At 49.3% G+C, this 132,504-nt stretch overlaps 5 protein-coding genes across 12 annotated transcripts; 3 read left to right on the plus strand and 2 right to left on the minus strand.

The window, feature by feature from the left end:
• The first annotated feature begins 31,724 nt into the window (after window positions 1-31,724).
• TBC1D21 (TBC1 domain family member 21) lies at window positions 31,725-45,329 on the plus strand. Of its 3 annotated transcripts, XM_043472830.1 has the most exons (11): window positions 31,813-31,910; window positions 38,741-38,848; window positions 38,983-39,086; window positions 39,981-40,075; window positions 40,846-40,956; window positions 41,112-41,212; window positions 42,103-42,199; window positions 42,548-42,648; window positions 43,943-44,059; window positions 44,709-44,792; window positions 45,172-45,329. In XM_043472830.1, exons 1-11 carry the CDS (start codon window positions 31,851-31,853, stop codon window positions 45,202-45,204), a joined length of 1,011 nt encoding a protein of 336 aa, XP_043328765.1. In that variant the 5' UTR covers window positions 31,813-31,850; the 3' UTR covers window positions 45,205-45,329. The 3 variants fall into 3 exon arrangements, with proteins under 3 accessions (XP_043328767.1, XP_043328765.1, XP_043328766.1); XM_043472832.1 differs by lacking the exon at window positions 40,846-40,956 and having other exon boundaries at window positions 31,725-31,910; XM_043472831.1 differs by lacking the exon at window positions 38,741-38,848 and having other exon boundaries at window positions 31,851-31,910.
• Window positions 45,330-73,098: 27,769 nt separating this feature from the next.
• On the plus strand, window positions 73,099-76,464 carry SDR39U1 (short chain dehydrogenase/reductase family 39U member 1). 2 transcript variants are annotated; one of them, XM_043471037.1, is made up of 6 exons: window positions 73,099-73,194; window positions 73,505-73,611; window positions 73,701-73,783; window positions 74,177-74,298; window positions 75,302-75,445; window positions 75,714-76,464. In XM_043471037.1, exons 1-6 carry the CDS (start codon window positions 73,179-73,181, stop codon window positions 76,124-76,126), a joined length of 885 nt encoding a protein of 294 aa, XP_043326972.1. In that variant the 5' UTR covers window positions 73,099-73,178; the 3' UTR covers window positions 76,127-76,464. The 2 variants fall into 2 exon arrangements, with proteins under 2 accessions (XP_043326972.1, XP_043326973.1); XM_043471038.1 differs by lacking the exon at window positions 73,099-73,194 and adding an exon at window positions 74,009-74,093 and having other exon boundaries at window positions 73,222-73,611.
• Window positions 76,465-77,785: 1,321 nt separating this feature from the next.
• On the minus strand, window positions 77,786-93,288 carry KHNYN (KH and NYN domain containing). 3 transcript variants are annotated; one of them, XM_043471034.1, is made up of 8 exons: window positions 92,882-93,288; window positions 85,515-85,735; window positions 83,587-84,707; window positions 83,298-83,428; window positions 83,115-83,211; window positions 79,975-80,082; window positions 79,665-79,766; window positions 77,786-79,243 (listed from the first exon to the last, which is right to left on the minus strand). In XM_043471034.1, the coding sequence occupies exons 1-8, from the start codon at window positions 92,988-92,990 to the stop codon at window positions 78,991-78,993; spliced, it is 2,142 nt and encodes a 713-aa protein (XP_043326969.1). In that variant the 5' UTR covers window positions 92,991-93,288; the 3' UTR covers window positions 77,786-78,990. The 3 variants fall into 3 exon arrangements, with proteins under 3 accessions (XP_043326969.1, XP_043326970.1, XP_043326971.1); XM_043471035.1 differs by lacking the exon at window positions 92,882-93,288 and adding an exon at window positions 86,375-86,667; XM_043471036.1 differs by lacking the exon at window positions 92,882-93,288 and adding an exon at window positions 86,138-86,262.
• On the plus strand, window positions 86,978-91,411 carry CBLN3 (cerebellin 3 precursor). The gene is made up of 3 exons (XM_043471039.1): window positions 86,978-87,858; window positions 88,140-88,259; window positions 88,569-91,411. The coding sequence occupies exons 1-3, from the start codon at window positions 87,559-87,561 to the stop codon at window positions 88,764-88,766; spliced, it is 618 nt and encodes a 205-aa protein (XP_043326974.1). The 5' UTR covers window positions 86,978-87,558; the 3' UTR covers window positions 88,767-91,411.
• A 3,840-nt stretch (window positions 93,289-97,128) lies between the features above and the next one.
• On the minus strand, window positions 97,129-118,115 carry NYNRIN (NYN domain and retroviral integrase containing). Of its 3 annotated transcripts, XM_043471031.1 has the most exons (10): window positions 117,580-118,115; window positions 117,225-117,439; window positions 116,862-116,924; window positions 108,189-108,841; window positions 106,555-108,072; window positions 105,503-105,633; window positions 105,273-105,369; window positions 103,354-103,455; window positions 103,027-103,128; window positions 97,129-101,861 (listed from the first exon to the last, which is right to left on the minus strand). In XM_043471031.1, exons 2-10 carry the CDS (start codon window positions 117,420-117,422, stop codon window positions 98,987-98,989), a joined length of 5,739 nt encoding a protein of 1,912 aa, XP_043326966.1. In that variant the 5' UTR covers window positions 117,423-117,439; window positions 117,580-118,115; the 3' UTR covers window positions 97,129-98,986. The 3 variants fall into 3 exon arrangements, with proteins under 3 accessions (XP_043326966.1, XP_043326968.1, XP_043326967.1); XM_043471033.1 differs by lacking the exon at window positions 116,862-116,924 and having other exon boundaries at window positions 117,580-118,112; XM_043471032.1 differs by lacking the exon at window positions 117,580-118,115 and having other exon boundaries at window positions 117,225-117,561.
• Window positions 118,116-132,504: the final 14,389 nt, after the last annotated feature.

Below are 132,504 nucleotides of genomic sequence, written 5' to 3' on the forward strand. Positions count from 1 at the left end.
CCAGGCCTGGGCCATGGAACCTTGGCATGTGCTCCATCATCCTCCCTTCCCACAAGCCCATACTCAAGACATGCCTCTGACTCAGCTACAACCAAGCAGGTAAGTACAGTGCCCTAAAAAGTGGTTCTTAATATTTTAGAGTTATCTGGGGGGCTTCCCTCGTGGCTCAGTGGTAAAGGATCCACCTGCCAATGCAGGAGACTCAGGTTCAATCCCTGGATAGAGAAGATCCCCTGAAGAAGGAAATGGCAACCCACTCTAGTATTCTTGTCTGGAAAATTCTATGGACAGATGAGCCTGGTGGGCTACAGTCCACAGGATCACAAAGAGTCAGCCACAAGTGAGCATGCATGCATACAATCACAATGGTCCCTAAAAGTAGAAGCAGGAGGCAAATAAGTTGATGTCAGAGTGCTGTATGAGAAAGACACAACCAGCATTTCTGGCTTTGAAGATTGGAGGAAGGGGCCATGAGCCTAAGAAGGAGGACAGAGTCTAGACGCTGGAAAAGGCAAGGAAATAGATTCTCCCCTAGAGCCTCCAGAAGGGAACACAGTCCTGTCAACACTTTGATTTTAACCAGTGAAACCTGCGCCAGACATCTGACCTCCAAAACTGTAAGAAAATTAACTGTGTGGTTTTAGGCCACCGAGTTTGTGGTACTTCATCATGGCAGCTGCAGGAAACTAGCAGGCTTGGGAACTGTTCTCTGAGTAAGGCTGACCTGGCCTCCAGAGCCGGGAGCTCCTTGAGGGGGGCTTTGTCTCCTCCACCTCCCCCACAGCACCTGGCTTGGGGCGGGGTCCTGAGAAGGACAGTAAAGCCACATGGGTAGGGCTGCGTGTCCTTTCCTGCTTTCCGAAACAAAAGAGAAAGACCATGTTGTGTCACTGTTTGGGACCCCTCTCATCACGGACTCCTACAGCTAAGCCCTGACTGTCCAGTGACAGGACTTCATTTTGGGCCTAACCTAAGCCTTCATTCTACTCATCATTTTAGAAAAAAAACCTCGACCCCTAGAGACGAGATTACAGTAAAGCTGACACAAACAAGCCCTGCTCCCATAGCCCAGCCTTTCATGTCCATCAAAGCCACTGGGGACTCTGGGGAAGTCTTTTTTAAAATAAATTTCTAGATTTTTTAAAAGTTTTTTTTCAATTAAAAAAATTTGTTTGTTTTTTTTTTTGGTCACACCACATGGCATGTGTGAATGTAATCTTAGTTCCCTGATGAGAGACTGAACCCACACCCCCTGTATTGGAAACAGGGAGTCTTAACCACTAGACTCACTGCCAGGGAAGTCCCGGGGAAGTCTCTGAGGGAAACTGCTGCTCTGTTAGAATATGCTCCAAGCTGGGGGTGGGGAGATGCAGGAAAAAGCGAGGATAAGATCCAGGCTCCCTCTGGAGGCCCATCTTCAGAAGTGGATGTGAGGGCAGCCTGTGGACCCAGGAAGGGCATCTGGCCTCTGGAGAAGGAAGCACCAAGCTTGATCAGGGACTCTGGGTATATGGAGGGCTCTGCTGAGTAAGGGGTTGTGTGATGGAAAAAAGCAAATATCTACAGGCAGGGAGGATTTACACAGAATCCTCACTGACTCTCCAGCCTCTGTTCCCAAAAGGACCCCATCACCTCGCTGACATTCCACTCAAGAAGCTGCCCTGAGCCCACAGTGGGCTGCAAGCCCTCCCAAGTGCTCTCTTCCGGGAAGACCTCGGTGATCTCCCAGCTCCCCTTGGTGTTCACGCACTGACCCCTTCAGCCTGCCCTGACTTGCTGCATCTCCTTGCTCCCTGGGTCACACTCTTGTCTGCCCACCCAAACGTGAGCCTCCTGAGGACAAAGCCCTATTTCTTCCTGAAAGCAGGCACTCATGTCTAAGCAGGAAGAACTGGAAATAAAGGATGACATTAGCTGGAAGTTGTAAAAAAAAAAGGTAAAACCACTGTTGTTGGTACTTTTGCTGGCAGACTGGAAGGTTGGTGGGAACAGGAACCCTGAGCCAAGTGCAAGAGCAGAAACTAAGAGCCCTGGGATTCGGACTCAGACTTGCCAAGGTCTCCCAGTGTGACATGAGGCACATCCCTTTACCATCACCTGCACAGACTTGGCTTCCTTATCTTTAAAACAGAATTATAAATCCATCCATGTTCAACCATGGGGGATGATTTATGAGAAAGGCCTTAAAAGCATCAGGAATTCTTTTCAGCCCTGAAATTAGAAACAGGCAGAAGGAAGGGACCCTGCACAACTGAGCCAGAATGAGGAGAATTATGTCAAGCTAAGGACATATTGATTAAATCCAATAATCCTCTACCAAATGGACTCCTGGGCCAACACGGAGGGATGGGATGTTGGAACCAAGGAGAGAGGGACCAGTAGAGACGTGCTGTCTTAGCCATCTGGTCAAACAGCCCTAGAGACAATAACTACCTGGAATGTTCCCTCAGAGTTCCGTGTTTGGGACCAGCAGGCCAGGTCTTGATCAGACAGGGAAGAACCCAGCCTGTCAATCATTTACACTTTAGTGTGAATTCTATAGCCACTTCCCCCCTCCCTAAGGGGTTAATCTGTCAGCCTGAACTCTCTAGGCAAATGCAAGATTCTGTCCCAGGTATCACAGTGAAAAGAATCGGTCATGGAGCTTTCAACTACACAGCCACTGCTCTCTCCGCTCGGTTCAGTCACCCCTGAATCGCAGAAATGTACAAATGGTCCTTCCTGCCCTTCTCACAAGCATAAGCAGTGAATGGCCATGCCCAGGAAGTAGAAAGATCCCATCCTTAGTGGTGTCAAGCCTTGGACCAGTTCCTTGAACAGGAATCAGCCTTCCGAAGTGTGCATTAATGATATACAAGTTCCCTCATAAGCTTGGATTCCAAGATTCTGTGTCAAGGACACACACACAGATGCTCTAAGGCCCTGTTGCCTTTTCCCCAGGGGGGGTTTACAATCCTCCCTGGATTCCCTGACCTATTTGCATAGGGTTACTTCGTGGGAGAACACTGGGGCTGCAGGCCTGACACTTGAGGCTCACTCTAGGCACCCTGGAAAAACCCTCGAGCAGCCAACTCCCAGGTAACTGGTTTGCACAGCATTCCCCTAGCCCTGAGAGGAGTTCAAGGGCAGAGGGAAGACCAGCCTGGACTTGCCACTTTCCCATGCCCAAAGCCCCCAAACTGCAAGGGGTGCATTTTCCTTCCTTTGGAAACAGAAGGGACTGGAAGCTCTCCACCATTCTGGCATTGTTTGCATGGGAATTCATGCCAGAAAGGGCTGGGGTGGAATGAAGGAAGGAGCTAACATTTAGAGAGATAGTGGGAGACAGGGAAAGCTGGTGTGTTGCAGTCCATGGGGTCACAAAGAGTCAGACACGATTTAGCAACCAAACAACAACATTTAGAGAGTTCCTACCCTGTGCTCAAAACTGAGACAGCACTTTATAAGCATTCATTCATTCTTTCGATCATTAAGTCATTTACCAGTTACTTCAGCAAATACATAGTAAACATCCACCACACCTCAGGCCTGGTCCTGCCTTTAAGGAGTCCACAAAATAGCAAAAAATACAAAGGTTATATGTCATTACCTCTCACAAAATGCCTATGATGAAGGTACTATTCTTCCCATTTTACAGATGAGGAAACTGAAGCGCAGAGAGGTTAAGCAACTGGTCCAAGTTTACACCATTTGTAGGGGGCACATCTGGGAAACAGCTTTGGTTTTTAATTCTTTACTGCGACCCCCTCCCACAGTGTGTCTGTCCTCATATGTAAAATGGGGGTGCAGCTCCCTATTTACAACATTCCTATGAAGACTAATTAGAGACACAGAACATTAAGCACTGTCATGATGTGGATGCTCAGTAAGTGGTTCATGACGTAGTGGCCCTTGTGGCTCAAGTCCCACATTCTCTCACTTCCTCGTGTGTTTGTCAGAGACAGGCTGCCCCAAAGCTGTACTTAACAGGAGCTCTGGAAGGACGGAGGCAATTAAAGGCTTGGGAAAGCCCCGGTTCTGTGAGAAGCAGATATTTATCAGTCTGTCGCCAGGTAATAATTGAGCACGAGTTGTGTATCCTCAGGATCTGAGAAGGAAATGAAAGTCCCAGAAGATAAAATCCCCACCCTCAGGGAACTCTCAGCATGGTTATGGAGGTGAGACAGACACATGAATCCACAGAGGTCAGAGGCCTGGCTATGAGTTCACAGCACAAGTACCACAGGAACCCGGAGGTGGGCAATGGGTAATCAGAAAGCTTCCTGGAGAAGAAAAAACTCGAGCTCAGCCCTCAGAGGATCTGGATGGGTGAAGAAGACAGGCTGATAAGAGGATATTAAGCAAGCTCAGCCATTGGGCATGATGTATTTTTTAAATTTTTAAATGACTATAGACTTCAAGAAGTTGCAAAAATAGCATAAAAACGTCCTTAAGTACCTGTCACTCAGCTACCCCAATGGTATGGGGGAGCATAGGGACAATTACAGTGATTTCAAAACCAAGAAATTGATGTTAGCACAATACAATTAACTAGACTATAGACCCTACCCAGATTTTACTAGTTTTTGCCTGGATTCACTTTTTGTCTACGTGTATGTATAGTTGTTGCTGTTTGTTATTTAGTTGCTCCGTCGTGTCTGACTCTGCAACCCCGTGGACTGCAGCACGCCAGGCTTCCATGGCCTTCACTATCTCCTGGAGCTTGCTCAAACTCATGTCCCTTGACTCAGTGATGCCATCCAACTATCTCATCCTCTGTCACCCCCTTCTCCTCCTGCCTTCAATCTTTCTCAGCATCAGGGTCTTTTCCAATGAGTCAGCTCTTCATATCAGGTAGCCAAAGTACTGGAGTTTCAGCTTCAGCATCAGTCCTTCCAATGAATATTCAGAGTTGATTTCCTTTAGGATTGACTGGTTTTATCTCCTTGCAGTTTGAGGGACTCTCAAGAGTCTTCTCCAGCACCACAGTTTGAAAGCATGAATTCTTTGTTCTATAAGTTTATTGCATGTATAAATCTGTATTACCACCACTACAATCAAGATACTAAATGGTTCTATTACCAAAGAGAAGCTCCCTTGGGGGCACAACTTTAAATGGCCCCCATTATACTCTGCTCATAGGCACCAAGGACGTGACAGCCCCTGTGCTCTGCTCACAGATTGGACAGTCTACTTATCCTGTCCAGCTCTGCCCAATGAAGGGAAGTTAAGGCCTGGGTATCCAGGGGCAGATCTCCTGGTCTTGGCTGCAGCCCCCATACACAAACCCTCTGTGAAGAGACTCATCTTGCTACTTTCTGGCAGAAGGAGAAACTGAAATTCTGCAGACTTGGTCCTCCCCAGGTGAGGCTGGGACAAGCTCCCTGTTATTCAGCACCACGGATAGATCCAGGGTGCCTGAGAAAGCAAAGGTTTATGAAGATAAAAGAAAGGACTGGGTGTGTCTCTGGGTCACCTCTTACTGGAGATGGACCAGCCCTGGGTGAATACTGACTCCCTTCCCTCAAGGTCGCAGAGCAGGGAAGTGAGAGGACATTTCAGGAGCGTGGATCTCTGCTTGCCTGACTCCGCTCTGTTATTCAAGGCTCATCCTAAGTCTCTTGTTCTGAGAATCTCTCCTTGACTTTCCCACCTTGCTGGCTCCCTTCTCTGAATTAATTTACCCCAAGATCTGGCAGAGCCATCCAAGACAGCCTGGGAGCACACGGTGTGCTTCTCTCTGCCTGCTCCCACATATGAAGCTGCACCCCTACCCAGAATGTGGTGCCTTGAGACAGGACCAACTTGTCCTTTACTTGTCTCTTCCATTCTCTCCTTCTTATCCTCCTACTCATTGCAGATCCACACAGGGCTAGGCACTCAGGTTCTTTCTGTATGACACATGAGCCAGAGGATGACTTTGTCCTCAGCTTTTTCCTTTCACAGTCCCATCCTGGGCACCTTTTCTATCTGGCATTGTTGGTACAGGCAGTAGAGGGGAAATATTCAGACTTCAAGCTGCCTGCCAGAACTCCTCAGTCCAGTTCCCTTCTCTTTCTCCCATAGGCTGTAGGACCCCTGCCCTTATGAAATCCTCATCCATGGTCTTTATTATGCCTGGAGGTTTTCCCTAGTCACCTCTCCCAATGGCATCAGTGAGAAACCTTGTCTTGGAGGCTGTGCTGTACCACCCAGATGGCCCTTGCAGGACTCACTCTTACAGTTGATGGGAGGTGGTTGTCTGACAGCTCTCATCTCTCCACTCTCTATGGGAATTGCCTCCGAAGAAAGTGTCCTTGTCCAAGATCACATTCCCTTCCCAAGGCAGTCAACACCCAATGACTGGTCAGTGACACAGTATAAAGGCCCAGCTCCTTAACCCTAATTCAAGACAATGCTGAGGGATCATTCCAGCATCAGAGCTCCTGCAGAATCAGCTGAGACTATCACTGAGACTGCCTTGCAGCTCAACCTCTCCCTCTGCCCAATCCTGCTCCCTTTCCTCCCCCACAAGCATTGGCCCTGAAGCCATTCTCCAGTAAATTTTCTGCATATTAATCATTTCAGAGTATGCTTCCAGGTGAACACAACCTAAAATCTTGGCCCCATGGGATTAGGCTTCCTATTGACACCCCTGCACCATCTGACAACTCAGACCCAGGCCCATCAAGGCACAGTAAAGCCACCGTGCATATCAATTTTTCCCCAGTTTCCTAAAGACTGCTCACTCCACTTTCAATGACAGCCCTCTGTCTTACTTCTAGCAGCAGGGCTTCCCTGATGTTCTCTGGGTTACCTGCCATAGCCAAATGGGCTTTGAATGCAAGAAGACCAGGGTTTGAGTCTCAGCTCCCCCACTGACCAGCTAGGTGAACCTGGGCTCATTACCTAATCTTTTCAAGTCACTATTCCCATGTCAGAAACAGAAATTATAATAAAAACATCACCGGCCTGTTAAGAGGATTAAATGATGCAACATAAGGAAACCTGTTTAGCACAGTGCCTGGCACATAAAAATGTGCTCAACAAATATGAATTTCCTTTCCTTCTTCTTTTAGGTCTGGGGCACTTTCCATATAACTGCCTATTAACAAATTTTAGTTAACCCAGTACTGAACATCACAAGCACAGGGGTGGCACAGGTCTACAGGGAAGTTTCAAATTTTCCATGTGACAGAGCAGGGAAGTAGGTGATGGTCAATCAACTCAACTCTCCTTATATGCTAGCCTTGATTTTCATGCTGCTGGAAAATTCTTGGCATCCAACGAAAATTCTTCACAGCACAAGGAATAGCAGGCATTTTCATTTTGCTCTCAGGGGAAATGGAATCCAGCCAGAACTCCTTTTATACCTGGCTGGAACAGGGGCTGTGTTCCCTTAAGACACAGGACCAGCCCATTTACTCAAGCAGGTGGTCCCTGAGATTGCTGAAGGAAAATGAGATGGAGCGACGGTGGTCCCTGAGATTATGGCTGCTGGGGCCACACTGCTGGGTGCTGGTTGAGAGCAGGTGAGCAGACAAATCAGCCTATTAAGATCATTTTGTGAAAGTGCAACTTGTACTGAAATAATAGCACCAAGAATCCAACTTTCCAACCACTGTCTCTTCCCCAAATGCAAGGAGCCTCTGCTCCCCTCCACCATCTCCCTGCTCCCTCAGTCCAATCCCTATCCCCCCTCATCAGGTGAGCAAAAATGGCCCTGACCTCCCCAGGCTGAGCCACCTTCTCAGAGCAGCATCCTTCAGTGAGCTGAGTGTGCATAACGGGAGCTGGAGGGGGCGTAGGAAGCCTGGGGCAGGAAGCCACAGACCCCAGGCACATTCCAGCTCCAGCTGGGCCCTTTCTGTCAACCTTGGCCCAGCACATGCCGTCCTCAGTGACACTTGCGCTGGGCTCAGAGAATGCTGAATTCAGCCCCAATTAAGGGGCCATCTCAGGGCAGGCTGCCGGCACCAGCAGCTGCTATTTTTGGACTTGGTGAAGACACAATCTCCTCTCTCTCTTCTCCATCTCTGCTCTGTTTTATTTCTCCTCTCTCTCCTCTCTCCATTTCCATTATCTCTCTAGGTTTTTCTACCTGACTCTGCATGTCTTTTCCTCTCTTGGCTTCTCTGTCTGTCGGTCTCCCCCTCTCTGTGACTGTACCTCACTCTGCATTTCTTATCAAACCAATTTGACAAACACTCCCACTGCTACTGCACCAGGCCCTGTGCTCTGGGGAGAAAATGAGGCACAGTCTTCTGCCCTGGAGGAGCCCTGGGTGTGCTCTGCCTTTCTCTGGTTCTCCCCACCCCCTCTGCATCTTAACCAGGAGGTTAAGACACTCCCTCCACCCAGGAACTCCAGGTCTTCTGAAGGCCACCTTCTGGTCCTTGTGCAGTTTCTGTATTCCAGGACCTCTCCTCTTCTAGGCTTCCATTTCCAGCAACAAAACCCCTGGCATTGTTCAGGTGGGTCTGTGGCAGAAAATGCTCCAGGATGTCCAAGAGGTGCAAGACCATGCTGCCCCACTACCCTGGGCCTGAGCAGACCTAGCCCAGGGACGCAGTGTAGGATTGCTTGATCTCCCTGTGTCAGACCAGTAGAACATGACCCTTGTCAACCAAGAGACCAAGTATTCATAGATCAAAGTCTCTTCCTTCCAGGGGAGTTAAGTTAAGTCGCTCAGTCGTGTCCAACTCTTTGCGACCCCGTGGACTGTAGCCCACCAGGCTCCTCCGTCCATGGGATTCTCCAGGCAAGAATACTGGAGTGGGTTGCCATTTCCTTCTCCAGGGGACCTTCCCAATCTGGAGATCAAGAGGGTCCCCTAAAGGGCCCCTGATCAGTACCACACTGGGTTTCTGAGGATAGTCTTATCTCTATCCTCTCTGCCTTTCAAAATGCTAGGCCCAGCTCACTTCTCTCCTCCTGATCACCCAGCCCATGCCACCATCTCCTGCCCCAGCCTTGGAAGCCTGACCTGTACTCTCCAACCCTGGGACCTGCTGGCTGGATTTATCTTGATCTGTCTACTGCACAATTGCACTCATCTCACACGCTAGTAAAGTAATGCTCAAAATTCTCAAAGCCAGGCTTCAGCAGTACGTGAACCGTGAACTTCCAGATGTTCAAGCTGGTTTTAGAAAAGGCAGAGGAACCAGAGATCAAATTGCCAACATCCAGTGGATCATCGAAAATGCAAGAGAGTTCCAGAAAAACATCTATTTCTGCTTTATTGACTATGCCAAAGCCTTTGACTATGTGGATCACAATAAACTGTGGAAAATTCTGAAAGAGATGGGCATATCAGACCATCTGACCTGCCTCTTGAGAAACCTGTATGCAGGTCAGGAAGCAACAGTTAGAACTGGACATGGAACAATGACTGGTTCCAAATAGGAAAAGGAGTACGTCAACGCTGTATATTGTCACTCTGCTTATTTAACTTATGTGCAGAGTACATCATGAGAAATGCTGAGCTAGATGACACGCAAGCTAGAATCAAGATTGCCAGGAGAAATACCAATAATCTCAGATATGCAGATGACACCACCCTTATGGCAGAAAGTGAAGAGGAACTAAAAAGCCTCTTGATGAAAGTGAAAGAGGAGAGTGAAAAAATTGTCTTAAAGCTCAACATTCAGAAAACTAAGATCATGGCATCTGGTCCCATCACTTCATGGGAAATAGGTGGAGAAACAGTGGAAACAGTGGCTGACTTTATTTTTTTGGGCTCCAAAATCACTGCAGATGGTGATTGCAGCCATGAAATTAAAAGACACTTACTCCCTGGAAGGAAAGTTATGACCAACCTAGATAGCATATTAAAAAGCAGAGACATTACTTTACCAACAACAGTTAGTCAAGGCTATGGTTTTTCCAGTGGTCATGTATGGATGTGAGAGTTGGACTGTGAAGAAAGTTGAGTTCCAAAGAATTGATGCTTTTGTACTGTGGTGTTGGAGAAGACTCTTGAGAGTCCCTTGGGCTGCAAGGAGATCCAACCAGTCCATCCTAAAGCAGATCAGTCCTGGGTGCTCATTGGAAGGACTAATGCTGAAGCTGAAACTCCAATACTTTGGCCACCTCATGTGAAGAGTTGACTCATTGGAAAAGACCCTGATGCTGGGAGGGATTGGGGGCAGGAGGAGAAGGGGACAACAGAGGATGAGATGGCTGGATGGCATCACCGACTCGATGGACATGTGTTTGAGTAAGCTCCTGGAGTTGGTAATGGACAGGAAGGCCTGGTGTGCTGCGATTCATGGGGTTGCGAGGGGTCAGACACGACTGAGTGACTGAACTGAACTGAACTGAACTGAACTGTGTTCTTTGATGCAGGGTGTGGGGCAGGGACATTTAATAGGATACACCTGTGAATTCTCCAAGGTCCTTCCCCTCAAGGAGTTCTCCCTTCTGGGGCTTCCCCATGTATTAGGAATAGAGGGTGTGTGATAACTTCTAATGTACATTATTGAATTAATGAATTTAAAAAAATTACCACCTATGATGTGCCAAGGGATTCACAGACCAGCCTCGGAGGCTTATTAGCACCATTCTAGAGCTGAAGGAACTGAAGCCCAAAGAAGTTTCCCAAAGTCAAATGATAGGAATCCAGGCTTCCTGATTCTGCAGCCAGAGCTTGTTCCAAAGCCCAGCTCCTGCTGACAGATAAAAGAAGGAAAGAAAAGACTTCAACAGAACATGGTTTTTCCCCAGGGAATTCTTAATTTGAGCTCCAGGGGCCTCACTGCCCTTGGCAGTCTGGGCCACCGGCACACTGAGCCAGTCTCAGGCTCTGGCAGAGCGGAGAAGCCCTTGCCCTGGGCCAGCGGAGCACAGCTAGTAACAAGTTTGACAAGTTCTCAAAGGGAGCCCAGGGACCAGAGGACACCATGGGGGAGGAAGGGGTGCTTCTTGAGCCAATACCAGCCAAAGGGAAGGGGAGAAGGCAGCAAAGGCTCCCAGGGGGCTGAGACTTCCACTTCTGGTGGAAAACAGGAGGTTGGCCATCCAGGGCTGTCTTCGAAAGCTCCCCATGGAATGGACATGGAACTCGGGTCCTCCTTGGTGATTAGTCAGTCCCCTCAGGCCTGGGGCATGAGTGAGGTGTCTGGAGCAGGCTCTGGAGCTGGGGACAGAGAGCAGGTCTGGGAAGTTACTTTGACACCTCCTTTCTTTGGTGGCTTTTTCAAGCTCCCTCTGCTCTCTGGCAGCAGGGCTGTCACGTCAGGATGTGCCCAGTGAAGAAGCAGGGGTGGGGAGGGCGGGCTGTGCCAAGCTGCTCCAGAGGAAGGCCAGGGCCCCTGGCTGGGTGCTGTGCAGAGTCAGGGCCCTGAAACCCATCAGCAGCCCAGGTCCAGCCCAGGAGGCTAGAGCCCTGACCTCTGGGGGACCCTGGTTCCCGAGCCACCCTAGCCTAGGTCCAATGACTTCCAACCAGCGGGCAGTCTCTGGAGCTGTAGGGGGTCCCAGCCCCCAAATTCTGGGCCCAAGGTGATTCAGGCCACCAAGCCCAACAGATTCTAAATCACCCCCTCTTCTGTGGTTCTACTACCTCTGCCCAGATCAGACATCCCTCACCTGACCCCTGGACTGCTGTCTATATGCTCGTCCAGCCTCTGTTCTGCCCCATCCACTGCAGGGCCAGCTTTCCAGCTCAGCCTCATGGCCACCCTCATCCTGCCCCAACACCCACAGGACAGTAACAGGGTCCCTGTAACCTCTCCAGGCCCATCCACATGTTCCCCAACATACCTCCCTGGGTTCAGCTTCACACAGCCACGGCCATTCCCCAAACACACCCACCTGCTCTCTCCTGCCCTCTCCCATGCTATGCCCTCTGCACAGGACAGATTCTCCCAGATCTGCCTAGAGCTACTAGTCCCCTAGTCCTCAACTCTGCTTCTAGATGCCACTGAAGCTCTATCTTCTTCAGGAAGACTTTCCTAGCCACCAGGCCAGGCCCAATAATGCCCCTGGTCTCTCTTTGTGCCCCATGGTCTGGGTCCTGGTCCTTGCTGGGTTGTCACTGCTGGTAGGAGTGTCTCCTTCAGAGAACTGGGCATCCTGGAGGGCAGGGGATATGTCTGATTCACCTCTGTACTCCACAGCCCAGCATAGTGGGATGATTAAAAAAGAAAGAATAGCAGGCAGCCACTCACTAGAGCCAGTCATCTGGTTGAGGTGACAACACAATACACATACACACACACACACACACACACACCCCGACCTGAGCCCTCAGAGGACCAAGAAGTTGAGGGCTAAGCCATCATGGAGTGTGCCCCTGAGAAGGCAGGATTTGAACTAGGCCCTGGAGGCTTGCTCTGCTCCTGTCCAAGGATACAGGTGTGGATACTTGCACCAAGCGAGGCTGGATGGAAAACAACTATGGTGGATCACAGTCACGGCCCCAGTGCCTTACCTTCCTTGTGTCCGTGCCCTTTACTGTGTGATTCTGCATTGCTCTTCCCCATCCTACCCTGCTCCTGAGAACAGCCATGACTTGCCTGGGCCTATGAGATGCCAGCTGGCTTGAAATGTGCTGCCTTCTTGTGCTCTGCCATCACCATGAGAACACACCCCCACTAGCCTACTGGAGGACGAGAAACGTGGAGCAGAGCCAAGTCATCAGAGTCACCCCAGCCAAGACTAGTCCAGGGCAGTCAATGGCCAGCCAACCTCCAGAGATGTGAGTGAGCGCAAGTGAGACCTGAAGAACCACTCAGCAGAGCCCAGCCTAAATTGCTGACCCACAGAATAGTAAGTTAAATGCTTATTATTTCAAGACACTGAATTCCAAGGATTTGTTACACAGCATTCTTGAGACTATACAGTGACTAAGAAGATCAGCCTAGGAAGATGTGTTTATCCACAATGGTGCCCACAGTGGGCTGGTTGTTAGGGAGTCTGAGTAGAGTCCCCCTTTCCTTCAGCATTTCCCACTGCCCTCACCTCTCCAGCCACACTGGGCTTCATGAGGCCTCACACATGTACTATATCTCTGCACAACCTAGTCCCTCCTCCTAGAATGCCTGTTCTGTCTTGTCCTCTTTGTATCCTGTTTTTCCTTCAAGGTCAGGTCATACTCTAGAGACCTTTATGGATACACAGCCTTCTAGCCACCTTAAACCTTTTAGGAACAACACAAAGTGTAAGTGAGTAAATCCCCTCCTTTTTCTCTCTGCCCCTCCCCACATCCCACTGTGGTCTGCCTCAGCTTTACTGTGGCACAGTCATTAACTCATGGAGCTCTGCTGGTTTCTGAATAGTAAGTCCTGCCCAGCCAAAGAGGGAGCAGACCTCCAGGACTCCTAGATCTCACAGAGGCTCAGCCGAGTTTCTGATACTAAGAAGCATCTGGGAAGTGGGCAATGAATAGAGATGAATACGCTTTTCAGTTTTTAGAACAATGTGACATGATGCATTGTAAAGGAAAAAAAACCCCTGAAATCCAAAGACCTATTTTCAAATGGGCAGAAGACCTAAAAAGACATTTCTCCAAAGAAGACAAAAACATAGGCAAACAGGTACATGAAAAGTTTCTCATCACTGCTAATTATTAGAGAAATGCAAATCAAACAAGGAAGCAACACCTCACACTGGTCAGAATGGCCATCATTAAAAAGTCTACAAATAATAATTGCTGGAAAGGTTGTAGAGAAAAGTGAACCTTCTTACACTGTTGGTGAGAATGTAAACTGGTGCAGCTACTATGGAAAACAGTACACAGGTTCCTAAAAAAACTAAAAACAGAGTTGCCATATGATCCAGCAACCCCACTCCTAGGCATGTATCAAGACAGAACTATAATTCAAAAGGATGCATGCACCCCTCTGTTCACAGCAGTACTATTCACAAGAGCCAAGACACGGACACAACCTAAATGTTCATCAACAGATGAACAGATAAAGATGTGGTATAAATATACACACAATGGAATATTACCTAGCCATTAAAAAAGAATGAAATAAGGCCATTTGCAGCAACATGGATAGACCCAGAGATGGTCGGCCTAAACGAAGCAAGTCAGAAAGAGAAAGACAAATACCATATGATATTACTTATATGTGGAATCTAAAATATGACACAAATGAATATACCTATGAAAAAAACCAGACCCAGATATAGAGAACAGACTTGTGGTTGCCAAGTGGGTGGAGACTGGAGGAGGGAAGTGTTGGGAGTTTTGGATTAGCAAATGTAAACTATTATATATAGAATGAACAACAAGGTGCTACTATATAGCACAAGGAATTATATTCAATATCTTGTGATAAACCACAACAGAAAAGAATATGAAAAAGAATATATGTGTGTGTGTATATAACGTAGTCACTTTGCTGTATAACAGAAATTAAGCACAACATTGTAAATCAACTGTACTTCAATAAAACTAAAAAACAAAACCAAAAAACCCCCCAAAGATCTATTTTCAGTGCTTACCTTGCTCCTCAGCAAGGAGATCAAGACAGTCAGTCTTAAGGGAGATCAACCCTGAATATTCACTGGAAGGACTGATGCTGAAGCTGAAGCTCCAGTATTTTGGTCATCTGATGCGAACAGATGACTCATTGGAAAAGTCCCTGATCCTGGGAAAGATTGAGGGCAGAAGGAGAAGAGGGCATCAGAGGATGAGATGGCCAGACAGCATCACTGATATAATGAACATGAACTTGGGCAAACTCCGGGAGATGGTGAGGGACAGGGAGGCCTGGCACATGGCAGTTCATGGGGTCGCAAAGAGCTTAACACAACTGGGCGACTGAACAACAGCCTTGCTCTGTGACACCTGGCCAAGCCCTGAGCCCTCCGAGCCTCAGATTCCCCGTATGTATAATGAGAGGTTGTGCTGACCCTTCTCCACACTCCCTGCCAGTGCTGAGCATCTGTGACATTTGTCCATGTGTCTAGTCCTCTGTCAGCTCTGGTCTGGTTCCTTTCACCACTCCTCACTGGCCCTAAGTTCAGCATCAGATCTTCCCACCTGCCGGCAGCCCTGGCCAAACCTTTGGAAGGTGGCCACTGAGTTGGCCTGGCTTTTTTTTGACTGCCAGCAGCCTCCTCTTCCTGAACCTGCCAGTGAGCTTGGTGGTGGGAGTCATCTCTCCTGCAAGCTCTGCTGGGCAAGGCTGGGTCCCTGCCTGTCTGACAGGGGAGTCTCGGCCTGTCTTTAGGAAATACGCACAGGGACACGTACACACAGACACACACACACACATACAGACGCAAGCTCCTCTCCTGGCAGCTTCTGCTGGGCCAGTGGGAAAGAATGCTGACAGGCTGTACTAGAGTCAGGTGAAAAGAAGAGAAAGGAAGATAATGAACCAGAGCAAAATTATCCAGAAAGGGGAAAACCCTTCTAGGCTAGCTTATTGAAGACAAGGATGAGAGATTTCAGAGAGCACATCTTCCTGGGATACAGTGCAGGAAGGGAGGAGGCAGCCTCTAGCTGAGATCATTGCTATCTCCAACCTCACCTCCAGCTCATTCTAGCGACACTCAGATCTGTGCCCCTTGGGATACCAGGAAGGAGCCTGGGATAGGAATTCACGGGGTCCCCGTGTCCAGGGCCGGGACAGCAGGGTGGAGGGATGCCAAGCCTACACTCACATCCACCCCGCCCCCATGGCTTTCAGATACCGTGAGGGGGGCTGATGCGATGCAGAGTCTCCAGCTTTGCTTCTCTGCTCCACCTCCTTCCTCTGCCCCCTCTCCAGCAGAGAAGGCTTGAAGGAAGCACAGAAAGGCTGCAGGTAGGCGCTCACTCACTTCTGTGCCCACACCACCTCCCACCTCACCTCCATGCAAGTCAGAGACAGAGATTAAGAGGCTGAAATCACAAACAAAACCTGCGGTTCTAGCCAGGGTAACTGCCTTAGCACCTCTGCACCCTTGGGAGATCCAGCTTTTCTTTTCTATAGCTGAATGTCTCTTTTGCAGGCAGAGGTCATCAAACCCACTCTATCAAATGGGTGCAGGGATGAAAAAGACCTTCTGAATCCATGAGGCCCTACATATATGGGAGATGTTCTCATTATTAAGACCAGAAATTGGTCCCCAAGGAGCTTTGGGTCTCATTGTGGGGGCTCAAGACCCTCTTTGCAGCCTATACTTTGAGGAACACAGTCAGGAGCTGGTCCCAGCCCCTCACCCAACCAGTCAACAGCCTCAGAGCCCCTCTGGGCCCACTCCAGAGTAGGGCTGTCAGGGAGGAAGAGAAGGTGTTCTGAGTCTTCCCTTCTGAAGCTCCCACCTAGGGCGTTGATGAGGTGACAGAGCCTCCTAAAGAAGAGGGAGAGGCCAGCGCAGGACAGAGTAAGAGCAGGAGCTAAAGGGTGGGGCTCAGACTCTCCAGGGAGGGATAGGGTGGCATGGGCTAGAGGAGCCAAGAGGGCTTCCTGGCAGAAGGGAAGGGCATGAATTGACCTTGAAGGACATGACTGCTGCTGCTGTGAGCCTGGGCGTGGCTGACTGAGGCTGCAAGGCTCAAAGGCAGGCACACAAAACTCCGTGGGAGGCCACCCATGGCAGTGCTCAGGAACAGACCCCCAGACACGAGTCCAGCTGCAGGGGAGCCCCTCGTGGCTGCAAGGGGATTCGAGCAGAGGCAGGATGGCATGGTGCCCAGGGGTTCCCCTTCTGCCTTTTCTTTGAAGGAGTGAGCACCGGACTGACGAATGAATGACCCAGAACACAGGCCTGCAGGTGGCTGCCTGCTTCTGCCTTCGGGCCTGGCCAGGACGGAAGCCGACTATCAGCCCTCAGAAGCAGAACTTCTGGTCGTAGTGAGAAGGGGCCAGGGAATCCTGCTCTGTCCACAGATCTCCTAGGTCTGTCAGGGAAAACCGCCCCTCAGAACTAAGCCCTCCACATCCATAGGCCATTTGAGCTATGTGGGTCCAGTGGCCCCCAAGTGGGAATTATTATACCCAATCTAGAGATTGGAAATCTGTGCCCCAGGGAGAAGAAGGGGTTAGACCTATATCGAGGTCCAGGACTAGGACCTGGCCTTCTGCTCCTCAGCTGAGTCAGTGTAGACACAATAACCAGATAAGCTGGGTCAGTGTAGACAAGATAGCCAGATAACTTGGGTCAGTGCAGACAACTGGATTACCAGGAGCAAAAGAATCCATTTTGTAATAAAATTCACACTGCAGTGACATACGGTAAGCCCTGTATATGTGCACATACTAGGTAATGAGCTAGACACTGCACAGGGCCTCATTTAAGACTCAGATCTCCCCACTGGGTTCATGGTCCTCACCTCCATGGGTAGGGGAAGGAACAGGGGCTTGTTTTTTTAGAGTCTGGGGATCTTTTCCAAACCACCTAGGAGGAAGGGCAGAGCCTGGGTCTGAATGTGGGTCTCTCTGCAAAGCTCTGCATCTTTCAACCACTATCTGGCAACACCAGACAACCGCCTGCACTGTCAGGAGCTCTGGGCCAAGGAGGGAACAGCCATGCAGGTAGGACAAGAGTGAGAATCCTACTGCCAAGCACCATTTCAGTTTGGTTTTCTCATTGCCTCTCCCAGTGCCAGGGCCTGGCACCTCTGGGAACTGGTTCAGAGCATAACACCAGCAACAGTAGCTTCACTGTTACTTCTGCTTCTACGCCAAGTGCTGCAGTGTCTATGCTGAGCACTTTACATACACATACGCACACAAGCACTTTACATACACCATCTTATTGGCTCTTAAAACAAACCTTAGAGGTAGGTTCTTTTTGTTCCCATTTTGCAGATAAGAAAACTGAGTCTCTAAGGAGTGAAGTAACATGCTGGTCATGATCTCAAAATTGTTCAGTCCACACTACCCCAAGATTTCAGGTAAAAAGAAAGACATTTTTCCAACAGTGAGAGTGGTATGAGAGTGACATGGTCATCTCTGGAGGAGGTGATCCCCCATCACTGATTTTTAGTGTATGTGTAGAGTGATTGTGTGGATCACAACAAACTGTGGAAAATTCTTAAAGAGATGGGAATACCAGACCACCTAACCTGCCTCCTGAGAAATCTGTACGCAGGTCAAGAAGCAACAGTTAGAACTGGACATAGAACAACAGACAGGTTCCAAATTGGGAAAGGAGTACGTCAAGGCTGTATATTGTCACCCTGCTTATTTAACTTATATGCAGAGTACATCATGAGAAATGCTGACTGGATGAAGCACAAGCTGGAATCAAGATTGCCGGGAGAAATATCAATAACCTCAAATAGGCAGATGACACCACCCTTATGGCAGAAAGTGAAGAACTAAAGAGCCTCTTGATGAAAGTGAATGAGGAGAGTGAAAAAGTTGGCTTAAAACTCAACATTCAAAAAACTAAGAGCATGGCATCTGGTCCCATCACTTCATGGCAAATAGATGGAGAAACAGTGGAAACAGTGACAGACTTTATTTTTCTGGGCTCCAAAATCACTGCAGATGGTGACTGCAGCCATGAAATTAAAAGACACTTGCTCCTTGGAAGAAAAGTTATGACCAACCTAGACAGCAAATAAAAAGCAGAGACATTACTTTGCCAACAAAGGTCCGTCTAGTCAAAGCTATGGTTTTTCCAGTGGTCATGTAAGGATGCGAGAGTTGGACTATAAAGAAAACTGAGCGCCGAAGAATCGATGCTTTTGAACTGTGGTGTTGAAGAACACTCTTGAAAGTCCCTTGGACAGCAAGGAGATCCAACCAGTCAATCCGAGAGGAAATCAGTCCTGAATATCCATTGGAAGGACTGAGGCTGAAGCTGAAACTCCAATACTTTGGCCACCTGATGTGAAGAAGTGACTCCTTGGAAAAGACCCTGATGCTGGAAAAGATTAAAGGCGGGAAGAGAAGGGGACGACAGAGGATGAGATGGTTGGATGGCACCACCGACTTGATGGACATGAGTTTGAGTAAGCTCCGGGAGTAGTTGATGGACAGGGAGGCCTAGCGTGCTGCAGTCCATGGGGTTGCAAAGAGTCAGACACAACTGAGCTACTGAACTGAACTGAACTGAGAGGGGAGGTTGTGTACACAAAAATACTATTTATAGTTGCCTTTTAAAAATTAATATTCAATTTACTAAGGACACACATTTGAAAGCAAAGCTTTTCTTCAGGATTAAGTTCCACTTACTGATCTTATTTTATTTATAAATGTAATATAATCACCACAAGACCTTCACTTTTTCTTCAGTTAAAGTTTGATTAACTCAAGTTGGAAAAACTAAACTCTTAAACAATCAGTGCCATTTACAACTTAATTAAATTTGCTTAAACAATTTCAACTACATAGGAACATTTAATATATTTGATTTTCCTAAGTAACTTAAATGTCTAATTGAACAAGTATCTGGTACTGGTATAATTGTTGTGAGTCTGACAAATTAAATTTATAAATACAGTGACTTTCACATTCTTTTAAATTTTGCAGTACTGTTTGCAAAATTCGTTAGTCTCTCATAGTCTCTCATAGTCTTTCAACGCAAAACTATGTGTCTATAAGCTTCTGGTTACAGCTAAGATAGAATGAGCATACTTCTTTTTCCCCCTCCCATTGGTTATAAATAAAAACCCTGGAAAAGATACATACAACACTGCCTAAGGACTCTGAAAAATAAATAATAGCAGGTGGATTGGAGAGGGAAATAAACACTCAAAGAATGACCAATATGGAAGTGAGTTTCTTAAGTATTTTTTCCTCCACTATGTCCCAGCTTAGACTCTAGAAAGCATGAACCCCAGATTGTACAGTGGGCACAAACAGAAAGAGCTCCAGAAAAATCCTCTTTGTCTCACCAGAGGATTGGGGAGAGGGACCCTGCAGGATGGCAAGCAGGGTAGGGGGTGCAGAATCTCCACTTTTCTCATTTACTGTCCAGAGTGAGATATGAGGAAAGCCCTGGTTGTGAGTTTATACTCCTGCAGTGTTGGTGGCGCAGGACCTAAAACTCTGAGAGAAATCCTTCTCTCTAGCTGGGGAAACAGAGTAAAGGGACCCTTTTGGGGAGTAGGGGGGAAATTCTGTTAATTTTTTTCTCTCTCTTTTCTTGCATTACCCAGAAAGTGAACACAGTCAGGGGAAGTGTATGACAACATAAGAGGCTAAAAGCCCAGGTCTCTAGCCCAAGGATCAGGAAAAGGGCTTCTAGAAGCCACAGAGGGTGAGGTCAGTCATGGAGAGCTGGAAAAGAAGCTCTCTTAAATCTGTGTATAAAGTCCTGGACTCACTCTTGAGCTGTGCATTCACAGAACTGACTCAAAGCAGAAGCCAGGTCAGGACTTAGGGTCTAAAATAAATAGGATTGATTATACAATTACAATGATTATCCAAAATGCCCCAAATAACTCCACATACAAGGAACTAGGAAAATCTCAGCTACCCTCAAAGGAATAGATAATTAGCAGATGCTGGCCTCAAGATGATCCAGATGATGGAATTATCACATGAAGACTGTTACATCACATAGCATATATCATATAAAGCAGCTGTTATAACTGTAGTTCATGAAGTGAAGGGGAATGATCTTGAAATGAATGGAAAGACGGAAACTCTTAGAAGGAAATGAAACCTATAAAAAAGAACCAAAAGAAAACTTTATAACTGAAGATTCAATAACCGAAATAAAAAATTCACTCCATGAGCTCAATGGCAAAATGGAGATGAAGAGGAAAGAGTTAACAAACTTGAAGATAGATTAGTAGAAACTATCTAACCTGAAAAACAGAAAAAAATTGGGAAAAAAATGAATAGACTTTTGGGGATTTATAGGATAAGGGCAAAATCTCTAACATTCCTATCATTCGTGTCTCAGACAGATTGGAGCAAAGGCTTGCTGCAGAAAAATATTGAAGAAATTATGACTGAACATTTTCCAAATTTGATGAAAAGACATAAATTTATAGATTTAAACAGCTCAGCAAGCCCCAAAAGAAAGACAAATTCAAAGAAAACCGGATTCAAATACATCTTAATCAAACTGCTAAAAAAAAAAAAAAAAAAAAAAAAAACACTTTTTAAAAAGCCAGAGGAAAGCAATACATTACACATAAGGGAACATAATTAAAATGACTACAGATTTCTTATCAGAAGACATGGAGACCAGAAGACAGTGGAACACCAACTCTAAAGTGCTGAAACAAAAGAACTGTCAACCCAGAATTCTATATTCAGTGAAAACGTTTTTTAAAGGCAAAATAAAGACATTTTTAGTTGAAGGAAAATGAAGAAGATTAATTGCCAGCGTGCCAGCTCTAAATGAAATGTAAGAAGAAGTTCTTTAAGAGAAAGAGAAATGAAGGAATTCCCTGGCAGTCCAGCGGTTAGAACTCAGCACTTCCACTGCAGTGACCAATGTTCAGTCCCTGGTGGAGGAACACAATCAGATGGTAAGGCCCTCTCCCAAAATAAAGAAAGAAAGAAATGATACCAGAAGAAAACCTGGAACTTAAGGAATAAAAGAAAAGAAACAAAAATGAGAATATCTGGAAAATCCCCCAAACACTAGAAATTAAGCAACACACTGCTAAATTTACAGTCAAAATGGGTCAAAATCTAGGAGTTTGAGGAGCCGGTAAGCTAGTTCTTAACCACAGGCCATGTGGCTCTCAAAGTTCTTCAGAACCTTGAAGGCCAGGCTAAGGAATTTGGAATTGGCACTACATTTAATAGATAAGCATTTAAGGATTTTCACACATAAGGCGCATATTTGCAGATAGAGGCAGTTGGATATAGATTGGGGGATGGTGGGGCTAGGGCAGGAAAAACCTGTGTTCCGTCCTGCAAAAGAGGCAAAGTAAAAGTAAAGAATCTGGATGTTTCCAGATGCCTGAAATAAGACATTTTAGAAGCAGGCTTATCCCTCCCTTTTCACAGAGGTTATTTTCATGGTCCTTCTGGAGTCTACACATGCTAAGTGAACCAGCTCCAGAGGCAGGAAGATGCCTCTGCCACCCACCAGGGGACTTTCTGAGGACAAGGGCCATGCAACTCCATAATAATGGAGGTTTCCCAAGGGTTAACTAGCCTGTGGCTCTGGACAAGTCACTTAACCTCTCTATGCCTCAATTTATCCTCTGTATAATGAGGCTAATATCAGTTCCCATAGACTGGGTCATGACCTTGGGCTCAGCTGCCTGGAGAAAAGGTTGAATGGAGAATTTGGACCCCTGGCTCCTGGTAGCTGCTATGGGATTCTAGCTGGAGGACATCTCTCTAGCTTGCAGGGAGACTTGGAGGAAGGCCTCAGCATGACAAGAAGGAGTGAGACTTCTGCTCCAACGGCCTGGAGTGGGGGAGGGGAGGGCACATAAAACATCCTCTGCAGAGACTTTGATCAACAGTCATGACAGGGACGGCTTCCATCCTCTTTGAAGCAGCAGAAAGATCAATCCTCCTTCTTATCTCAGCTTCTCTGTGCAGAGGCACCACGTGTTTCTGCAGCCGCTGCTACTCCGGGAGAGACCAGAGTAGAAGGTGATGCCTGACCCAGGCCTGCTGCCTCCCCTCAACTCCTTATCCACCCCCCTGGGATGAGAGGAACCTGGCATTTCTGGCCTTCACCTGGCCCGACCTCAGAGGGGAGGAGAAGGAAAAAGAACGCCTACACCCCAGAAAGTGAGAGCTTCCTCGACTCCTTCATTAAACTTTCATCAGGGTCCCTCCTCACCTGTACGTCCCCCTTCTTTTGTTCAAAGGCTGGCTTTAAAACATCACATTTTGCTGAGATCTAAAGATACGAAGACAGGTGGCAGGAGACTGGATTCTACTTACAAGTCCGCCTTTGATTTCCTGTGTGACCTTGAGCAAGTTACTTCCCCACTCTGGAGCTTAATTTCTCTATCTATGGAGCAGAGTTGCTCTAAGTGTTTCTTCAGCTTTCCGTTTACAACTCTGTGATCAAGACCAGCCTGGGCCCAGGCCAGGGTTCCATTCAGGTTCAGATGGTAGAATTGTCTTTGTCAGATCCTGTCACAGAAGAACTGCCTTCATAACTCTGTCTGCCTCCAAGTCCTTGGCCAAATATTTTCTGTATAATCCTATCACTGGAAAGATGAGTCCATGGGTTCTGCCCATGAAGGGGAGGAACAATTCCTATAACAGCTGTCCCCAGCTGCTCGAGGACTACAGAAGGCAGAGAAGCCTGCAGGTTGTGTCCCTGGAATGCTGGAGGAAGAAGAGCAGGAAGCACAGGACAGGGGAGGAGCAGGTGGTGGGAGAAAGAACCTCTTAGGACCTTCTGCTTCCGCATGTTGCATGCTTATAATCCCACCAGACTGGTGAGTTAGGTTAGGGCTGGTAAGCCTCTTCTACCCTGAATGCCAGCTTACCCCACCCAGGTACAGCCCCTCCCCAGCTGGGCGAGTGAAACAGTTGTACACACAGAAGAATTAAGATCCTCCACTTAATTCTTCCCCACCCCCCGCCCTCCAGAGCAGGCCCCAAAGACAGAGGACAGAGGCTGCAGGAATCCGGGTCCTCCAAGCAGGACCCACGAGCTGACATGTCTTACGCACCTGCCAGACGCCTCCTCTGAGAATCCCAGGAATAAGTTTCCTGTGTCTGGTCCCTAGAACAATCACGGACCTACTCATGAGTTCAGAGCCAGTGCTCTCAGTCTCCCAGGGCCTGGAGGATAGAACTGCTCCAGAAAAGGGAAAAAATAGGTGGGAAAGGAACACTTTCAACCTCCCTGCTTTGTGAGGTTCTGATGTGTGTCAGGAGCTCCTCTCTGCCTCCAGGACTTGGTCTTCAGCATCCTCGTTCACCTCCCCAGGCCCCCTCCCATCACTCTGGACACCTGGGGTCCTCTTGTTTTGCCCTCCAGGAAGTCCCCAGAGTCAGCCCTTTGCCTACCACCCCTCACTGGCCTCTGCAGCTCGGGCTGTCTCTGGAATGGGACCCACCTGTGATCTGCTGCCAGGATTGGTTAGGCCGAGATGTGCCAGCCCTGCCATCCTGCCCAGATGTGTGTACCTGTGGGTGGGCGTGTGTTTGTGTGTACACGCATATACACACGTGCATGTACTCTGTAGTACACACTTTTTGAAAGTATAAAAAACATGTAAAATGAGATTTTATCAAATTTGACACACATGCATACCTTCCTTAAAGTCCTAATTTTGTGTGTCCATGATAACACGGTTCTTTCCCTCCTTATTTTTCTAGTCTTTCTAATCTCTAGCAGCAAAACCTCTTGTAAATGATGTTGAATTTGAATTTGAAGCCATGGGTAACTCGACCCATTTGACCAAAGGATGAGCATGAAGAAGACCAAGATGGAGTGAAACTGGAGAACTCCCAATGTAGAATTTCTTTTCCTTTCATGGCCTTGCTTCACATGGAAGTTCATTCTCAAATGCTGTCTCTTTCTGCTTCCAACAAGACCACCACTGGAGCGCTGGCCCCCAAGTTTTCTGTCCAGCTGAAGCCCTCTACATTTCTTTTCACGAGAGCCCTGGAGTCACTGAACTTCATGCCCTCGTCCTACCGCAGCCAGCCTGGTAACCACAGAAGACGCCTAAAGCCAATGCAGTTTCTATTCAGTGTCTTCTCTGTTTCACATGTAGACCAAAGAACATCAGTCATCATGGCTAATAAACACAAGAGCAGTACCAGTGCTAGACCTGACGAAGTCACCTGGGGAGGCTCATGAATTCAACAAACTGGCTTCTGGTTTCAATCTGGCTTTTAATCAGGGAGGGAAGTTGATCTTCTAAAGGAGCTCTGTTTCTATAAAACTGATAAAGAGCCTGTTTTCCCACCTCCCTTTCAGAAATACACATGCTGATGGCGGCCTTTACCATCCCATCATCTGCAGGACACACTTTAGACGGCAAGTTTGGCGTACAGCTGAGGTGCCCTGGACGGACAGCATGTTGTGTTTTAGGAAATGTGTGGATGTGTGTGTGTCAGCGGGGGGGAGTACATATGTGTGTTTGCACACACTTTGATGGGGCTGTTTGGGTGTGACTACATGCAGAATGATACTAAAGCCTGTGGTCCTGCAGTTTAGGGGCGCTTGTGTATTCCTGAATTTGAGGGGTGTTATGCTGATTTTGGAGCTCTCATGTGGAATGAGTGACAGGGTTGTGAACCCACTGAGGGGTGAGCCTGTGGCTATAGAGCACCGACATAGGGATCTGTCTGCCCTGGGGGCAACGTGGGCTGGGCACCCTTGGACCTTTGAGCATCATGGTCACGTTTTTTCCTGGAGAAGCCTCCTGCCTACTCTAGCCTTGCTACCCCTTCTGCACCAGAGGACAAGCTGGGCCTCTGACCAAACAGCCTGTCTGAGGTCAACTGTCAGCAGCAAGCTCAGTGCTCCTAGCTGTCCCTGCGGTTCTTAATACCTGGCCCAGGTGGCCATGCTAGGGAGGGGCTGACTGAGGCTGGGGTATATCAAGTAGCTACTGTTTCCCCATTTTTTCAGGTGCGGGAACTGAGCCTGGGAAATTAAATAACTTTCTCTGGGGTCCCAGCAGAGAGTTTCTTGGGAAGTTCAAGGTTAGCCTAGATGTGTTCTAGAAGAAATAATAACACAAACAACTGCTCAGTCTGTGCTGGACCCTGTGCTAAGCACCATACAGACATTATTTAAACCTCACAATAGTATATCAAGTAGCTACTATTTCCCCATTTTACAGGTGAGGAAACAGCCTGAGAAATTAAATAACTTGCCCTAGGTCACACAGCAAAGAGGTTGTAAGACTCGGATCTGAACCTGGGACTGTTTGACTCCAAAATTTGTGCTCATCTCTCCCCATTCCCACTTACATATTGTCCTAGAAAGAGGGGAGAATGGGGCTCACTTCTTCACAAAGCCATGGATAAACCTTAATTTCACAGAAGGAATTTTATACCCATGGATTTAAGATCCATGACTCTTGATGAGAAGAATAGGAGGGGGTGGGCAGGGGAAATAAAAAGCAGAGACATCACTCTGTTGACAAAGGCCCATATAGTCAAAAGCTATGGTTTTTCCAGTTAGTCATGTATGGATGTGAGAGTTGGACCATTAAAAAGGCTGAGCGCCAAAGAATTGATGCTTTCAAATTGTGCTGTAGAAGACTCTTGAGAGTCTCTTGGACTGCAAGGAGATCAAACCAGTCAATCCTAAAGGAAATCAGTCTTGAATATTCATTGGAAGGACTGTGGCTGAAGCTCCAATACTTTGGCCACCTGATGCGAAGAGCCGAGTCATTGGAAAAGACACTGATGCTGGAAAAGACTGAGGGCAGAAGGAGAAGGAGGTGACTGAGGATGAGATGGTTGGATGGCATCACCAACTCAATGGACATGAGTTTGAGCAAACTCCAGGAGATGGTGAAGGACAGGGAAGCCCGGCGTGCTGCAGTTCATGGGGTTGCAAAGAGTCGGACATGACTGAGCGACTGAACACCACCACCACCACCTAGAGAAGGCCCCTGGAACGCCTGGAGAGAACTCCCTCTCAGCTTTGACAGGGGATGGAGCCCGATGTACAGATCTCAGTCCACACTGCTGTCCCTGGAGCCCTGCGTGTACAAGGTTCCCACTGCTGGTTCTTGTGCCTGCTTTGCCTCACCCTAGGGCGATGATGCTGGGAAGGGACTCAGGTCAAGTGGTCAGAGACTCCACTGGACCCACAGTGGCTCTTGCCTGTGCTGGGAGACGCTGCCCATTCCTTTTTTTCTTGGATTTCAGTTGCAGGGGAAATGCATTATTTTTTCATTAAAAATTCATTTTGGAACAGATAGCCTTCAGAGATGTAATTAGCCATGTTATTTCTCTCCATTAGCCGTCCCTGGAGTTTGCTGGAATTCCTTGTCCTTTTTCCTCTCCATTTCACTCTTTTCCATCCTCTTTACATGTAGGTTGTAACACTGCCCCACTGTCTCCCCCAACCACCACTGCACACTCCGAATTTGGACTGAATAACTATTTTAAAGCCTGGATGAGGAGTTAGAGCAAGCTCCCTCCCCACTCCCTGGGTTCTGGGGTCACAGTCCCCTGAGCCAGCAAGGGATTCATAGATGCCCACTTCTGCTCATAGGGCAAGGGGGCAGCCTGACATGACACGGAGCTGGCCTGGCTGGTCGCCAGTCTAAGTCGAGCATGGAGGCTCCTGGCTCCCCACTGACGAGCTGGGTGATCCCAAGCAAGTAACTTCCGTTGCCCTCACCAGGTGGCCAAGGTTGGCAGTGACATATATAAAGCCCCTCCCCTGAGGTACACAGCAGGTGCCCTCTAAAAGGAAGGCATGGTCAGGATGTCCAGGGACAAGACAGGGGCTTCTGGGGACTGAATGAGCAGCAGACGGGGCAGCATGACAGAGGCAGCCTCTCACCAAGAATCGGAGTCCTGTGTGTGGTGGTGCCCCAGGGCTTGGAAGGCAAGAGTCAGGAAGAACCATGATGAGGACCCCCTCAGGAGCAAAACCACCTTCGGAGCAGGGGAGAGCCTGTGGGGACAGCTGCCAGGGCTGAAAGCACCTCTTCTTCACTGACTGTCGTAGTTTCTACCTAGAGTTGCTTCTATGAGTTATTTCTGGCGTGCATGACAGCTGGATTGAAGGTGACAAGAGGTGTCATCTTCAACTTAACTAAGGAGAAGGATAGAGCAAGGGAGGGCTCCCCAAGATGATGAGGTTGACCCCCAGTGCAGCAAATAACCCAGGACACCCCAACTGGCTCCAGGGACTTCAGGTGGCTGGGCGGGCTACTGCTCTGGGGAATTCCAACATCACACGCTCAGAAGACAGCTGTCTCCACCCCCAACTCCCAGCCCTCTGTTCCCCTCCCGCTAGTGACATATGAGGTGCAGCTGTCTCCAGCATTATCAGAAATACCGCACTCCATGGGGGCGAGGGCAGAAAACCTGCTGCGGAAAACCTAAACTTATCCTGGTTCCCCACAAGGAGGGGCAAAGAGAAAAGCACAGCTTTAGCATAAAAGGTTGTTGGCACTTCGCAGTGAAATCAAATCAGAATGCATGTGATTTACAGCAAGAGGTAGCATGCCCCAGACTCGACAGTCATGGGTAGGTGTCCTTTGAAGGAGGCTACCTGATAACTGTTACAGGGACCCGGCGCATCTCATTTCACAGAGTCGTGTCATGTTGCATTGACATGAAGGGAACTGGAGTGAACTTGGTTTCTAATACGGGCCTCACCCCGCTTTCATAGCAACCGTGGTCTTCGGGTTCCTGGAGAAAGGCAGAGAAACAGGAACTGTCTGTCTCACAAGCTCTTTGAACTTCTGCACTGATGTTCTTGCAAGCCTGGTGGAAGCCGGCGGCATCTTGACTCAAGTCTAGTTCACAGGGATTTTCACAGATGTTTCCTGGGCATTGGTAATACTAATGGTGATGCTGAGGTTCCTGACCACGCCCGTGCCCTGGGCTCTTGGACCCTGCTCAGCTCTCAACACATGCTGCTTCATACCCACCTGTTCCATGAGGTGCTATCATTCCCCTGCCTCAGGACATACGATGCTGAGACTCAGTAAGGTTAAGAGATGGTGTCAAGCAAATGACACCTGTTACCACCTCTGGGGCGGGCGGTGGGGGTGGGGGGTGTCCCACTGCATGGAGGAGAGCAAAGAGCACAGTAATGCCTGCCACCAGCAGCCCAGAATGTCAACCTGCTCCGTGGTCTGCAAGAGTGTCAGGGTCACCAAGAAAGACACGACTCACACAGGCACGGGAGGGAAGAGTGCTTTACTCAGAGAAGCGACAGAGCAGAATCAGCTTCAGTAGCTGGCATCAGTGCCCCGGGGCCCCAAAAAGACCCCTGTCCCTCCCTGCCGGGTGGAGATACAGCAGTAGGATTGGCCAGAGGCCATATGATGCACACACTCAAGCAGAACAAAGGAGCACACACTGAATCTACAACAGGGAAAGACTACCCCACACGAGGCGCTAAGTCCAGCAGAGCCTGCAAGGGCTCCCTAGCTCTTGGCAAGGGAGCACCCCAGGCCTAAGGCCCACTCTTACATGCCAAGCAGGGGTGGAAAGACAGCACACACGCAGTGGTCTTTCCCAACAAGTGGGACCAAGTTCAGCTGGGGGCTGGGAGGCAGGGTCAGGATCTGAACCTGGGTTTTTCTGGCATCAAAGCCCACGAGCCTTCTCATTGCACCAGCACTGTCGGTCACTCCGCCAGGCACCTCTCACCATTTCCACACAGGAAACAGGCATGTTTCAGTTTCATTGGGGTTCAGAAAAACTGTACCACAGATCAGCGCTGCGTGTGTGCCTGCTAAGTCACCTCAGTCGTGTCCGACTCTGCGATCCTGTGGACTGTAGCCCGCCAGGCTCCTCTGTCCATGGGATTCTCCAGGCAAGAATACTGGAGAGGGTTGCCTTGCCCTCCTCCAGGGGATCTTCCCCACCCAGGGATCGAACCCAGATCGGCATTACAAATAGCAAATAAATAGGCAGTGTGGAACAGGCATGGATCTATAGGCTCTGGTGGGGGTGGGGGCTAAGTTATGACCAAGAGACTCCCATAGCCACTCTCTCTTCTGAGTCTGCCTCCCCACCACTGTCCCGGCAGACCCTGGACAACCAGAGTCCTCAGAGCAAAGATGGACTGGGAGGTTTTCTCCCTCCCAGGACTTCTCTAAAAACAAATGCTCCATCTCTCCAACATTTACCCACACTCTAATACCAAGAATAATATTTTAAAACCTGGGATTCTTGTGCCCTGAAGAATCCCCATATACAGGAATTTAAAGCAGAAAAGTGGGCCCCCATCAGGGAGCAGGGGAGTGTAATGCAGGAGAATCTATAGAATTTGGAAAGTGAAAGTCACTCAGTTGTGTCCGGCTCTTTGCAACCCCATATAGTCCATGGAATTCTCCAGGCCAGAATACTGGAGTGGGTCGCTGTTCCCTTCTCCAGGGGATCTTCCTGACCCAGGGATCAAACCCAGGTCTTCCGCATTGCAGGCGGATTCTATACCAGCTGAGCTACATGCAAATAAATGGACATGAGAAGGACCATTCAGCCCTAGAGAAAATGAGATTGACACATGTAAATCCCTTATAAGAATCAGAAAGAGGGGAAAATGGGATCAAAATCCTTCTCACTTCAGCGCAGGATCCTGTTTGAATATTAAGTCTCCATGCAGTTGCTATGAGGCTTTTGTAATATGACCAAACTATACTGGCTAATTGGGGAAGGGTTATTATCTGCAATTTGCAGATAAGGAGCCAGAGGTGAAAGGAAGTTCAGTAGATGATCTATGCCCGTCATGTTCATTTTAGAAGCCACATCGGATTTAGCACTCAGATTTTCCAACTCCCTGCCTGATCCTCAGCTTCTCAGGGCAAAATCATAGTTAATTCTCAGTTGTCGACATCGTTGATGTGGAGGAACAGAGGCATAGATAATCCCAAATGGTGAGTAATGCCCTTGCCAAGCCTCCCACTCTGGACATTTGCTTTGAAAGGCGCAGAAGGACGGTATCCTGCTGTTAGAGGTTGCCCTGTCCTTATTCCACCCCTCCCCTACTCCAAGCTGCCCCACCTCCTGCTCCTTGAAGACCTAGGAGCAACAGATCAAGAGGAAGAGGCTGTCATGCTTTCCTAGGGTGGGATGTAGTAGTGGAGAGAGGCAGAGAATAAAGCGTTTTGATTTAAAAGGCTTCCTACAGTGCCGCAAGCGAGCAGAACAGTAACAGTAAATGAGACAGTGAATTGTGTCCACTGAAGAATTCCATATGGACGCTGATTCATTATGCTAATAAGGAAGTGCAAGCCAGAGGCTGACTGTATTCTGATTTCATGGCTGGGGGATCCATGGCTCAGAAGGGGGCAACATCCAAATTTGAGGTCAGAGTCCACGCTCCAGCTCTAAACTCCTGATTTCAATTTGGTTGGTCTAATTACTATCCTCTCCTAATGACTAAGGATGCTTTAGAGCCAGATGGCTTTAACGGCTGAGACCTGAGCAGGAATGCAAGTGATGCTTAAGGTGGAGAACTGATGCTGGAGCCAAGAGAAGCCAGCTCCTCAGGTTCATTCAGCAAATACTGAGCACCCACCAAGTGCCAGGAGATGGGGCTGGCACTGGGAGGGGAAAACACAAGGATCAGACATTGACCTTGGCCAAAGGAACTCAGGGAAGGAGGGGGGATGGGGCACATATAGAAACCTCTGTAATATATACATAGAGGAAAGTAAGAGGAGATCCAAGGGCTTCATTTACTCTTCTCTTCAATTATTTGTTCAGTCACTTGGCCATTGTCTTTAGTGCTCTAGATATAAAGATAAATGAAACTGATCTTTTCCCCGTGAAGTTACCATCCAAATACCTAATATGAGTCACCCGGGGAGTTTTTCAAAATACAGTTCCCCATGTCCCCAGCCCAGACATTCTGATTCTGAATCTCTGAAAGTTATACTCAAGAGACCTAAATCTCCTATTCTAGGTGCTTTCCAGGTTTCAGTGCTAGTCTGGTGGGATAACAAGTGAAGGGGGCCCAGAAGAGGGACTGCCAGAGATGGAAAGACTTCCTGGTTCGCCTCTTCCAGGAAGCCCTCCCTGATCAGCCCAGCACACTGGTCTACATGTCCTCTGTAGACCCCTACATGCCCTCTACAGCCCCCATTACACATCCTGTGAGTACTAGTTTTTCTAGGCGACTGGGAAGTTTAGTCCTCTTGGTTCTTGGGTGTGTCTTACCTCTAAAGTTGAGTGCTCCCATGTTCCAAGGCCATTGTGACGAGCATTCCAGGGGCTTTATGACACATTGGCTGGCTCTGTTCAAGTACAGGAGATTAGCAGAGGCCCAGTTCCTCCTGGGAAAGCACCTCATCCCCCAAAAGGAAGACCACCTTCCCCTGCTTAATTAAAGCATCACTTAGGGCTCCAAGTAAGCTCCAGTCAGAGGCTGCTTGAAGACAGCCAGCAGGGGCCATGACCACCCTCTCTCCCGAAAACAGTCTCTCTGCCAGGCAGTCGGCCTCCTTCATCCTGGTGGGTGTTCTTCATCAGCTCCGAGTCCCTGCCTCCCCAATCTCTGGTTTGCATTAGGGCTATTTTCCCCTGTTGGGTGGGAAGGACCAGAACCCTGAGCTGGCCTAGAAGGCGGAGCAGGGTAAGTTAAACCTTGGTCTCACCATCATCACCGACAACAGGACTGAAAAACACAAGTCCTTTCTTTACCCTTCTATCTAAGCCAGTGTTACTTTTCCCCTATTAGTGACATTCTAACTTTAACGAGTTCCTGGTTTGCAAGTTGTCTTACAGATGCTGAATTTTCCTTGGTGTTTTTGCCAACAATTTTGGCATGCTGCCACCAGGTGGCAGTAATGCTTTTGTTAGCAGGTGGTTCCACGTCCAATTAATAAGAGAAGCTATTCATTTGAATTCAGCCTCAGTCATAGAATTTTCCACACTGTATATTTTTCAAAATCATAGTGACTAATTATAATGACCTTAACCAATCTCAAGTCTCATGAATCATTGTGATTTAGAGAGTGATACATAGAAAAGCAGAAATGCAAAATGGGTACCTCTCTTCCCTAGTTTTAAATGTTACTGCTTTATTGCAAGTTATCACCAGGCCTTGATTTGAATTTTCTTTATATTTCTCTTCATTTCTCTAAACTTAGAGAAGGATAATAATAAAATAACAAACTGTCATATGGCATTTATTATGTACAATGACTGTTGTAAATGATTTATTTACAGTCAGTCTCATCATAACACTGTGAGGTGGATGAAGCTATTACATTCACTTTATAAATGAGAACATTGGGCCCGGGGGGGCTAAGCAACTTCCTACAGACCCACAGCTAGTAGATGGCGGTGTGCTCTGCTCAGCTTCAGTCATGTCCAACTCTTTGTGACCCCATGGACCACAGCCCACCGGGCCCCTCTGTCCATGGGATTCTCCCGGGAAGAATACTGGAGTGGGTTGCCATGCCCTCCTCCAGGGGATCTTCTTGATCCAGGGATCGAACCTGCATCTCTTACTCCTCCCGCATTGGCAGGCGGGTTCTTTACCACTAGCGCCACCTGGGAAGCCCAGTCAGGGGCTGAGTGGGTATTTAAACCCAAGCTGTGGAGTCCATCTCCTAATCAGTGATTCTCCAAGCGTGGTGACTGAGTCTGCAGCATCGGCATCAACTTCGGTCTAATAAGGAATGCAGATTCTTGAGTCCCAGATCTTCTGAACCAGAAACTCTGGGCGTGGGGCCCATCGATCTATAGTTTCACAAGCCCTCTGGGTGATTCTGACATGCACCTAACTTCTTCTTTGCATCAAACGGATCTCCAGTTGCTCCGCGGCATATGGGATCTTACTTCCCAACCAGGGATCGAACCTGCATCCCCTGCCTTCCAAGGTGGATTCTTAACCACTGGACCACCAGGGAAGTCCCTAAGCCATTTTTTAAAGATAACTATACTACTCTGATGATGCACACTCCACACCTGGGTTGATAAATATCACCCAGATAACTCTCAAGTCATACACATCCCCCCTAAACTGTCTACTCTGAATATGCCTGCCCTCCTTGGGAACCCCCTCTTTCCTTGGGAGGAGTCACCGACACGGCTATGGTTGCTGTTGGGAGTATGTCTTGTCCCACAGTTGACCTCAGGCTTTACTGGGGGCTCTGTTGCTGCGCGGGATGTGAGAGCTGGACCATAAGAAGGCTGAGCACCCAAGAATCAATGCTTTCAAATTATGGTGCTGGAGAAGACTCTTGAGAGTCCCTTGGATTGCAAGGGAGATCAAACCAGTCCATCCTAAAGGAAATCAACCCTGAATATTCACTGGAAGGGCTGTTGCTGAAGCTGAAGCTCCAATACTTCGGCCACCTGATGCGAAGAGCCGACTCATTAGAAAAGACGCGGATGCTGGGAAAGATTGGCGGCTAAAGGAGCAAACTCCAGGAGACAGTAAAGGACAGAGGAGCCTGGCATGCCGCAGACCATGGGGTCGCAAAGAGTCGGACACGACTTAAGAGACTAAACAACAACCGTTGCTATGAGGACTCAGAGCAACATGGCATCCAAAAACCCTTAAAGAAAAGTTTTCTTATCCTCCCACCTCTGGCCCCCTTCTCCAGGGGGAGCATGACCCAGCTTTCCCCAGGTTTGCCGGTAGAGAGCTTCACCCTGCTGAGGTACACCACAAAGGCGGGAAGAGACTTCCACACATGCTTTGCCTAGCAGTACTCCTCTAGGGAGTACTAGGAAAGGTGTTATTGGGACTAGGAAAGGTGTTACTGCAGCACCTCACGGACTACCAAAGTCTCCTGCTGGAAGACCAGGGCCTTGTACCCAGATAGTGGGCAGGGTGTTAACAGGTTGGCAGAGCAAGGAATAGAGGAATATAGGAGGATGAAGATGGAGTTGAGTTCACTCAAATTGAGATCACTCCATTATTTTGAAGAACCCCAGATACAGATTCTATGGTTTCTGGCATAGACAGGCGGTGTTGATGTACTAGTGAAGAGAGGGAGGGGACTTCTGTGGAAATTCCTATCGCCATCCCCCTTACCTCTCCAACCCCGACCCACCAAACTGTAGACCTCTGCAGTGGTCAGGCTTTTTGAGCTTGTCCTTGGCTTGCTATGGAGAAGGAAATGGCAACCCACTCCAGCATTCTTGCCTGGAGAATCCCATGGACGGAGGAGCCTGGTGGGCTACAGTCCACGGGGTCGCAAAGAGTCGTATACGACTGAGCGACTTCACTTTCACATTTCACTTTGGCTTGCCAGCAAATGTCTTACACGTTCTTGTGAGTGCCCGGTAGTTTGCTTGGGTCCAGGGAGATACAGGGAAGAGGATGGGCAGAGAGAAGTACAGTTTACTGGAAGAAGTCAGTGGCTTTTTAAAAACAAATTCAGCCAAGGCAAAGTAGGCAGATGGCCAATTGTTGCAGGTAGAGATTTAGTGACGCAGATTCTCCAAGCACTCAGCAGATGCCTTCTTGTGATGTTTCTAATTATCTCTGCCTTATTATGTTGATGCCATATCTTTTATTATAGTGTTCTGTGAATATAGCTTTGATTAGTTTGCCACTTTCATTATGTTTAACCCTTTTTTCATGTCTTTGTTCATCATTTATATTTTAATCTTTCTGTGGCATTTAATTTTAAAGTACCCCTGTTGTTAACAGCTCAGTCCCTCAATCATATCCAACTCTTTGTGACTCCATGGACTGTAGCCTGCCAGGCTCCTCTGTTCATGGGATTTTCCAGGCAAGAATACTGGAGTGGGTTGCCATTTCCTCCACCAGGGGATTTTCCAGACCCAGGAATCAAACCCGTGTCTCCTGAGACTCCTGTATTGGCAAGCTGATTCTTTGCTACTGAGACACCCAGAAAGCCTAACAGCTCAAGTAGGGTGTATATTTTTTATTTAAACTGAAAATCCTTGCCTTTTACACTCCCTGGTGACATGGCATTGGAGCTAAGCACCCTGACTCTTGCACCAAACAACTCTGGGTTCAAATCTCAGCTCTGATATTTACTGTGTGACTTCAGATATACTAAGTAACGCTCTAGACCTCTGGTTCCCTAACACATAAAGCAGTGTAACAATTTCACCTGCCTCATAGGTGGTTGTGAAGATTAAACAGTTGTAAATATAAAGTGCTTAAAATAAATAAAATCAGTGTTTTTAAAGTGTTTACAACTATTAAGGAAACTTAAGCATTTGTTTCCATAATTTATTTGGGTTTCAATCATTTTATGCTTTATGCATTTATTGATTCCTTGCTGTTTCCTGTATTGTTTATTTTTTAAAGTGAATTAGAAGGAAAATGTACTATTCTGATAAATCTCTAATTTTAAAAAGTCAAAAATAAAATAATTTCTTACACTATCCTTCAATCTAATAAAAAATTGAATTTGTAGTCAAAAATCTTCCCACAAAGAACACTCCAGACCTAGCTGGCTTCACTGGTGAGTTACACCAAATACTGAAGAAAGAAATAATACCAATTCTACACAAACTATTCTAAAAAAATTGAAAAGCGGAATAGGTCCCTACTTATTCCATGAGGCCAACATTGCCCTGATATCAAAATCAAAAACATTACAAGAAAACAAAATTATAGACCAAGCTCTCTCATGAACAATGATGCAAAAATCCTAAATCAAACTGTAGCAAATAATATCCGATGATGTCTAAAAAGGATAATACATCACCATGAGGGTTTATCCAAGGAATGACAACATTCAGAATAATTCAATGTAATTTACTGTATTAACATACTCAAAAATGAAAAACCATGTGATCACCTCCATTGATGCAGAACATCCATCCCTGATAAAACTCTCACCAAACTAGGAACAGAAGGGAACTTCCTCAGCCTGATAAAGGGCATCTGCAAAAAGCCTACAGTTAACATCACACCGAAACATGAAAGCCCAAATGCCTTCCCTCTAAGGTTAGGAACAAAGCAAAGACGTCTGTTCTCACCACTTTTATTCAGCATTGCCCTTGAAGTTCTAGTCAGTGCATAAAACATGAGAAAGAAATAAAAGACATCCAGCTTGAAAAAGAAGAAGTGAAACTGCCTTTATTCACAGAAAACATGACCATCTATGTCAGGGTTGGCAAACTTTTTCTGTAAGGGTCAAAGTAGTAAGTACTTTAGTCTGTGTGTGTCATACATCTCTGTTGTAACTACTAAACTCTGCCATTGTAGCATAAAAGCAGCTGTGGACAACAAATGAGTGAATGGGCATGACTGTGTGCCAATAAAACTTTATTTGAAAAAAAAAATAAACAGCTTGAAGGCCAGATTTGGCCCATGGGTTATAGTTTGCTGATTGCTGGCCTATATAACAAGCCCTATTGATCCACCAAAAAAGCTACTAAGACTAATGAGTGAGGTTAGCAAGGTTGTAGGATACAACATCAATACATAAAAATCCGCTATATCTGTAAATACTAGCAAAGAGGAGTTGGAAGTTGAAAGTTTAAAAATGACACCTTTTACAACACCATCCAAAATATGAAATATTTGTGAATAAATCTCACAAAATATATCAATAACCTACATACCAAAATGCACAAAACATTGCTGAGAGAAATTAAAGAAGACCGAAATAAATGGAGAAATATACTATGTTTTATGGGTCAGAAGATTCAATAGTATTATCAATTCTCCACAAATTGATCTATAGGTTCAATGCAATCCCCATCAAAATCACAGCTGCCTTTTTTTTTTTGTAGAAATTGACCAACTGACTAAAATTCATAAGGAAATATATTCCTTAAGTTCAGTCTTTCCCTTTTATAATGAAAGATCCCAGGACACAGCCCAGCTCTTCCTATTCCCTTCTACTTCCTGCCCAGAGTTGCAGTTTCTGAGTACAGGTTGTGAGAACATGACGGCTATCAGAGGGCAGAAGCCTGGCTCTGATCAGCTCAGACGACAGTGTCTATACAATTGGGACGTGGCATCAGGGCAGACCCTGCTTGCCAAGGTTAGGCCAAGGCCAAGATTTTTTGTACCTTCTTAGGCCCATATATCCTATTTTGGTTTAGAAGATGGAGTATGTAGGAGTCATTAAAGTATTTTGCTTGATCCATCTTTACCAAACAGAGTTAGCGGAAATTACCCCACATTTGGGCCTGTGGGCTGTAATTCTTAATTTCCAGTGCTGTTTTGTCTCTGACACCTTTCTACACCTGTGATCAATAGATCAGCATCAGCAGTGCCCTGGGAGTTTGTTAGAAACGTGTCATCTTGGCCCCCACCCCAGACCTTTTGAGTCAGAATCAGAATTTTAAGAAGATCTTCAGGTGACTTGTATGCAAATTTAAGTTTGAGTCACATCTATGCATATTCGGGTATCTATTAATGGGAAGTTGGGAATATATATATCAGACATGTCTAGTCACCTGCCAAGCTCTCTATCAGCATACTTTCCAGACTGAGATGTGGCACTTCAAGATATTCTCTTCAATGCAAGACTCCTCTAGGCATCTTCCCCTATTCCAACAGGAATTCAACTCCTAATTATTGTTTTATGAGCATTTTAAATTATTTTGCATGTACTGTACTCACCTTTCCCCAACACACACACACACACCCTTTATGTAAACAGAAACCATCCCTTATGATGTACCATTTTATTCTTCTCGAAAAGGTAAAATGGATCTCATAGATGTGTTCAATTAGTACTTATTTTATTTTTCCATTATCAAGGCAAGGATACATTATAGTTATAGAAAAGCTTGAAAATACAAGCAAAAGGGAAAATTACTTATAATCCTATCATTCAAAGATAATCACTGTTTTGTTTTTAGGTGGTTTTTTTCAGGGTTTTTTTTTCAGTCTTTTTTCAAACAGGATTTTTATAGTGGTTAATTCACTTTAAGAGTATATAAGGTGTGGTTTTTACAGTATGTAACAGAACTTTATGGAGTTTGTACATAGACAGAATACAGACTGAATATACAGCTTTGCTTTCTGCTTTTTTCCGTTAACATTTGTATTTTCCCAGATTATTACTCATTTCTCGTATCGATTTAAATGCTTCACAATATTCCACTGAGCATATAAACCATAGTTTATTTAACTGTTCCCTTATTGCACAACATTTAGAGAGTGCTTGCATTTTTCATTCTAGTAAGTAGTGTGCAATGAAAACTATTGTGCATACAGCATTTTTCTATATATTTTCAGTAATTTCCTCAGGTTAAAATTTTCAGAAGTGAGTCAGAGGCTGTGAACTTTGATTCATGTTGCAAAATCCAGAGTATATCACTTAAAACTCACTCTTAAAGAAAAGCCAAAGTTCCTAATCGAGGGCTGAGGTGGTTGTCCTTGCCAGGTGAAGAGAAAACCACCCATTGACAAGACGGAATGGGATGGCTTCTTTGACGAGAACGGTCACTTGGCCAAGTCACGAGACTTCATTTGTGTCAACATCCTGGAAAGGGTACAGTCCTAAGCTACCCTTGGCCTCACCCTGGAACTGGGGGCGTGGGTGGGCAAGGGGGCGGGCATGGCATTGGAAGGGGCTCTTTCAGGCATTCAGGGGGCTCACAACCTCTCACCTCTGCCCCCACCCAGGGCCTGCACCCCACGGTGAGGACAGAAGCCTGGAAGTTCCTCACGGGCTACTACTCGTGGCAGAGCTCCCAGGATGAGCGGCTCACGGTGGACAGCACAAGGAGGTAGAACGTCTCAGATCCTTTCGAGGGAGGGAGGTGACAGCGTGGGTGGGAGGGGGTGCCCACCGCAGCCTGCTAGGTTCACACTGCTTCCTTCAAATGGACTTCTCTTTTCAAGAGGCAAAACCCCCATGGCTCTCCTGACTCAGGGGGCATAGGCACCTCCCCCACCCGCACCCTGGACCCTGCACGCCCTGCCTGCTCGTGATTACCAGTCCACACCCTGCCAACTTGAGCTCGACCCTAGCACCTCCTCGCGCTGCCCCTCCACCCTGCCCAGCCCAGCCATCCCTAGGCCTGTGCGGCCTTCTTGAGGTAGGGAATATCCACACGCTCAGGGGCCAGCCAGAGAACACTCCAGGACAGTTGGGGATCTAGGGCCCCCAGATAATTCAGCTCAAGATCCTTAATTAAGTACACCTGCAAAAGATCCATTTCCCAAAGAAAGTCAAATTCACAAGTTCCAGGGCATGGACCTATCTTTGGAGGTCACCATTCAACCCACTACACACCCAAGCTCATTCCAATGATGGGCATGAAACCCTGCCTCATCCAGTCCTTCCAATCCTGAGGCTCAGGTGCTACTGTTAGCCCACTCTACAGACAAGGAAACAGAGGCTTAGGGAGGGTCAGTGATATCCCCGAGTCTTGATATCCCCTAATGGCAGACACCCAGTTCTTAAATTATGGATCCAGGATTCAGGTGCAGTGGTCAGACTGCAGAGCCACCTCCCCTGCACTCCAGACGCCCATCAGAGGATGGTCAGGGTTGGGCAAGTTGGGGGGATGGGGGGCAGCACAGGGGGCACGCACCGCCTGGGTCAGGGCACTGCTCGGAGTTCCCCTGCCTGGCCTGGAGGGAAGGACGCCTCCTTCAGCCTGGGTCTGTCCTCACAGGAAGAATTATGAGGCCTTATGCCAGATGTACCAAAAGATTCAGCCTCTTCTGGAAAACCTGCACCGGAACTTCATAGAGACTCGGAACAATATCAGTGAGCCGAGGAGGGTGGGCTGGGCCCGGGAGGGGAGGGTTGGAAGCCCTCCTCCCCGGCTCTTCCTATGTCACGTCTGTGCCCTGGTTCCTGGGTGCTACCTTGACACATGCTGCGAATTTTGCCGGCTCAATCTCGGTTAGTCTACCAGCCCGGCTCCGCCGGCTGCCCCAAGTGGCCCAGCAGCGTGTGTCCCTGGGTGTATGCTCTTTCGCTGGTTGTCTACATCTCTTCCCCTCTTGGCCTTGAACTAGGTTGGATTTGAACTGCAGGAACGCAGGACAAAGGGTACAGACTGCTCAAAGATTTGGAGGCAGGAGAAATTCCAGGCAGCTCAGGTTGTGGTGAAGGGTAAAGCTTGGTGGTCTGATGTATCTTTTTTCATTTCATTTTTTTGGTTGCTGCGCATGGGCTTTCTCTTGTTGCACTGCATGGGCTTCTCGTTGCAGTGGCTTCATCTTGTTCTAGAGCATGGGCTCTAGCCCAGTACTAGCGTCTGGGCTCAGTACTTGTGGCACTTGGGCTCAGTCACTCCGCAGCACGTAGGATCTTAGGTTCTGGACCAGGGGTAGAACCTATGTGCCCTGCGTTGGCAGGAGAATTCTCAACCACTGGACCACCAAGGAAGTTCCCAATGTAAACTTATTCATAGCCCCCTTCCCAGGATGTCCTGGGTCCAACCCTCTTGGATTGGGGGTAATAAACTCACCCATGGACCTTCTGCTAGACGTGATCTGGTGACGCCCACCTGTCCCTTGCCCCCAACCTAGCATACGACATTAAAAAACTTTATGACAAAGACCCCCTGGGCAACGTCCTCATCGATAAGAAGAGGCTGGAAAAGATCCTGCTCCTGAGTTATGTCTGCAACACTCAAGCAGGTGCACCACAGAGCTGGGGATCCCTTCAGCTCCCCCTTCTCAACTCCTTCCTGGGACAGTGCCCCTGCCCCAGCCCAGGCTCTGCCGTAACCGCCCCCCCGCCCCGTCATTCCCCCCACGCCGGCCCCTCCTCACTGGTCCCCCATCCACTCCAGAGTACCAGCAGGGCTTCCATGAGATGGTGATGATTTTCCAGCTGATGGTAGAACATGACCATGAGACCTTCTGGCTTTTCCAGTTCTTCCTACAGAAAACGGTGAGAGCTGGGCCTGGCTTAGGGACCTCCGCGTTCCTCAAATGACCCCTTGAGGTTAGGCAGGCATTGGCAGCCCCAGTCATTTCCTCCAGCCCTGAAACAGCCCTCTGAGTCCCAGAGGAGCTTCTCCCAGAAAAAGGCAATGTCAGCCCCAGTGGGGTTTGTTCTGGGTTGGGGGGTGGAAGCATTGGAACTGAGAAAACGAGGATAACGATGCACTGGGTCCAGCTCTTGTCAAACCTTGAAAGGTTTGGAAAGGCCCAATGAGGGCAACTTTCCCCTAGCATTCCCCCTGCCCCAAGCATGGCTCTGTTCCTGCAAATCCTCCATGGCTCCCTACAGGCTCTGTAATAGAATCCCAAAACCTCAGCCAAACATTCCAGGCCTCTTGTCTTCACTCTTGTCTTCACTGCTACTTTTACTTGACCTGCATCCAGGCCCTGCAGGGACTCGGTATTCCCACACTGTGAGGTTGAGAGCTTTAAAGGTGCTGCTCCCTGTTACTCCCTTTCCCCATAATCTGTGAGAGGCTGCCCAGAACCCACCCTCATCCCCTTCTCCATCCCTGAAACAATGTGCCACTGCTCTTTCCTTGTCCTGATTGGTTCAGACCCATGGTATGTGTCTGGAAGAATATCTGAGTTCACTGCATTGTAAGCCATGCCCGGTCCATCTCTACATCCCCACCACACACACACACACATGCACACATCACACAGACAAGATGTGTGTTTATGAACACCCATACTCCAACACCCAGACACATACAGAGACTCAGGCCAGGCCCAGCCAGACACACACAGGGCCTCCAGCATTGGGAAGTTGATGGAGCAAGGCTGACTCATCTGGTGGTTTCAAGGGGGTCCCTCCCGCCCACTCATCTCCCCCAGGAGCACAGCTGTGTCATCAACATCGGGGTAGGCAAGAACCTCGACATGCTCAACACCCTGATCAACTTCCTGGATCCCGTGTTCGCTGAGCACTTAAGTGAGTGGCCCCCTCTGCCACCATACACCTCCCTCAACCCCAGGGAAGGCGTGGGAGAGGGCCTGGACCCGGTCCAAGGCAGCAGCTCCCAAGCATGGGAGAGGAAGTGAGATCATTTGGTCTTTTCTTCAGCCCAGAGAGGAGGGTTCATCTGAATGGGGGTTAGAATCTGGACAGTTGAAAATCCACCCTGAACACTCTCCAAGGGCAGATGGAAATGTGACAGCCTGGGGTTTTTTAATTTCCCAAGTGTGTTTCCACACTCAGTTGTTCACCCATGTGTTTTTGCTTTATCTCCCATCCCCTGACCATGGCCCCTGGGCTGGTGCCCGGCTTCTCTCCCCACAGAAGGGAAGGGTGCGGGGGCTGTGCCATCCCTCTTCCCCTGGTTCTGCCTCTGCTTTCAACGTGCCTTCAAGACCTTCGACGATGTCTGGAGGCTCTGGGAGGTGAGGTGCCTGCTGCTCTGGGGCAGAGGGACAGGCCCTCCCCCTGGGGCAGGCGGCAGGGAGGCCCTTGTCCTTGTTTCTCTTTACTGCCGGCTTTGGAGGGGTTCGATTTCTGGGTGGGGAAGATCCGCTGGAGAAGGGATAGGCTACCCACTCCAGTATTCTTGGGCTTCCCTGGTGGCTCAGCTCATAAAGAATCTGCCTGCAATGCAGGAGACCTGGGTTCCATCCCTGGGTTAAGAAGATCCCCTGGAGAAGGGAAAGGCTACCCACTCCAGTATTTTGGCCTGGAGAATTCCATGGACTGTATAGTCCATGGGGTCACAAAGAGTCGGACACAACTGAGCAACTTTCACTTCAATTCACTTCACTTCATTTTGGATACAGTTCAGTGGGATTTATTGGGCCAGTGACCCTGCTCCTGCCCTGTTGAGAGGTGTGAGAACATCAGCTGATCCCTCTGTTCATCTTATCCCTCCACTGCACCTTCTCAGGGCAGCGCAGGCAGGAGGGGCCTCGAGGCTCGTGCAGCAGAAGTCTGGTCGGTATTCAGCTTCCCTGCCACCCAGCCTGCCCAAGGGCCCTCATTCTGCTCTCACGTTCCCAGCTGCCTCTTCCTTGGCGTTCCCCTCCACCTGAGTGCCCACACCTGACTCCTGGAGAAGGAGGGGCCCCCCAAGGACAGGTCACACCTGCACTTCTTTGACCCCAGTCTCCAGGGCAAGATGCACTCCCCCGGGAACACACCCACCGCCCTACCCCATGGCCATTGCTGCCTGCAGGATTGGGCCTACGGCTCAACCTGGCATTCAGTGCCCCACAAGTCAACTCCCCCTACCTCACTCCTCACTCCTGGCCTGTTGATCTCTGTGCTCAACCACCATGCCTTTAGTGATACCCCTGGACTGCTGACTTTCCATCAACTGTTGTTTTGCCAAAGCACCACTCAAAGCTAGAGAGAGTTACCCAGTCATTCTTGGCATTCTCTCCCCCATCTCTCTCTTTCTTCTTTCCTGCTCCCTCCCTTCCTCCTTCCCTTCTTCCTTCTCTCTTTCTCTCTCTCTCCCTCTAGCTGATGAATTCCCTAAAGCCTTTTTCCCTGAGTCCCCCAACAGCAAGCACAATGCCTAGAACCCCAGAGGTTGAATGAATGAATGAGAGTCAATGAATGAGCACATGGGCAGCAAGGCCCAGGCATGGCTGATGGGTCACGGGCTTGGTGGGTACCACACCATCCTTAAGGGCATCTGCAGTCTCAGGCCCAGGCCAGACTGAGGCTCATTGGCCCCTGCAGGTGCTGCTCACAGGGAAACCCTGCAGGAACTTCCAGGTGCTGGTGGCCTACAGCATGCTGCAGATGGTGCGCCAGCAGGTGCTACAGGAGAGCATGACGGGCGACGACATCCTCCTGGTGAGAGCGGCCTCCTGCAAAGCCCAGCCCAGCCCCACCGGCTCCCGGAGACCCCTGACACAGACTCAGGGGCCCTGGCTGCCCCTGGGCAACAGTGGGGAGACTGACATACTCCGAACACCGTGCCAAGTGCTTGTATAGACCAGCTCATGTAAACCTCCAGACAAGCCTGACACAGAGGCATGATAACCATCATCATCACCAGTACCCCTGTTTAGCATCTGGGGGAGCTGAGGTCCTGAATGGTTCTTAACCTTGAGGCTGGATTGACTGACAGTTAACTCTTTGGCCCTAGGGTCCTCCTGTGACAAAAGACCTAGAGTTTTCCAACAATTCTGAAAAGCAGCTGAAGTCTTTGATCCAAAACATCTTAGATGGCACCCCCATCATAAAACAAGTCCTCCCAGAATCCCATGAAAAACTCGGGGAAACCCTGGGGACCCTCTAGGGCCAAGAATGAAAGCTGCATTCCCCATCTCTCCAATATATAAAATTCCGAGGGTAAAATTCAGGCACTGTGCCAAGCTAGTTGAGAAGAGATTGGGTGGCCCCAAGTGACTGCCGTGAGCAGCGGCCTCGTCCCGGTGAAGCAGCAGGTCACTGCCTGTGCCCAGGGAGACCTGCTTCCGCCCACCTTCTTCCGGCACAGGCCTGCAACAACCTCATTGACCTCGATGCCGACGAGCTGATCTCCGCCGCCTGCATAGTTTACGCTGAGCTCATCCAGAAGGATGTAAGTCACTCTGATTATTTGTCCTCCTTCCCTTCTTCCTCCAAGAGGCCTCCTCCGATCACCCAAGCCCAGTCCATGGCAGGTGTAATTCAACTTCAGAGACATAGCCTGTGCTGTATTCTCTGCCACCAACCCACGGGGATTGCTCTGCACAGACTTCTCACTGTTTGCATGCATAATTCGTGCTTCACCGAGCAGACTGTGCTTCCTGAGAACCCAGCCCTCATCCCTCATTCCCTGCATCCATCCGGGTAGATCGGGGCACAGGGCTGGGCACCCAGGGGCTCAGGGGAACATTACTGGCTGAATGAACTGAAGGATGCGAGCGACAGACCAATGTCTGTCCACCCCTACCTGTGAGAACCCTCCTCTCCCCCAGGTTCCTCAGTCGTTAAAAGATTTCTTTCTCTGAGACTGCTAACAATGGACAGACGCCCTCCATGGACAGGAGGAGGTGGTGCTTCAGCTGTGAGGTCAGGATGAAGTCCAATGGGCCATTCGGGTGAGGGTGTAGGTAATACATCTGTGATAACAACAGCCTTCTGGAGTCATGGTTTGCGGTGAGCAGTGTGTTTCCTGGGGTGGGGAGTGAGGGCAGAGACAGGATTGTCTGATGAGAAGAGAGATGGGAGGGCTAGAGAAAGGGCACATAGTGGGAGGAGACTGCTGGTCAGCAACTCCTCAGGGGCTGAGGGTTTGCCAAGGCTGCAGTGGTTCTGCACCAGGCAGCAAAAGGTTGAGGGCATAACCGACTCTGTGAGCGGACTGCCTCCTGTGGAAGAGATGGACACGTCCAACACGCTTGCTCAATCCCTGGTCCGGAGAGGGGGCCCGAGCCCAGGGCTTCCCACCCCATGGCTCTTCTATACTCCCCACACACGAATCATATATGACATTGTTTTTCCAGAACCCCCCCAGCAGCCTGTGGAAGGACACAGCACAAATCTCTGGCTAGCAAGAGGTTCCCTCCTTGGTTTCAAAGCCCCTCACAATTGCACCTTCATTTCTCAGCCTGGAATGCCACCTCAAACTAAACTCCCCTTTTCAGCCTTAATCCCTCCAGGTAGTGCCATCTCTTCCCTGACTCGGGCAAAGCAGTCTCTCCCTGAGGGCAGAAGCTCCTGCCACCTGCTCTCCCCAAAGTGTGCACCTGCCCCAAGCCCCCCACCCAGCCTGCCCATGCTCTGAGGGTGACCCTGAGGGCAGACATGAAGACTGGCCAGAAGAAGCTGAACCTGCAGAGAGACAGGAGTCTGGCCAGATGCTTCCACAGCTGCTTGGCAAGCGTGTACACCTATTGTGTGTATGTACATGTGTATGCATACACATGAGCCCTGCCCAGCGGCTACACTTTTTCAGTGGGGGCTGATGGATGGGCGGGAGGGATCTGTGGTCTCGCAGTGGACCTGGCTCTAGTGGGTGAGGCACGACCATCACCGCCACGCCCCTGCTCCCACCTGTCACTCCCAGTGACCATCACTGGAAAGGCACTATGTCCCCTCTAGTGGCTGGTCTTCTTCCCCTCAGGTGACAATCTCCCATCCGTGGCTGGCTCTGAGTCTCTTGCCTGCTGTGCCTCTGCTGGAGCGGGTTACTCGGAAGAGTGGGGTCCTGCTCCCCCCCCACCCCAGGGTCTTTTCTGCAAGGTTAACAAACCAGCATTTGCTGGGCAAGAGGGTACATGAGTAAATTCATATACTGTGCAGCTCCTCAAGCTTCTGTTCCCAAGACAATTTATTTAAATAAGGATCCTGTGTGGAATACACTGAACAAAGAACAAAACTGTTTTCTACTTCAAAAAAGAACCAGAATAAAAGATGAGCTAACTGTGGCCTTGGGAAGAGTCCATAGAAACATCAGGTGTGCATCTTCTAATGCTTTTTTTGGCCTAGTGGCATTAATTGGCTTATGATTTTTGCTTGGAACATCAATGACAAACATCTACTCCACAACTAAGCAATTCAAGTACTTGCCTTCTAGGTCAGTGGTTTTCAAACCTGATTTTAAAATTGCTGGAGCTCCATTATTACAAAATCTACACTAAGAGTTCAGTGGTTGAAATTTGGTTGGGAAGTCCAGAGCCTGTCTGTCTGTGATCTCTCTCTCAGACCCCTTTTTGGAGCTCATCATTTCCTCCAAGTTACCTCCAAGGAGGCTCTGACTTACTGGGAGCATGTCTGAACACCATTGTTTGTCTTCAAGATGACCTGGATTAAGTCTTGATGCTGAACTGATCCAGGCTCAGATAAATTCCAAGTGATACAGTGATGGAAATGAAGATCTTAGAGGACTGAACATCTCTCAGCTCACCTGCTGTGCTCCTGGCTGATGGACTATAGATTAAGATCTTCCCACACTGTTATTGTGTGCATCATGGAGCCAGCACAGGCTTCTCCTCTCTTAGTTTATCACTTTTATCACCCAGTGTTTTTTTTTTTCTCTAGTAAAGTCCATTGCTGAGGTAGAACTATGGGGAGCATTCAGATCCAAGAGACTAAGTTCCCTTCAGTGTAGAGACTGTGTGGGTCTAAATAATTTGCTAATTCAACAGATATTCATGGAGTCCTTACTGTGAGCTTCCCTGGTGGTTCAGAGGGTCAAGCGTCTGCCTGCAATGCGGGAGACCGGGGTTCAATTCCTGAGTCGGGAAGATCCCCTGGAGAAGGAAATGGCAACCCACTCCAGTATTCTTGCCTGGAAAATCTCATGGACAGAGGAGCCTGGGAGGCTGCAGTCCACGGGGTCACAAAGAGTTGGACACGACTGAGCGACTTCACTTCACTTCACTTACTGCGAGGCATTGTCAGGCACTGAGAATTCCACCATGTGGAAAAGAAGGACACAATCCCTGTTTCCATGGCACTCACAGTTGAGTGGGAACCAGACAATTAACCTTGAAGTGTGTATAACTGCACATTCCTTTTGTGCCCTGAAGGAAAGAACATGGTTCTAGGAGAGAAGATAGCAATGAATGGTGGCGATGATGGTGCCAACGACAATGGTGGTGATGCAGGCATGACGTTTATGGGGAGGACAGTGGGTGGGAGAAGCTGCAATGTTGGTAATGACGGTGGTGAATGGCTGTAGTCGCGATGTCAATAAGGACCACAGTGGTAATGTCCATGACGGTGGTGGTAGAGTTGATGTCAAAACTGGTGTAGTATTGGTGGCTGAGGTGGCAATATAAGTTTGGGTGATGATGGTGGGGATGTTGGTGATAACGGCGGTTGTTACCAATATTGTTGGTATCAGCGGTGGGGGATGGTTGGTGGCAGAAAGTGTGATTAATTGATGACAGTGGAGGTGGCTGTAGGGATGATTTGATTCTGGCAGTGGAAGAGATGAAGATGTCAGTGGTGGTGATGGTAGTGCTGGCTTTCATTCAGCCAACAAAAACTGTGTACAATGGCCATTTCTGTACTGATACTGGTGATGGGGTTGGTGGTAATGGCAGTCATGGTGGAGATGAAAACAGGGACAAATTCATTCTGGAAAGACTAGTGTCTACATGCTTCCCGTGAGGAATACCTAAATATAATATTTTAAAAGAGCGATAGTGGTCATGAGCATAGAGATAAAGTAAATGGAAGCACCCAGGCCCTATCCAAGCTTTCTAAAACTTGGTCCTGAGCCTCATATGAAAGCTTGGACTGGCTATATCCATTCTATGATCTCATCCCACCTCTCCTCCTTTCACTCTTGTTCTAAGCCTCTTTCCTGGAGGTTATTCATTTTCTCCCTGAATGACCCTAAGCCCACTCTTTGTTCCTGGAACCAAAATGGTTCTATCCAGCTAAGGCTTCACAGACGTGGCATGTGTAAATTCAAGTTCTCTGGGCCCCAGAATCTGTATTTTTGACTCAGAGAGGGATAAAGGAAAAGGGCGGTGACCAGCAGAGCCTAGTCCTGTGCTGAAGCTACCTATTGCAGGGAGAAGGACATAGCTGGTGGATGGGGCCTCCACTACCCAGGACTCAATTGCACTAATGTGACTGGGCTTAAGGATAGAACACTGGCTTCTCAAGCAGACATGGAGGGAAGAAAGAGAATGAACAGGAATTTAAGGAAAGAAAAAGAGAAGTGCTAGAACATTGGGGGAGACAGTGAAATAGGTGGGAATGTTAAGGTTTCTTTTTCAACTAGCGATCATCTCAGTGACCATCAACAGAGACATTAGTGTTGGCAGAACATGGCAAAGTGACAAATGGTACTTGTGCGCTGAGCCTTAAGCCTGATGCTTCTCACAGATGTGTTACCCAGGCCACTGCCCCATCCCAGCCACAATACACATGTGTGCACAGACACACATGTGCGCACACACACTCTACACACCCACACTGCGGCCCCGGGGTATCCCTGGTGGTTTTGTTGTTCAACCTGATTGAGATATAACTAAGCTGGAAATGTCTTTTCTGTCCACCTTTCAGAAGAAGGATGTTCAGGTCCATTCCGACTAAAGGAACTCTCTACTCCTCCTCCCTTCTGCACTTGCCAGCTCCCCTCCATGCACACACACGTACACATTTCAATCGATCACCGAGTTCCGCCAGTTTTACACCTACTTAGGCCAGTTGCTCAGTTCTGTCACTGCTGGGGAGGGAATACAGCTTGACCAAGCCCACTGACCCTCCTCCCTCTGGGTGGACTTAGGCCAGGGTCTGCAGGAACAAAGCTTGTGAACTCCGGGAACTGAGCTGCATCCTGGTAGGTGGGAGGGGCTGCCCCAGCTCTGGTGCTCCTGCTACTGTCACCACCAGCCCCGATGAGAAGCCTCAGGCCCCAGAAGGTGGAGCTGAAGTCCCCACCCCAAAGGGCAAGGGAACAAGTCTTCCCTAATCCCACTTTCCCACTAACCACTCAGGGGCCTAAAACCCAAGGGAGAGGGGACTGTGGCCATAAGGAGTGGCTGGAGCTCCGGGAGGTCAGGAAGGAGAGCACAGTAATCAGAACAGCACTTACTGAGCAATTGCTACGTCCCAAGCCCAGCTCAGATGGTAACGAATCTGCCTGCAATGCAGGAGACCTGGGTTCGATCCCCTGGAGAAGCGAATGGCTATCCACTCCAGGATTCTTGCCTGGAGAATTCCATGGACAGAGAAGCCTGGTGGGCTACAGTCCATGAGGCTGCAAAGAGTCAGACTCCACTGAGCGACTGACACTTTCACTTTTCTTTCAAGCCCCATGCTAAGCACATCACAGTCTTCCTCTCCCATAATCCTCAAATTCAGAAGACAGATGCCAGCGTCACACTCTTCTTACTGGTGAGGAGCCCAAGGCAGTGGACTGCACAGCCAGTGACGGCAAAGTCAGAATGTGAGCGCTGACAGCAAACCCCGTGGCCCACACTGGTAGCCTCGGTCCCCGCGTTCACATCTTCACCTGCCCATAGTCTCTCTCAAGGTCTGCCATCTCGCCGGAGGCACACATCTGCCTGGTGTTCTGTCTGGTCCTCTGTGGGCAGACCTCCATCTCACAGGCCCCTGGCAACTGAGGACCCACAGGTGGGCCAGGATGTTCCAGGGCTGGACTATGTGGGGGGGATGTACAGAGGCTCCATTCTACTTCTCTCATCCTGCCCCGCGCAGGACACGCCTGTTAGGAGCCCAGCAAGTGTGGGGAAGGCCAAATGACAGCCACATCTACTACAACTCGGTGTGAAATAAAGCTCAGGCTGCCCCGGACATTCCTTCTCTAGGATGGGTCTGGGGGCAGGCGGTGGGGAAGTGGGGTGGGAGAGGGGAGGGGGCTGGGCTGGGGCTCTGGGGTTACAGGGAGACCACTGCACAGGGCTGACGGTAAGGAGCCAAGAGGGGCTACCAGGCCTCTCTGGGGGGCGGGGAAATAGTGACAACCAAGTCTGGGCGGGTGGGATGAACTGGATGCATGAGGCTGGGAGAGGAGTGGGGAGGGGAGCTGCACAGAAGAAACCCCCCACTCCTGGCCCCTGCAGACCCCTCTCTGGACCAGCCACAGGCAGAGTAATGAGATTGAGGGAGCTGAGACTGGGCAAGGCCAAGGTGGAGACAGGAGCTTCCAGCCGCTGCCAAGTGCCATCCTGCCACATGTGGGCCATCAGCCACGTGGGGGGGGGGCGGTGAGGGGAGTGGGGGGAAGGGATTTATTTCTGAGGCCTCCTACAGAAACACTAACAACCAAATGGTCCTGCCAGACCCTGGGGCTAAGTAAGCCTATAGTGAAAGATTAGCAGCAACTGGAAATGAGGGAGGTGGGTCTTGGGAGGCTGTGGGGGGCTGGGAGCAGGGTGGAAGGATACAGCCAGGGGCAGTAGCTTTTAATCTTGGCTGCACATTAAAGTCACCAGGGAGCTTTTATTAATAACCCGTACCCGGGGCCCACTGATGAAATCAGAATCTCAGGGGGCAGTGCCAGGGCACCAGTATTTTTAAACAGCCCCTCAGTTACTTCCAGTATGCAGTTAGGAGAACCCCTGCGCTCAGAGCAGACACTGGATGGACTGGGCTTAGAGGCTTAATGCCTTCCACACAGGATGGGGCAGAGACATTGCCAAGGTCACACAGTGAAGGGGTCATAGCGGGGGAGGACAGGAGCGGCTCCGAAGGCCACTGTTCTAAACTGATACGAAGAACCAGAGCTTGCCTCTGCAGCTCTGTCTCTGAACCCCACCATCGGTTCCACCCTGGACACACCAAAGGCTCCAGCTGCCCTCTCCCCACCGGCTCTTAACTGGACCTTCCCAACTCCCCCACCCTCAGAACCCTGCATCTGAATGACTCTAGAATTAGGCATTTCAAGTTCTTTTCTGAACCAGCACATAAAAGAACAGGGAATTAACAAGTGCCCACATCTCAAAGGCCTGAGCCTCACCTGCAGTGATATGCAAATGGCACCTAAACACCCACAGTGCTGCGCTCAGAAGCTGGGAGCAAATGGGATGCAAATATATGCAATCATTATGCAAACAAGGGCAGTCCCAGATTAATGGCCTTGATCCCTCATCCAAACAGCAGCTGTCTCTTTAGGTACAGGCATGGCTGACACGGAGGGCTGAGCTGTCTCCTGTCAGAGGCATCCTGAGGAAGGGTCAAGAGGAAGGATTGTTCTGACACCCACTTGCTGACGGTCTTCTCTGAGAAATCTGGGAGCCGCAGGAGGCTGTTCTCTGCCAGGGTTCCTTACCCAAGTCCCTGGTGCACTGCCAGTCATTCTCTCTGGGGGAAAGAGCAATGTTGACGGGGTGGTGGAGGTGATGGAGGTAATGGGAGATGACAGTGGAAGTGGCAGGGTTGGGAATGGCTGAGAAAACGACAGGTGGAGGGGAGGGTGAAGCTCCTATAAACAGTGACGATGACAGAGGTGAAGATGGGCCTGGAGGAGACAGTGGCCACGGCGCTGGTGATGGTAAACGTGATGGAGGTGGTGGTAAATGTGACGGAGGTGATGGTAAATGTGATGGAGGCGATGGCAAACGTGACGGAGGCGATGGCAAATGTGACGGAGGCGATGGTAAACATGACGGAGGCGATGGTAAATGTGACGGAGGTGATGGCAAATGTGACGGAGGCGGTGGCAAATGTGACGGAGGCGATGGTAAACGTGACGGAGGTGATGGCAAATGTGACGGAGGTGATGGTAAATGTGACGGAGGTGATGGCAAATGTGACGGAGGTGATGGTAAATGTGATGGAGGTAACAGGAGCGGTGGTGATGGTGATGGTAACTATGGGGGTGATATAGGATGTAATGCTATGGATGCTAGAGGTAATGTTGACAATGGTTGTGGCAGAAAAGATGGCGACAAGGAGGGGAGACTGATGGAAGTCATGAGGAGGAAGACAGTGCTGTTGGCGATGCCGCTGGCAATGGCAGGTGCTGGTAGTGCGAGCAGAGGCTGGCGGGGTACAGGAAACAGAGGTGGGGGGAGAGGTGGGCCTGGTGAAGGTCACTGTCACAAGCAGCATGAGATGAGAGCAATGCAGAAGCGACACAGAAGTGACGAGGTGGAACTGGGGAAGATGAGTTCTCAAAACTCTTAAGTTCAGTAGAGGAGGATGTTAGCCTATCAGAACAAAGGCAGGAGGAAGGAGGGAAGGAATCTTTAGAAGACACGCAAGGTCTGCTGTGATGGGGAGAGGAGGGGCGAGGCTCCCAAGCACAGACCCAAAAAAAACTCAGCGACAACTCCTGACTTCTCTCCTCAGCAAAGATTCAGCTACACCACTCAGTCCCACTCACTGACAGAAGCAGGCCTGAGGGCTGCAAGCGACCAGTGCGGCGACCTGTGGTTGGAGAAATCACACTGCCCACAGCTGGGCCTCAGTTTCTCCCTCTGTGAAATGGGATGAAGTATGAAAACCAAATGAATGGGTGAGTTTTTCTCTCTTCCACAGGGACCCTGTGGCTGACCACAGAGCATGTGCAGCAGAATGAAGCTGTCTCGGTGAGGGGTTAGGAAAGCCGGGGGGACATACCACATGCTGCTGGGGCTTAGGCGATTGACATGTTCTTCTCAGGAGAACTCAGAAATGGCCTGGTGTCACTCCTACCCCTGGGCCCATGTCCCCTCCACTTCTCCATCACCCTCCCCTCATTTAGGTCACCACAATGACAGTCACCAGAGCTGTCTGCCCTATTTCCCTCCTGGGAGGCCACACCCTAAGCAGGTTGCAGGGTAAACTGGTTTAGTCCATGAACTCTGGAGTCAGACTCCAGGTAACTATTGTGTGGCCCTCTGGACAACACATATAACCTCTCTGCACCTCTGTTTTCTCACCTATAAATTAGCAATAAAAAGACCTACTTTACTGACTGTAACACAGATGACTAAAAATGTGTTTAGTCCAGCAAATGTCAACTCAAAGAACTGGTAACTATTGGGCAGATATTGCAGGCTTCAGGTGCACCATGAACATTTATGGCCCAGCAGTGGCCACGGACTGGAAAAAGTCAATCCTCATCCCAATTCCCAAGAAGGGCAGTACCAAAGAATGTTTAAACCACCGGACAGCATTCATTTCCCATGCTAGTAAGGTCATGCTCAAAATCCTGCATGCTGGGCTGCAGCATTACATGAACTGAGAACTTCCAGATGTCCAAGCTAGGTTTAGAAAAGGCAGAGGAACAAGAGGTCAAATTGCCAACATTCGCTGGATCATAGAAAAAGCAAGACAATGCCAGAAAAACATCTACCTCTGTTTCACTGACTATGCTGAAGCCTCTGACTGTGTGGGTCATAAACTGTAGAAAATTCTTAAAGATATGGGAATACTAGACCACCTTACCTGCCTCCTGAGAAACCTGGATGTGGGTCAAGCAGCAACAGTTAGAACCTTGTATGGAACAATTGACTGATTCAGGACTGATAAAGGAATACGACTAGGCTGTTTATTGTCACCCTGTTTATTTAATTTATATGCCAAGCACATCATGAGCAATGTCAGGATGGATGAGTTACAAGCCAGAATCAACATTACCAGGAGAAATATCAACCTCGGATATGCAGATGATACCACTCTAATGGCAGAAAGCAAAGAGGAACTAAAGAACCTCTTGATGGGGGTGAAGGAGGAGAGTGAAAAAGCTGGCTTAAAGCTATTAAAAAGAAAAAAAGACCATGGCATCCAGCCCCATTACTTCATGGCACACAGAAGGGAAAAAGGTGGAAGCAGTAACATATCCTCCTCTTGAGCTCTAAAGCCTCTGAGGATGGCGACTGCAGACATGAAATTAGATGATTGCTTCTTGGCAGGAAAGCTATGACAAACCTAGGCAGTGTGTTAAAAAACAAAGACATCACTTTGCTGATAAAGGTCCATTTAGTCAAGGCTATGGTCTTTCCAGTAGTCATGTATGGTTGTGAGAGCTGGATTATAAAGAAGGCAGAGCGCCAAAGAACTGATGCTTTTGAACTGTGGTGCTAGAGAAGATTCAAGAGTCCCTTGGACAGCAAGGAAACCAAACCAGTCAATCTTAAAGGAAATCAGTCCTGAATATTCATTGGAAGGACTGATGCTGAAGCTGAAGCTCCAATACTTCCACCACCTGATTCGAAGAGCTGACTCACTGGAAAAAGACCCTGATACTGGGGAAGACTGAGGGCAGGAGGATAAGGGGCTGACATAGGATGAGATGGTTGGATGGCATTTCTGATATAATGGACCTGAACTTGGGCACCCTCTAGGAGATGGTGAGGGACAGGGAGGCCTAGCATGCTGCAGTCCACGGGGTCGAGAAGAGCCGGACACGACTTGGCGACTGAACAAAAACAACAATGATCATTTATTCTGCAACCCAAGAAGCAGCAGCCACAGGAGGAAAGGCCTTTTCAAGACTGTGTCTTCCCACAGCTGCAAGGTATAGGCTCTAGAACCAGCCACCACACCTCCTTGCTGTGGAACCTGCGCCTGCACGTTAGTCCTGCAGAGGGCGCACCTCCTCCACAAACCAGGACTCCACTGGAAGGCCCGGCTGCCCCAGGGAGAAGGCACCTTGCCAGCCCATAGAGTCATTCTGCAATCCCTGTGCTCTGGCTGGGGTGGAGGGATGGCAGGGGAAGAAGCCTAGCCTCTAGCTAGGCCAGAGACACTCTGGGGGACTTGAACAGGGTGGTGGAAGGAATCTGGTGTTGGTGGTGGTTCTCAGAAGTCCTAAGCCTTTCACTCTGGCTGCAGATTTGCTGGGAACTGACAATTAGCTTAGGACAGAAAAGCCATCACGGTCCCCCTGAAAGCATCTCTTGACAGCTCCAGAGCCCCGTGGGAGGATGCAGTGAGCACCATGGCCTCCTTCACGCCCCAGTTCTTGGCTGGGAATCCCCTCCTCCCCACCCCTAGTCTCCCCACACTGGTTCAGAGTGATTTGCTGTGAGTGGTGGTCATTTATGCAGGGTGGCCTGAGGGGAGCAGGGTCTGGATGAGTCACCTCTCAGAATGTAACAAGATCCACCTGGAAAGGATCTGTTAGCTTCCTCCCCAGACTCACAGGTCTTCGTCTGCACACACCATGCGCTCAGACACCCAGGATGCTGCCATTCCCACCAGCAGAGGCTCGGTTCCGAGATGCACCCAGAGCAGGAAGCAGCTGCACCAGCCATGCCCTCCCGCCCCAAAGCAGCACTGGGGCCACACCTGGCACCTGTGATGGTCTGGGCTCCATGTGTTGCCTGTTTCCTCTAACCTAGACCTAAACATCACCTGTTTCACAGTGTGAACAGCCATCCAAGGTCCTCTCCTATGTTTTTTACACCCAGACCAGCAGTGTCCAACAGAAATACAATGTGACTGTATTTTCTAATATTTTAACAGCCACATTCAGTTCAGTTCAGTTCAGTCGCTCAGTTGTGTCTGACTCTTTACGACCCCATGAATCACAGCATGCCAGGCCTCCCTGTCCATCACCAACTCCTGGAGTTTACTCAAACACATGTCCACCAAGTCGGTGATGCCATCCAACCATCTCATCCTCTGTCATCCCCTTCTCCTCCTGCCCCCAATCCCTCCCAGCATCAGGGTCTTTTCCAATGAGTCAACTCTTCACATGAGCTGGCCAAAGTACTGGAGTTTCAGCTTCAGCATCAGTCCTTCCAATGAATATTCAGGACTGATCTCCTTTAGGATGGACTGGTTGGATCTCCTTGCAGTTCAAGGGACTCTCAAGAGTCTTCTCCAACACCATAGTTCAAAAGCATCAATTTTTCGGCACTCAGCTTTCCTCACAGTCCAACTCTCACATCCATACATGACCACTGGAAAAACCATAGCCTTGACCAAACAGACCTTTGTTGACAAAGTAATGTCTCTAGAGATCTCTTCAAGAAAATTAGAGATACCAAGGGAACTTTTCATGCAAAGATGGGATCAATAAAGGACAGAAATGGTATGGACCTAACAGAAGCAGAAGATATTAAGAAGAGGTGGCAAGAATACACAGAAGAACTGTACAAAAAAGATCTTCACGACCTAGATAATCACAATGGTGTGATCACTCACCTAGAGCCAGACATCCTGGAATGTGAAGTCAAGTGGGCCTTAGGAAGCATCACTACGAACAAAGCTAATGGATGTGATAGAATTCCAGTTGAGCTATTTCAAATCCTGAAAGATGATGCTGTGAAAGTGCTGCACTCAATATGCCAGCAAATTTGGAAATCTCAACAGTGGCCACGGGACTGGAAAAGGTCAGTTTTCATTCCAATGCCTAAGAAAGCAATGCCAAAGAATGCTTAAACTACTGCACAATTACACTCATCTCACACGCTAGTAAAGTAATACTCAAAATTCTCCAAGCCAGGCTTCAGCAATACGTGAACCGTGAACTTCCAGATGTTCAAGCTGGTTTTAGAAAAGGCAGAGGAACCAGAGATCAAATTGCCAACATCCACTGGATCATCAGAAAAGTAAGAGAGTTCCAGAAAAACATCTATTTCTACTTTATTGACTACGCCAAAGCCTTCGACTGTGTGGATCACAATAAACTGTGGAAAATTCTGAAAGAGATGGGAATACCAGACCACCTGACCTGCCTCTTGAGAAACCTGTATGCAGGTCAGGAAGCAACAGTTAGAACTGGACATGGAACAACGGACTGATTCCCAATAGGAAAAGGAGTACAGCCACATTAAAACTATTAAAAAAAAAAAAGGTGAAAAGATTTATCTAACCCAATATATCCATAATATTATTACGAACTAGTATATTACACTTTCAGCACATCCTAACTGGGATGAGCCACATTTCAAGTGCTCAGTAGCCACACGTGGCCAGTGACTGGAGCATAGGGGGAGGGGGAGAGCAGCGTTTAGTCACGGCCCCTGTTACCTTCTGGGCTCTAGAAGTGTGCCGTCTGGCTTACAGGCTGGGGTCTCCTGGGGATCCTACAACAGCAGGGGCCAAGGGGCCCCAGGAACTGCAAGTTCTCCACCTTTCATCCTCCCATACAGGGGGTCCTGGGCGCCTCTGGGGAACCTGGAGCCCACTCACAGCTAGAAGGGCCTGAAAGGTTGCAGTTGTGAGCCATGTGCTACGCCGGGATTCATGACCTCCAGAGGAGAGGATTTCGATCCGGGGACGGAGATGAGGCTTGACTACTCGGAGCTTTTTGTGTAGCAAAGTTTTATTAAAGTATGATAGAGATAGAGAAAGCTTCTGACATAGACATCAAAAGACGGCAGAAAGAATGCCCACTTGCTAGTTTTTAGCAAGGCCATTTTATGTCTGTTAGCGAGCTGCTAATCAGATGAGAGACACCTCAAGGCTGAGGGAATTTCGCCAGGCCCCTCTCCCACAATATGCACTTTTGAGATAGAGCAGCACAAGATGTGTCATCCCTGGCCATAAAACAATTCACATGAATACTGGTTTGTTGAGCCATTATCAGCCCAAGGTTTGAGAAAAGAAAAAAAGATAGCCTTAGGTGGAACTGATTTGAAGAAAGGCAGATTCCAAAGCAAATACATAGTTTCATTAACGTAAGAAAAACATTTCCATAGGAAAAACTGCATTGGTTAGCTCAAAGTTTAAGAAAAGTTAAGTTCAGGAGGAACCAGGTGTCAACAGAGAAGGGAATAAAGTCTGCCACTTGTAGTTTATTTCCTCCTGTTGCTTGGAGACCTCTGGCCTCCCTGCCAAGGCTGTTAGCACCCTCAGGCCCCCAAGTCCCGCCAGGGAGCCCCCATCACACAGGAAGCTACTGTCTGGTGCAGGCCCCACAGAGCACCTGCTTCAAATCCAGTCCTCAAGGCACTTGAGGCACCAAGCTGCACCCTGGAGCTGCTTTACCTGGCCTGCAGCACCCCCTGAAGCCAGTGGTCCTCTGCCCGGAATGAGGGGGGCTCTGTGCAGCCCATAGGGGAAGCCGCTATTTAGAGAGTGAAAAGGAGTGGGTGAGGATACAGATCCAGGAGGCAAAGGTCTGAAGGTGAGACCTGGGGGCAGGAGGTGGTAGGTCAAAGGGAAATTAAAATTAGGGAGGAGAAAGCAGCCGTTGACCTTGGAAAGACAGAGTGTGTGTCTAAGTGTGTGTGAGATCATGTGCGCTGAGAGAAAGCAGCTGTTGGCCTTGGAGAGATTGCTCTGTGTGTGTGTGTGTGTGTGTGTGTGTGTGCGTGTGTGTGTGAGTGTGTGAGATCATGTACACTGAATGCTGGACAAGTTTCTGAGCCAGGGAAGGAAGGAATGTAGTGAAGTCTGGGTTTGAGGCATGTCAGTCTGGAGGCCATACAGAAAGGACTGGGAAGGGAGAGATGAATAAGGAAGTAACTTCTCTGAAGCAAGTAAAAACATAGTCTGTGACTGACTGTGGTTGCTCTAGGGAGTTCAGTCTGGAATGGGGCCCTCCGTGCAGAGGTCTGCAGGGAGAAGTGAGCCGAAGGCTTTGAGAATCCCTCTGCATGTCTCTGGGAGGCTGGGCAGCTCCCAGAGAGGGATTCCAATGGCTTCTGGAACTGCTCCTGTAAACCCCCTGCATCTGGGGTTTACTCCTCACTCCCCTTCTCCATCTGGATTCCAGGGTCTGAGGGCTGAGCTGCAAGCCCTGGGCTCCTGCAAAGCCAACACATTCCCAGCCCACAGCGAACCTCTGTGTGGCCTTTGTAAGAATTTTAAAAGGCTGTCCCCTCTGGGCAGATGCATCCTCTTGGCAGATGGTGCCTTTGAGCCAAGCAAGAGGTGCCCAGCGTGGGCTGGATTTCAACCCCCCACTTCTTCCTTGGCAAAGCCCCAGCACATACACCATATGATCATTCACAGCAGTCCTGCATAATTCCCAGCATTAAGAGAAACTACAAAGGTGACAAGTCAATCTTGAAAACCACAAGCAGCCAGAGATGAGATCTTTCCCCACCCCACCCCCCATCATTCCTCCTCCTCTTCTGGATCAGGGGCCTAGAGATACCAGGGGCCTGGATGAGGGGGAACAGAGGTGAGGTTAAGCTGGCTGGGTCCAGGGAGTCAGAGAAGCAGGGTCATAGGCCCAGGCACAAGGTCTACTATGTCTTGTCTCCTTGGAAGTCAGACAGAAACAACCCTCAGAGGGAGTCACAACAGAGACTAGAATTTATTTTCAAAAAAAGTGAGGCCAAAAGAGGTTAAGCGACCTCCTCAAGATGACACAGCTAATAAGAAAATGGTGGATGGTGAGAGGCAAAGTCACAGGGCAGTAAAGGTACCAGGCAGACCTAGGGTACATCCTGACCCTGACCTTGAGCATTCATTTCACCTTTCTGAATATCAGTTTGTTCATCCATAAAATGGGGATAACAGCTAATGCCCCTCCTAGAATTAAAGTCAGCAGCACATGTAAAGTACTTAGTGACAGTTCTAGAAACTGGGACCTAAAGCCTCCATTTCTTGCTCAGAGAGAGATGTGGACACACCATGGAGCTCCCCAGTAGATGAGGAAGTTCAGGATATTAGAAAGGTGTCCAAGCACCAGGCCTGGGGACCCTCGGAAGAAGGCTCAGAGAGGTGTGCTTGCACAGCGGTAGGAACCCTGCAGGGTCAGGGTGAGCATGGCCTGCTGGGGGCCCACAGTCCCTCCCCAGGAGCTGCTCTCGTCCAAGGCCATATCCCCTGCCCAGGGCAGCGCAGTCCAAGAACTGTTCAGTGAGGATCATGGGCCAGCTCTCTGGCCTCTTCCAGGGCTGCTCTGCAGGGCCGTGAGTCCAGAAAAAATAAGCTCTTCTTGGACACAGTGTGGAAAAAGCTGTTGATGGCACACTAATCAACTAGTTTACCCAGAAAAAACAAGATCAACCAGTGTAGACTTGATTCAGAGATGCAGAGAAAGCCACTGCTCCGGATATCAGATGCTGGGGTCTGATAAGAGGAAGGAAACTGTTACAACATCTAGAGTAGAATTAGCTCAGATATAAGAGGATTTCCCCATGCCATGGAAAAGAACAGCCCAGGACCTACCCAGGACAAACACTAACAGTCAGAGTCCAAAGCAGCCATTTACCCTGGGTTCTACCAAAAAGGCAGGGACAGAAGTCAGGAGACTAGGGACTTCCCTGGCGGTCCAGTGGTTAAGACTCTGCATTTCTGCCTCAAGGGGCACTGGTTTGATACCTGGTCAGGGAACTAAGATACTACAGGCTGTGAGGCATGGCCACAAAATAAATAAAACTTAAAAAAAAAAAAAAAACTGCTTTTTCTGACTATGTGCCAAGATCCAGCACTGAGTATGTTGTAAGGGTGGGGGAAATTTGTGTTAGTATGAAACTCCAATACTTTGGCCACCTCATGAGAAGAGTTGACTCATTGGAAAAGACCCTGATGCTGGGAGGGATTGGGGGCAGGAGGAGAGGGGGATGACAGAGGATGAGATGGCTGGATGGCATCACCGACTCAATGGACATGAGTTTGAGTAGACTCCGGGAGTTTGTGATGGACAGGGAGGCCTGGCGTGCTGCAATTCATGGGGTCGCAAAGAGTCGGACACGACTGAGCGGCTGAACTGAGCTGAACTGAACTGATGGGGGTTCTAAGGCAGGGTTTGTTTTTCCTGGGAAGACCCTGGACTTTTCCTCTTCTCACATGACTGAACATCTCATCTCAGTCTACCAGGCCAGACAGAGATGGAGAAGATAACAGATCTCTGGCCAGATTACATGGTTCGCAGCTGGAGCTATTATTTACTAAGTATATGTCTTTTATTAAATGATGGACAGCTTCTGTCCTTATTCAACCTTTCAGGGCTTTCAGTTTATTTGGAAGTTTCTGTAGTTTGGGAAATTTGTTTCTGTTGCATGGCTTTAGGGCTATCCAAAACCATGGCTCCCCAGAAGAGGAGTTGCCTGCATCACTTCGGGTTCATTTTTCTCATCAATAACTGTGTCATTAGCAAGGGTAGATAGGACAATAAGCTCTTTCCTAGTTTTCATAATGGTTTTCCTGATGAAAATCTCCTGATTTTCATCTCACACATGAGCTTATCTTTGCTGGGGCTACTGGCTCTGAAAAGCACACCACAACCAAATGAATGTTTCCGTCACCAGCTCCACCTCTGGGCTGTGGAACAACCACATCAATCTGTTCTTTGGGCCGTTATCCTCAAAAAGTCAGAGAGGGCAATGGCAACCCACTCCAGTACTCTTGCCTGGAAAATCCCACAGACGGAGGAGCCTGGTAGGCTGCAGTCCATGGGGTCTCGAAGAGTCGGACACGACTGAGCGACTTCACTTTCACTTTTCACTTTCATGCACTGGAGAAGGAAATGGCAACCCACTCAGTGTTCTTGCCTGGAGAATCCCAGGGACGGGGGAGCCTGGTGGGCTGCCGTCTACGGGGTCGCACAGAGTCGGACACGACTGAAGCGACTTAGCAGCAGCAGCAGCAGCCTCAAAGGGTGTGTCTGTCAGGTGTGTCTGTTCAACAGCACAGTTGCCCAGAATAATTTAGGAAAAGTTTAATGGAGGATCTATTTATAAAGGGAGCAGAGTTACAGGAAAGCAATAGTAGGTGGTGACGCACCCCAGAGTTGGCAAGAGGGAGAAGCCACCACTGCCCTTGGCCATGAGCGGACTTGGGGGAGGAGAGGTTCCTGGACTTCAGAACGAAAGTTGAAGCTCTGCCTCCGCTAGCTCCAGCTGGGGCTGCAGCACAGGAGCCGTGGGCTGTGGGAGGATTCACAACCGATGCTCTGGCACAAAGGGGCTGAGTGGAAAATTCCACCATCTCACTCTTCCCTTGCCCCCCAATTCCTGTCAGTGCCCCCGCTTGCCAATCCAAATTGAAAACCAAAGGCCAAGGAGGACTTTAGAAGCAGGGCAAAAAATGGGTCCCAGAGCAAGGTGGAGGGTGGATCTGAGGAGGTGAGTGGAAAATAGAGCTTTTTCCTGTCTGCACCCAGTTCCTAAGAGAAACTTCCATTGAGTCCTTTGGCCTGTTCTGTCTCTCATGTCTTTGGTTGACAGTCCTAAAGCCACATCCCTTCCAAGAATCACATCATAAATAAATTACTTGTGCTCAAATCTTTGTATCAGTGTCTGTTTCTCAGAAAACCCAATCTAAGCTATCCCTCGAAATCAAGATTTATTAAATCTACTGTAATTAGTACAATGTGATGATGCAGACAATCAGTTAGAGCAATGAAACAGAGTCCAGAAAAAAGACACATTCATCCATGGATACTTGGTTTAGGCAAAGGAGGAAGTGCAGGGCAGTAGGAAAGGACACTCACTCCAGTGCATATTGCTGGGCCAAGTGACTATCTATTGAGAAAAGTGAAATTTGACCCTCATCTCACACACACACAAAAATCAATACCAGGTGTTCCACACATTAAAGGTAAAATAATAAAACTTTTAGACAACATGACAGGAGTATCTCTATTACCTTGGGGTTTAGAAAGATTTCTTCGAGGCACACAAAAATCACTAAACTTAAAGCAAGTTTCCCAACCATGCACCACTGACATTTGGAACAGGATAAGCTTTTGTTGTAGGGAATGTCCTGTGCATTATAGGATGTTTCACAGCATCCCTGGTCTCTACTTACTGATGCCAAAAGCACCACCATCACAGCCTCAGTCATGACAATCAAAAATGTCTCCAAGACACTGCCAAATGGCTCCTGCAGGGGAACTGCTGCCATTTGCGGAGGGGGACAGAACACCCTGGTAAAACTGAATCTCAGCTCCAACAACAACAACAAAAATAGTGTGTGTCCCAAAAATTTCCTAGGCAATAAATTTTTTCACTACTTATCTAATATTCAGATTTAACTAGGGGTCCTGTATTTCACCTGAAACTCACCGCCAGTTGAGAACTACTGTCTTAAAGGGAAAATTATTTGATAAATCAGATTATAAGAAAGACTTCCACTCATCAAAAGAGACCTTTAAGAGAGTGAACAGGCAAGCTACCCCACAGAGGAAGATCTATACACCACATATGTCAACAAAGGGCTCATGTGCAGAATTTATAGATAATGCCCATCAATCAATAAGAAAAAATCAAACAACCCTAAAGAAACACTGACAAGAGACTTGAACAGGACATTCACAAAATCAGATATCCCAAAGGCCATTGAGCACGTGAAAGGCACCCAATCTTATCAGTAATCAGGAAAATACAAATTAAAACTACAATGTGTTATCACTACACAATCATCATAATGGCTTAGAAAGATTGATAATACAAGTTCAGGGAAGGAGAGCCACAGGAACTCTTCTAGTGAGGAAGGGAGTGTAAACTGAGTCAACCACTTTGACAGCCTCAATCGGGAAACCGAAAACTTGCATATCCCCTCACCTAACAATTTCACTCCTAGGAATGTGCCCTAAAGAAATATCTGCATCATAAAGCATAAACAAGCATGCTCAAAACAACAGTGTATTTGAAAGCAGCCCAAAAGTCCATCAACAGTAGGAGGAAAAAATACAACTGTGGAATGGTAATATCTCATGGGATACTACCAATAAAAATTAACCTCTGGTATGTACAATAACCTGGACAAATCTCACAAACATAATGTTGAGGGGAAGAAAAGAGGCAGATTTAAAAGAAGACCTATTGTCAGTCCATCTCTATAAAACTCAGAAAGTAACAAAACTAATCTATGGTATTAAAAGTCAAAATAGACACCTACCTTTGGTGAAGATCAACGAGGCAGGATTCAAGACAGTGGCCGAGGTTGGGGAATAGGGGAGCTTCTGGGGGTGGGGGGGTGTGTGGATGTGCTCGTCCTGACTGGGGTGGTGGTTACATAGATGTGTTCACACTGAGTTATGTCAGCATTAGACTGTAATTAAAGGTTTAGGAGGGTTTTTTGTTAAGTTGGTTTTGAGTCCAAGTGTTTTGGTTGCCTTATTTCTAGTTACCATCTAATTCTTACTATTCAGTGACTTCTCTTTTTCCCCAACCAGCCAATTTCACCATATTTTTAAAAGGGGTATTTTTACCTATAGCAGCCTTTTTGACTAGGCTGGTTAATCACCAAGGAAAATTTAAGTGCCTGAAAACAGTAACCCAGAAATTTATTTCTTAATTTGTAGGGTTCTTATGGGTTGTTGCCTTTTGATATTGTATCTTTCAACTTTTCACTGACTAATCTTCTTATTGTATCTCAGTTATCTCCCTTCTCCCACAAGGATGTTTCACTTAACTGAGTGTAAACACCATTACCTGGTATGGTTTATATTGCAGTCTATTTCTAAAACCTAAAATCTTGTGTAAAAACATCACCTCTAATTTCCACCCTAAAAAGGCATTTTCCATCCTTTGTTTCCTCAAATAGTCCAGTCTGTGTTAAATTAACAGCTTCTCTAATCTCACTTTGCACTCTCTGGTCTGGTTAGGGGACCCACAAAAGAGAGTGGTCTGCTTTTCCACATCCCCATTCCCCTCTTCCATCCACCCTGAATCATAAAAGTATACTTTGCCTCTCACTCTCACCCACTCATTCCAGAGTTCCTAAAAAGGATGCCAAATAGTTCTAGAAGGCCAATGAATACATCAAGTTTTATTCATCTGGCAATGATTTGTCTTCTAAAGTAACTTCTAAGACTATATTGTGTCACACAATCAGCAGACATTACAAGCAAGTGTGATTTTGAGAATCACATAAGAATGTTATTTCCTCCCATAGACATTTGGTAAGTTTTCACTTCAAGATCTACGCCTTCCTCACATACAGGGCCACTACACTCTTATATGCCTATCCATGTCCTTTCCTCTGGAATTTTGTCCCGGTAAATCAGATAAGCCCTCTTATGCCGCTCATTTGCCACCGAGGGCTTCAAACCTCCGTTTTAAACTCGTGACCCAACCCGCAGCCCGGGCGGGGAGGCGGGCCGTTTCCTCAGGATTTGAGCTCTCGCAGCGGCTCGAGGATCAGGACTTGCTCCCACTTCGCCATGTTCTGGGCGGCCGGGCACCTCTGGCCTGGACAGCAATGAAAGGCCGCCTGCGGAGGGAGGCGTGAATGCTGTATCCCCTTGAAATACAGCAAGTGGGCTGCCTGCCGGGGTGTGCAGACTAGGGTGGCGGAGGCAGAAGACGAGGCCGTGGTGCCCAGCGAGAGCGTGGCACGCGAGCAAGCACACAGCGAGCCTGCCGGCTGTGCTCAGGGCGCGCTCGGCGGCCAGCCGGTAGCTGAGCTCGCGGAACACCTGCCGGGCAGTGCGCAGGCGCGGCTCTGGCGCAGGGGCGGGGCTGCCAGGCCGCAGGGGGTGGGTTGTTGCTCCGGTTTGGGATTCCCAGAATTAAGGTCCATCGCCCCGAATATTATTTATTTAGGACCATGGGAGGCAGTAGGACCCATGAGGGAGCTGTGGTGCTAGAGAAGACGCCTCAGAGTCCATTGGGCAGCAAGGAGATCAAACCAGTCAATCTTAAGGGAAATCAACCCTGAATACTCCCCTTGGAAGGACTGATGCTGAAGCTGAAACTTAAGTATTTTGGTCAGCTGATGCGAACGGCTGACTCACTGGAAAAGTCCGTGATGCTGCGAAAGATTGAGGGCAGAAGGAGAAGGGGGCATCAGAGGATGAGATGGCTGGATGGCATCACCAATGCAACGGGCATACACTTGGGCAAACTCTGAGAGATGGTGAGGGACAGAGAGGCCTGGTGTGCTGCAATCCGTGGGGGTCGCAAAGAGTCAGACACGATTGGGTGACTGAACAACAACAATGGGGGTCAAGCTTTGTTTTAAGTGCTTTACTCAATAATAATAATTAAATAGAATGGATTTCCACTTTCTTTTGCTTATGTGGTGCCAAGCACTTAGAGACTGAATAATGTTGAAAGTACTATTCTTATTATAAACATAATGTTTATGGGTTAATGACATGCTAGGCATTATGATTTAACAGTTCAGTTCAGTTCAGTCGCTCAGTAGTGTCCAACTCTGCAACCCCATGGACTGCAGCACGCCAGGCCTCCGTGTCCATCACCAACTCCCGGAGCTTACTCAAACTCATGTCCATCAAGTTGGTGATGCCATCCAACCATCTCATCCTCTGTCATCCCCTTTTCCTCCCTCCTTCAATCTTTCCCAGCATCAGGGTCTTTTCAAATGAGTCAGCTCTTCGCATCAGGTGGCCGAAGTATCAGAGTTTCAGCTTCAGCATCAGTCCTTCCAATGAATATTCAGGACTGATTTCCTTTAGGATGGACTGGTTGGATCTCCTTGTAGTCCAAGGGACTCTCAAGAAACTTCTCCAACACCACAGTTCAAAAGCATCAGTTCTTTGGTGCTCAGCTTTCCTTATAGTCCAACTCTCATATCCTTGAAAAACCATAGCTTTGACTAGACGGCCCTTTGTTAGCAAAGTAATGTCTCTGCTTTTTAATATGCTGTCTAGGCTGGTCATAATTTTCCTTCCAAGGAGCAAGCACCTTTTAATTTCATGGCTGCAGTCACCATATGCAGTGATTTTGGAGCCCAAAAAATAAAGTCTGTCACTGTTTCCATTGTTTCCCCATCTATTTGCCATGAAGTGATGGGACCAGATGCCATGATCTTAGTTTTCTGAATGTTGAGCTTTAAGCCAACTTTTTCACTCTCCTCTTTCACTTTCATCAAGAGGCTCTTTAGTTCTTCTTTGCTTTCTGCCATAAGGGTGGTGTCATCTGCATAGCTGAGGTTATTGATATTTCTCCCGGCAGTCGTAATTTCAGCTTGTGCTTCATCTAGCAAAATTTAGTAAATTACCAAAGAAATAAAAAGATTCACAATTCAGCAATGAACTAGCAGGACCATATCTCTCACCTGGCTTGGCTTTTCCTGCCTTTGTCTATTTGCTGTACTATCAGTCAGGGAGAAACAAAACCAGGAAAAGTCTCCCGATGGCTGTTTTACAGCCCAGAGCCAGAACCCTGGAAACAATCTGCAGCCTGTAGCCTGTGGAGCCCTGTACCAAGGTCACAGATGTGGAGCTCTAGACCAAGGTTATTTCCAGAACTGACCAAGCCCCTTAGCAACTGTTGCCATGAGTGCCCCTAATCTTAACTGGCCAGCTCCCTGACTCCATAGTATATAAAAATATCCACCCTATAGCACCCTAACCAATGACCTAATGCCACCAATGCAGCAGGAATTTTCTGTTTTGAGGCTATAAAAATTTGCTTTAACCCTTAAAAGGCTCAGTTCTCCCTTGACGTGGCCCGCTCTTCAAATGTCTTCTCCCATTCTAATAAACTCTATTCATTTCTCATTCTTCCTCATGTCTGGAAATTCTTTTCCAACCTGGGCTCAGATCATAACATAGTCCTTCCTTTGAATGGCTAGGAAATGGAATTTCTGGGCTACTGAGACCTCTGGTGGTGCAACAAGAGCGACTCATGCTAAACATTTCCCTTCAGACTGACCAAAGGTCAATCCCTCACACACACACACACACACACACACACACACACACACACACACACACACACACACTCCAGTACTCAAACACACAGGAGCATCTGGAAAGAAAAAGACAGATCTCAAGGGCACTTCGTCTTCATGGTAGAGCCAGAGCAACAGCAGAAAGACACAGGGCTGATGCCAGAGGTGAGAAAGTATCAACTCCAGAGTAAGGCCCCACTGGGAATAGATGCCTGGATAGTGGTCTGGCTGGAGAGAGTAACATCTAGAAATCTTCATGGAGGGAAGAGAAGAGGAGAAGAGTTGGCATCTCCACAGAAGGTAAGGCTCAGGCGACATTGTTTCTATCACCACAAACTCTAGGGTCTGAGACTGTGTTAAAAAGGGAGGCCAGAGGGGTTCCAGGGCCCTTTATCTGTTGGGTCTCCATGTAAGGATTTTGGTTGATTGGCTCTATCATATTTTAATCAGAAAGTACGTGAAATGATAGTGTGAATAGCATTTAGCAAGTCATATCCAAGAGCCTGAGAGAAAGTGCAGATTAAAAAAAAAAAGTGATGATGTGAATAGAATTTAACAAGTCATATCCCAGAGCCTGAGAGAAGTTGCCCAAACAAAATGAAGAGGGCATTCACACAGTTAGAGCTGGCATGGGGGAAGATGCAGAGTCACCAGCAAACACCCCATCCTGTCCTGCCCCAGCCCCTGCTAAAGGAAGGATACCTCCCTGCGTCCTGGCTTCCTGTCCTGCCCCACAGTGATGGCCTGACTACCCAGAGGGACTGTGGTCAGCTCCTTTTGCTGTTTCAGGAAGCAACTGTGGGGGAAACAGTTCCATTTCAATGAATGAAGTCCTTATGATTACAACAGACTCAGGAGGGACCCTTGTCTTCCTGAAGGGCACCAGCTGCACTTCCCCTTCCACCCAGATGTGCAGATGGAAATTTCTCATGTCTTGTTATCTGGCTCAGATTTGAACGTTTTAACTGCCAATGTGTCAGACAGACTGTGAGATCTGCGAACCGTTTAATCTAACTACGTCAGTTGAAAAAGCAGAGGCTGAAGGAGAAGCTGACCCACCAATCCCCAGAACCCCAAACAAAAACATCTTTAAGGCATTAAGCGCCTGCTCTCCATCAGCCTCCCAAGGGAGGAATGGTGGCTGGGATCAGAGTGCTGTCCCACTCTGTATGTATATCCCCTCTTACAAGAAGCACAAAGCTCTAGGAGATTCCCACCTCACCTCCATGAGGCTATTGATGGGCCTCCACCCTCCTGAATCTGTGATCTAAAGGTACCTGATTCAGCAAACACTCCTCCGCTTCTCCCCACAGCTCCTCACCCTTGCCCCTTCCCCAGCACTGTCTGGCAACCAAGCCTTTGGGTTACAAAGATAGTCTGGCAACCCATAAGGTAGCCTCAGTCGCAAAGAACACTTTGTTTTTGGTCTCTGGAGATTTATTTTTTAGTTAACTCAACAACGCATTAAAGTGAAGATGAGTTCAAGTCTATCCAGCACATTCAGGAACTTTGTAACAGGAATTTATGCCACACAGTGTTCCTCCCACATATTTTTAAAAACTCATTCAGCTTTTCAGTGTGTGGAACAGTTTGGAGAGAAAAAAACATGCAAAAACAGAGACCTGTTAAAGAAACTATTGCAGAAAATAGATCAAAGAGGATAATATTAATAACTTGAAGGTGAGTAATGGTGGCACAGATAGAAATAGATGGATCTAGAAGATATTTAGTAAGCAAAGTCAACAGATCTCTTCAAGAAAATTAGAGATACCAAGGGAACATTTCATGCAAAGATGAGCTCAATAAAGGACAGAAATGGTATGGACTTAACAGAAGCAGAAGATATTAAGAAGAGGTGGCAAGAGTACACAGAAGAACTGTACAAAAAAAATCTTCACGACCTAGATAATCACAATGGTGTGATCACTCACCTAGAGCCAGACATCCTGGAATGTGAAGTCAAGTGGGCCTCAGGAAGCATCACTACGAACAAAGCTAGTGGAGGTGATGGAATTCCAGTTGAGCTATTTCAAATCCTAAAAGATGATGCTGTGAAGGTGCTGCACTCAACATGCCAGCAAATTTGGAAAACTCAGCAGTGGCCACAAGACTGGAAAAAGTCAGTTTTCATTACAATCCCAAAGAAAGGCAATGCCAAAGAATGCTCAAGCTACCACACAATTGCATTCATCTCACATGCTAGTAATGCTCAAAATTCTCCAAGTCAGGCTTTAGCAATATATGAACCATGAACTTCCAGATGTTCAAGCTGGTTTTAGAAAAGGCAGAGGAACCAGAGATCAAATTGCCAACATCCAGTGGATCATTAAAAAAGCAAGAGAATTCCAGAAAAACATCCATTTCTGCTTTATTGACTATGCCAAAGCCTTTGACTGTGTGGATCACAACAAACTGTGGAAAATTCTTCAAGAAATGGGACTACCAGACCACCTGACCTGCCTCTTGAGAAATCTATATGCAGGTCAGGAAGCAACAGTTAGAACTGGACATGGAATAACAGATTGGTTCCAAATAGGAAAAGGAGTACATCAAGGCTGTATATTGTCACCCTGATTATTTAACTTATATGCAGAGTACATCATGCGAAATGCTGGGCTGGATGAAGCACAAGCTGGAATCAAGATTGCTGGGAGAAATATCAATAACCAGTTATGCAGATGACACCACCCTTATGGCAGAAAGCAAAGAAGAACTAAAGAGCCTCTTGATGAAAGTGAAAGAGGAGAGTGAAAAAGTTGGCTTAAAGCTCAACATTCAGAAAACTAAGATCATGGCATCCAGTCCCATCACTTCATGGCAAATAGATGGGGAAACAATGGAAACAGTGACAGACTTTATTTTTTGGGCTCCAAAATCACTGCATATGGTGACTGCAGCCATGAAATTAAAAGGTGCTTGCTCCTTGGAAGAAAAGTTATGACCAGCTTAGACAGCATATTAAAAAGCAGAGACATTACTTTGTCAACAAAGGTCTGTCAGTCAAGGCTATGGTTTTACCAGTAGTCACGTATGGATGTGAGAGTTGGACTATAAAAAAAGCTGAGCACCAAAGAATTGATGCTTCTGAACTGTGGTGTTGGAGAAGTTTCTTGAGAGTCCCTTGGACTACAAGGAGATCCAACCAGTCCATCCTAAAGGAAATCAATCCTAGGTGTTCATTGGAAGGACTGATGTTGAAGCTGAAATTCCAATACTTTGGCCACCTGACGCAAAGAGCTGACTCATTGGAAAAGACCCTGATGCTGGGAAAGATTAAGGGCAGGAGGAGAAGGGGACGACAGAGGATGAGATGGTTGGATGGCATCACCAACTCAATGGACATATGAGTTTGAGTAGACTCCAGGAGTTGGTGATGGTTAGGGAGGCCTGGTGTGCTGCGGTCCATCCATGGGGTCGCAAAGAGTTGGACACGAAAAGCAGAGCCATTACTTTGTCAACAAAGGTCCGTCTAGCCAAGGCTATGGTTTTTCCAGTGGTCATGTATGGATGTGAGAGTTGGACTATAAAGAATGCTGAGCGCCAAAGAATTGATGCTTTTGCACTATGGTGTTGGAGAAGACTCTTGAAAGGTCCTTGGACTGCAAGGAGATCCAACCAGTCCATCCTAAAGGAGATCAGTCCTGGGTGTTCATTGAAAGGAATGTTGAAGCTGAAACTCCAATACTTTGGCCACCTGACGCGAAGAGCTGACTCATTGGAAAAGACCCTGATGCTGGGAAAGATTGAGGGCAGGAGGAGAAGGGGATGACAGAGGATGAGATGGTTGGATGGCATCACTAATTCAATGGACATGGGTTTAGGTAGACTCTGGGAGTTGGTGATGGACAGGGAGGCCTGGCGTGCTGCAGTTCATGGAGTCACAGAGTCGGACATGACTGAGCGACTGAATTGAATTGAGGGACTGAACTGAACTGAACTGAAAGTCAACAGAGTTTTAGATATCCAAGAAGAGATATCTAATGGGAAGTTTTTATAGAATTCAGTACCTCTCAGGCTCTATGGTTCACAGGTGATTTGGGAAGTCTTATGTTTAAAAATTGGTAACTGAGTTCCCAGAGATACACACCTGGGAGAAAGTGCAAAATGGGAAGAGATGAAGATCCTAGGCCCCAGCTTCGAGGAATATCAACATTTTAAGACCTGGAGGTACAGCAAGCAACAGAGACTGAAAAAGAAAAGCAAAAGACCCAACCGAGAGTAAGACTTTTGTTGAGGCTGAGAAACAAGCATTTCCAAAGGGAGGGACGAGTCAGCAAGTGTCCAGCAATACAGAGGTCAAGAAAAACGAAAACTAGGCATTAGTTTTGATGAGCGGGGCAGAGAATGCTAAAGGCAAAGCCAGCGGATGTGAAGTAGAAGTAGAGAACAGACCCCACTCTTTAAAGTTTAAAAGTTTGATTATGAAGACATTAGCAGAGGAAGAACAGTGCTGGAGAAGGATTATTTTAAGTAGAAGAGCACTTGAGGACGTTTAAATGCCGACAGCAAGGAGCTGGAACAGGCAGAAGAAAAGGTAAAATAATAGGCTGGGTAGAAAGAAATCCATTGTACCGCTGGACAGATTCTCTTGGACTAGTGATCTATCTAACTGAATGCTGCTGCTGCTGCTGCTGCTGCTAAGTCGCTTCAGTCGTGTCCGACTCTGTGCGACCCCATAGACGGCAGCCCACCAGGCTCCGCCATCCCTGGGATTCTCCAGGCAAGAACACTGGAGTGGACATACAGAATTCGGCGATTTGAGTAGCTTCGGGCTTTAGGTCAAAGGTTTTTTCTACGCTAAGATCTTCCCTCCTCCGCCTCTTCTCTTTGGCTCGTCCCCTCAGTCTACTCCCCGTCCGCGCCTCCTTGCCTGGTCCCAGCCACGCCTTGCAATGAAAAATACCGCCTTCTCTACGAAATCTTCCGGGTCGCCAGGCAGGGTCACGCCCAGCCCCAATCAGGCCCACCCTACAACCGGAGCTTGCTTCCCGGAAAAACGCATGCGCAAAAGGCTATAGCGGCGTCCTAGAGGAGGCGCACTCTAAACCTTGCGCAGGCGCGTTAGGTCGTGGTCGCGATGCGAGTTCTTGTGGGTGAGGGAGGGCCGGAAGGGGGTGGGGGCGGGAGGGGGCATGTTTGTAAAAGAAGATACACCCAGAAATTGAGGGCTTAGGAGACTGTTTCTGAGAGAGGGCACCGTCTCGTACACAGGCTACCTGGCCTTTGGCTCCAAGCCCTAGGGGCCGAATCTCCCTAGACCCTGTGTTTCACCCTGCACGCATCGCGGGGAGGGGGCAAGGAGGAGAGAAAGCTGAAGTCAGATGGGAGGGCACCAGAGAAGGGGGCAACATGCGGGACGGAAGGCCCCCCCGGGAGGATAAACACCTCGCATTTTCTGATCAGGTGGCGGGACGGGCTTCATTGGGACAGCCCTAACCCAGCTGCTCAAGGCCAGGGGCCACGAAGTGACGTTGATCTCCCGAAAGCCAGGGCCAGATCGGATCACGTGGGTATGTCCATATTCTGGAGACATGGGAAGAAGGCTTAGTTGGGTGGCGCCGAGCGAGGCCTCGAGGCCACTGTGTGCTTTCTCCCACAGGATGAGCTCACGACGTCGGGGTTGCCCCGCTGCGATGCTGCAGTCAACCTGGCAGGAGAGAACATCCTCAACCCTCTCCGCAGGTCAGCCGGGCCCTGAAACTGACATTCTTAGAGCAGAGGGCCAATTCTGATGGGAACTTGTGAGCTGTGGAGATTGGGGCTGGCAGATGGAGAACTCAACCCATATTCCGAACTGCTCGTTCCCTCACCCTCTCTCCACACTCACTTGCCCTGTTTCCCACTCCGTCAGTGGACCTTACTCCCCATTCAGGATGCCCCAAGTACCTGTGCCTTTTCCCTCTACAGGAGAGATGGACCGTTTCTCTAAGCCGCAATGAGGGCTTTACTAGGCGTGGATATAGATGGGCTCCAGGGAAAGAGGGAAGGAAGGGTATGTGCATGTATTTAGTGGTATTTTATTCCCCCGTGTTTCTCCTATGATTGAGCATGCATGCACGCATGTTTCTCCTGCAGGTGGAATGCAGCCTTTCAAAAAGAAGTTCTCAGCAGCCGCCTGGAGACCACCCAAACGCTGGCTGGAGCCATAGCCAAGGCCCCAGAACCCCCCCAGGCCTGGGTCTTAGTCACAGGTGTAGGTAGGCTCCCCCCCCTCCCCCCATCACCAGCCCTTAGACTAGCCCAGGAAAGGAGGCAGTCCAGTGAGGGGCAGCTCAGGCTGCAGAGTGCTGGTCTTTTCCAGGCACAAGCTCTACCTAGGCCCTCATTCCACACATATTTCTCCTGACTTTTGTGTACTTTCACTGAGAAATGGGGACCTCAGAGAAAGTGAGAGGAGTGGCACTGCTCCCAGTGTCTGAGAAAGCCCCACCTACTCCCAGGTCCCTTATTTCTCACAGCAGAGAGCTTTAGGAACAGAATTGTCAGTTTTTGTATTTTGCCTCCGGGACCAAATTTACACACACACACGTTTAGTCACTCAGTTGTATCCCACTTTTTGTAATCCCACAGACTGTAGCCTGCCAGGTTCCTCTGTCCATGGGATTCTCCAGGCAAGAATACTGGAGTGGCCATTCCCTTCTCCAGGGCATTATCCCAATCCAGGGATTTAACCCACGTCTCTTGCATTACAGGCAGATTCTTTACCACTGAGCCACCAGGGTAGACATATATATCTACACACACACATATACTATATACACTATATATACATATACGCTAGTCACTATTCTAAGTGCTTTGCACATATTCCACATAATCCTCACAAGAAACCTATGTGATAGGTATTATTCCTATTTTAAAGATGTAAAAATTCTGCACAGAGAGGTTATGTAATTTGCCTAAAGTAACAATAATTTTGGAGCTGAGATTAAAACTCAGGCAGCCTGGCACCGAAGTCTTTGTTCTTAGCTTCTACACTCTGGCGGTCTCAGCTTAGCCCTCTAATGAAAGATAAGAATGACTCCAAGGCAGGAACAGGTCAGCTCATGAAGAAGTTGTAGGGGAAAATATCCATGGCTCTGACTACCCATGGAGAGATTCCCAAGGTGCCAAGGAGGGTGAGGTAAGGGGAGCCTTGACTGCAAAGGACCAGATGGGACAAAGGACACCCAGGGCAAACCAGTGCTGTTCCACCGGCAGCTTACTACCAGCCCAGCCTGACTGCAGAGTACGATGAGGACAGCCCAGGAGGGGATTTCGACTTTTTTTCCAACCTTGTAACCAAATGGGAAGCTGCAGCCAGGCTTCCTGGAGATTCTACACGCCAGGTGGTGGTGCGCTCTGGTGAGAACAAGGGGTCTGGGTATCAGACGGGGTTGGAATGTCTTCATGGAGGGGCTGGGGATAAGGGAAGCTGAGCTCACAGGAGATGCCACCACTTCTGGCTGACCTGCAGGTGGGAGGACGGACATCCCAAAGAGAGCCAGAGCCCTCACCTGCCACAGAGCAGAGTCAGTATAGGTGAAGGGTGATGAAGGGAAAGCGGAGAGGAACACTGGGGGTGCCTGGAGGTCGAGGGGTCTCCCTGTACCATCCTTCTTGCCTGCTCTAGGGGTTGTGCTGGGCCGTGGAGGCGGTGCCATTGGTCATATGCTGTTGCCTTTCCGTCTGGGCCTGGGGGGCCCCATTGGTTCAGGCCACCAGTTCTTCCCCTGGATTCACATCAGAGACTTGGCGGGAATCCTGGCCCATGCCCTTGAAACAAGCCATGTGCAGGGGATCCTGAACGGAGTGGCTCCCGCCTCCTCCACTACCAATGCTGAGTTTGCCCGGGCCTTGGGTGCAGCCCTGGGCCGCCCAGCTTTCATCCCTCTCCCCAGTGCCGTGGTACAAGCTGTCTTTGGGCAAGAACGTGCCGTCATGCTGCTGGAGGGCCAGAAGGTGGTCCCACGGCGGACACTGGCTGCTGGCTACCAGTATTCTTTCCCAGAGCTGGGAGCCGCCTTGAAGGAAATCATAGCCTAAACGGGGAGGCTCAAGGCAGGGCCTGAGGCCTGTTCCTCAGCAGGGGCTTACTGGTGAGAGACTGCATAAGCTCGGGTTCTCCTCGAGACTGAAAGCTATCTGGTTCTTAAGCCCTCTTTCTTGCTCACTGTCCCACTGCCCCACCTTATTTAACTGAGAGATTTCTGCTATTTCAGGGTTACAGTCGCATTATGTTGGGACCTTAACTTCTTCAACTTCTTATAGATAAATATCCAAGTTTGGTCTCCTTGTGTGTCCTGTTCCTGCCCCATTTCTCCTCCTTGGTATTCAGAGAATGTTTTGCAGTTTAGGCAATAAAGACAAATTAACTGACTAGCTTCAGCTCATCTCTTTGTTCTAGATTCTCCTGAAATTTATTTCAAGGAATGTCATCCAAGATGACCCTCTCCTTTACGTGGAGTTTTAAAAATGGTAACAGGCAACATCTCCCTTCTTGATCTCTTGACTGCCAAAAGAGCTGGCAACAAATTTGAGGCACAAGGTTATAACAAAGGTAGAAGTGAGAAGGCAAGAGGAACAGTGATCCATTTCCAGTGGGCTCTGTGGTCACCCTGCACACTTCCTTGTTCACACAATGCTGTTAGGATACCAGCAGGGGAAGAAACAAGGCCAGAGGCTAGGACAGCCTCTGGTCTGTCACTGGACAGCGGTGAATTGATAAACAACCACACACCAGCCTGTTCATCAAGCTGCAGCAGGACAAAGCTGTGCAAAGCTTAGGGCTGTCAGTAGCTAAGGACCTGCCTCTCATCTCAGGCCACTTTAGTCAACCAGAGGGCAGACGTTACCTCAAGCCCACTGCACATCCACCAGCATTGAAAGTGAAAGGTACAAAGAACCTATCAAAAACTACAAACTCAAACATTTCAGGGGAAAAGAGTCCCAAGTATTCATCGAGGACCATCTCCTTCTATCAACCCTGATTTCTGCCAGAGTTTGACTAGATGTAATTCCCCTAGCCCCCATTTCAGACCATGTTAACCAATTTTGTTTCTTCTGAGGGGACCGTGGGTTGTCTTTGAATCAGTCACCGCCCCAACTAGTCTCTCCCCAGTACGACTGCCCCCCAGCCCTGCTCAGTGGGGTATACCTCACCCATGGGGTGGGGTGGCAACACAGGGCCCCAAGGACCTCCTCCATCATTCACCTCCACATGCTAGTTGCTGGTATGAGAATCTCAGGTGATTTCAACTCCCTGTATCACTCAGGCAGCAGAAGTCAGAGCCTAAAAAGAGAGCCTTGTCCAGGGATTTGCTATAGGGCTCAGAAAGCACTGAAGCCAGAGGCACCTGTCCTACTTCTTTATCTGGTCTTGGACTCTAGGAAGTTGCCTGGCTCTGTACTGTTCCTGAGGGAATGACTGGCCTCAAAGAAGCATATTTAGGGCTGCGCTAAAGGAAGGGCTGACTAGTACTGGCTATGGATGAATGTGCTGCCTCGGAGGTCGTAGATTCCCTGGCACGGGAGGACCTCAAGCAGATACAGGACAATGACATGTAGGAACCAAGGTGGACAGAGAAAGTCCTGAGGTGACAGCAGTTGGTCCGACTCTGATTCTTCCGTTTTCGTTTTCCAGATTAGTTCCTCTAGGTACAACCTCTATAAACCCTTCCCATCCGCATACACGCACACATGGAGCAGAAGTGGGATTCACTTTATGCGACATAGCTGTTCTGTAGAGAAAATGCTAGGGTCAGGTCACGTGGTCATTGTCCTCACAGAACATGGCTTCATCAGTTTGGTGACTGCTCCGCGCTCGAGCAAGTGCGTTAACCAGAGACTGGGACTATCCAACACATTCGTTCATCTGTAAACAAACACCTGGATGCAACAGGAGAGCTGCCATTGAGAGGAACAAACCCTGAGAGTTTACTGGTAATGCAGTCACCCTAATTACCTGTTCTGTAAATGTGGATTGGGCGGGGAGGGTTGCCCAAAAGGGACGCAGCCATTACAGGGCACATTATACTGAGGATGCAGTGTTAAAATCCAGGACACAGGCCCTGGGGACAGAGGACCCTCAGCTCTCTGAAAGTGAGGTTCTGGTTAAGAAGCCTGTGCAACCACAGACAGACACACCTGAGACTTGGTCCAAGTACCTTTCGTCCAAATGGTTTTCCTCCACGTTCTCATCTCTCCTCCCAACAGGCGTTTTTACCCCCGACTTGTAGGCAGAAGTAAAGACCAAGATCAGTCAAGGTCACAGGCAGGCACAGCTGAGACCAGAAGCCAAGTCTCCCTCTGCCTTCTCCACCAGCTCGCTGCTGCCCCACTGTGACCCAGACCCCGGAACATGAGCCTTTCCAGGGGCCAGCATTCCCTTTGCTGCACCCAGGAGCCCAGCCAGGCCTGGGAAGCGTTCCTGTCCTCTGGCCTTCAGAGCAGCAGCCACAAGGAGGAAAGGCTCAGCTTCCCGGCCACCTGTTCTCCCTTCCCCTCCCACCTACCCTAGCCTAGCCTCCACCCCCAGCTCGGCATGGAGGAGGGGCCAGCAGTCCCGGTCTCCGGCATCCACCCCTTGCAGCAGCCCCCGCTCCCTACAGAAACCCTGCATAAGGCAAGGTTGAGAAATTAAGGCTTAGAAGAACCTCCTGAGAGCTGGTCGAGGTCCTGACTCAAGATGAGATCAGGTCACGTCACGGACCTGTCCCCAAAGTGCTCCACACAAGAGCATTCCTCACGTACGGATGCTCCTTCTCAGAACCTCTGACACAGAGCACCAACTCGGGGGGGGCGGGGGGGGGTACTGGGGCAGGGTGTGAGCAGCAGAGGGACCCTCAGGATGAGCTGAACTGGGTAAGACTGGAGCTGAGCGGGGGGGCGGCCACTCAGACAGGTGAGGCTCAAAAGTTGAGACTAAGCAGGGCCTCAGAGAGCTGGTTGATGTCCCGGCAGTACGGCTCACGCTGCAGGATGAAGTCCACCTTGTGATCCTGGCCCCAGAACACCTCCAGCAGTTGGCGCCGGAGCCGCTCTGTCTCCCGCGTCTTCCGAATGCCACCATTGCCTTTGTCCTCTTCTTTTCTCCCCTGCTGCTGATGACTGTGTTCTGTGACGCCCCTGGCAGAAGGCTGAGGCTTAGAAGACCCCGGTGCCCTGGGAAGAAGCAGAGAGAACAGAATGAGCTGAGAAGCATCCTAGAGTGAGCGAGCCTGAAGTTCTAGAAACTGACCTCCGAGTGGCAGTATCAACCCTCTTCTGCAGGGAAGATGGATGGTTCCTTTGGAACCAGATGGTCAATCTCGCTTTAGTCTAATAATTACTTTCTGTCCAGCAGAGGGCGTACTCAATGCAACCAGCTATGAGTTTTTACCAAATAACTCCGTTCAACACACTGATCAGGGAAAACAGGAAGCGGGAGCTTCCTTCCCAGCCTGAAGGGTCTGCGTCTGGATTCCTTGGGCCAGAGCCCAGGCAACCTGAACTACTATAGAATAAAGCTGGCCTGGATTGAGTCATTTTTTCACCCGACTCTCCAGGCCTGCTAGGCCCCTGCAGAGCAAGAGCAGGGCATTACCTGACCGGTTTCTTCAGGAATTCATCCAAGGTGGGGCCATTTCGCCCCAGGGGGTCATCCGGCACCATGAAGAGGTTTCCCACAAAGGTGAAGGGCAGCAGGCTGGATGGGCACAGAGAATGTGTGGTCACAGAGCGGCCCTTGCCGACTGCCCGGACAGCTAAGACCAACACCATCAGAAGCTGCCGGCTACCATCCTTCGCAAAGTGGTGTCAGCACCTTCCCAGAGTCCTCACCCGGTGGCAGATCAGAGCTGGTTCTAGAGAAAGGTCTGAGTCTGTGCCCTGTTCTCAGGGGAGGGCTCCCTCACCGCTCTCTGATGATTGCCATCCACTTCTCAGACTCCTCTGCCAGGTCCCGGAACTGGTCGTTGGAGACAATGATCCCGTCGGTCTCTTCAGCCAGCTTCACCATGAACCTGTCTCAAAAACCACAGCAGCCATATTGGGATTCAACAAGGTCCCAACCCCAGAGCACTTTATCGACGCCCATGACGCACTTCTAGTGATGGAGATCTGGCCCCTCACCTTGAACCAGCCACCAGATGACTGACTGGATACAGGCGCCATGGGTTAGGAAGAAAACAAAGATGAACCCTTCCATGTCTCCCAAGAGCAACCCCTCCAGTCACCACAACCCTCCACAGCACTCTGTGCCTTGTCAATATGAGACAGAAAGACCTAGCCCTTGCTCTGTCTTCTTCCCCGCTCCCCCTGAATCAGTCACAGATCCCTCATGTGCCTCCCCTGAGGCCTTCCACTCTGCTTCCTTCATTTCCAGTCCTGCCATTACCACCTGAGCTACTTGGACAACGCAACTGAGGTACTACTGCATAGCCTCCTGATAAGGGGGTCTCCTGCCCCCAGCCGTTTACCACCTCCAGCCTCTCCTCCCCTGAGAGAACTTGCTCTTCCCCTACACAAAAGTCTTCCAAACTTGCCCTTTATCCAGCAAATGTTTCCACATCCCAGGCTTGGCAGCTAAGGCCTAGCAACCAGCTCCAAGCCACTGTTAAGGCCTTATCTCCTCTCTCCCTCCCTAAGGCACTCACAGCTCCTGAAAAAATCAATGATCAGATTTCACCCTGCTCTTCAAACATGCCCTGCGCTGTCTGATTTTCATGTTTCTCAAACTGTTCCCTTTATTCCCTCCATCTGGAAGGAAACCAGACCTAACTGATGAGAGGAATCTCAAGGGGAGCATCAAAAAAACAGATGCCTGGGCCCCATTTTATAATTCTGATTCCACAGGACTGGGGTAGAACTCACGAGATGAGTCCTTAACAGGTTTAGAAACCAAGAGATCCAATGCATCCAATATCCTTGTCAATCAGCAAAAACTCTCAAATCCTTCCCTTCCCACAAGACCCCAGCCAGAAGGGAGATGCCTTTCCTCTGAATTCTGTAGTGTTTGATTTACAGTTTCTTTGGGCTTTTTGAAGTGACGAATCGAGTCTTCCCTGATTCCTGCCTCCTTCGGTAGGCCAGACACCTAGTACCACACAGGCAGTCAGTATCTGAAAAACAGTGTGGTATAGCCTTGGTCGTTCAGTCGTGTCCAACTCTTTGTGACCACATGGACTGTAGCCTGCCACACTCCTCTGTCAGTGGGATTCTCCCATCAAGAATACTAGAATGGGTAGCCATTCTCTTCTCCAGGGGATCTTACTGACTCAGGAATGGAACTTGGGTCTCCTGCATTTCAGGCAGATTCTTTACTGTCTGAGCCACCGGGGAAGCCCTAGTGTGGTATAGAGGGGACATTAATCAGGATTCAGTATGACAGATGTCTGGCTGAGCTTCTGTCTGGGAAACAAATTAAAGAGATAACATTATATATGGTATCATATAATACACAACATGTATTTTCAGATTAAAGATAATTGTACTATTATCACATTAGATCGTATGTTGTTCCACAGTATTCAGTAGGTCTGTGCTACATGTCACTGTGTTTTTCACTGTAACTAGGCAAAATACAAAATTTATATTGTACCTCTGCCTATCAGGACCTATACAACTGTACAGACACATGTCTTCAAAATTTATTACAAGTGACTCAACCTTCAGTTTTAATTGTGTCAATGCTGGCATGTAAAGAAGGTTCTCTATTTCAGATAACCTGTGAAATCTAGGCATAAAACAGAACTGCACTGGGAGAATGTGAACTGTCTTTTTTGTAGAATACCTGTTAGGGAGTAAAAGCTAAGCATTTGAAAAAACAAAATATATAATCAGTACAGCTTGGGAACTCTTTTTTAATTTAAAACTGAGAATCCTAGAGAATAAAGAACTTAACCACCATAATTTTTTCAAATTAGTTAGTTAGCTTTTAAAATCCACCCATGGGACTTCCCTGGTGGTCCAGTGGTTAAGAATACACCTTCCAATGCAGGGAATGAGGGTTCAGTCCCTGGTTGGGGGAACTAAGACCCCACATGCCACAACAAAGATCCAGTGTAGCCAAAGGGAGGGGAAAAAGTCTATTAAAAAAAATAATAATAGGTAAGATCCACCTGTCTCCCACACTGTGTACACCAGGGAGGACATGTGTCTTGTGTTCTTCAAGTAAACCATCTAGCAGCTTTAAGTTCTCGGCCATCTAGCAGCTTTAAGTTCTCGGTCTTCCTTTGCCACGTCATAGCCTTTGCCAAGAGAATTAACTACTCCGACCCACTGTCTCCAGTTCTGTACAATGGAGATAAGACACGCTGCCACACTTGATTGAGTCTGTGAAAAACTAAAGAATATCACTGTCCTCCAGCAGAGCACCTTGAGTGAGGCAAGCACATACCTTAGCTTCTTTTGACATTCACAAGGAGGATGAATGAATGGAAGAGGAACTTGAGACAAAGAGGTTAATCCACTAAGAGAATCCACAATGACTACGCAAGGAAACTCAGATTCAGACCTTCAAATTCTAAGACCATTGATCTTTCACTTATCTTCTTTTAAATACCATGTTTTGTACAGCCGTATTATGCATGGAATCCATTCTTTATTTATCATTATTTGGATCGTTTACTCTGGTTTTTCCAGAAGGTTGGAGAATTTCTCTATGTGTTTGGACATCTAGGTTGTAAGAGGCATTTGTCAGCTAGCTATTCCTATCACCGGCTTTCCCATGTCTCCATTAAACCAGTGTTTTCTAGATGGTAAGGTACTACCATCTAGAAAATAGTACCATTAAGATGGTACTATTAATATAAATACGAAGCATCCTTTAGTTTGATAAGTGAAAAAGTGAAGGATGAAACAGAGTTGTCCACCATCCATCTCATCCTGTCTGCAGGGCAGGTTTACCTCCCCAATCATAGGGGCACATGGAGAAGTGGCCCTTTTCCCACGACTCAAGTCTTACAGTGTGAAGGGGCCAGAGCTTCTGTCTCCCCCTCAGTCTCCCACCAGGCTCCCTGAATGTCGAGTCTGTGGATAAGAGAGAAGCAAGTACCTGTCATCATAGGAGGAGATCCTCTTGCCATCCAAGACCCGGGAGGGTGTGAGGGAGAGCAGGCTGAGGGAATACAGCTTATGCAGGAAGTGACCCTCTAGAGAAACAGAGGAGCACACTGGGGTTACCCCCGAGGTGAACGCGGGGCCCATCCGCAGACACAAGAGACCAGGCCCAACTCACCTCTGACCTTGGAGTCCTTACTGAAACGCCACTGAGGCACAAAAACAGTTATGTCGCGGTGGCCTCGGTCCCAGAAGTACTGCACGGCAATGGCAATGCCCCGGCTGGAGAAGTAGTGCTGGAGGCCGTGCCTGCAGTGGGAAGGGGTCAGCACTCAAGGGCCCTAGAGTGGAGGCCTGGCAGCCTGGCTGGACTGCCCGCCGCTTGGCACATGTCCCCAAGATGAACACAACTGCCCATCTCTACCTCATCCCCCTCCCTGGGACCCTCAGCCCCACCAGGTACTCACACCATGGCCACGTTGCTGCCATCGATGACAATATGGCGGAGGTCTGGCTTGCCCGGCACGTTAGCAAGGCACAGGGTGAAAGGGTCTTGGAGAGCCTCCTGGAAACGCTGTGTGCCAGTCACCAGGTTGCCCCCCCGGGTGCCTCGTTTCCACGGAGACCCCCGGCCTCGAGCCACAACCAGCTGCTTGTCTGCCCGGTCTCCGCGGTCCCCCCGGTCCCCACAGTGCCACGGGGGTTCAGGCGCAGGTGGGGGGCTGGGCACTCTTGGAGGTGAGGCTTCCCCATTATGGAGCCGCTGGAGGAGGGAGGCTCCCCGGAGCTGAGATGCCCTCTGATAGAGGCCCTGGGTACCAGGAGGCTGGCCCTGGACCCCAAGCCTTCCTCTTTCTTGGGGAACTCCCTCCTTCCCCAGGGCCTTCCCCTTCAGAGGCCCTGCCTGCCCGGCCTCTCCTCCTCCTGACTGTGGCCTGAAGGCCACTAGTCTCTCCCAGGTCTCTTCCCCGAACCACGCCTTCAACCCCAAATCCATCTCCCTGGCACCACCCGGCTTTGTTCCCTCCTTCTCCACGGCATGTCTCTCTCCCCTTGACTCTTGCCACCCTGTAGGTCCCGTGTCCAGAGACACTCCACTGTCACCCAGGGGAGTCCTGACTCCCTGCTGCTGAGCGCCCAGCGGACCTGGGCCGCCCCACCCCCAGGATGGGAATGCTTGGGGCCCCTGCCCCCGGGATGCCTCCTGCACCAGGCTCAGCAGCTCCTCCTGGATGGCCTGGGGCAGCTGCAGCAGGGCCTCTGTGTGGGCATCCCCCCTGGCCTGCAGCAGGGCAGAGAACTCTCTCGGCACTCCAGCACACTGAGAGGCTCCAGGGGATGGCCCCAGACGAAAGTCCCAGCTCAGCCGCTCTACCAGCTCCTCCACTCGACTCTGGACCATGACGAAGGCCTCAGTCAGGCCACTGACCATCAGGGAGCCGGGCACTCCCGGCACCAAGTGGGCAGATGTGCTCCAAGTCAGGCAATCAAGGAAGAAGCCCTGGGCTCCCAGAAAGATGCAGTGCAGTTTGGGTGGGTAGTGGATTTCATTCTGTATCTCCGGGCTACAGAGACCCTTCAGGTACTCCTGGGGGAAAAGGGAGGGAAGGGAAGTAGGAAGAAAAAGGAGATTGCTGGAATCTTAAATGGTCCGATAGCCCCTGCAGGCCCACTGCTGTCTCCTGAGCTCCAGGATGCCTGGGCAGAGAAATGGAGCCCTATAGATCCTGAAAAAGGTGGGGATTAAAAGAGGATAGAGAAACTCACTTTTTCTCTTTTCAGGTGACAACCTGGGGCTGAATTTCCATTTAGAACTCAACTCAAGATATTGTTGGTTAAAAGGCCGTCTCTTCTAAACATTTATGTGTGTGTACGTATGTTGCATATTTCCATCACAACGATCATCAACACTAACTTTTACAGAAGTCATGCATTATGCCTTACGTGCTTTATCTCATTCACAGCAAGTTCAGTGAGGTGGATACTGTTATTATTCATACTTTAAAGATAAGGAAACTGAAACTAGGACTACAAGGATAGTATTCAGTGGTGGTGCCTTACTGGAAGCCCTGACTAACTCCAGAGGAAGCAATGTGGCCTCCCACCACACAGTGAATTCCTAGGTGGGGCCTGCTTGCCCAACCAGATTATCTCTGTTCTCCCAAAGAGTACAAACTGATTTGACCTGAATCACTTATTTCCAAGCCCTGGCAGAACCTGGGTCATTACAGCAGAAATGAAACCAAAACTATGGACAGAGAACGTGCAAGTTCCTCAAAGCTCAGGGCCAGTGAGACAAGCAAGAAGCGAAGATCCTCCCCAGCCCCTCCTCTCTCCTGCCTCCACGGGGGAGGGAGTCATTGCTTCCCCGGAAGGGTCAAGGAGAGGCATTCACCTTGGCTCTGCTGGCGTTCTCTTTGGGGCCCTCCAGCTGCAGCCAGATGTGAGGGTTCTCAGGACAGTCCTTCGGAAGGACGCTCATCCCCACCCTGAAGATGCGCTCCACGTGGGGCAGCTGCTCCCGCACCGTGTCCTCGGCCTCCGCAGACACCGCAAAGCGGTCAGGGGACTGGGAGCCGGCCCCCCAGGTAGGCATGGCTGCTTGGCCGCCCAACCCTGAAAAGAGGGAAAGCAGCTCAGAGCCTTGATGTCCCCTCAGCCCAAATCTTGGTCTCCTAGCCTAACCAGCTATCAACAGGTCGCACCTAGTTATCAAACCTGTAAACAACCCAAGAGGTAACCAAAACTTCAGTTTAGTTAAAATAGGGAGGGAATGTCAGATTATCTGGACACGGGGGCCTTCTCCCTGGAGACGAAGTCACGGATAAACAAGACTGTCTATCTGGGATGGCCGTGTGGCCTTTGGGAAATGACGACCACGGCCCTGAGCAGGAACGGGGAGGAGGATCCAGCTGGGTCTGGAGGCCAGAAGGAGTGGACAGGTGACGAAAGAGCCCTTCTCCTCCAGGTCTCTGCAACCTCCGGGTCCAAGACGGCCTTTTAGAGATGAATCCTCACCAGGGCTTGAACTGGGTTCTCCTCTGGGGTCCCTCGTCGGCCATTTCCGAGGTTCTGGCCACTCCCACCCCTCCCCCTCCCTCTGCTGCCCCCCTCGGTCGCGCCACGCGCCCCACGCTGGGCCGAGGGGCCGAGCCGGGCCCCGCCCACGGCCGCTGGCGGCTGCCGCCCCCCGCCTGCGCTCGGCACTGCGCCCTCTGGCTCCCGCAGCCCGGGCGCGGGGGAGAGCGCGCCTACCCGCCTCGCCGCCCGCTGCAGCCTCGGTCCCGCCGGCGCCGCTCGGTGCCCGCCGGCCCCAGCTTCGCCCGCGCCCCCGGCCCAGGGAAGAAGGGCGGGGGGCCCGAGTCGGGGCGGGCCTTTCCGATTCCTCACCCAACGGGGACCTCTCTTCCCCACATCACAAACAGTTTTTTGAGTCACTTCCTGGCCAGGGGCGGAGTCAGCTGGGCCCCTCCCGGGGCTGGGCCAGCACCGAGCCGCGAAGCGCGCCCCCGCCCCCGCCAGCCGCCAGCAGCCAGCTGCTCCCCGCCCCCGGCCCGAGCCCCGGCCGCGGCCCCGGCACTGGCCCCAATCGGGGCCCCGCCCCCGGCCCCGCCCCCCGCCGGCCCGCCCCGCCCCGCCCCCTCGCCCGCCGCGGCTGCAAGCCTGCCGGGTCAACGCTCCTCGCGCTCCTCGGAGTTTTGAGTCGCTCCGCGCAGTTTTGAGTCGCTCCGCGCAGTTGTTTCTCAGGAATGAGGAACCACTTCATGGAGAGATGGAGGTGAAGAGGGCCTTAAAGGGACGAATGCAGTCCCTTCGGATAACAATATAGAAGACCAGGGAAAGAAAAAGACTGGCCCAGGGTCACAGGATAGTGACACCCCTTGACCCAAGCACTTTCCACCAAAACAGTTAGGGGGAAAACACAAGAACGTTCCCTTTCTTCCAACAGTGGAAAAGATACTGCTAAGAGGGCTGCTGACTTGTGAAGGATTTTGAAGAGGGGAGGAGTGAAGAGGAAGGGAATGTCACAGATATGCGGGCACACACACACACACACACACACGTGCACTCACAATCTTACACCCATGTTCTCTGTGGTCCCAGTTCCAGCCTGCAGTGCTCTCCGGAGGGGGCTGCCCTGGGGTTCTGGTTGCAGCCCTCCTGTCTGGCTGTCTCATTTCTCCTCTCCCTCCCAAAGCCCAACTGCTGTTATTTTGTGCCCGGCCAAGGAGGAGGGAACTGCAGTGACAGCAGGAGTGAGAGGCAGGACAGAGTCGTGGGGCATGGAGACGGATGGAGAGAGACGCCAAGACCCGGTGACCAGGAGTCCCAGAGAGAGTGCTGAGAAGCAGGTTGAGGGGTGGTGAGAGCCTGTGGGAGAGGCAGGAAGAACCAAGGAGCAGAAAGAGAAGGTTTGTGGGTCACAGAGCCACTCAGCCATGCTGGGAACAAAGCGACCCTGGCCGCCACGTCCCTCCCTCAGCCTGGGGTTGCCTTTGGCCCTCACACTTCTGGCCCTGAGGGCCGGGTGGGCCCAGGAGGGGACAGAGCCAGTCCTCCTGGAAGGCGAGTGCCTGGTGGTCTGTGAGCCCGGCAGAGCTGCTGCAGGAGGGCCAGGGGGAGCAGCCCTGGGAGAGGCGCCCCCTGGAAGAGTGGCATTTGCTGCAGTCCGCAGCCACCACCACGAGCCCGCAGGGGAGATCAGCAATGGCACCAGTGGAGCCATCTACTTCGACCAGGTAACGCCCCTACCCTGCAAAGACCTGGAATCACCGTCCAAACCCACTCTGCTGCTAAGGAAATGGCCCTGCTGTGGGGCCCGCTGCCTGTCTGCTTTCCCTTCACTCCCACCATACCTTCCTTCCCTTTCTCATCATTTCTTTTCAATCTGTCCATTCTTCCTGTTTAGTCTACTTACCACCCCTTCCTTTCCTTACTCACTGCCCCTTCCCCCAATGCCGTGGCTTCTCGGAGCCCCAGGCATCCCCGAGCCCCACTCAGCAGGGTCTGCTTCCCACAGGTCCTGGTGAACGAGGGAGGTGGCTTTGACCGCACCTCTGGCTCCTTCGTGGCCCCTGTGCGGGGCGTCTACAGCTTCCGATTCCATGTGGTGAAGGTGTACAACCGCCAAACTGTCCAGGTGACCTGAACCCTAGGCCCTGTCCCATCCCTGGCTCAAGAGGGGAAGGGAGGAGGGGAGCGCAGGGGACCCCCAGGCAGACCTCCATTAACCTACATCCTGGAGGGCCAGGAGCAAGTGGGGGCAGGGCCTGCTTAGCAGAGACTGTCAAGGAGGCACAGAGTCCAGTGCTGGCCACCTCTCAGCCATCCAGGAGGGCGCACTGAGCCCCAGGTTCCAGAGTGTCTCTCTGGGGCTAGAGTAAAGGAGGGGAGTGGAGTTCCTGGGATGAGGGCCAGGGAGAGGTGCTAACTGGATTCCCCTCCCCAGGTGAGCCTGATGCTGAACACATGGCCTGTCGTCTCGGCCTTTGCCAACGATCCAGATGTGACCCGGGAGGCGGCCACCAGCTCTGTGCTGCTGCCCCTGGACCCTGGAGACCGGGTATCTCTGCGCCTGCGTAGAGGGAACCTGCTGGGTGGCTGGAAATATTCAAGCTTCTCTGGCTTCCTTATTTTCCCACTCTGAGGACTCAAGCCTTTCAAGGATGGAAACCTAGCCCCTGACCTTTGCCCTCTGCCCTCTGCCCCAGAAGTAGTGTCTTTAAGGCAGGAGAGAGATGCTCTCTGGCTGCATTTTTATTCCACTTGCTTGCATGGGACCCTGTGCCAGACATCCAAGGTGAGGAGTAGAGCTCTGGTGTCTCAGGACCTGCCCTTCTTACTCCACCCCCACAATTGCCCCCCCCAGCCTCCCACTGCGGTCCTCGGATCAGGGCAGGGTTTGGCAGGTAGGGAGACCTGTGCTACTTTGCAGACTCTGCTCTTTCTGTCCCCCACCCCCCCACCCCTGCTTCCTGCTTGGTGCTATTTGGGAACAGGTGGTTCAGGTGAGCCTGACAGGCCCCTGCGTGGGACCAGATGGGCCAGCCTTAGCATACCCAGCAGGCTCCTTCCTGTGAGGAGTGCCAGCATCACAGGTCTCAGCCATTGCAGTCAGAAGCTGAGCCAGCACTGCGTGGGCCAGGGCAGGAGGGAGGCTCAGCCACTAGCAGAAGTGTAGGGAGGGCGGCAGAGCAGCCGAGAGCCCGTGACTGGTGCAGCAGGAAGGGGGCATGCACCCAGCCTGAACACAGTACACACTTTCCATGTACACTGGGGCAGCCAGGAGACGGTGAACCCAGGCATCTATTTGTGGCAGATCCCAGATGGACTCTGGCCCTCACCTCTCCACCCAAGACATGGGGTGTGTATGTTTGCTTTGGCTGAGAGCAGGTATACAGAGCTTCTTTTGGCAGCTGGAGATAGAGGTGGGTCACACACAGGCCAGGGTAGGTCTCCAGGCATGGAACACATCAGTGACTGTGGCTGCCTCCTAGCGTTGCTCTACCTTTATAGTCTGAAGTTCGATCACTTCATGCTCTGACCACCACCTCCTTCCTCCCAGCTCTCTCACTGACCTTCACTGTTCCTATTTCACACATCCCACAACCTCTCTTCTTTCTCCTGATTTATGGCATCTTATCCTCCTTCTCAGACTTCCTGTTACCTTGGGCTCCATGGTGCGTCTCTTCAGCCACTCTCCTGCCAGTGTTATAAACTCTGTCTCACCTCTCTGTCCCATTGGCCCAGCATGGACGACCCTATCAGTAAAGTAGTTAGAGAATGATGGGCGGTGAGATGCTATAGGATCGCTAAAGAGAGAAGATGCTGTTTCAGCTAGGTTCAGGGATTACAGGATACAAGAAGGTATGTTGTAGAGACAATAAATGCAAAATTGTATGTTAGAGTCAAATAAAAAAGGATTTGGTAGTGCTTGAGTTAAATAGGAAATACCAATGTGAAGTTGTGGTTTTCCAAAAGAAATTACTTTTTCAAACTTTATCACTAAAGTAGCGTGAAACAACATCAGGGAAAAATCTGACGTGCATTCTTAGCACCTGGATCTTTGCCTCAAATATTATTCAGCTTTAAAGGGATTCAGGCTCCCTCAGAGAATAGTTCCATGCCATGAATAACTCTAGACCTTGAACCTACTGGTGAAGGTGAAAAGCAAAGATTTTTTTTTTTTTAATGTATAGGGTAGATCTACGAAGGCAAAGGAGCCAATTTTAATAGGCTTCCACAAATTGACCTTTGTGGAATTTGTGACAATTTGATAATCAAAAGGAAAATAATATAGTTAATTGGAACAAGGTGAATTTTTAAAATCCACAACTCTGTTGTGATTTTCAAAAAGAAAAAAGCAACTATACAAGGTGCAAAAATGTAGTTAATATACTGAGTGAAGAAGTATGACCATAATAGGATATTTTTAGTTAATTTTGATAAGTAGAAGAGTATAAATATAGCAGATATTATATTTATTCATAAGGCACATTTATTTTTCTTATCTGCATAAGTAGGGATGGGTGGATCAAGAGTGCTCTGAGTAATTCCAGAAAAAATTGGAACTGCACCAAAAATGAAAGAGATTGATTGGCACCATCTGGTCATATATTACAACTAGGAAGGAAGAAATTCCAGCAGTGTGTTACATGATGATGAATTAGTCAAACATCCAAAAGATAACTGCTCACTGCTCAAACATGATCCTTCATTTCTTGGGAAAGAAAGCCTCTATACTACCCTACTAATTATAATCAGATTACAGTAACAATAAAACCCAAAATAATACTGGCTTAAACAAAATGGTAGATTATTTCTGCCTCACATAGGAGAATCTGCAAATAAAGAGTCCCGGAGTGGATGGCAGTTGTATGATCATCACAGCCCCATTTCCTTTCTTGCTGTTCCACCGCCTTTAGCATATCACCTTCTGACCCAAGATGTCTCTTTGAGCTCCAGTCATTATATCAGCCTTACAGTCCCCAGGAAGGAGGAAGGAAGGACACACCCATTTCCTTTAAAAGAAGCTTTCTGAGAGGTACATCCAAAAATTCTGATTGCATCTCATTGGCTAGAATTTTGTCATATATATCCACATCGGGTAGGGGTGGAAAGGCTAGAAAATAAGTCCTTATTCCAGGCAGCCATATCCAGCTAAATGTCAGGAGTTATATAATAAGAAAAAAGGGGAGATTGGATATTGGGGAAAACAGCAATATTGGGGGTATTGGGGGAGTTTGTAAAAATATAAATGAGCTAAATAAATTTGTAAATGATGTCAGTAAAGTTATTGTGTTAGTTTTCTATTGCCCTGTAACAACTACCACAAAGTTAGTGTCTTAACACACTTTGACTGATTTATTATCTCACAGTTTCTATAGGTCAGAAGTCCAGCAAAGCATGACTGGATTCTCTGCTCGGGATTTCATTAGGTCATGTAGGCAGGGCTGCCATCTTTACTGAACTGAAAGAATCCATTCCCAAGCTCATTTAGAATTCAGTTCCTCATAGTTGTAGGATTGAGTTTCCTACCCATCAATCTTTGGGCCAAAAAGGTCAGGCCAAGTACTTCTCACAGTACTTCTCTGACCTACCCTTAGGTTATGTCTCTGACTTTAAAAATTCTCTAACTTTAATGGCTCATATGATTAGGTTGGGCCCACACAGATAATCCAGGAAATCTCTGTATTTTAAGACCTTTAACTTTAATTACATAGAAAATGTCCCTTTACCATTAAACACAGGAGGTTTGGGTGTGGACATCTTTGAGACATCTGCATGTTATAATCATTACACTTAAACATGAAATAATTTAAAGAGAAAGTATCCAGTTACATTACACTAATTCATGGGAAAAGTGTGGACTTGAAAAGTTCCAGTGATGTATAAGATAAACACTGGCTCATATTTTCATCATCTTAGAAGGTCAAGTAGTTCCCAAGTCCCAACCAAGAATTCATAATTAATGATAATAATTAATAATTTGATTAACAATTCAAAACATCATCTCACTGAGAAAATATTCTTCTATTGGATATCTAAATTCAATAATTGGTCTGAATTGAGATAATGTCCTCTTGGGTTTACAAACCCAGTTTTATAATGAGTGTAAGTGTAAAAAAGTTTATAATCCTTATACATGTGCTTTACCAAAATGTTTGAAGCATGTAGAGAAGCTGACATTTTATAATGATGATTCTATTGAAATGTGTAGGAAGATTTAAATTTGTGGTCAATGTTTAGATAATTTGATTTGCAAAATGTATAGATTTTGACTTGGTTATATAAATAGTGTTTAAATATATAGACAATTTTTGCATAAGTAGTTTTGTGAAGTAAATAAATTAGACAACAAATAAAGCACAGATGGTGGCTAGTGTTCCTCTTCAGGCACAAAAATCTCCTAGGACTTTAAGGAACCTAAGAATAGAATCCAACTGTCCACCTTCTCCACACCCACGCCCTGGCAGCTGATTGCTACCAAGAAAAGTCCTGCTGAAGGATATGCTGTGGTTCTAAATCCATGGTCTCTAGCTGCCCCTGGTCCTCTATCCTCCCAGCAGTTCTTCTGTGGTTTTCTTTGCCAGCTTCTTTTCTCATCCTCCCCAGAATCCAGCTGAAGACTTCTGTTCTGTCCTTAAACCTCTTACTCCTCCAACTCTGCCCCCACCGCCCGCAGCAGACTCTTCACTCTGCTTCACTGAGAAAGCAGAAACCCCAGGAGAGACCCTCCCACCAGCATAAACAGAAACTCACCGTCCTCCTCATCTCTCCTTCCTATCTGACTCAGTAGAAGTCGTGTCCTTCTCTCCGTCAAGGCAGCTATCTCCATCCACCAGTCGTGGATTCTCTTTCCTGCAAACATAGCCTTTTCTTTTCCTCTCCTCCCTCCTGTAGGTTCGATGTCTCCCTCCCTTCTTCCTCCTTCTGTTTAGCTGTTAAATAGACTCGAATCTCTTAAATCTAAAACAGAAAGAGATGGATGTGGAAACAGTGGTAGACGTGTAGTTACCCTCAGCTTTATATGCTAGTGAGCGTCACCTCTCCTCCCCTTTAGAGCCAGATATCTATGTGCACAGGTTGCTCACCCCTTAAGTCAACTGTGGCCTCTGCTGCTCTATCTGAACTGCCCTCAGCTGGTCACTCAGGACTCCCACGTCACTAATGTCACTATCATCTAGTCCTCTGTCGCTCAGGCTCTCCCTAACATTTGACCCTGTTGGCCACCCGCTCCTTCTAGAAGCACTCCCCTGCCCCCACTTCCCTGACTGCACACGCTCTGGCCTCTCCCTCCAACTCTGTTGAAGCCTTTTTCAGGCTCCTGTACCGCGGCCCATCTCCTAAATGTCAGTTTCTCTCAAGGTTCTGTCTTAGAATTCCTCTTGTCCTGACACAATCTCAAAAGCAGGAGTCTCCATCTGACTCGTTATGGAACTTCCACTTTTTTTTTTATCTCCAGAACCTCCCTCCTAAATCTCAGACTTGTACATTGCCTATCCCACCTTAAAGTAAACCTGCTAAAATTAGTCTTTCATCCCTAAATCTGTTTCCTCCTTTATTCTCTGTGTCCAAAAATGGACCATCCCTGTTGCCCCAAGGAAATACCAGCCACAATCCTTCCTCCCTCTCCCACAACCCCCATCCAGTCACTCAGCTCCATCAGTTCCATCCATTGTTTCCCACCCATCCTGGCTCAAACTACTGAAATCCCAGATAGAGTTCTAGGAAAGCTTCCTAACTGGCCCCTTGGCCTTTAGTGAATCCGTTCTTCACTCTGGGGTTGCCATAGTGATCTAGTTAGAAGAACTTCACTGCCTTAAAGCCCTTTAGGGGATTGTGGGGGAAGGGCGAGGGTCTAGGATCAAATCCATATTCCTTAATGAGATATTTTTAGGTCCTTTGCAATCCAGACACTGCAGTCTCCTTTGATTCATTTTTCGCCATCTACAGGAATGTAGAAACTTACAAAATAGCACCATTTATTAAACTGAGGGAAAATGGCACCCCTTATGTTTTGGGGGACATGTAGCTGGTACATTAAATTAAGGATATGCAGATTATGATCTGCTAAATGAGGAGGCACAAGCCACCACATAGGATCAGCAAGTAACTCCCTCGGTTGCCCAGCTGGGGAAGTAAAAACCTGCAGTCGTTTTGCTTGAAGGTACAGTACAATCCACAAAGGAAGTAAAATTGAAAGACTTATTACTTACAGATCCCAGAAACCAGGAGCAGGGAAAGGGAGGCGACGAGCAAGGGGAAGGGCAGTGCTCTGACCCCGGTTCACATGTGAACAGGCTAGCAAGAGCGTATTATATAGAAGGTGGTTGGGGCTCAGGTCACTAACTTTACACAGGTTCAACTCTAAATGGTCATTTTCCAAGGTACCCCGGGAAAAGCAAGTGGTAATTTGGGACAGGAATCCTAAACTCAAGTCCTTATCCAAATGTCCAGACTCTGGGTCATTATACTGTAAAATGCCTAAACAGCAACTCGAAATAGCTTTTTTTCTCATTATGGCTCAGAAATCAAGGGCATGACATTTGAGTCAAAATTGATCAGGGCCAAGAGAATTGTTCTTGGACCCAACTAAGTAGACCAGCTCTGTTTTAATTTGTAAATTGTCTTAATCTGGACCAAACTGAAATGGAGAAATCTTAATATACATTATACGAATGTATATTACTAGAATACATTAACAAAAGATGGAGAGGCCATAGATTAGTGGGGAGAAAGTAACTCTAGCAACAAAATGAATATACTTGTGTGACAAACAGTGAACATGGTGGTGAAGGTGGTGGGCATTGGAGCCTCTCACTTAGTAGCTGCACATGACCTTCAGCAAATTATTCAACTTCCCTTTGCCTTATTATCTTCCTCTACAAAACAGAGGAAACATTGTATCTATCCCACAGGATTGGAAAGCACTGACCAAGTATCTAATATATGTAAGTTACTGTTACCATAGGAACTAAGAAACAAGTCAAAACTGATGCATGTCCCAAGGATTCTTGGACAATCGTTTTACAGTGGGTAGGATTTTTGTATTGTTTTATTGTTGCCATTTACCTGTTATAATGCTTCTTTCTTTCAGATGTGTTTACTTCTACCCAGAAACACAAGGATATCATAAAGAGTCCCTAGGAAAACACAGTATAGCAAGGCTTAGGGGGTGCCCATCTCACCAGATAGTTATGTATTTAAAAAAATTTTTTTATTGTAGTTTAGTTAATTTACAATGTTATGTTAGTAATTTAAGTATTTTTTAATGTGATACAGTATAGAATGTTCTCTATATTTTGTTTATATCTGGGACTGTCTGTTGGCTTTGTAATTTCTGTGGTTGAGACTTGGGAAACTCAGCTGCCAGTGCCCAAAATGAGAAAAGGAAATTGTGATGGTATAAAGGAGAAAAGCAGTGACTAGTGGTCTGCAGTGTCCACAGTGGTCAACTGTGGAACCATCTTCTTTATTTGCTCCTCTAAAAATAGGGGGAATCTCAAATCAGATTCTTGTAAATTGTTCAACAGCAAAGAAGGGAAATCTCACCAACAGGAGGCATATAAGCCGATGTGTGTAAAATAGGAGTATTGCTTAAAGTTTTCTTGAATAGAAAGTAGTGATTTTGCCAAGCCCCTTCTGGATCAACTTCCTCTTAGGAGTTATGAACCTTTCTCTTGCTGCCCCGTCCTAAGAGCACATGCGTTATTTTCAGAGAAGGGGGTCAGGGAAGACAAGACCCCTCTGGATCATGTGTGAGCGGAGGCTTCAGGCTCCTGTGCTGTGGGCTCCTACACCACGCTACTTCCCTTACCACTCTGCACTGTATTTGCTTGCTGAAATGCCTCCCTGACCTGGCAGTGGGCCCCAAAGGGGCAGAGACCATGCCACTCCCATTGCCTCCACTCACTCCGCACTAGACAGGGCCTGGCACACAGTAGATGCTCTATAAATACCACGTGGGCCGGGGAGTTCTCAGGAAGGACGGTTCCTTCCTGCCCCTCGATCCCCCCACCAGTGCTGAGTGGACAAGTGAGAAGAGCAGCAAGAAGCAGACACCTGAAGTGTGGAAGCTTGGCCAGGGTTAGGAAGGTCTCTGAGCCTGAGGGGCAATAACAGCCAGTGTTCTAGGACAGGAAGAAGAGAAATATGAGCTATGTAATTGCCTTTGTCTGTTGTGGTTGCTATAACAAAAACAACAGAAATTCAGTTTTCACAGCTCTGGAAGCTGGATGTTCAAGATCAAGGGGCTGGCAAATCAGGTGTCTAATAAGAGCCCACTTCCTCACTTGCAGATGACCATCTGCTCTTTGTATCCTCAAGTGGTGGAGAGAGGAGCTCCAATTTCTTTCTCTTCTTACAAGAACACTAATCTCATCTTGGGGGCTCCACCCTCATTACCGTATCTAAACCTTATTACCTCCTCCTCGAAGCCCCACACCCTAATGCCATCTCACTAAGGGCTGAGATTTCAACTTATAAATCTAAGGGGACACAAACACCCAGTCCATCCCAGTGATTAAGGCTTACACCATACCCCGCACCACAGGAGCCAATCTTTGCATGGATTATTTCATAAGATCCTTGCACCACCCGTAATTTAGAAATTGTTAGCCTGCAGTAGACAGATGGGGAGACCAAGACTTCAGGAGAAGACCACATAGGTTGCAGCCATGGAGTCAGTATTCAAACCTAGTTCTGCTGTGTTTCTGACATAGCCAAGTTGGTTCAGTATGGATACCATTCTTACACCAGCCTTCATTCATCTTCATTCCCACCTGCTCAGCTGTGTCCGACTCTTTGTGACCCCGTGGACTGTAGCCCGCTAGGCTCCTCTGTCCGTGGAATTTTCCAGGCAAGAACACTGGAGTGGGTTGCCATTTCCTTCTCCAGGGGATCTTCTCCACCCAGGTCTCCTGCATTGCAAGTGGATTCTTTACCATCTGAGCCACCAGGAAGCCCATAATTGAGTCTAAAGTTAAAACAAACAAAAAACCTGGACATGAGCTCCATTTTGATCCATTTATTGACAAATCAAATGGAAAAAAAAAAAGGTCACAAACAGGTATAATATCATAAATGTGGTTAACAGGGGAATGGGTACAGCACTGGGGAGGGAGAATGAGGTTGAACAGACCATCAGAGGGAGGACGAGGAAGGGAAGAAGAGGGGGACATGCAGGGGAGGAGGAGGGGGAGAGAGGTATCAGCTAAAAACCCCACGGCTCACCTTTCAGTGTCTCAGCTGTCACCCAATCATTCTTTCCTGGACAGAATTAACAGCTAGAAATGGCTTAAGGGCAACACCTAAGTAGTTTGCCTACAAGATTTGGGAGATGGGGAGTTGGGAGGGAAGATGGGTACAGGATTTTAAGAGCTTCTCTCACTTGAACCCCCACCTACAGTGAACAGCGAACTAAGAAGCTTAATCCTGGTCCCAGCTCAGCCACCAACTCTGTATGACTTTGGGCAAGTCACTTCCCCTTTCTGGGCCTCTTTCTTTGCCTGTAAAACAAGCAAATTGGACTTGATGGCAAGTACTACTCTGGCTCCAACAATATCAAGTGTTTTGGCAACGTGAGCTAGGCAAGGAGGCCGGCTCAGCTTCGGAGAAATGAAACTGCACAGAGGCTCAGCCAGAGTGACAGTGCTGGCCCCCACCTCGAACCCTCTCTGTTGGCGACAGCAGCAATCCAGAGGGTGAGTGAAGGCACACACCTGTGGGAGACGCACTCTCCCAGTGAGTGATCTCTGCAGAGTGGCTGGGAGGTGGCAGGGGGCGCCAGGATTGTCTCTACACAGAAGGCAAATCCAGGGGACTGGGGCGGGATGGGAGAACCCAGACAAAGCAGCCATACTCTGTAGGGTCCGGGGATGCAGCGCACAGGGGCAGTGGGAGGAGGGGGCTGTGGGTTTCGGGGTGGGGCTGGAATGAAGAGCCACACCAGCACCACACTGTGCCAGACTGCTCATTTCAGTGACCCCCCGCCAACCCAAAACAGAGGCCTGGGCCCCTTGGTCTAGTCAAAGCAGCTCTTCAGGTAGAGATGCCACACTTGGCATCGAGATCCTTGACTCCTGTAGGGTCCATGTCCTTAAAGCCAGGGTCAGGGAGTGTCTCCATTGGCTGGAGTCAAATGAGGTAGGCTGACTCTCTCCCCCTTGCCCTTCCAGAGCCGACGGGCAGGACGAGCCCACCTGGCTGGCATCCTCCCACCTAGCCTCCCCTGAGGCTCTAAACCTCGGGGCCCAGGACTCCCAGTCCTTCCTTGATCAATGGGCAGGCCTAGCCTGGCCTGAGAAGGCGGTCCATGAGCCCGAGGATGGGCGCCTCTCCTTAGACTGCATGGATTTGTCTCAGCTGTTACGGCTTCAAGGGCAAAGGTTCCCCAAATGGACAGATGGGGGAGGAGCCCGTATCCGGGGTTTCTGTTTGACAGGGGAATGTGGTTTCAATTCTGAGGTCCAGAGCCACACCATTTCATGGTAAGGACAGCCAGGAGTAAGATTCCGGGCTGTGTGTGTACGTGTGTGTACATTCTCACTTGGGGAGAGACATTGAACCCGGCCTACCTCGGGAAAGGAACTCTCTGCTCCCCAGGGTAGAACTGCCAGAGGCCCACATCTGATAGCCTTCAGCAGATTCTCCCAGTACCCCATACTGGGGAGATGTTTCATCGGGACGCTGGTCCCCAGTTCAAGGCAGTTCAGCAAAGCTTTGTGAAGTAACTTCTCTATAAAAGGCACAGTGAAGAGTCCCGGGGGTAGGGGTGGGGAGGCTGTGAGAGCGTGCCTGGGGGCAGGGGGAGACCTAGCAGCAGCAGCCCAGGACCCTGGGAGGGGGCTCCCCCACTGCTCCAGCTCACTGCTCCAAGACCTTGAAGGATAGCGGGGTGACGCTCTTGGCAAAGGGCTTCATCAGACTGCTAGGATAGATGCAGCCAAGCTTCTCCGGGGTGGGGAAGCCCCAGACCCTGTAGAAGGACGGGCTGAGCCGGTCCCCGACATAGAAGGGGCCCACCCACTTGGCACTGCTGCCGTTCCTGGGGAGGGACAGCACGAGGACCTGGTCCCCCACGTTCCACTCCCTCTCCTGCCTCTCACGCCTGAAACGCCTGTTCTCTGCCTTTTCGCTGGTCTTCTCGGCCGCCTTCCAGTGGAGCTCCAGCAGCTCCCTTGTGAGCTGTAGCAGGAATAAATCCATCTTGAGCCCTTCAATGTTCGCACTGCTCATCTCCCACCACAGGGGCTCGGTCAGCCTCTCCTCGGCCCCTGTCAGGATATGGAAGGGCGAGGCCTGGCTGGAGGAGGCCCTGAAGGCCAGGTGCAGCAAGGGCAGGCAAGCCGCCCACTTCTTGCCATGCAAGAAGATGAACTCTTTGAGGGCCCTTTTGAATTCCCAGTAGGCCCCAGAGCTCGTCAGGCAGGGGAACTGGAGGTCCCTGCTCGGGGAGGCCACATGAACTCCCAGGGCCAGCCCACAGCTCACCAGGACGTGGCGGGCAAACTGGGGGCCCTGGGCAGCCTCCAGCCTCACGGGAATGCCCCACCTGGCGAACACATGCTGAAGCAGCAGCTGGGCCACAGCCGTGTGCGTGTAAGGCTTCAGCGGGAACGCCTCCACCCACCGGGTGTTGGGGTCAGCCACGATCAGCACGTGCTTGTGGCCCTCCTCGCTGACGGTGACCGGGCCCACCACCTCAATCTGCAGGTTGGACCAGGGGGCGGTGGACCTGAGGGGCCACAGAGACTCAATGACCTTCACCTCACTGCCTAGGAGACTCCGGGGGATGCAGAACAAGCAGCTCCTGCAGTAATGTCTCACGTGCTCCTGCATCCCTGGCCACCACCCCAGCATCCGCAGCTTCCTATAGGTCTCCTCGGGCCTCTGGTGGGCCCCCATGGGGCCATCATGCACAGCGAAAATCAGGTCCCTCCGGAGCTGCCGCGGGACCACCCAGACCCTGGGCCTCTTGTCTCCCTTGAACATAAGCAGGCCGCTCTCTTTGTCGAGGCTGAGGGAACTAAAGGCAGAACTGAAGGGTGAGGAGTTGGATACCTTCTGCCCGGCCTGCAGCTTGGCCATGATATCGGCCAGGGTGCTGTCGCTCCGCTGCAACGCCACCAAGTCGGGCCGCTTGCACAGGGTACGGGGAGTCACTACAGGGGCGGGCACGTCGTTTGGCAAATTCCAACACTGATCGCCCCCCTGGGCACCCTCCTTGGCTAGGGTGTCCACCGTCACAGCAAATAGGGAGCCCCGGTAGGAGGTTCGATAGATGAACGGGAGGGACGAGAGGCCAGAGGTGAGGTCTATGATGTAGGAGAGCAGGCTTGGGTGAGGTAGTGGGGTCCCATCAGAGGAGAGGAAGCCCCGAGCCCTCCAAAGGGGCAGGAGCTCCCAGAGGAGGCTGAAGATCCAGTTGCAGTGCGTGAGGAAAACCACGGGCATGTGGGACTGGCCAAAACGCTCCAGGCCACAGGCCACGGCCGCCAGGTGGGCATAGGTCGGGGTGTAAGGGGAGCAAGAGAAGGAGAGGGAGACAGGGGGGCTGGTGGGAGACAGCACATAGAGACCGAAGCCAGCACACCACTCATCCTCCCGATAAAAGCAGTACCCCGACATGTGGATGCAGACAAAAGTGGACAGGTCAGAAAAAGGAGGCAGAACCTGGAAAAACCGAGGCATGGAAGCCGTGGGAGTCAGCAGCCGGTTTTTCCCCAGCAGGCCCTGGAGAAGGGTCAGTTCCAGCGCTCTCTTGCCCTTGTCCTGTACCAAGAGGGCCCATCTGATCAACCACGCTTTGGCAACCCTGCGGCCATCCCACGCCTCAGGGTCCACAGAGGTCCGGGAGGCGTAGAAAAGGTCCAGGACCACGGGGGTCTCCCCAATGTAGCGGGAGAAATGCTTGAGGGCCCAGGCCACGGCGTAGGGGCTGTCTCCCCCTGACTGTGGGCCCTCACTGTCCTCGTCGGGGAGGAGGGGTTTTGAGGTATAGGCTACAGGGTGCTTCCTCCCCGAGTGCTCCTGGTATACAACGGCCGTCAGGGCCACTTGGCTCACCGTCACCTCCAGGTGGAAGGGCAGCTGGGGGTTGGGGATGGACAGGCAGAGAGCGGACACCAGGGCTCGCTTCAGGGCCAGGAAGGCCTTCTCATGCTCCAGCTCCCATCGCCAGTCCGGCTTCTGCTTGAGGAGGCCGTGCAAGGGCGCCACAAGGGCTTCATAGTCGGGGATGACGTCCCGGTGGGAGTCTGTGAACCCCATAAAGAAGGAGAGGGCGGTGAAGTTGCTGGGGATGGTCAGCTGGGCCAGCTGGGCAAGGACCTGCTGGCAGGGAGCCTTTCCATCCCAGGGGATGCCCAGCGAGGGAGAGGCCACCGCCGGCTGGAGATCAATGTCCAGGGCCTCGTCCTGGGGGTCGTGGAGGCTGAGGCACCTGAGGATTTCCTCTGAGAGGGAAGGGCACTCAGCCCTGAACACGGACATCAGCGAAGAGTCCAGGTCCTCCTCCTCCTCCTCAGCCGGCTTCTGCATCTCCTGCTCCTCTCTCTGCTCCTCGTCCTCTCTCTCCTCCTCCTCCTCCACCTCCTCCTCCTCCCTGACTTCTTCCACATTCTGCAGACTTTCCAGGGGGCCAGACTCTCTCGTGTCATCCCTCAGCTCAGAGATGCTGGCCGAGCTGGGAGGAAGGGTCTTCCACACCTTCAGGAAGTTGCCAATGTCGGTGTCCAACCTACACCGAAACAGCAGGGCAGAAGGGTCTGTTGGAGGAGGTGGGGGCCAGCCTGCCTGAGAGGCCACTTGTGGTGAAACTAAATGGCTGAGTGCCCCTGAGGCCAGGTCAGCCTCCCACACAGCACAACCTGTCCACAGATACTCCCTCCAGCCCCAGCGTCCACTAAACTGCAATGTCAGATATTCATCTGGGCTTTGAAGGCTTATTTAATCAAAATCTCATTGACCAAGTGACATTTCCAAGCAGTTTTAAGCCAATGGTTTGATAAGAATTAGATGATTGGTCCTTCCAACCAGACTCTAGGGTGAGCAAGCCAGGGGAGCTCAAGAGAGGGAAGGAGACCTGACAAGGGGCTTAGGCGGGCACAACACACAGACCTTGGCCGCAGCACTTTTCCTCAAAATGGGGAACGGGACTGGGGGACCTGACCCAGGAAGCAGTGCCCCGCCCAGAAGGTGCTGACCACAGTCCCCTGCTGGACCCAGGGAACTGGGAGGCTCAGAGTGGGCGGAAGCCAGAGGAACGGAGTTACTACAAATCAGTTCTGCTGGCACCAGCACAGTGAACTGGGGGAAGTACTTGAGTCTCAGATTCCTTGTCTGTAAAACAAGGATAGTGATCACATGTGTCTAACTCAAGCTGTGAGGGTCAAAGGGGGAAAGACACGTGGAAAAACATTCCTCTTGGTATATGCTCAAGACACAGCTCCCCCTGCATGCAACGAAAGAAGAACAAGGTGGTTCACCGCAGCACGGGTGCCCACAGCATAACACGGAAGCTGTCACATGGCCTCCCATCAGACACCCCGTAAACCTGTCGGGCACTCATGCAACGGAATAGAGAATGGACGTTAAAGCCAGCCACATGAACTAACATGGTGCGCACCTGGGAAAAACAATCAAAAATGGGGACAGAGGCCAGCTGGGGAAGGATACGTACAGTAGTAAAGCATGTGTGCAAGATTGTGAAACTGTAAAACCATTCTGTAATTAGTTTACGGATGCGCAGGTGTGGGTGGAAGTACAAAGAACCTGAAAAAGTCAAATCGCTCTGCTCAGTATTAAGCACTAAACAAATGTTGGCTAGCACCATGGGGAAGCTTCCAGTCAGTCCCAGGAGGAGCTGGGAGGTGGCAGGGGGTTGGGGAGGTCCAGCCCATTACCTGTTTGGCTTCTTCAGAAACTCATCCAGGGTGGGGCCATCACGGCCCAGGGGGTCATCCGGCACCATGAAGAGATTCCCCGCAAAGGTGAAGGGCAGCAGGCTGGGCCCGGGACAGAGGAAGAAAGGTCACTACGGAGCCCTTGACCCACCCACACCCTGTTGCCAGCTGGCATCTCCACAAGAACTGAGACCAATATATCCTCCCAGCAGGTGCTGGTGAGTACCGCTCCAAGGCCCGTCTCCCTCCCTGCCTCCAACCCCCCTGCCAGGGGCTGTCCGGCACCCACGGGGAAGGAACAGCCCAATCCCATGGAAGCTGCCTCACCGGTCTTTGACCATCAGTTTCTTGGAATTATTCATCAGGACGTGGAGCTGCTCATTGGTGACGATGATGCCATCTGTCTCTTCCGCCAGCTTGACCATGAACCTGCGGGGAGAGGGGGAGTCGCTATGGACCCAGTGCCCAGCCTCTCACCTCCCCAGTCCTCTGAGAAACTAAATTTGTAGCTTCCTGTTGAGAAGTGTAGGACAAAAACACTGCCCTTGATAGCCAGGGCTTGAGAGCCCACCCTCGTCTATGCAGCTAGCTGGAGGGCCATGAGCCCCCGGAAAGGCAACCTGAGATGCACATCCCCCAACTGTCTATGCAAACAAAGACCCCTATTTTACACATAGGCATTCACATACACATGCTTAGACACACACACAGAAACCCACGCCTTGTCCACATCCACACATACCTCTTTATTGCTTCGGTTTCCATACCTGTTGATCAAACATAAGGTACCTACCCTCGATTGCTGTGAGAATTAAACTGAATGAGACAATACACTTAAGTGTCTAGCTCAGTGCCTGCTACACAGCAGATATTAATACCCAATACTCCATGATTTTTCTTCACCAATTGACAACATTCATGTACATGCCAAGACACACTTATATACATATGTATGCATCTATACACATGTAAAAATACCTACCTGAGTAAACAAATCCATTTTTCCAAGGATCACTTCTTGAAAGAGGGCTGTGACCAGGAAAGAAAGCAAAGGCTACCTACTTCTCAGCATTTGCTGCAGCGAGCCATTCTGGCAACCCCGACCATGCAATTCCAAAAGTGCCCAGCAGAGGGCCCTTCTGCAGAAAAGCCGTGCGTGCTAAGTCGCGGGTCTTGTCCGATACTGTGCAACCCTATGGACTGGGACCAGACAGGCTCCTCTGTCCAGGGGATCTCCCAGGCAATAATACTGGAGTGGATTGCCATGCTCTCCTCCAGGGGATCTTCCCGACCCAGGGATCAAACCCGTGTCTCTTAAGTCTCCTGCGTTGGCAGGCAGGTTCTTTACCACTAGCGCCACCTGGGAAGCCCCACAGAAAAGCCGTCTTCCCTCAAAGCCAGGCCTGAATTAAAAGCACTTAAAGACCTTATGCAGGGGACCAGTTATTGAAGGAAGGATGCTTGAACTGGCCCACCCAAACCTGAAGGCTGAGTGGATATCATGTCTTAGGGAGGAACAGAACTTCTCCCTGCCCTGCATGGGAGGTGTCTAAGTGAAGCCAAGACCTGTGCCTGCTGGGCATCGACTCCAGCCCAGAGCCAGTGAGCTGGGAGGGCCTTCTCTGCCCCCAACAGAGGCAGCATCACAGGCTCCCCTGTGCACACTGGACGTGCAGGGATGTTGAGTGTGCGCCGAGGACTGACAAATAGGGAGTCATTCGGCCTTTAGCTAGGAGGCAGGGGCAGTCTGACTCCATTTTCAGAGCCAATCTCCAGCCACACACACACCTCCTCCCAGAGCCAGGGTGGTGGGAGGAAAAGACTGCAGCAATTCCTTGAGAAAACCTGAGCTTCAACCCAAACTGGCACCCGAATCAGCTGCTGGGGGGAAGCAGCTTGCTTGAAGCACCAGGAGTCACTTGGGCTAGTCCCATCCAAAGATAGTCGAGGGTTTCAGCCCATAGTTGATGGGGGAGGAAAGCCTATTAACTCACAGAAATGGGATTGCCGAGTCCCAAATTCAGGAACAGTCCCTGGACTTGAATAGAACCAGCTTGGAGCCATTTCCTCTCTGTGTTCCTCCCCTCTGCCTACAGAGGGCCGGTGCACCACACTTCCCTCTCTCACATGACCCTCTGACACGTTTGCCTCCATCTCTCCAGAGCAGATGAAGCAAGACTCTGCCTCCCACATCAGTGCAGCCCAAGCCCGGGGCCCCACAAGAGAAGGCCTGCAAAGCCACACACCTGTAGTCGTAGGTGGTGATCTTCTTGCCGTTCTCGAGCTGGGAGGGGGTGATTGAAAGCATCTTGAGGGAGTGTAGCTTTGTCAGAAAGTGGCTCTCTGGAGATGAAAGGCAGAAGACAGCAATGGTCAGAGGAAGCGCTAAGAGGAAAAGGCTCTGATGGGAACAGAAAGGCAAGGAGAAAGAAGGCGTGCTGACACTGGAGGGGCTGGGGGGCAGGGGACAGCTCACCTCTCACCCTCCGATTCTTCTTCAGCTGCCAGGTGGGTATAAACACGGTAACCTCTCGGTGTCCCCGGTTCCAGAAATACTGCACCGCCATGGCAATGCCCCGGCAGGAGAAGAAGTGCTGGAGACCGTGCCTAGGGGTGGGTTAGGGGTCAGGGGTACCAGTGAGGGAGCAATTTTCTGCCCTAGGAATGGCCCGGCCTCTCCACCCCTCCTTCAGAGCCAGCCCGGGACAGCACAGGGCATCAGAAATGCCAGGGCACCAGCATTAGCACCAACAGTGCCCTCCCCCGTCCCTCCCTCATCAAACAGTGAGCACCTACTGGGTCCACTCACCTGCTCGTGTGTGTGTGTGTGTGTGTGTGTGTGTAGGGGCCTCCAGGGCAAAAGGAAGAGGGCAACCTCTACAACCAAACAGCTCAGTTTAGGGCTGGAAGCAAACAAACATTTGCTGACCATGACCGTGTGCTGGCAATGTTCTCAGCACAGATAATAACTATTCTACGACATGGGCAAATGAAGACACCTTGCAAGTATTTATGCTGACATATATATACGGCAGGAAGTGCTGTGCAGGGAGCTGGTCTCTACAGGTTGGCACGGTTAGGAAAATCTTCACAGAGATCAGTGCTGGGCCTTAAGGGTTGGGCTGAACATTTGAAAACTAGGGTTTACAGGCCCCCTGCTATGTGAGTGAGGCAGGCTGAAAGGGAAAGATTGTAGGCCTGGGCAGATCTGAACCCAAAGGCCGGAAGGGTCCCTTACTGGCTCTGGGAGCTTGGGCAAGATCCATCACTTCCCTGAGCCTGTTTCTGCCTCTATCAAGGAAGGAGAACAGAAATCCGCCTTGGAAGGCTGCTATTGCGATTTCGCAAGCACCACCCAGCATGCGGTAGCTGCTCAACATGTGCCTTTCCCTCCCCTCTTTCCCCCACTTGAACCCCATGTCACCCGTATACAGAGATCGAGAAAGGAAGCCCGCAGTCTATCACCCCAGGGATGCCCTGCCTGAGCTCCCCGGCAGTCCCAGCCCACCCAGGCCCATGCCTACTCACACCATGGCCACGCTGCTGCCGTCGATGACCACCCGCCGCAACTCCGGGTTCCCGGGTTCTTCTGACAGGTCCAGCTCGAAGGGTGTGTTCAGAGCCTCGTGGTACCTCTGGAAGCTGGTCACTGTGTTGCTGGCCTGTGGGTGGCGAGTCGGCTGCCTTGGGGTCCCCTCCCAAGAAGCCCCCAGGAGCCCCTCCACCTGAGGCTGGCGCTTGCCACTGGGAGTCGAAGTGCCACTGCATGGTGGCCCCTGACTTCCAGCCTGCCCCTGGCCCTTCAGGAAGGAAGCACTGCCCCTGGACGGAGGCTGGCCCTCACTGATGGGTTTGCCTGCATCCAGGGTGGACCCCGGACCTGTGGGTGCCTTCTGAGCCGCCGGTGTTTTCGGAGTTCTGGAAGTCTGGGGGGCAGCAGGGGCTTTGGGAGCTGTAGGTCCGGTTTTAGGGGCAGGCCCAGACTGGGCTCTGGATGTCTGGGGACCTGCAGGCGATGTTTTTGCTGCCTGCCTTTTCTGGGCTGTGGGAGTTTGGGGAGCCGCGGGCGCTGGTTCACCCAGAGCTGCCTTTTGTGCTGTGGGCCCCACTTGAGCCGCTGGCTTTGTTGGAGCTGAAGGCACTTTGGAGGCTGCACGTTCCTCAGGGACTGCCGCCGTCATCTGGGTTTCAGGCACTTTGGGGGCTGCAGGCAGCACTGGACTTGTGGGTGGGGTTTGAGCTGTGGGCATTGCGGCAGCCACGGGCACTTTGAGAGTTTCAGGCACTGTCTTAGAGTCAGGTCCCGACGGAGCTGTCAGCCCCCCTGGAGCAGCAGGCACGCCTTGCCCAGGGGGCGGAACTGGGACGGGCTCCTCTCCTGGCCCCTTACAATCCCAGGGCATACTTTCTTGATCCCCCAGCTCACTTCTGGCTTGGAGCTGGGGTGTAGAGGGCAAAGGTGGCCCTATCTGTGGAAGTCCTGGGATGGACTTATCCTTTACCCCTGAGCCTCCTGAGACCACCAGTAAACTCATGACGTTTTTAGGGGTCTCTGGCCTTGGGCAGTTCTGTAGGGCTGCCTCTCCTCCCGGCCCGCCGTCTGGTGTACAATCTGAGCTTTCCACACTGGGCAGAGGAACCAGCTCCTTCTGTTTCCATCCCAGGTTTAAGGGCAAAGGATTCTGCCCTGGCAGCTTGAACTGAATGGGGCCCAGTGGCCTCTGCCAGAAAGGGAAACTAAAGCATGCCTGGGACAGGAGCCAGGCCAGGTGAAGAGAATGCAGTTCATTGATCCTCCAGAAGGTAGCAGCAATAGCCCCTGGCCACAGGGGTGCAAAGGTTGGCCCTGGGGTCCAGGCCTTCCAGGGTGAGCACACACTCAGGGCCGATACTGGAGGCTGGAGAGGGAGCTTGTCTTCCCCTCTCCGGACCTGCCTCTGCTGGGACGAGGCTTGGGTGTGATCCACGGGGTCCTGGCTGCTGCCGGCTTGCACTGACCCTTCCTCGCGAGCACAGTCCATACCACCTTGGTTGTTGGAAGTGACCCTGGAGGAAACCCGAGTTTGTTGGAAAGGTGGGAAGGTGAGTTAGGTCCCGAACTCTTTCCCTGGGGTTGGGGTGCAGAAACAGGAGATAAGCCAAACTGATTCTCCAGAACTTACCGGACCAGCTGGTTGGCTGTCTCCTGCTGGGTATTCGAGCCTGGGGTACCCGAGATTAGGGCCCCTGTCGCTCCCAGGCTGGTTAATCTCTTTGAATTTTCTGGGCTCCCCATCTCCAGAAAGGGGCCAGGACCATCTCCCACGGCCGCCATGGTTGGACCTTCCTTTTGCTGGTGGGTTGGGCAGATCAGGAGCTCAGGGTCTGAGTGGGAGTCGGAGGTGCCGATGCGGCTGAGCCACTGGATGATGTCCTCCTTGCCTGCAGCATCCCGCACCAGGCTCAGCAGCAGCTCCTGGACTGCTGGGGGCAGCTGCAGCAGGTCCCCGGCATACTGGTCACCACGGATCCAGACCAGGGCCCCGAAGGCCCGGGTCACCTCGGCTTCCCAGATGCCGCGGGGAGTGAGCAAAGGGGCTGGGCCCCAGCGCAGCCGCCCCACCAGCTCCTCCAGCCAGTTCTGGGTCATGATGAAAGACTCGGTCAGCCCGCCCACCATTAGGGAGCCCGGGGGGCCGGGCACCAGGTAGGCCAGGGTGCTCCAGCACAGGCAGTCCAGGAAGAGGCCCTGGGCCCCGAGGAAGGCGCAGTGCAGAGCCGCCGGGTAGCGGACCTCCTTCCATAGCTCCGGGTTGCACAGGCCCTTCAGGTACTCCTGCAGCCAGTGGGGAGAACACGAAGGAAGCCAGCCCGTCACCAGAGCTCACTCCCCTCACTAAGCACGTGCGCTCCCCCTGCTCACCATGAGCCGAATGACCCATCCCCGCCCCCCCAACTCCTGCCCAGGGCCCAGCCCTCTCTCCCTAGTCCTCCCTTCTCACACTCTCCTCTCTTTCCAGGGAGCTTTGACAGATGGGGGAGGGGAGTACCTGGGCTTGGAGACAAGGGTTCTGGTTCTAGTTCCAACCTGACCTCAATACGTTAGGGTTACTGTGAAAAATGTATCACCTTCTCAGGGGCTCAGACTCCTTACCTGTAAAAAGCTGGATTAAATGAGACACTCCCAAGGGCCAGTCCTACCTTGGTGTTCTAGAATTGTGCAATAGCTGAGGGGAGGGAGATGGCACATGACTGAGTACCCTCCAAGTTATTAACTCTCCCTGTGCCTAGGTTTCCTCATCTGTAAAATGGGGATAATGGTTTCCCCCCTCATTAGGCTATCAGGAAGTTTCAGTGAGTTAACACAAAGGAAGTGCTTCGCTTGAGCCTAGTACAGACTATTCCCATTTTGCAGGCTCAGAAAGGCCATATCGCTGACCCAGGGACACACAGTCCGCGGATGACTGGGTGAAGACCACAGCTGCCATCTGTCCGACTCTGAAATCAGAGCTCTTTCCGCCTCCTTGGGTTGACTACAAGTGACTACGGGGTAATCCTGTGAGATTCTTGTTAATCCCCCTGCAGAAGGTCTCTGGCACAACCTGTAACTTGTAACCATGGTAACTCTGTTGCTCAGAGGGGACAGAGGAGAAGATAAGTCCCTGGTCTGGTATCCAAGGGATCCCCACAGATATACACAATGGTTGAGCCGGAAGGGAGGCCTCTGGCTGTCTGGGCACCAGATCCTCATGTTTCCAGGGCTCACACACTCAGTCTTTAGAGGGCATTGGGATGGAAGAGGTTGGGTTCTTCCACTCTCTGACTGAGTTCCACCAGCATGACCCCATGAGCTCTGAGGAACCATGGGAATTCCCTCTTAATCGGCCAGCCCTGATGACTGCATTCATCCCCAAGCCCCTCCTCACCCCTGTGTCATTGATAGTCATCCCTCGCCCTGTCTCCCCCTGACAGATCCATAAGGAGCAAATCTCCATTTTGGATCTCCAACAGCCATCCCCAAGACCACATGGGGTTCACGGTGTTCAGACCTATAAGAGTTACCCCACCTGGTCAGGCTCACCCTTCCCAGGCGGCGGGTGAGCGAGGTTGCTCAGGTCTGCGCTTACTTCTTCCACCTGGCCCAGGCCACGGGAAGATCCCACATGCCACGGATCAACTAAGCCCATGTGCCACAACGACTGAGCTGGTGCTTTAGAGACCGGGGGCTGCAACCACTGAAGCTGGCACACCTAGAGCCACCTTGTTCTCCTGGGAACAAGAGAAGCTACTGCAACGAGAAGCCCACGCACTGCAAACAGAGATTAGCCCCCACTCGCCACAACCAGAGAACAGCCTGCACATAGCACAGCCAATAAATAAAGAAATAAATAAAATTTAAATATATATTGGAAATGAGGTAATTTTCAAAATAATAAATCTGAACTGATATTTATTGAGTACTTGCTAGGTGCCAGGCTCTTTACATACATTAACTCGTTGATTCCTCTCTCAGACCTATGTGGAAATTACTATCCTCCCCGTTTTAGGTGAGCAAGAAAGGACACATGTCTGAGGTCACACAGACAGAGGCTGGGACACTCAGGCATTCTGACTCCAAAGTCTGAGGTCTTAACCATGATGCTGTCTATATATATGTGTGTGTTCTCAGTCATTCAGTCATGCCCAACTCTTTGCGACCCCATGGACTGTAGCCCATCAGGCTCCTCTGTCCATGGAATTTTCCAGGCAAGAATACTAGAATGGGTTGTGATTTCCTACTCCAGGGGATCTCCCTGACCCAGAGATAGAACCCAGTCTCTTGCATCTCTTGCACTGGCAGGCGGATTCTTTACCATGGAGCCACTAAGGAAGCCAATGGCGAGTTAGAGAAAAAACAGATAAAGGCATTTACATCCAGAAAATATCTGGAGCAAATTTCCTGCTTTAAGCCAACCCAGACCTTTTTCTCCAAGAGGAGAAGAAGTAGAGAAGATGCAGGGACAAAGTACACACAGAAAAATGTTGTGTATTTGTTAAAATATATTGCCCAGTGTCCTGTGAGTCATCGGTCAATGTGTCAGTTAAATAAAAAATAATACCACCAGACAGCTTACTACTGCTGTATACTTTATCAGTCCTGACTTAGGATTCTTCTTTCTCATAAGCCAGTTGCCATTCATTGTCTGCTTTTTAGAAGCACACCAAATTACACTGCAGAATACTCAAAAAGCTAAAAATAAATAAATAAATAAATAAATAAAAATGGCAGCACCAAAAAACTCCAGAATTAGGAGTGAAGGAGAACATTTTTTAAAAAGTGGACTTAGGAGACTTCCCTGGTGGTCTAGTGGCTAAGACTCCATGCTCCCAACGCAGGCGGCCTGGGTTCAATCCCTGGTCAGGGAACTAGATCCCCCGTGCTGCAACTAAGAGTTCACGTACCACAGCTAAAGACTGATGATCCCACAAGCTGCAACGAAGATCCCAGTGCAGCCAAGTAAATTTAAAAAAAATAAATAAATAAAAGGTGGACTAAGATAAAGTTGTGTGAGGAGCAGTTAGATCTGGGAGCCCACCTACCCCACTGCACAAACACTGAGCAAGTACCACCCTACCCACTGAAGTTTGTTCTGCAGAAGTTGATGAGTGTACTTGAGAGTGTGGGTACCACACAAAATCATGGAGGAAGAGAGGAAGGCCAACAGTGAGGTCAACAGTGAGCAATGAGTGCAGAGAAACTCCTTCTTCTCTTTCAGAGATTCAGCCACAGTAACCAACAATGGATGAAGACAGATACCCACACAAAAGGGTCTCTCTGGGGTGTCTCAGAAGAGTGAGGGAAACTACAAACTTCCAGAGAGAAAAAAATGCTTCACATCAAAGGATCAGGGACCAAGAATAGCTTCAGATGTCCCCAAAGCAAGAAGTCAATAGATTAATGCCTTCTCACTTCTGAAGGAAAATAATCTTCCATGTATAATTCAATACCAGCCAAACTGTCAATCAAGTGACCTTCAGATATGCAATGGAGATACACCGATATGCAACCCCAAGAATTTATTTCCTCTAAAGCCTTTCTCAGGACGCTACTGAAGAGCATTTTCCAGCAAATCAAGAAAGGAAAAACCAAGAAAGGAGACCCAACTTAGCGAAAAAGCAAAGACAATCTCCAGAATGACTGTGGAGAGAAATTTCAGAATGTATTCATCCATTCAAGAAATCATTACTGAGCATCTAATATGTATCAAGCATTGTTCTGGGAGGCACAGAGGACAACTAATTCAGGTTGAAGAGTGGAATTCAAGAAACAGGAAGGTTGACCTAAGTTATCAGCATGATCTTTAGCACAGCACCATCTTTTTAACTTAATGACGCTACTGACAGACGCGCCCCACCAACCCAAGACAAAGACACAGCGTTCAGGAAACACAGCGTTTAACAAAGAAAAAGGGCAAGAGGATGCCAAGAAAATGACAGCAAACAGGAGTCTCAGGATGATAGCCATGCAAGCCTGACCAGACAGAAAGAAGGACACCCCCAGGAAAAAATCTGTAACAGGCCACCTTGAATCAAAACCTTATCCGTGCAGAAAATTGTAGTGAGAAGCTACTGAAAGTTATAAGAATTAGCAATCGGTACAAAGGAAAACAAACAAACAGGAAGGGTGTTGAGCTCTTTACCTCAGAAAAATTGAAAAGTAAGATAGAAAACCTAATCAGAGTACACTTCAATGTTTAGATGTGAGTGATATTTGGATGGGCATAATGTTGCAAATAATAAATACAGATTTAACAGAAAATGAAATATAGCCATATTGGGAAGAAAAAAGGGATGGCAATATAAAGGAGTTAAATCCTCACCTATAATGAAAGTCGCTCAGTCGTGTCCGACTCTTTGCGATCCATGGACTATACAGTCCACGGAATTCTCCAGGCCAGAATACTGGAGTGGGTAGGCTTTCCCTTCTCCAGGGGATCTTCCCACCCTGGGGATCGAACCCAGGTCTCTTGCATTGTAGGTAGATTTTTTACCAACTGAGCCACAAGGAAGCCCAAGAATACTGGAATGGATAGCCTATCCCTTCTCCAGGGGATCTTCCCCACCCAGGAATCAAACCAGGGTCTCTGCATTGCAGGCAGATTCTTTACCAACTGAGCTATCAGGGAAGCCCCACCTACAATAATAGGAAGTAAAAAGGTTTCTAAAATTAATCCAAAGATACAGGATCTACGTATTTTTTAGGAATGTGGAGATGTATAAATGCCAGAACAGATATTTTCCACAAGGAAGAGCACAGAAGAGGGAGTTGGCAGGACAAAGCAGGGAATCACTGCGTTATCCTGTGGACTTTTACAAATCTGCTGGACTTTTAAATTAGGTATTATTTTGATAAAGAAAAATTAAGTTCAAAATAAAGGAGGGACTTCCCTGGCAGTTCAGTGGTTAAGAATCCTTGCTTCCATTACAGGAGGGTAGGCTTCCCCTTCTGCAGGGGATCTTCCCAACCTGGGGATCAAACCCAGGTCTCTTGCATTGTAGGTAGATTTTTTACCAACTAAGCCACAAGGAAGCCCAAGAATACTGGAATGGGTAGCTTATCCCTTCTCCAGGGGATCTTTGATCCCTGGCCAGGGAACTAAGATCCCGCATGCTGCAAAAACTAAATAAAAATAAATGTAAATAAGCATCTTTTTAAAATGAGAGTATAATTGCTTTACAATGTCGTTTCTGATGTACAAAACATGAATCAGCTACACATATGCAGAGTGGGAAGAACTGAGAGAGTGCACTGACGTATATACACTACCACGTGTAAAATAGACAGCCAGTGGGAAGTTACCGTACAACACAGGGAGCTTAGCTCTGTGCTCTGTGATGACCCAGAAGGATTGAATGGGAAGGACGTGGGAGGGAAGCTCGAGAGGGAGAGAGCTAAATATATGTGCAAGCATCTTCTTTAAAAAATAAATAAAAACAAATAATTAAAGGAGAAGGATCAGGTGCTCACAACACAATTAACGCATGCTGGTAAGTTGTGGGGAGCCAGTTGTGGGGAGGGCAGTCCTGATCTGCAGCATTTTCCAACTTCCGTGATGTAACTACTCCCATCCTGGCTGACTTCAAACTGTCAATAGGACTCCGCTGGCTCAAAAACTTTCAAGACTTTTCAACAATGGGTCAGCAGGAGCCAGGTTCAGCACACCCCTGGCCACCACCGCTTTCATGGCTCACAGTCACTGTGGGACAGGACAGGCCAACTCGTACCTGACAGCCAAGCCCAGAGTCAGCAGACCACTCCCTGTCCCTCGGCTCCCCATCTCAGTCCGAGCTCCCCATCACCTCATTCCATCGTCTCCAAAAAGAGTGGCCTCGAACTGTCCCCTGTCCTCTCAGCATCCAACCCTTCTTCACACCGTTGTCAAGGAGGACAGAAGAGCTGAGCAGGGCTTATCGCTGAGAGACTGGGATCATTAACTAAAAACTCTCCTTTCTACTTGCTGATTTCACCTCAGAAAGGCCACGCCTCCCCAGGGCTTGTTTTTGCTGTCTAGGAATGTGATTTCCAGCAATGCCTTCATTATTTTTTAAATCCCACCACAAGAAAACTACTTAAAGGTACTTTCGAGTTCTATGGAGATTTCCTGGAAAACCAGTGCATATAATAAACACACCCGAGTTCTTCTCCAAAGAAGCCCGTACCCTTCTTGACCACTTCTCCCCTCACTGACAGGACATCCATCACCCCTTCTCCATCCCACAAGCTTCAGTCTCACTGAGCTCTCTCTGCCAGCTGGCTGTGTATATCAACTCACTGTCAAGGTGCATGGTTCTGTGTCCTTACAGCTGGAACTGGGGTCAGCCACAGCACCTCTACATGGAAACCCCGAGACAGCCTTCTTCTTCTGTGCTCAGTCATGTCCAACTCTTTGTGACCCCATGGACTGTAACCCGCCAGGTTCCTCTGTCCATGGAATTTTCCAGGCAAGAATACTGGGGTGGATTGCCATTTCCTCCTCCAGGGGATCTTCCCAACCCAGGGACTGAACCCAGGTCTTCCAAATTGCGGGCAGATTCTTTATCACTAAGCCACCAATCAGCCGCTCAAGACATCCTTATACATGGGAAATTTTTCTGCAGCAGATCGCTGAACCTTAGAAAGCATTTCATCCAAGCCTCTCACTTCACAAACAAGGAGACAGACTCAGGGAGGGAAAAGAACTCATTCAAAGTTATACAGCTAGCTAACCACAACACTTACTGACATCTCTACCCTGTAACTCTCCACATTTGCAAAAATAAGCGTGCATTATTTCAGGTGACTCTTGACAACTCTTCCATGAAGTGAGTATTAGTACTTTGTTTTATAGATGAGGAAATAAACTCAAGAGAAGGTCAGTGATTTGACCCAGGTCAGCCAGTTAGAAGGTAGCAAACCCCAATCTCCAGCTCTTTCTACCACACCCGTCTGTCCCAGCAGTTAACTTGGTGACAGCAAACTGAGCCCAGATCTCCTACTTCTAGAACAAAACCTCACCCTCCCCACGTTCCCTGCCCTCCTGCTCCAAAGCTCTACTCATCCCTTCTTTCTGCTCGTTCTTTACAATAAGGGAGGGAGTTATCCAAAACCCCTCATGTTGTTTCCATCTTAAACTGTGCTTTTCTCCAGGAGAAAACAGGTGGGAAAGAGATGAAAGGATGGGGGCGGGGTGGGGGGGATTGGAGAAAGCCACTGGCTACACTAGCAGGGCCTGGGGTGTGAGGGAAAGTCAGTGGCCCCAGGGACCCTGAGGCAGCAGTGGGAGCAGGAGCAGCTGAGCCTGGAGAAGCTGATGAAGGATGTAAGCAGGGGTCAGGGCAGCTAGACACCCCCAGTCTCACAAAAGGGTGAGTGGGTGTCTTTCAAATTAACAAAAAGATTAAGACCCCCAAACAACCCAAAGGCTCCTCGTGCTAACCCGCCTATCCCAGCTACTGAAAAGTCTGCATCTCCAGAGCTCCTGCACATCTGCTATGTGGGCAGACACCCTCCCCTCCCCCAGCACCTCTGTTAGAACTGGATAAACTGCTGACGAAGCAGCTCAGCGGAGGGGCTGAGGCAGGAACTTTCTAGCCTGCCTGTCCACTGGCCAGTGTGTTCTGGGCCTCCCCCACCCATGGCCTTGACCAATTAGGATACTGGCAGAGACCCAGCCGGGGAAGGGGAGTGTGTTGGGGTGGGGTGGGGTGCATGGAGGGGAAGGGTGGTCTGGGGCTGAGGGAGGCTGCAGTATTTCTACCGGGAAAAGATAAGATAAGGGAATCTGGGCGAAGAGGGAGACCTTGGCCATGACTGGGGGTCAGAGGGAACCTGAGAGGCCCAAGTGGAGGAGAAGCGGGGGAGAGAAGCTAGAGCCGACGCGAGAAAGGCACACGGTGACCTGGCCTGCCCAGCATCCAGCCCCACACAGCAGGCCCTTTCATCTGAAGCCCACAGCCCTCCTCCCAGAGGATTCCCACCCATCCCCAAAGCCTGCTGCCTTCCAGAGCAGCTGCACCCCTGCCCCTGAGCCCCTGCAAGAGGCCGCCTAGGGCATCAAGAGTGTGGGGCTCTGAGCCCAGAGCCCCTGCCACCCCCACCTACCCGACCCGAAGTGTTCCAGGAGGCCCCTGACGCTCTCCAGTCCCCAGGACCTCATCTGTAAAATGCCAGCATTTCTCTAGCGGAGTCTCTAATGGCCCCTCCAGTCCCAGCACTCAGGCTCCGAGGCGCAACCCAGGATTTAAGGAGACTTACAAGAAGGCAGAAAGACCTGGGCCTTCCAGCCTCTGGGTGGAGAACAAAGAGGTATGCTGCACAGACTACAGAAATACCAGACCTTAAGTTGCTCCCCTGATGGAGGAATAGTCTGTAAACGCGGGCCTCTGGCCAGGGAAGGCTCCTGGGGGGACACGCGACGCAGAGCCTTTCCCAACACACTTGAGGGACCGAAGTGACACGCAACAGAGGGGTGGGGCAGAAAAGAAAGAAGGAACCAGAGGGAAGGACCCAAGGCTGCAGATGTGGAGAGGCAGGGCATGGCCCAGTACCTGCCCGCCATACTGCCCGGTCCAGGTCGGGGCGCCCCTGGGGACCCTTGTCTCCCCGGGTTGGGAGGGGGGAGGGCGGAGGGGGAGGGAAGGCGGGCGAAGGGCGGGAGAAAGGTCTGGCTGGAAGTGATAGGAGGCCAGACGCTGTTTACCTTGGCTTTGCCCATGTTCTCCCTGGGTCCCTCGAGCTGCAGCCAGAAGTAGGGGGTGTCCGGGCGGCTCTGGAAAGCGTTCAGCTTGACTCTGAAGATGCGCTGCACTTGCAGCCGCTGCCGCTGCACCCGGGGCTTCGACTTGGTCTGCACCATGAACCACTCCTGCCCCGGAGGGTCGCCCCCGGACAGGAGCATGGCTGCCCCGCCCGCCCCTGGAAGAAGGAGCCGACAGTGTCACCGGCGTCCCCGGGCCGGAGGCGCCTAGGCCACGCCCCCTCCTCCGGGCGGCGCGCCCCCGCCTCGGCCTGGGTCCCCCCGACACACAGCCCCCACCCCCGGCTCGCGCACCCACCCGCCGCGGCTCGGGCGCCCTTTCCCCGGAGCTCCGAGCCTTTCGGCGGCGGCTCCCGCGACAATCTCTTCCTGCCAGGGGTTGCAACGGGGGTGGGACCGATCGGGCTCCCGCCGCCCTTCCCTCCGCCCCCAGCCTCCCCCGCTTCACCGCCGCGCCAGTCCCTCCAGGATGAACTTTAGCTGCGTCTGCCCGGGAGCTTAAAGGGGCGCGGAGGGAGGCGGCGGGGCGGGGGAAGGCGGGGAGGGAAGGGCGGGGGCGGGGGTCCTGAAAGCCTCTGCCTTCCACTCAAGCCTTGGGCCCAGAGCCAGAATCCGGGGGTCAAAGTTAATTTCCTTCCACATTCCCCTTTCCCCAGCGGGAGGGGGAGGAAGGAAGGGCACCCCGGTGGGGGAGAGGGGGCTTGGTTTCGGGGACCCGGCCTTTCTCTGCGTTCCTCCGGCCAGCCCTGCCGCCTCCTGGGCCTCCCTAGAGAACCGAGAGCCGCGCCCCTCCTTCCCTCGCAGGAAAGGGTTAAAGGAGAGCAGGGTGGGGAGCCTGGGAGGCTGGGGCCTGAGGAAAACTCCGGGCCGGAGACCGAGCAGGAAGGAGAGGGTAAAAGCGCCGCCTCCGCACCCCCCCCTCCCCTAAGTCTGGGGACAGCCTGGGGCTGGCAGGCAGCCCAGACCCTCCTGAAGCCCCCAGGGCTGGAGGGGCGGGGAGAGCGCCCGAGTTTTCGGGAGTTTTCAGACTTGCGCTGTTTGTGAAAGCCTTTCTGAGCAAGTTTGAGCTAAGCCGAGAGGGGAAGCTTTAGGATGGGAGTGAGGGTCTGGTTGCTGACAACCTCCGAGGGTTCCCTCATCCCCTGACCTGCAGCCAGACAGCTGCTAGGCCTCGGTGGTCAGGGACCAGCCCTGGACTGGGGGGCTGCCGCCAACATCCCTCTCTGGAGGCATTCCGGACACAAAGAACACCTTTGCAGCCCCGTGGCCCGAACAGAAGCCGGCTCTGTGGAGGGCAGAGTCTGCATCCTGGGCCTCCGGGAACTTCCTTTTCCAACCCCAAACCCAGAGCCTCTGTCTGACAGACGTGAGCGTACCTATGGGGACAAAGGGCAGTGGACATTAGGCCTGCCCTGGGACGTCTGGGCTCAGGGGCCACGGCACATTTCTGTATGGGCAAAGAGCCAGGGGCACCACCACTGCAAGGAAAGGGCAGGGGAGAGGGGCCCACACCCAGTGCTCTGGTCTGGATTCAGCCCCTCCTGTGCCACACCTCCGCTCCTACTCATCCCTAGGTTGGAATCCAGAAAAGGGGATCTATGTCATCTCTGGCTCCAGGGCCTTCTGCTCTGCCAGGTCTGCTGTCCCTGGGCTGCCCCTCCAGAGCGCCTTGCAGCAGAAGACCCTCCAGTGGAGCTTGCATCTCTCTCCACTCTTCCCACTTCTAACTGCTCTCCCTTTATCAGAAGAAGCCCCTGCTTTATTGTGCCTCAGTTTCTCCTCTGAAGCAAATGACAGCCTCATACCTATGCCCCACCCTTTCCTTCCCTGAATAAACACTTATTTCTTGTTGCCCTCTTCCAACTGACTGTGAACTGCAGGCACAGTGACATCCTGAAGGAAAACTCTCAGGTTTCATCTTATGTTCAAAGGGGCCATGCAGAGGGCAGGACAAGGTCAAACTTCGGCATCAGGTACTTGATAAGTGGGTAAAAAGAGGGTAATTTATTTGAACTCTTGCATCTCCATTTCCCTTAAATAGGGATAATGATACCTATTAAATATTCGTTAGAAGGACTGATGCTGAAGCTAAAACTCCAATACTTTGGTCACCTGATGCAAAGAGCTGACTCATTGGAAAAGACCCTGATCCTGGTAAAGACAGAGGGCAGAAGGAGAAGGGGGCAGCAGAGAAAGAGATGGTTAGATAGCATCACTGACTCGGTGGAAACAAGTTTGAGCAAATTCCAGGAGATAGTGAAGGACAGGAAAGCCTGGGTCACAAAGAGTCGGACACAAGTTAGTGACTGAGCAACAACAACCATGATACCTATGCCACGGATTGTAAATTAGATCACATGGGTACCATACCTGGTACATCACCAGGCACCGAGTAGACACCCAGTTCATTTTCATTTTCCTTACCTTGATCTTGTCTTTTCTTCCACCTCACTTCTGGCCAGTACATCATAATACCTTCCCAGAGATCCCCTCCTTCCCAGCCTTTTATTTTTTTGCCGCCCGCCCCGCATGGCATATGAGACCTTAGTTCCCCAGCCAAAGATTGAATCTGTGCCCCCTTCGGTGGAGTGCAGAGTCTTAACCACTGAACTGCCAGGGAAGTCCCGTTCTGTCCTTTTACAGCTCACTGCCACCAGCCCATCGCCTAGATGGGGCTCTCCTCATCCTTCCTGCAAACCCATCCCCCACTCCTGTTTTTCCCTTAGATATAGCAGATATAGTTATATAGCCTGGTTCTAGTCCCAACTTGATGTACCCTTAGCAGGTAACCAAGTCCCTTGATCGCTCCAGTCTTCCTCATCTAAATTCATTCATTGGGTCAAACACATTTATTCACTCAACAAATTCAACACATATTGATTGTCTACTATGAGCCGGGCCCTGGGAGTATAGCATTGACTAAGAAAGATAGCATCCTGCCCTCATGGAATGGGTGAAGAAAGACGAAAACAGCTGTGATTTCAGAGAATAAGAAATGCTCTGCTGAGAATAAAACAAGGTGTGATGGTGGAGAGTTCCCAAAGGGATCCTCCCAGGTGAGATATTTCAGCTAGAGGGAGCACAAGAGCACAGACACTGAGAAGACAACACACTAGACTCTTCCCAACGTTGACCTCACTCTCTCTCCAATGCAAATACATTTAGTGGTTTCTTGCCTAGAATATTGGGTTAAAACTTGTTGCATTGGAACCCTTCCTCCCTTAAGCCCAAATCTACCTTCTCAACCTTCCACACAAGCATCCAGCCCAAGTGTAAGTAGAATTAGGTCTGTCTGGGCATGTCTGACAATAGGATAGCACACCCTGCCAGGAGCCTGTTTGCCTAAGAAATAAGAGGCCTCAGAGGAGAAAGCTGTCTTGGTTAAAGGAGGGGCCTGCTCTGTGAGACTGACAGAGTAATAGAATCTTTCTTATCCCTCCAAGGCTCTAGTGGGAAAAGAGGTTTGTCTCTCAGATACTTCCCTGCCTAGCCCAGATCTACACCTAGCCCAGTTCCTGGGGATGGAAGGTGGGGAGCCCTGAGACCCAGTCAGCCTGCTTGGGACCTTTGTGAGGGAGTGACCAAGGAGGGAGACAGGATTTTCTTTAACTTTGCCAGAGTGCCCGAGCAGCTGGCACGCCTAGAAGGCTTCCATCAGGGCAGAAATGACCTCCCAAAGGCACGTGGAAGAACAGCACTTAAGGTGGTTCCAAATGAGCAGGTGAAGACAAGAGCTGAGGAAACTGGGGTTAAGCAGGGGCTCCCCATGTTGGTCAGGATCTGGGTAGGAAACACATGATCCCCTCAAAAGGCAAGGCTAAAGGAAGTTTTAAGAATGGGTCTTTTATGAGGATGTGGGCAGGATTAAGAAAAGCCAGTAAGAGCCTGGTAAGAAAACCAGTAGTACTCTAGGGTTTGTTTAGGGAAAAAGGTTGAATACCTGGAAGCCTTAAAGGGAATAGGGGAACCAAACAACGGGCCAGAGCTGGAGCTGCCAAAGGCCACAAGATATGATCTGTGGTCTTAAGGAAAGATGCAGAGCCACTGACAAGCTGGACCCGTGAAAGGGAGCTACCTTTCAACATCCTGCCAGTAGTCAAGCATGGGCCAAACTCCATAAAAAAACAAAGGCAGTGGGGTCAAGCTGGCCATGACGTCCGCCTCCAGGACATAGGGAAGGTTGGAGAACAGCAAGGAGGAAGACTGGAAGGGACAGAGAACAGTCAGCATACCCCTTCATCCCTTAACAACCACAAGCTAATGAGGTCCCAGGGAGCTGAATTTTTACTGATCTTCCCCTCACCAGCACTCTCTCAGGAACAGGGAAGAATACCCTTGCACTCTTATTCAGAACACAGGACTCACAAAAACTTGTGTACAAACCCCAGCTCTCTCACTGTATCACTTTCTGAGGAGCTGCTGTTACAAATTACCCCAACTGGGTGGCTTGTTTTGCTGAAAGTTTTACTTTCATTTTAGTTTTGAGGGATTCATTAACAAAAGAAACATTCATCACACACAACAAAAAATTTCAATATTTAATAGAGGATTATTCATTTTAATTTCAATATACAGTCATTAAAAGAAGAGAAATAGAAACAATAGAGAAAAGTAACAGCACATACATCGCCAAATTATGTTGACCAACATCCAGACTTGAACAACAGCTGGTAGGTCCCTTATTAACAATAATCTGGAGTCCCCAGTGGGAAAAGGTCACAAGACTTCTTAGACCCTGGGGGGTTAGCCAGACCCTCAAGGGCTCAAGAAAATTCTGAGACCCACTCCCAATCTTATCTAAAGTGCCACCTGACTTGTGCTTGCCGGCAAACATGGAATCCAGGCAGGTCAGAAGCAGGTCAGAGGCCTGATTTCCTGCTTCTGAAGCATGAACAAGACTTCCTCCATTTTAATTTCCCTAGCATGGCTTAAAACAACAGAAATGTATTTTCTCAAAGTTCTGGAAGCTGAAAGTCCCTAAACAAAACATATGAAGCTACTATATGTAACTGGTACATGAATAGACATGTTGTTCAATGGAACAGACTAAAAATCTAGAAAAGAAGAATCTAGACTGCATCTCGGAATTTAGTATAATTGCAAAGATAGCCCCTGAGTCAGTGGAAATGCCATGTATTTTTTAATAAATAATCTTGAGACAATGAGATAGCTTTCTGAGATAAAACAAAACCACACTTCATAGAACAAAACAAATTCCTGAAGAATCAAATATTTAAATATCCAAATGACATTGACTTCCCTGGTGATCCACTGGTTAAGAGTCTGCCTCCCAACGCAGGGGACACGGGTTCAATCCCTAGTTCAGGAAGATTTCACATGCCACGGGGTAACTAAACCCATGGACAACAACTACTAAAGCCCGCATGCCTAGAGACCACATATCGCAACATGAGAAGCCACTGCCATGACAAGCCAGAGCACCGCACCTAGAGAGTAGCCCCTGCTTGCCGCAAGAGAAAGCCCTCACGCAGCATCAAAGTGCCATGCAGCCAAAAATAATAAAAGAAATAAAACTTTAAAAATAACATCATGAAAATACTACAACAAACTATGGGAGAATTTTTGTTGTTGTTGTTATATGTGGGAGAAGCATGACTTTCTAAGAATGACACCACAGTGGAAGTCATTAAAAACTTGTTCAATACATTCAGTTACGTAAATATAGAACTTTTTCCCATGGGAAAATAAATACCCTAAGCAGAGTCAACAGACAAAATGAAAAGCTGGAAAAACATATTTGCCAATTATGTCACAGACCAAGACCTAGCTTCCTTGGTATTTAAACAGATCTTACAAATCAATGAGAAAAAGTCTAACTCAACAGAAAAATGAACAAAGGCTATAAAAAGTCCACAAAAGGGGAAATATAAATTGGTTCTTAAACATATTAAAAAGATGCTCCTCTTCACTCCAAATAAGAGAAGTGCAAATTAAAACCACAGCAAGACAGCATTTTTCACCTACTAAGTGGCAAGCATCAGCAATGTTTGTTAACACATGGGGTTAGCCACTTTTGTATCCTGCCGGTATGACCTCACTCCAAAGAAAGCAATTGGTAATATCCATCAATTGGCGGTGTTTTAACTGGATATATTCTGTGTCCCACCAACTGCACTCTAAGATAGTATTTTACAAATGTATTCTCACTTGCACTTTAAAAATATATATGACCAAAGATATTCTTTGCAGCATCATTTATTATGGCAGATTGGAAAAAATCAAAATGTGGACTCACATAATGAAATATTATTATCCAAAAAAAAAAAAGTGGAGAGTAGAATTAAGGTCAAAATGCAAAAGTAGGAAGTCAAGAGATACCTGGAGTAACATGCAAATTTGGCCTTGGAGTACAAAATGAAGCAGGTCAAAGGCTAACAGGGTTTTGCCAAGAGAATGCACTGGTCATAGCAAACACCCTCTTCCAACAGCACAAGAGAAGACTCTACACATGGACATCACCAGATGGTCAATACTGAAATCAGATTGATTATATTCTTTGCAGCCAAAGATGGAGAAGCTCTATACAGCCAGCAAAAACAAGACAGGGAGCTGACTGTGGCTCAGATCATGAACTCCTTATTGCCAAATTCAGACTTAAATTGAAGAAAGTAGGGAAAACCACTAGACCATTCAGGTATGACTTAAATCAAATCCCTTATGATTATACAGTGGAAGTGACAGATTCAAGGGATTAGATCTGATAGACGGGTGCCTGAAGAACTATGGACAGAGGATCCTGACATTGTACAAGAGGCAGTGATCAAGACCATTCCTAAGAAAAAGAAATGCAAAAAGGAAAATGGTTGTTTGAGGAGGCCTTACAAGTAGCTGAGAAAAGAAGTAGATGCAAAAGGCAAAGGAGAAAAGGAAAGATATACCCATTTGAATGCAGAGTTCCAAAGAATAGCAAGGAGAGATAAGAAAGCCTTCCTCAGTGATCAGTGCAAAGAAATAGAGGAAAACAATAGAATGGGAAAGACTAGAGGTCTCTTCAAGAAAATTAGAGATACCAAGGGAACATTTCATGCAAAGATGGACACAGTAAAGGACAGAAATTGTATGAGACTTCCCTGTAGCTCAAACAATAAAGAATATGCCTGTGAGGAAGGAGACCAGGGTTCGATCCCTGGGTTGGGAAGTTTCTCTGGAGGAGGGAATGGCAATCCACTCCAGTATTCTTGCCTGGAGAATTCCATGGACAGAGAAGCCTGGCAGGATACAGTTCATGGGGTCACAAAGAGTCAGACACGATTGAGTGACTAACACAACAACAACAATAAAAGCAGAAGATATTAAGAAGAGGTGGCAAGAATACACAGAAGAACTATACAGAAAAGAGCTTCATGACCCAGATAACCACGATGGTGTGATCACTCACCTAGAGCCCAAAAATCCTGGAATGTGAAGTCAAGTGGGCCTTAGGAAGCATCACTATGAACAAAACTAGTGGAGGTGATGGAATTCTAGTTGAGCTGTTTCAAATCCTAAAAGGTGATGCTGTGAAAGTGTTGCACTCAATATGCCAGCAAATTTGGAAAACTCAGCAGTGGCCACAGGACTGGAAAAAGTCTGTTTTCATTCCAATCCCAAAGAAAGGCAATGCAAAAGAATGCTCAAACTACTCCACAATTGCACTCATCTCACACGCTAGTAAAGTAATGCTCAAAATTCTCCAAGCCAGGCTTCAACAGCACATGAAATGTGAACTTCCAGATGTTCAAACTGGATTTAGAAAAGGCAGAGGATCCAGAGATCAAATTGCCAATATCCATTGGATCATCAAAAAAGCAAGAGAGTTTCAGAAAAACATCTACTTCTGTTTTGACTATGCCAAAACCTTTGACGGTGTGGATCACAACAAACTGTGGAAAATTCTTCAAGAAATGGGAATACCAGGCCACCTGACCTGCTTCCTGAGAAATCTGTATGCAGGTCAGGAAGCAACAGTTAGAACTAGACGTGGAACAGCAGACTGGTTCCAAATTGGGAAAGGAGTACATCAAGGCTGTGTATTGTCACCCTGTTTATTTAACTTATATGCAGAATACATCATGAGAAATGCTGGGCTGGATGAAACAAGCTGGAATCAAGATTGCCAGGAGAAATATCAATAAGTTCAGATATGCAGATGACACCACCCTTATGGCAAAAAGTGAAGAAAAAGTAAAGAGCCTGAAATAGGAGAGTGAAAAAGTTGGCTTAAAACTCAACATTCAGAAAACTAAGATCATGGCATCTGGTTCCATCACTTCATGGCAAGTAGATGAGGAAACAGTGGAACAGTGGCAGACTTTATTTTTTGGGCTCCAAAATCACTGCAGATGGTGACTACAGCCATGAAATTAAAAGATGCTTCCTCCTTGGAAGAAAAGCTATGACCAACCTAGCAGCATATTAAAAAGCAGAGACATTACTTTGCCAACAAAGGTCTGTCTAGTCAAAGCTATGGTTTTTCTAGTAATCATGTACGGGTGTGAGAGTTGGACTATAAAGAAAGCGGAGCGCTGAAGAATTGATGCTTTTGAACTGTGGTATTGGAGAAGACTCTTGAGAGTCCCTTGGACTGCAAGGAGATCCAACCAGTCCATCCTAAAGGAAATCACTCCTGATTTCCTTCCAATCCATTCCTTCCTTCCTTTCCATTCACTCCAATGAATATTCATTGGAAGGACTGATGCTGAAGCTGAAACTTCAATACTTTGGCCACCTGATGCAAAGAACTGACTCATTGGGAAAGACCCTGATGCTGGGAAAGATTGAGGGCAGGAGGAGCAGGGGATGACAGAGGATGAGATGGTTGGATGGCATCACCGACTCTATGGGTTTGAATAAGCTCTGGGAGTTGGTGATGGACAAGGAAGCCTGGCGTGCTGCAGTCCGTGGGGTCGCAAAAAGTCTGACACGACTGAGGGACTGAACTGAACTGAACTGAGAATTAAGGTCCTCTACTTGTCCTAATATGGAAGTATGTCCAAGACATCTGATGATGAACTTTGTGAAGCCAAGTTCAAGGGAAGGAGGGCTGAGCGTACCATCAGATGCTGGCTGCCCTAATCCATCTGCCAGGACCCACACCCATAGCTTCATTCACTGTGTCCCTAAGGGAGCTGAGGCTTCTGGGCTCTTCCCTTGCATAGGCCACTGCTAAGGCCCTGGGACAGGCCCTGGCCAGGTGTGCTCAGGTCTTGTGTTTTTGTAAAATCTGCAAAAGATATTTAAACCCCAATTGATAAGACCACTGTGTCTTTCCTTTCACACTCCCCTCTGTCACATGTCCGCTTGTGTCAGGTGGCATCAGAGCAGCCAAGTGCATTTGGGGTTCCTGGCCAGGTGGAAGGTGGGTTGGAGACACATTAATTACAGGTTGGTGTTATGGGTTTATATGGCCTAGAGTAACCTCCCCCACAGAACCAAGTTATTGCTTGGGGTCCCTGTGTCGAAATGGCTTCCAGAAATATTCCTGTTGCCCACTGTATCACCACATTTGGGCTGGTCACACCGAGGTGTAGGTCATATGAACTGCACAGCAGTCAGTAAGAATTTTTAAATACCATGATATTTTTCTGGATGTTACAGTGTTTGTGACATTTATGCTTTTCCTAACATGTAATTTAGTTTGATTTTTTTATGCTTTATACCAAAAATAATAAACAAAATGCCAAATCCCTTGCTACCCTCTATCTTTTGGGGAAAAAAATTGTCTACTGTCTGAAATGTCCCTTCCATTGGCTTAGACCTCAGGAGTCTAGGTAGCCTGATACTATCTGTTTGGACTCCCCCTAAAGGAAACTTTTATTTGTAGGAAACCCATGTCCTCTATCTGATAATGGCCCTTTATCTCTTCTACAGAGTTACCAAAGCCAAGTTTCTCATACCTAAAACATTTGCTCCCTGTCTCTCCTCAATTATAAGACAAATTAACAAACTGTTTCCCATGTTTCACTGCTGGCAAACATTCAGGTAATACAGACTTTCAGCGGGTGTTGGCATTTCTGTAGGACAGATTCCTAGAAATAGAATTGCTGTGTTAAAGGCTGTGCCTGCTTAGGTTGTTCTCCAGAATTATGGTGCTCTCAGACCATGGAAAATTACATGGCCAATAAAAATAAGAAGGGAGATGATTGACCAGTTCCTCAAAGTGGGGGAGCAGGGCACAGGCTGCAAAACAAGACATAGAACTTGATTTTAAAGTGAGGGTAGTGGGGGTGGGTAGGCAGTATTGGAAGAGAGTTCCACTTTCTGCTTGAGTCCTCTACATTTTAAAAATATTTTTTCATGAACAAGTATAGGCTCCCCAGGCGGCTCAGTGGTAAAGAATATTCCTGCAATGTGGGAGTGTTGCAAGTGAAAGTGTTAGCTGCTCAGTCGTGTCCAACTCTTTTCGACCCCTTGAACTATAGCCCGCCAGGCTTCTCTGTCCCTGAAATTCTCCAGGCAAGAATACTGGAGTGGGTTGCCATTCCATTCTTCAGGGGATCTTCCTGACCCAGGGATCAAACACACGTCTCCTGCATTGCAGGCAGATTCTTTACCACCTTAGCCACCAGGGAAGCCCTGGGTTTAATCCCTGGATTGGGAAGTTCCCCTGGAAAAAGAAATGGCAACCCACTCCAGTATTCTTGCCTGGGAAATCCCATAAACAGAGGAGCCTGGTGGACTACATACAGTCCATGGGGTTGTAAAGAGACACGACTGAGCATGCACACACTGCCTTTAGAGTTTTTTAATGCTAACAGGAAGAAGGCATAGCTGATATTATACAAATATATCACTACTTAAAGAATAGATTCCGTCTGTTATTGAGAATTTTCTCAGTGACATCTCTCTTGAACTCATTCCTGAAACAAAGACCAGCTTTAGGGTTTTAGGGTTATTGTTTATCTTGGCTTGAGCTGGCAAAGAGAGTCTCTGTCCCCGACATCATTCCAGATAGGGCCATTTCTGCCTGCCTCAGTCCTGGCAGATTTCCAGCCCTCCCTAGAACAAGCCTGGGGCGGGGCTTGTGAGGATCCGCTCCCTGGTTTCCCAGGGCCACCCGTGGACCCCTCCCACATTTTCCTTGTATTTATGGCCATGAAACACTGGTGCACTTTGGGTAATTGTTGCAAAACACCAAGACCAGCAATATTTCAGAGCTCTGTGGGTGTGGGGCTGGGGCTTTGAGGCTGGGTGGAAGGATTTTTAGGGTGAATAGCTATGGAGAGGCTGGAGGTCTGGTGGGGGAAACAGCACACTGGGTCCTGGGGCAAATGTGGGCTTCCTGAAGGCCACTGATGGTGGGGGGCCCAGCTGCCCAAGCGGGGCTCCAGAGGTCAGAGGCCAGCACAAGTCAAACAAAGCAGGATAGGCTGTGGGGAGCTTTGGAGCAGGATCTCTAACAAGGCTATGACTAATTAAAGCTACTCCAAAGCTATGTTCACCTCCTGCTCCCTGGCCTCTCCCATCCAGCCTGTCATCAAGTCTGGTAGATGGATTTCTCTTCATCCAGTAAGTAGTGAGTACCCACCGTGTGCCAAATGGTGTTCTAAGTACGAGAGGTGCATCAGTGATCATGGTCCCTGCTCTCATGGAGCCTATCTCTAGCACTGAACAAAAAGGACAACTTAAGTATTTCATTGTAATTGTATTAAGCGTTAGGAAAGAAAGGAATGCTGTAAGTCCTGCAGTTTCTTTAAGAAATTAACTTTATTTGCCTGTTTCCTAAACTGACCTCAGAAATTAACACTCCCCCTTATTTTGAACATGGAGACTTGATTTTTGGAGTAGTTTTAGGTTCTTAGCAAAGTTGAGTGGAAAGTACTGTACAGAGTTCCCACATGCCTCCTCCACTCACATACGTGCCACTAGCCACATCCCACATCAGTGTGATGCTTTTGTCACAATAGATGTGTCAACACTGATGCATCAGTGCCAGCCAAAGTCCACAGTTTACATTAGGGCCACATTAGGGCCCTGTTTAAAAATATGTGTATACCGTAATGTAATAACGCTGCGACTCAGAGCTTCAGGCAGTAGGGAGCCTACAAGCTTTCTAAAAAGGAAGTGGCATGCTTACATTAGTGTTCTGCAAACAATTCGTTCACTGCTTCTTCTTATCTGACCCATGAATGTGCCCTTATCTTCTGATATTTATTTGGTTTAGAAGCCACAGACACCATTTGCCCAGGCTATGGAAGTGACCTTTACACTAGTCTGCTGGTCACCAGGCCGTCCCCCCACCTTCAGCCCTGATTTGACTCGGAATCCAGATCTCCAGGTTACAGAGGAATGCCACTTTCTCTGTGGCATGAGTTTGCTCAGACATTTACAGTAACTCCTACCAATGGTTTTCCAGTATTCTTATCCCTGGAACCCATTTGGTGATGGCAGCAGAATATAATGATTAAAAGCATAGGCTCTGATATTTATAGTCCAGAGATGACATCCTAGCTCTAAGAATCCCAAATTCATCTTTAAAGAGACAATGATAATACTACTTGTCAAGGAGATGGGAGATTATGGGGCTTTAAAGGAGATAAAAACCATAAAGTGCTTGCATGCATGCTGAGTCACTTTAGTCGTGTCTGACTCTTTGTGACCCTATGGACTTGTAGTTCACTAGGCTCTTCTGCCCACGGGGTTCTCCAGGCAAGAATACTGGAGTGGGTTCCCATACACTTTTCCAGGGGCTCTTCCCCACCCAAGGACTGAACCTGTGTCTCTAACATCTTTTGCAATGGCAGGTAGTTTCTTTACCGCTAGTGCCACCTGGGAAGTCCGAAGTGCTTACTAGCATGTATAGCAAATATTTGACAATCATTAGCTCTTAGTGGTTTTGTTAATACTACTGCTCATAGTAAATCTTAAAGGAAGTCTAAAATATGAGATATAAAATTCAGTGCATATTATCTGAACATCATGTTTCTACCCAGCTTACAGGACTAATCACTCAGCCCAGTCTGATGTCCTTCCACCCCCAAATGCACTGTTCACCTTCCCAACATTCAGACCATACTGATCATCCACTTTGCACAAAGATAACACAGACTCTGAATTTTTGTCCATGTTATTCTTTCACTTCCTCTACCCGTCAAAACCCTATCTGAAGTCTGAGGTCTCAATCAAATACAACTTCCCACTTCCTTCTGAAGGCTTCCCTGGTGACTCAGATGGTGAAGAATCTGCTTGCAATGTAGGTTCGATCCCTGGGTCGAGAAGATTCCCTGGAGGAGGGCATGGCAACACATCCAGTATTCTTGCCTGGAGAATCCCCATGGACAGAGGAGACTGGCAGGCTGAAGTTCCTTGGGTCTCAAAGAGTCAGGCATGACTGAGCTTCTAAGCACAGCACAGCAATGAACAATGAAACCAGAGCAAATTTTTATGACAGCGTCACGTTTCGGAGAACAAGAGATCACCCTCTTGTTCTACTCTCTGTACTACAACTTCAGAGAAACAATGCGGAGTCTTGATGGAGGCAGGAAATAGAGCGTAGCCAGAGCCACTCAAAATTGGGGGACCCCCCAAATCAGGTGAGGCTATCATCAGTAGCCAGTGGGGTGCTAAGTTGGAAGTGCTAACATTTTTCAGAATGGAGAAAATAATACCAAAACGACCTAAAATGGCATTGGAGTTTAACCTCATTGGCCTTGGAAAAACCTTTCATGCTCTGTATTTTCACTCATGTTAGGGGTGATAGGATGTTTCAGCACCTGGTTGAATCTAAATGGTATGCCTCTGTAGCTTTCTTCCTCTGTCTGTTGCCACCATGAGGGATAAGGGATGAAGAGGACTTCTCTGAGACTGAGCAATGTCCTTAAAGGACATAAGAATGGATGGGGAGGGGGCACAGTGAAGGTTCAAAGCAAGTTCTGCCCCTTATCTCTACAAACACCCAGCCTGTTTACCCATCCCCACTCCACCCTATCAGGGAAGGACTGGGGGGTTGGGGGCAGGGCTTGGATACCCTGTATTTTATCTAGCAATCTTGAGAAGGAAGGTCACCTTCTGTAGTCTCCTCTGCACTCTGCCATTTGTTACATAAGGCTCTTGTTCTTGTTGTTGTTCAGTTGCTCTGTCATGTCCAACTCTTCGCGACCCCATGGACTGCAGCACGCCAGGCTTCCCTGTCCTTCACCATCTCCCGGAGCTTGCTCCAACTCCTGTCCACTGAGTTGATGATGCCATCCAACCATCTCGTCCTCTGTCATCCCCTTCTGCTCCTGCCTTCAATCTTTCCCAGCATCAGGGTCTTTTCTAATGAGTCAACTCTTCACATCACGTGGCCAAAGTATTGGAGTTTCAGCTTCAGTATCAGTCCTCCCAATGAATATTCAGGGCTGATTTCCTTTAGGACTGACTGGTTTGATCTCCTTGCAGTCTGCAGGACTCTAAAGAGTCTTCTCCAATTCAAAGCATCAATTCTTTGATGCTCAGCCTTCTATATGGTCCAACTCTCACATCCATACATGACTACTGGAAAAACCATAGCTTTGACTATACAGACCTTTGTCGGTAAGGTAATGTCTCTGTCTCTTAATATGCTGTCTAGGTTGGTCATAGCTTTTCTTCCAAGGAGCAAGCATCTTTTAATTTCATGGCTCTCGTCACCATCTGCAGTGATTTTGGAGCCCAAGAAAATAAAGTCTGTGACCGTTTCCATTGTTTCCCCGTCTACATGCCATGAAGTGATGGGACGAGATGCCATGATCTTAGTTTTCTGAATGTTGAGTTTTAAGCCAGCTTTTTCTCTCTCCTCCTTCACTTTCATCAAGAGACTCTTTAGTTCTTCTTTGCTTTCTGACATAAGGGTGGTGTCATCTGCATGTCTAAAGTTATTGATATTTCTCCTGGCAATCTTGATTCCAGCTTGTGTTTCATCCACCCCAGAATTTCACATGATAAACTCTACATGTAAGTTAAATAAGCAGGGTGACAATATCCAGCATACTCCTTCCTTGTCATACTCCTTTCTCAATTTGGAACCAGTCAGTTGTTCCATGTCCAGTTCTAACTGTTGCTTTTTGACCTGCATACAGGTTTCTCAGGAGGCAGGTGGGATGGTCTGGCATTCCCATCATACCATAAAACTCTAGCACATTGGAATTGGAAGCAATCTCAGACACTGTTTGGACCAGCCCAACTTCTGCATTTCACTACTTAAAAAATGAGTGATATCCTAATGGGAGCATGAATCCCAGGGCCTTTGGTTCCAAGTCTGAAG

This window comes from Cervus canadensis, chromosome 6, assembly GCF_019320065.1.
Source record: "Cervus canadensis isolate Bull #8, Minnesota chromosome 6, ASM1932006v1, whole genome shotgun sequence".
NCBI classification, from domain to species: domain Eukaryota; kingdom Metazoa; phylum Chordata; class Mammalia; order Artiodactyla; family Cervidae; genus Cervus; species Cervus canadensis.

Coding starts and splice junctions, on each gene's coding strand:
- TBC1D21 (XM_043472830.1), top strand. CDS start 31,851: ATGACCACCCTCTCTCCCGAAAACAGTCTCTCTGCCAGGCAGTCGGCC. Junction 31,911..38,740: donor AGTCGGCCTCCTTCATCCTG/GTGGGTGTTCTT, acceptor TGTCCTTGCCAG/GTGAAGAGAAAACCACCCAT. Junction 42,200..42,547: donor CGTGTTCGCTGAGCACTTAA/GTGAGTGGCCCC, acceptor CTCTCCCCACAG/AAGGGAAGGGTGCGGGGGCT.
- SDR39U1 (XM_043471037.1), top strand. Junction 73,612..73,700: donor GGCCAGATCGGATCACGTGG/GTATGTCCATAT, acceptor TTTCTCCCACAG/GATGAGCTCACGACGTCGGG. Junction 74,299..75,301: donor GGTCTTAGTCACAGGTGTAG/GTAGGCTCCCCC, acceptor TTCCACCGGCAG/CTTACTACCAGCCCAGCCTG.
- CBLN3 (XM_043471039.1), top strand. CDS start 87,559: ATGCTGGGAACAAAGCGACCCTGGCCGCCACGTCCCTCCCTCAGCCTG. Junction 87,859..88,139: donor GAGCCATCTACTTCGACCAG/GTAACGCCCCTA, acceptor TGCTTCCCACAG/GTCCTGGTGAACGAGGGAGG. Junction 88,260..88,568: donor ACAACCGCCAAACTGTCCAG/GTGACCTGAACC, acceptor TCCCCTCCCCAG/GTGAGCCTGATGCTGAACAC.
- KHNYN (XM_043471034.1), bottom strand. CDS start 92,990: ATGTTTGCAGGAAAGAGAATCCACGACTGGTGGATGGAGATAGCTGCC. Junction 85,736..92,881: donor AAGGAGAGATGAGGAGGACG/GTGAGTTTCTGT, acceptor CCCTCTTTTCAG/GGTTGGGCGGCCAAGCAGCC. Junction 83,212..83,297: donor TAAGGACTCCAAGGTCAGAG/GTGAGTTGGGCC, acceptor CTGTTTCTCTAG/AGGGTCACTTCCTGCATAAG.
- NYNRIN (XM_043471031.1), bottom strand. CDS start 117,422: ATGCTCCTGTCCGGGGGCGACCCTCCGGGGCAGGAGTGGTTCATGGTG. Junction 108,073..108,188: donor ACAGCCAACCAGCTGGTCCG/GTAAGTTCTGGA, acceptor GGTTTCCTCCAG/GGTCACTTCCAACAACCAAG. Junction 101,862..103,026: donor TTTCTGAAGAAGCCAAACAG/GTAATGGGCTGG, acceptor GTTTCGGTGTAG/GTTGGACACCGACATTGGCA.